Genomic DNA, 108417 nt, shown 5'->3' on the forward strand with positions numbered 1-108417 from the left:
CACTTTAGTCTCAGGGGGTCTGGTCAGCGACTTTGCGATCAGTGGTTAATAAATGCGCTTAAGGCTAGAGGCGAGCCTGGATCAATGCGCTACTGCTAGGACAAAAAAAAAAAAGGACGGTTAGTGTATTGTCCACATGGGGGGAAAAAAGAGGCCACTGGGTAGGCCGCTCTTTCCTGTCTGCTGAGCCTATTGTAGTCAGGCACGGACGGCCACACGTAGCCCGGGGCAAAGAGTGACGAGGAACAAAATTGTGCAGTTGTCTTAAAGAACACCAACTCAGAGCCACACTTCCTTTCTCAAAGAAAACGCCATTCCATTCACAGCATCCGTTTGCGTTCGACAACGGATAACGGATCTCCAAAAATCATTAGTCAGCTCTGACATGTTCATTCAGCAGCCATCTACTGTTAAGTAGTGATAAACACAGCGATTATAAGACGTCTCTAATCCCTTTTGCTCTCCAGTGACGGAATTCCTGCATTATAATAAATTGCTTTTTCATGCTAATGGGAAACGGGGCCCCGGCTAACTGTGGAGGTGTAAAACACATTTGGATTGTCGGCAAAGGATGTCGGATGAGTTTCACCCCACGCTGACTCATCTTTCTTCCCTACAAATGGCTTCTCCTCCGGATTTGACGGCTCACCCTTAATTTGGAGTAAGGAGTGGCGATGATGCTCGCTCTGTGTGGCGGAAACATTTCCAAGCGGGTTACGGTCTTGAGCAGAGATTTTCATTCAGGGCAGATTTCTGAGGCGGCGCAGTGGGCATTACTGCTAACCTGCACTGCTGGGCTCATTTGCATTTCTCTTGTGGATGGGAAAGATACAGAACAAGGCTTGCATTTTATTGCGGCTGAAGATGAAATCTTGAGGCGGGCCGATTTATGGAGTCGCCCGTTATAAGGCAAAATGGCTTTTTTTGGCCACCTTACTATTTGATTGCAAATGTAACAACACCCTGATAGAGCACGCTGCCATTTCCAAACTACATCTAAGTGAAGGAATGTTTGGGTTGCCGACATTCACAGCGGGAAAACATGAATAAGGTGACCATGGACTGAGACGTCGGTTGCATACGAGGCCAAGATCAATAGTTAATTTAATAAAACATACGGCGGTTTGACAAGCATTACTGCCAATTAGCGTCTTAAATGGGAACCGCCGAGATGCCATTTAGGCACATTAGTCAAGAAGCGACTATGCAAAGCCAATAATTCCTCGGTTATCGTTGGCTGGGAGCGAGTCATTAAGCAGTTATGTGCAAAAGCAGGCTCTCGGAAGAATCCTAACATCGCAATGTGATTTAAGTATCCCCCCGTTTGCGACTGCGGTTGGTCGATTGAGAAGAGTGAAAATCAGGAGGTGGATCCGCCTCCCTGCCGGCACAAAATAGGTAGGGGGTGTGACCTTGTTATCCTCCGTCTCAATGTGAGCTGCGCCGCCATTAATAGCCAAACGCGGTGATCAATCACACTTTATAACAGAGGAAAGAGCGGAAGCCAGCGAGTTTTCTCTTTCGGAGCGCCTTTTTTTGCTTTCAACAATGCGTTGTTTGAAGACGCGTTCCAAATAAATGGAGAGTTCTGACGCAGTACTTCGGAGATAGCTACTCAGCTGTACAAGATTTTGGATGCGAAATGTTTAGTAAAGCCTCACTTAGCGCTTAAAACAATCCTACTCTGTCCTGATAAGACGTCAAGATGTAAATACCATGAAATGGCAGAAGAAAACGGATTGATTGATTTCAACTGATGGCCTCGAAGGGTTTTCCATGCAAAGATTTTGCAGCGTTATGACTTTACGAAAGGGATTAGCGCAGGCTCATGGTAGAGGATTGTTGATTGTTGGCGGCCGTCTATCGTCATCTCTGGACTGCTGGGTGCAAGATGACATTTGTGTACCCGTTCTGGAAATTACCTTGGCTGAATATCTGACACAACGCCTTCTGGTGTATTACAACATAAGCCGCGGGGGTAATAATGTGCGTCCACAAACAATTGCATCAGAGGCGCATCTTATTAAGGCCAATATCAAAAACGCGCCGAGTTGTGATTTGCATGTCAATAAAAACATGCGGCCGGGAGATGCTTTATGAAACTGTGTTGAAGCAAATGGAAACGCCCACTCACGGTGAAGACGGCGGCTTCAAGGCTATCGCGACATGCCACTCTAATCTAAGCAAAGAAACAATGACTGTGAATTTGCCTAAACCCAGTAAGTGGGGCTCTGTAAGCAAATGACTGGGCATCGCGCACTGGGCACAGCCACAAATCCAAATTGATGTGGAAATTATGGGCTCCATTCCATCAGCAACCATGCGGGCTTTGGCAGCCCAAGGAAAAAATCCCATCAGGCTCTTGACTTAATTCTTCCTCTGAGGCTTGATCGTCTAGCGTGAGAGGACTGAGTGGGGAAGTTCGAAACGAGGTGGGAGAAGGAGGAGGAGGAGGGGGGGTTTCTGTATTTGCCAAGCGCGGCACTTGCATCTCCCAAGGACGGAATTAAGGTGGACTGCTTTCTTTTGTGTTTGAAAGGCTGTTCTGGCTGCCAAGGCTTGCCGGAGGACCGATTGGCGGAGACAAAAGCGCTTCTTTGAATACGTGTGGGTAGGATAGAGGAGCGCAACCGACGCAAGCTCGTCCTGACTTGAGAGGACTCCGCTGGGAGATGTTCTGAGAGGGGCCGCCTACAAAGCCGAGGTGGAGGAAGGATGACGGGGTAGATCCAAATAATTTGCTCAGACTGCAGGATGAGAACATCCTGCTTTGCTTTCTCGCAACAAGGCAACAAAGAGGATGCTGCACATGACAAAGGCAAGCGGTTGTTGACACCGCTTACGTGAAAGAGATTTCCAAATTGCCCCCTTTCTATTTTGCTGTCCAAATTAATCATGAGCTCTGAAGAAAAGTCATCATGTGGGGACCAAGTTATTTTAATGGAACTAACTAAACATCACAATAACGTGTCACGATGCCTTTGCGTTTGTGTCTTTGCACAAGTGTCTGAATGAAGCTACAGTGGAAAGGAAAAAAAACAGCCTTTTTTGGACTACAAGTTAACTTTCAAATATAAATTGTTGATATTGATGGCAATCAAGTAAATTAGCACAACAAAGTTGTTTGTGTCTTCCAACAAAGCCTGTTCCAAGTTGGGGGACAATACAAGGGACAGTTACTTCTTTGTCACTTTTCACATTAGTAAAACTTTGAATATTTTGTTGAAAATTTGATTGACATATGCTGCCTTCAAATATTAAATTCATACTGATTATTTCCTCAGTAAGGCTATCAAGCAAAGTATTTCATCAAACTACATCCAGTTCATGGATATTTACGACAAAATGGAAGAACATTTATATCTGTGTCAGTGCAGCGAGAAAGAATGTGCCTGAATTATCACGTTCCAGACTCCTCCTATAGTGTGAATGTGAATTTTGAAGCCCATTTTCACAGCTCCAATAGGTGATGCGGCGTCGCTATGGCAACGACAGACACATTCTAGCTGCCAGTTGAAGAAAAAATAACTACATACGTATTGTTTCCCATCATTGCCATTAAGCACTGACGCTTAAAAAACATGAATCACCATTAAGTTTCATATCTTTTAATACGGCAGACACCGTAAACATTAATGTCTGTTATTGCTCACGTCCACGGCGTAATGATAACGTTACGCGCTGGTTACCAAAGCAAAGCGGCGTATAAGCAAGCGCATATAATTGGATATGCTTGTGAGCAGCACCGCTTTATGACAGTTGCACCCTCCCACCCTGACCCCCAGCGAAGCCCATTTGCTTTTTTTATTCTCGCAGGTGAGCCGAGAGGTGAGACGGCAAAGACCCCCTTCCATAACAAGGTGCAACGAGAGCCGTCGAAACGCGAGCAAGGGTTTGACACTCTCCTATGGGAGGTCTGGAGTTTATTCATGAGGATATTAGCGTCGCGCCAGAGTGCGCCTTAAGATAATGATTCATATAAGTGTCAGTGTTTCTAAAATTGCTAACATAATTGTAAGATGGACAAAAAAAGGTTCGGGCCCACTGGAACTTCGATAGAAATAACATACTATATACTATCCTTGGAAGCCTCACCCAAGAGTCGCTACTGACGATAAAAGTGCCATTAGCCAAGCACAGCAGATTTACGGTGGTGGGGGGCCTACACACCAAGCGGGCCCATTGTACGCTAGCGCTGTGGATGCAAAGTAATGGATGCTCAGGAATGATCAAACAGGTATTTCAGACCACTCTGTAGGAGGCGCCTTAGCAGGGAGTACGCTGCAGAACTGTTGGCAGTAGTGTACAAAAACAGTTAATATAAACACGGAGCAGTATTTCTGAGTGGGATTTTAATTGTATCCAGAAGGGAAAGTATCTAGCCAGAAATTATGGGTGGGTGTGCATTTACGGCATGTAGAGGCCCAAATTCCCTCATGAGCGTACGTAGTCGGCGGGTGGAATTGCGGCGAGGTTTTCGAGGTCAATTTTACAGCCAACGTCAGAGGTGTCGGGGCTGGAGCAGCAGAATTATACACCGCAACTATTTCAGTGTGTAATGAAGTCGTTATTTTAAGGTGACATTACGACATTGTTGACAGCGGTGGCCACGTCGCAAATGGCCCTTTTTGCGATGCCCACTTCTTTTTTGTTTGTATCACTGGTTGTCTAAATCGGACCAACGGCAAGTGGGCCCCGGAGTAGTAAACAGCAACACTTGCTTTTCATTCCCACGCCGCAATTATGCATGTTGCTGTCTGTGCTTGTCGCAAGGCCGCCGCCGACGGAGTTTGCTGAACTTTCGCTCGCTGTGGCGTTTAATGACAGTTGTTGCCTCCGCCAGGAAGCGGCAATGCTCGCTGCAGGGGAAAAGATGTGCTAATCATGCACAAGGTGGCAGATTTGGAACGTGGCGCAGTACGGAGGTTGTTAGCCTGTCTTATTCTGACATTGCGTTTGTCTCGCACCTACAGTAACGACGCAGTCACCTCAGTAAACGAGAGGCCTTTTCAGCTGTCGGGTTTCGGTCCTCTTGAAAGCGAGACGTGCGGACCGACGTGCCTCGCTATTTCATGTGGGGAACTTCACTTCTCGCCTCACTCTGCACCGTACGCCGTGATCTCATCTACTCAGCGACTTTGATCATGCTGAGACTGTTTGCTCACACTTGGCTCAGTTCCCCTGCCAACACACGTGTCCTGAACTCTGGCGAGGCGGAGGCAGAAAAAACGGAAATGAACAATAGGCCTTATTTGCCAGACAAGAAACGGAGATGAAGAAGCACTGGGAGTGTTGCTGATATAATTGTGCATCCAAAACGATTCAGCTTTTAGTGTGACTGTTACTGATCATTCTAAACATGCGCCACTAATTTGCAAACGGGTTACCTAATTGTTTAAAATGATATGCAGCTACAAATCCATCAATCCTTCATCCTCATGAAATCATGTATCAAGCGTGTCATCAGTAATCGCTGCTCCAGTTGGCAGCATTCTATCGAGATTCCTACTCCAAGTGTTCCGGTTCAAGTCACTAAAGCAAGAGGCTTCTTTCACGACAGCCGAGGACCTTCCTTAATGCACGTTCACAGGCGTCAGGAGTGAAACACCAAAGCTGGCCATATAAGGCGGCGAGAGCAAAGGGTTACATCGCTAATCTCCATCTTTTCCACTGAGGCGTGCGCGCTGACAGACAAATGAGGTTGTCTACAAGCCATTCATAATGTCAATAAAGCTGCCTTTGTGCATCTCATTGCCATGCTCAGGAGTCTTCGCAACGTCGTACGCAAATATTTCTCCTGTACGTCCCCGCCGGGCCAGCTCCCCGTTGGCTACCTGATTTGTGATTTTCAATCACAGGAGATGGAGACGAGGGGGGCCCCTCATATTTACACTACCGTGGGCCTCAAAAGAAATCCTCAACGTCCTTCCTCCTTCGATCTGTGTCCAACATTACATACTAAAAACATCCTTCTTGTGGCTTATTCCCCCACTCGTTTGTATTTTGTAAGAGGATAAACCTGAACATCAAAAAAGGATGCGGTTGGGCTCTTATCACATGGACCGAGAGTGCTGGTTCTTGCTATCATGTTTTTGTAACAAGAAAGAACTGGCACAGGACATACACTTGCTTGAGTGCCAGTCCTACTTTCACAGTTTGGATAGTGCCAGAGTAGTCGGACTGATCTCAAACACGCCATGTGTTCCAAATTTGATTTGTACAAAGTTAAAGCAGCGGCAGCAGCAGGCAAGAGTTGCTGTTTGGAAAATGTTGACGAGTACTGTAGGTAAATGTCTCACAGCATGTCCTCGGGTATATCTGTCTTCTCCTATTGCTCCATTTAGTTGATTTGAAGCTTCTCGCCACCACACAAAAACCTAGGGGCGATCGACAGTAATTCTCTTCCAGTTCACTGGAGCCGCACTTAAATCAAACAGCTAATGTTTAAAGAGAGTCGATGCCCTCAAGGACGCCAAGGAACTCACAGATCTAACGGAACTTGTGATGAGGCTTTTGTTTTGACGGTGGAGATACTTACTGGTAGAGGTAGGTACAATGATATTATTTTTTTTACGATTACACACAAAAAAATATGGATTTTTAGGATGCAGTAGCAAAAATGTGTGCTCGAGGGCGACATTTGGTTTCTAAAACTGACAGATTGATCAGGTCATTTGTATTTATGAAAATAGTTTCTCACAGTTTACACACTAGCTAGCTACCGCAGCCAAGCATTATCCTACTGCGGCTTATCTGACTCACAAATTGTCACCTTCATGGTGGCAAATAAGTTACACTTGTCAGGTATGGATACACCAAAAAGTGAACAAGGAGTCGCTGCAGGCTACAGGCTAACCGCTAAGCTAACATGAAATGTAGAGCAGCGCAACTCCTTAGCTGGTACAGTGCACGTTTAGCTCTTGAAAAAACTGTCATTAGAGAATTGTATCGTATAACATACTGTATTTGACTGGAGAACTCAGAAATTTAAAAATTATATTTGACGTGAAAACTTTCTATCATAGTGTTATTACTGTCGAAACTCAAAATGATAATCATAGGCAATCTCATGAGAAGCCTCGCCAAACTTGCAACGAATGACATTTTCCAGAAAATATCAAAGTATAGTCTGGTCTTATGTGGACGTCGCTTGTTCTATCTCTGTGAATAAGTTCTACGTCTCTATTGTGTGTTAAAGTGTGCATGATGATTGGCTTGTCTTGCGTTGTCTGTCTCTCTTTTTTCTGGCCACGGAGAGCCCCGGGGGAAATAAACAGGAGCAGCGCAGCAGGGCTAATTAAACACTGCTCCTTAGTGCCGCAGCCAGCAAACCACCACAACTTGGATCCGTCACGACCTGACAGCACTCTCCGCCAAACGCTTTTGGTCGGCATGACCGCCAAGGAAGGCGACGGAAGAGGTGGCACAGCAATCCCCACAGAGATTGTAATAAGGTTATTAGACAAAGTGAAACGGGTACCTCCTCCATTTTCTCCACTGTGCGAGGGGGCTTGTATTCGATTTTGGCTACAACAAAATGAAGTGAACGCGGCCTAAACACGAGGCTAAAGGTAAGAGCCATGCCACCACGACTGGACGTTGTGCTTGGAACAAATAAAACAAAACACCAGACTCCATCGACCGCAGAGTTGCTTTGGGCCAAAAACAAAGGTGGCGGCGTATGCAATGGTGTGCAGACGTTCACATGATGGAAAAATACGGCTCAATGGATTGCAATCTAAGTACTGACAGTAAAGCATTTTATTTACCAAGAGTTGTCAAAGGTTTTTCTGAAGAATTTCAAGGTTGTTAAATGTATCATGGAGCGCAGTAAAGACTGTGATAGTCCAGTGAATGAGATAAGTTTAATGTTCAACCATTAAATGGCTTTTTAAGCGTATCAAGCGAGTGTAAGTCTAACCGGGTTGTGGAATATGTCAGGACATAGCAGGAGATGTTACACAGGAAACTTTCTCCCTCCGGTCGATGAGTGGAGAAAAACGTTGAGTAGAAATGAAATCTAAGAGCTGCCCTGGTGTGATTTATAATACCTTCCTGAAGCGCGAGCTGTTCCTAACTGCGTTTGGTGCGGTCTCGCAGGAAATTACGACAAGCTTTTGTGAACGCTGACGCGAGGGTGCGAATAGGATGATTGAGAGCAGTCCGCGCTTGGTTCTAATGTGGTGTTCTCGCTGTAGAACTCTAAGCGCCTTACTTGGGTTTCACTCCTCGTGTTTCTCATAGATTTTGCCTGAGTACATAATACAGGTTGACAGCAGAACAACACGAGGCAGAACAAGTGACAAGGCACACCGATCCGCGGTCGCTGGTTTGTCTCATCTAACCTTGTAGATTTTATTTGACCTCTGGACACTGCAGGTGTCACTTAAAATAAGCAGCTTCATCTCTGGTGCTATTCTTAAAGCACTTACACTGCCAAATGGGAGAGTAAGCCAGCGTGATGTTTATCTGACATTTTCCAACAGGCCTGCATGTGACTCGGTGGGCTGTGATTGCTAGCAGAGCATATCTGATGGGGTGGGGAAGGGGGCTCTTCCGGGGTTGCCTCACTTGATGCTGTACAGGCTCGTGAGCTGCTTGGACAATTTCACAATCCTTGTTTTCCTGTCATATTTTCCCAAGTGCAGCTTTCAAGGTTTGGCTTTCCTTAGGATATGGCTAAAAGGAAATTGCCAGAAAGAACATGCAATGTCAATGTCTTCATTACTTACAACCAAGGATACAAATCTTGCGTTCTTGTGGTTTTGGCTGAGGGACAGTACAGGTCCAAAAAATAGCTGGCTGACGTGGAAACTAGCAGAAACTTTTGAATCAATTGACTGCTATGAATTTTGTTGATTGTTGCGAAGCCATTGCTGCTTCACCTCATCTTGAAGCAATTGAGCAAAAAGATTAGACTTACATAAAACTCCACTTTCCACTGCCAAAATGTCCGGCCGCTTCTCTCCCACAAGATATGCTTTGCATTTAAAAGACCACTTCAGACTCGCCCCGAGGAATGAGACAAGGGCCACGGAAATCTTAAATGTCAAACATAAAAGTGCCATCTTAAGTGACACATTTAGTCCTCAAGCAACCTTGAGGAAACTCGACACGTAGAAGTGTCCTCAAAAAGGTAAGGCTTGATTAGCATATCAATATATACTCATCTCTTATATGTACAAACAGAGACTCGTTTCAATTTTTAATCCAATAAGATGAGTAAAACCTCGCTATGAAAACGAATCCCAATGGTTCCAGATGTTGTGCACTAATGTTTCCTGCAAAACACGGTCTGGGTTTCACAGGAACTCCGAGACCATATTAAGAAATTTAATTGCTGGCAGCAGAGCGAAGGCAAAATAAACATTTTGGGAGGACATTTCCTTCTGCTTGATTCATAACAGCAGTTGGGGGTCACCGGCTTACAAAACCGCAAGGCCTCTTCTAATAGTAGCCACATGTGGGCCGTGGGTAGACTTTGGTCATGGAGAACCCGCAGTGTTAACGAGCCAAGGCATTAACGTCGACACCTTTTCCATCAGCTTAATCTAATTTTGTTCATCCGCCTTCAGAAGAATGTTCTCAAAGAATTTTTCACAATGAAGCAAAGTCAGTTTTCCTCCTTTGGATGGCTACGATGGCTCTCTGTGGACACAAATTACCCGAGCACATCCTTTGCAGGGCTTCCGCCATCTGCTCTGTTTGTATTCCTGAAGCAGAGTTTGTCCATCAAGTGAAGATACACGTTGCTCTAAATGACTTGACTTTGGGGGTAATAAGGACATCATCTGATGGCTAAACCTTTGAGTGAATTCTTAAAGATCATCTGTCTCTTTCGCTTGGGTGGCCAGACCTGTGATTGACTGGCAATCTGTCCTGGGCGTAGCCCGCCTCTCACCCCGTGTCAGGCTCCATCTACTCCGCACGTGACAAATGGCGACAAGACTCAATGTAGCTCATCTCCCACCTGTATTTTGAGTTTCTAATACTTGCAGGATGTTTCGATTTACTTCCATAATACATGCAGGGTATGACATGGACCTTTCCTAGCTTCATCATAGTTGTTCTTAATTCGTGATAACAATCATTTCTATCTGGGTTTGGCAATCGTCCAACAAAGCCTGTTTTGAGCGCAACTGAATTTCAGAGGCTTTACATTTAGATCTAAATGCATCACCACACAAAGAGTGACCTTGGATTGAGAGACATACACAAGGAATTGGAAGTGGTTGTTTCTGAGGAAACTGTCGCTGTTACAAGCAAACGCGGTCACATTGGTAAGCACTGGCCGGATCCAGACAAAGTTGGACAGGGAATATCAAAATAGTGGAAATCTAGGGAAGGTCAGAAAAAGGGGACGCCAACTGGCTGGACTACATGAACGCTTGGATGGAAATTCTGGCAAGGGAAGCATCAGCTTATAACAGGAAGGGGGTTGATAACTATTTGAACATGCCATGATCTGTGAACAGGTACTTCATAGCGTTCCAAAATTGCTGACTGGCATACGTACACTTTGTGAGAGCACCGAGCTGCTGTTCCATAGAAAACAACAAAAGTGGTCATTTTCCATCTGTATGGTGCCCAGTATGGTGTTAAGATGCCTTGGATGATTGTGAATCATCCCCGAACTTATTTCACTTTATGCATCATTGTCCATGGTGGCAATGAAGACGACGTACTGATGGGAGTGCTGATGTCTGCCGGGTGATATTCCATTCTGCACTAGCAACTTCAAACACGGCTTGCTGTCAGACTTTGGTATTTAACTTACAGAGCAAACAAGCGCCATTTATGTATAGACATGCTTCACAACACGAGGTTTCTCTTCTGGGTGCTAACTTTGCTGCTTTCTTATAGGTTACGACTACTAATGGAAAAGCAAAATCGTGTCCTTGCAAGCACTGGGTCGGAGATAACGCAGGCTAAAGGAAAGTTGTTCAAATTGTTCATGCAATGGTGGTTTTGCCTTGAATGGCACCCTTTTTGAAAAATGCCATTTCATATAATTTACATATATATCAGGTGGCATGAAAAAAAAAAAGTGTCATTAACTCTACTGATGCAGCTATATGAAAGCATACCGTTATCATTCAAAAGTTTGTTTGAAAACATTCAAATGATTCTCTAACAATAGATATTACTTGGAAATGATGCAGAGTGCAATCTGTTTTGACTAGTCATACAATTCAGAGAAAAAACATCATAAATTGGAACATAAATTGGTGTATTATGAATTCCCAATGCTGTTTGTGAGCAATTTATTTCAAGAGTGGCTGTCTTCATTACAAAAAAAAGATTGCATTTTGTTTTTTGAACATGCAACATTTAACTACAAATTTATATTGAGTTGGTCGCTCCCAAAAATGAGCAGGGTCTTCTTTAAATAGACACACTAACTTATAGCGCATTCTATGATCATTGCCTTGCTATCGTCTTCACAAAGGGGATCACTAATAATTCTGGAGGGAAGCGTATGTATGTTAATTGTCCTTTTCATGAATCATGAATATTTGTGGAAATTGGAAGTTGAGGGCCATTTTGACACTCATTCCTTTTCCCTCTGAATTTTTCATCATTCCCCATCCAACATATACACGTATTTGGTTAAAATTTGCAGCCTCCGGGGCAGAGACATCTCCAAATTAAGTTGTGAATTAAAAGAGCTCTCGCGTCCAGCAATTAACCTTGTCTATTGGAAGTTATCACGCATATATTGGGTTTTTGCAACTTTTCATCATGTTTCTGTGGAGCGGTTTCCATGAGCATTGATTGACCTTGCCCCGCCACGAAAAAGGGATGCGGGGGCCAGCTCACCACTGCCAGAAAAAACATCTCATGCCCAAATAAACTACTGCTATGTGACAATCATTTTGTTTTTGCTTGGTAAATACACAGTGAGGGCAATGAATTAAATAGATCCCGCTAGTATTGCGCATTTCCACTGATAATGCGGCAAGGGCTTTATCTGGTAGAGTTAGGGTGTCAAACTCATTTTTGTCGTGGGCCGCATCGTAGTCATTGTTTCCTTCGGAGCGCCTTATATTGTATATAATAGGCTACACAACAAACTGAAGAAGAATTCGTGTTGAAATCAGAGACTAGTAAAACTGTTCAAAGATTCTAAAAAGATGAATGCAAACAAAAAGGACTCGCAATTCTACTTTTTTCAAAAGAGAATGTGTAATTTTAGTACTGACACAAAGTCGATGCACGACTTTCCTTTGCGGGACAGATAAAATGATATGGCGGGAAGTATCGGGCCCCGGGGGCCTTGAGTTTGACACCCATGCTGTTGAGTAAGCACTCCCCTCTACTCCTTTGCCGCTGTCCTTTCGACGTTTACACAGGTACGTAAATGTGCGAGTAATGAACTTCCAGTCTACGTTATAGTGTGCGCAGGTGGTTTGGTGGTATAATAATAATAATAACTAACTAAATAGAATTGGAACTACATTTAAATTAGATGAGGAACGGGAGATTTTCTGTAAATTACTATGCAGAAAAAAATCACCACAGGATTTTATGTAAATTCCACCAGTTAATTTAAACCATTGACTTTAAATTAGGGAATTTATCGTTTAATAAAAGTAAATTCCTGGACGACGACAAAGACAATTGAGGGGTAATCCATCGGCAGGTAAGGAGCAGGAAGCCCCGCCCACCAAGGAGTTGTTTTTGCAGATAATCAAAACATTCCAAGCCAAAATCATTGTGGCAGCAGAGAGAAAGATTAAATGTCATATTGTTGGTCATTTTTTCTCATTTATTTAAGTTGTGAAATATTTTTGAAGAATTTCCGCAGTTGTTGAGTGAAAGAAAAGGCCAACGGGCCAAATTCGTTGCCATATGTCGGCGAGGAGCGTAAACGGTCCATCTTGCTCGAATACTTTATAAGCTGCTGGCAGGCCATCAGGGCTCCTTTGATTTGGAGTATTTATTCTTTGTAGAGGGAAACACTTACAGGTTGAAGAGCCGTTCATTAGTGCATGACAGACTTTCCTCCGGGATATCTTACACTGTTGCGTTTCATGTTTAATTCATTGTTAGACTGCGGGCACTTTAATAGAAATAGTGTCAAGAGAAAACAGCGACTATAAACCATCCAAATTGGAGGCAAACATTGATCTTTTAATGTTGCCCGAGACATCAGACGGCAGGCGAGTTGAGCATTCCGAATGTTAGCATTTATTAAGTGCACAGAACTTCACATCTCCGAATGCTCGTGATTTATGAAGCCTTCACCGGGGCTGGTCCGGCGCAGTTCATGACAGCCGGCAAAGCCATTCATCATGCGATGCGCATCACGCAACTTCCCGTGGGGCTGATCTACTGTCATTGATCATTTCATGTCAACAGTGTTGGGACAGACACGCACGCGGCCTGCGAACATTATTCGTTAAGTAAAGAAGGCGTGCCTTAACTAATTTTGTGATTTGGGGCTTGACGAAGGCCTCAATTCCAGCTGAATAAAAAAAAGGTCTCGCTGTAGGGATAATGTTTTTTTTGGAGGCGAGCAGTAACGCTGCATTTTTTTTTGACATTCCTGGTACTTTGTTGGCTCTTTCTATCGGCACTATTGGACCACAATGCACTACGGCCATGTGGTCAATTCACACTTGGGTAGTTGCCCTTGCCTTGATTGCATTGTTGTCCTTTGTAACACGAGAGCCGCCCTTCACCAGACACTCGAAAAACCATTGCAGAATACCGACACCGACGTGTTAAAGTTCAAAGAATATCGATAACTCCGAGAAACGAGGACATTGAATTTCTCGCTGCCCTCGGTAAAGAGCACGAGCAATTTTCTGCGGCGGTGGCAAGCGTTTGATAGCAGAGGGTTTTTTGCGGCTTTAACTAAGATGATGAATGATGTGTGGACTAAGCCATCCTAACAAGCATGAATTTTATTGCAAACTAATTGGTGTAAATTGGAACTAGAGGACAAATGCTTGTATGATTGCATTTTTAGCTCTGTGATGTTTCTACGTAGGAGACTCGTTTTGCTTTCAATTCGTGAAACGCAGCAAAGAACGTATTTCAGGACAGCCAGGCTCACACACATTCTCCAGGATGCTGGAAATTGGGAGCGCAGATTTCTCGGCGGACCCTCAAGGTGAGAAGAGAGCTTGTGAATGTAAGTTGGAAATTGTTCCCCCCCAAGGCCTCGCCGCCTTCATTGTTGTAATCTTGCTTGTCTTGCAGTCTGCTAGCGGACGATGGAGGCGGGAAAAAAAAAAAAAGTAAATCAAAAATACACCTTTTGAGGATTGAGAATTGTCCAAGGGCCTTACTTTTAAAATGCTTCGAGTACACTGAGGTTTTTATAGGCTTTTCTGATTGCCTGGCAGTCGTGGCTAATACATACGGCATTGCTTGTAAAATGACAAGTAGACACAATGGCAATTTTATGAATATGTTTGCACTTTTCGAACTGTGGAGTGCAGAAATGGAATATTTAGGCAGAAATAATCCCATTCAGTTCTTGCAATAGGAACACTTACAGTCTAGAAAGATGAATCGTTTACAATAGAAGTCAAAACGAACCCAAGAGTAGGAAATCCGAATACACACTTTGCATTTTTCCATCATTTTAAAAGATTTAAAACGAAATGCTTCATAATAGGAACAATATGCAGATTAAGCTGAAAATATTAAATTCATTATGTCAGTGCTGCCATTATTAGTTTTTATTACAGTCCAAACGCACGTCACAACTACCTGTTGTTGCCTGACTAATACTTAAGTGTTGTGTCAATAACAAAATGTGGCCACATCATAATTTCGCTATGCGAGGTAATTGATATATTTTATAGGAGCCATTTCTTCCTCTCTGTTTACTTGCTACGACTCTGTACCCCCTCGTTCACCCCTGCATGAATAATTCATTAAAACACGGAGAATAAAAAAGCATAAAAGCAACTATCTATTGGCTGGCGATCTGGGAGCTAAGGCAACGGATGTGTCAGGCGCAATTATAGGACCGGGAGAAGAATAAGTGCACCCGTGTACAGCGGTGGCCCCTGCTTGTCCCTTCAGCCGTGTTCTCATCTCACGGAGCCAGTGTGGATGGCCGTATTAAGACACACAGGTAGACCGATCGGGAGAGAAAGTGACCCTTCCGCTCTTAACGGCGGAGCAGAACTGCCCGGCGTCAGGCTAAGCCACTTTGACTCTCTCGGCCAGCTTAATTGCTTTGCGAACCTGGTCGCAGCATTGAGCGCCTCGACTTACTGCGCCCCTGGGACTGTATTATCGCTACTCTGTCCAACTAATCGCCTCCTTTGTCCTCCCCCATCATCCCCGTGCAGTTTGTCTACATGTAATGACAGGTCAGCCATGATGTAGCGAGCACCGTACCCTCTTTCTCTTGCTCCCCAGGCCCCCAATCACTCTCTTATTTCTTTAATTCACAGATACTGATGGGTGCAAACTGGAGGAGTCAATGATTTTCCACATGCATGGAAACATTTCGGCGTAGCTACAGAAAAATGTAACGCAGTGCGTTGGTAACGGCGACCGACAATCGCTGTATCTGCAAGTTGAAATAAAGATGTAAGAAAGATTGATAGAAGAGACGGACGGGGAGGGGAGGTTCTGCGTATCCGGACAAATCACCCAGCATGCTAGCTCAATAGCAGCATAGCTAAGAGATGAGCTAGGACAAGCCTGATTCATCCCCCACTATAAACTCGATCAAAAAGGAAAGAAGTCTATTCACGAAGGGAGAAAGAGTGTCTGCCCTCCAGACAGCATTAGGAAACGGCTTCAGCAGGAGAGAAGCCTGACAGCTCGACCTCCAAGTTAAAATAAGCTCTGGCAGCTCTATTAGGTTAATACGGCACCATAAGTTCTTTAAGGTACGATGGGGCAAAAGTCAGGCATCTGAGTCCTAGTTTAACTCTCAGGAACTCTGACGGAATGAGTTCCACCATAAAAAGTAAAGTTACCCAAGATAATAATGGCATAAACTTACAGATGAGAGATAATATATGTACGGATCGATTTTCTAGTCTACAAATGACCTTCACCTTGTTTTCATTCAGGCCCGGATGCCCTTTAGCATGAGCTTCTGAATGGCCAATGACCTTTAAAAACAATGAGATTCAACCAAAATTTGGTGTTGGCATATTATCAGTGAAGGGGCAGCAAACTTCGTGTGCTTAAGGGATTGGTTAAAACTGCTCCCTTAAATGATGAAATTATTCACAAGTGAAGTGGCCTTTTAACTCTTGACTGCTTTACGTTGGAGTCTAGGTGTCGACTGCAATATTAGCTTCTTGCGTTAGCCGCTACCTAATTAGCCACTGACTGTAGCTGCTATAGGCCTCTCCTCACTTGTCATCAAGACTTTCCAAAGTGTGTTTTAATGTTTCTAATATGCTGACTGACGGATATTCTTTCAACAAAATACACTTTTTCAAGATTCATTCCGTTTTCGATAGGTGTTTTGTCGAGGAGCCTTTGCGGCGTAGTCACCTGGAATGACCAACTACTCATGCGAACATACGATATGTAAATGGAGACAGATTGTGGTCACAGTCGGGTTGTTGTAAACACCTCGCGCTTTTTGATAAATCCATACATTGACCTTTTTCAGCAGAGCCGAGGATTGTAGCTTTTAAGTGAACAGGATGTCAATACGAGCCATTGTTGATACATGCGAAACGCGAGAATAATGACTAGTTTGCCCGGTGCTGTCTTTGTCGAGCCGTAAAGTGCTTTTTGTTCTTTTGACGGAGGCTATTTTTTCCTTTTTTTTTTTCCACGCGTTGCCACACATCACGGTAATGGTGTGTGGCAATGTACAATCCTCCCCCTCCTCATTCCCTCTAGTGGCATTTATCCCTCCACTAGCATCAAAGAGGTGCACAGCCTGAAACGAATGCATGTGTTAATCACCATCTCCAAAGAATTAAATGATCTCCAAGCACTCTGACAATTCATGTGCGAAGGAGAGCTCTCAGTATTCACCAGAGCCACGCTGAGCATTTACATGTGGAACGGTGTCAAAACATTAAGTGGGAGGCTCAGAGAAAAACGCTTCATATGGGAGATCAAACCATTGCATGTTCACTGAGAATTAACTTGCCCATATGTCTCTGGCAGCAGCTAGCTTGCGAATACATCCTTTCCACGTGACTTTAATAACACACGTTGCGTTCTTACATCACGTTAACTATATGTGCCAGAATTAGAATTACAAAACAGTTTTCCTCAGTTATTTTGCACCGCATTTTTCGCAGTGCCCGCAGAATAACATAAAATTGTCATAAAGTGGCCTTGTAAAATTTCCATCGGACAGCCGCCATATTTAACACCGTCTCGACTTTCCCCGTCTACCAAAGTTCCAAAACATTTATTTGAGCAATGGTTCGGCAAGCTACCGAGGGACTGAGTCTGTTTACTTCCCAGAGAGCTGTTGTAAAGGAAATTGGTTTATACTTGATATGAGCCATTGATCCATAGAGAACAAAGTGCAGATTGCCATGCGGTAGGATTGCAGTGATACGGAGGAGTAGTGGGAGCGATGGAAGGCGATAAGTCCCTATCAGCATTCTCTGGAAGGACAAACTAGAAGAGGATATAAAGGCGTGGCAGATAAACAATGTTTTTTTCTGAGCAATTTTCTGCTTGACTTTTTTGTAGGAGTCGTGTAGGGGAAATGCCGACAGGAATTTGAATGAAGCTCTTTGTCTTTCATGAACTGCATCGCATTTCTGTTTGACAAAAAGCTTTGTGTTGTGCACGCTCAGACCAGACCGTTCTTTGTGTACATGCTGAAATAATGATGACACATCCAGCTGCAAATACCAAAAGGTGAAAAGGGGGTTTGGAGCGAGGTCATTTTTAACTTAGTGAATAATTTGTTATAATGCTTAACAGGAATAAATGTTGGCCATGGATTCAACTGGTCCAGAACTCTGGAGCGAAAACAAAAGCATCGTTTCACCTTCAACTTCACTTCCAATTCAGAAGTCCAAGCTGCTCTCTACCTTTTCTACCTTAAACGTTAATTGGATTGCAGAAATCTTCGTCACGTGGACTCTGTGGTTAAGTAATCAGCGTGTATCCATGATCACTTACATATCGGCGGTAATGACAACAATCTCTTTAGTAGGGATGAGAAAAACAGTCAGGCAGCACCGGTTGGTTGTCCCTGAAACGATCTGGAGAACGACTACCTCAATTTCCTGTAATGCATAAATGCATTAGCGGATGCTGATGAATCCAGTCAATAACAACGAGACTTTTGCCTTTTAAAGAGAGAGCAGAGATGCAAGGGGCCATGCCCCATTCGTTGTACTCACAATATGTCAAAACACACTCCAGCGTCACAAGAGCCATTCAAGCTAATGGAGGCAATTACACAGAAATTATAACCTGTCTGAGAGCGCGGCTATGAATGAGTGTGGATGTGCTGCGAAACGAGAGCTCTTCATACAATCGACACATCCGTCCGTGCACGGCACATTTAAATACTACTCGCCGTCCGACGCCATTCTTCACTGTCGGACTGGGAAACAGGAAAGGGATTGACATTGCCCTAATCTGACCTTTGACCTTGCATTACTTAATATCCAGCACAGCTCAACACTTGAAAGAAGTCTTATCTCCATCTTGATGAAGTTCAGAGAGCGGGAAAATGGATTCATGCTTATCCCTCCTGGAGATACGTAAGGTTCAAATCTACTCGCTCAATATTTTATGATTGTTTCTTCATTTGATGTCAAGCGAAGCGCTGCTTTTCAACTGCTACTTGGCGCCGCTATTTGGCGTTGGCGTTTATCCACTCATGAGATCCGCCTTTTTAAAGTAAACACTGCAAGAAGGTTGCTTGATAAAGATATTAAAAAAAAAAAGCTAAGTACAGTAGCTGAAAGACCTAGAGCTAAAAACGGCAGAATATAAATCAAAAATAAATGGTTTAACATGAGAAAAATCCTCCAGTTTTGGTGTTTAATCTATTCCTGCTCGGCATGTACTTTATGCACGTAGCATCAGTTCGAAATAGTTGCCAAATCATTACTGATGTAAGAAGGCATATCGTAAAAAAAATAGAAAGAAATGCGGTCATCTGTTTGTCCTTGCAATACAATGATGTATAATTGTGTGTGCTGTTGAACCGAAACATTCTTTCATGAGCTCGGTTCTCATTATAGCAATATAAAGTATTCTCAATACAGTGGATGGAATCCATTGCAGTAATTGGAAGCTTAAAATAAAAGGAGTTACCAAAAATGTTGTCATTATTTCATAGTCTAGTCACACACTGTTTGGATGATTAGAAAAAATAAAATAAAATCGCCAGCGACATAAAATGACGCTACAAAAAAATCGAAACCGCTTTGTTGTAGCAAAACGTATTTAGAATACGATGATAAAAAAAACACACAAAAGACCAGTCAGTTTTGATATCTCAATGAAATTTTGATTTTTTTTTTTCCCCACCAAATCATGATGCTTTATTTCTTTCTGCCTCAAATGATGTCACCGTTTTTGAAACGTCCTGTGCATTTTTACTCAAATCTTTGATGTGCTAAGCTGACAACGTGCGAGAGAAACATCTCAGAATGTGATCCAAGACCTTGCCGTTGGGGCGGTCGGATTTAGAAGCTCTGGGACGAGGGTAGCCCTGAACCCCTCAAACGCTGACTGCACTTAAATGATTCATTTGAAGTAATCGTCTTTCAGATGAAATATTCAGGACAGCGTAATGAGGGACATATTGATTTAAATAGCAAAGCCAATGTTCGGTATTCAGCGGATCATTTTGTATTTTTTGCAAGCGCCGGGTGCTGATTACAAATTAGATTCTCTTGTGTGGAAATCATTTAGGGACAAAAATAATAATAATAATAATCACGTGCTGCATTCAGCACATCAGAAATCTGCAGTCACTGATAAGAACAGCGGCAGCAGCGTTGGGCATTATTGCATCAGTTGATGACGAGCGTCATTAGTCTGAAGAACAACATCTTAATGACCACTTGAAAAATCAAGACTTTGTTCTCCTCCTCCATCTTAATTAATTCCTTCCAAGTTGTTAAAAGAATGTCAGAGGTCTGGCCTCTGAAAACTATAAACGGGTTTTAATGTCCATGACGAGTAAGTGAATAACCGTAATTAATTTTCCTCACGTGTAGGCGGCTGATGAACCAAATTGTTCTTTTCATATCTAGTAGCTGCTTCCATTGCACTGTTACCTCGTGAACTTCTATTATTTATGGAGGCAGTGATGAAAAGTATTTGCCGTCGCATTGTACATTATACTGATGTTAATACTCTAAATGATGAGGTCATCGGCGAGATCTTAACCTCAGCAGTGGGAGTGGAGCACGGCCGTTGGGAAAAAACGCATCAAACTTGCCCGTACGTATTTTCCTTTTCATTAATATTGTAGGAGGAAGCGTAAGAAGTCCTCTCCGAGGCCGTTTGCTTGCATCAGATTACACAACAAGCCGAGAAACTGCAGCAAAGCTTCAGCAGTGTGATGATGGTATTCTCAATGTGCTGTCTTCAGAAGATTACCTCCTATTCCCATTGCGGCGCTAAAGACGGTTTTGTCGAATGAGCGGACTCAAGAGTAGATTTAAATAAAAATCTTGGAAAGACGGACATTTTTGTCACGTGCCTTTAGTTCTAGGTACAGATGACAGCGTTGAAAATAGAACGGCTTATCCGCCATTAAGGAGCACCGAGCGTCGTTTGGACTGAACTGCAAGGCTGGCAGCAGCTGTGAGCCTTATGCAGAACAGCTGTCATAGTTAGGAACTCCCGTGCCATAAAGTGATGTTCATCTGGAGCATCCAACAGATTAAGCCACACTTTACGGCGGACAACAACAAATGCCCGAGGATAATTTGGTTTTACGGCGAGGGCGGACTGGCAGCAATATTAGAGTTGGTTTGAAATGAAGCATCATTTGTTTAAGCTCAAGTACGGACCACTTTTTTTTTTTATAGTCGAGATGTGATATTGAAAAATGCCAAAGTAACGTACGCTATATGCCCTTGATGGTTAAAATGTGAATTTCGAATTTGGATTTTGACTCAGGAGATACTAACAGGTATTGCGCTTCCTAATTTGTTTGACATTTTAGCATAGGTTTGTGGGGCGAGCAGACGGAAGAAGCACAATCGGTTGATTGCCACGGTGAGAGCAGAGGTGAGCAGAGGTGAGCAAAGTGCGAGCGTGAGCGTGGTGAGATTGATTGATATTCGGCAGTCAGAGCTCGTCGAGTGGCAACGGGAAAGGTCAACGACCCAGATGAGAGCGAGAGCGCAAAGACGGCTTGGTATTTGGATGGCCGCACAAGGACGACCGCAAACTCAGACGGGATTTGCCTGTTTTTACCTCGGCGGCTTAAGACCGCAGATCAAAATAAAATTATTTTAACAATTTCTATTGTGATGGACTGTAACACATTTTTATTTGTTTTCATTTGTCATCAAAACTGACCTTTGAAAACAATACGGGTTGACTAGTAGAGAAAATCAATAAAGCTTTGACAAACCAGTTTAAGAGAATGTGACATAGAATAGTAGCGGCACCAATACCGACACCAGGTAGAAGACAGCGTTAGATGAAGAAGAAAATATCGCAATAAAGCATCAGCTATCCTTTTTCATAAGACACTTAATTATGTGAAAGACGAATGATAATATATACGAGAATTAATCACATTAAGACAACAGCTTGAAAGATAAACGCTGACTTCAACACGATTTGAAGTTGACCTAACTTTAAATGAGGTCATATTTGGAAATGACGGAAACACGAGTTCTTCGGCTCACACGGCGTACTTTGTGAAGTTAACAAACCTGGGCAAATTCCCTTTTAATTAGATTTGTCAATTTTAAGACAAATACCATTTGGTTGTGCGTACATAACAACATTGGGGTAAGATCGACAAATTGGTGACCAGATAGATCTATTGTTCATATTCCTGAGCGTAGGAATTGGTTCCTACATTTTTGCTAACTCGGTAAAAAGTGCCCAAAAGTCAGATTAAAAAGAAGCAAAGAAGGATTTGACTTTCCCACTGAGGGCTTAGAGCCCAAGTTATCAAAAGGCGAAGGCAGCAAGCAGATATGAAAAATTGTACCTGCGGGGCGTTACAAAATCCCATAAATCCCACCAGCAACTCCCATTTTGTTGCATTTTGGAAAAGGGAACTTTCGGGCTCCAGATTAGTTACTAAAAGACACCTATTAACTCTGAGCGACACTACAAATAAGACGCCTCAATGATTTGCTCTCTAATTAAGAAAAAGGTTGGCGCTGGAAAATGTCATTCGCGGGCTTCCAGAGCACTCAACAGTGTCCTATTGGCGACTATTTGCTAACAATTGCCGTCCGCGTACGGCATTAAAAAGGGCTTTATCAAAATGTCACCGCCTCTGTGATTATCAAATGTGCCACCCGGATTGATTCCAAACTCTGACGTCCATCATTTATCCTTAGCAGCAACTGTAAGGCCTCCACATGACCGCCACCCGTTTAGTCATATTCTCTCTGCCAGCTATTTCATTATTTTTCCCTGCGCTTGGCAGGACTTTATTTCCTCCCTTTATGCTTTGTAACTGTGCCACCGTCTCCAGGCAACTCAGAGACTGTTTTAGATTGTTAGGTCCATATCCCCCCTGCAGATTCGGCTTTTCTTACCTTCTCTGCACTTTCTGAACCTCTGGTGAGGGCCATACTCACATGCTGGGCACTAAATAGAGTGGCAACAGTGCGAGCCATTCAGAGTCTTCTTCTCATCTCTGCTAACGTGTTTATTTTTGGCATGCTGTACATCTACAGAAAGCGCTAGACCGACAACGGCGATCCGTCTTTTTATTGGTCTGTTGGTCCATCGGTTACTTGCTTTGTCTAAAGCTGGTAAAACTTTTCATTGATGGATTTAGAAAGAAGACATTTCATCCTTGGGCATAGTTTGCATGTTCAAGGAGGTAGAAAGAAAGAAAGAAGAAGGAAAAAAAAGAATCGAGGTTGTTATAAGGCATCCTAATAATATAAATAATATTGCAAAACATCCTTGCAAATAAAAAGAACTAGCGACACGGCAAATGAATTGTTCCCTTGCAGAGGCTTCTATCAGCGAGGAAATCACGGACTTTAATATGATGCAAATTAAACTCTGGGGATCAAAGCCGTCAACTGCGACTGCCAAAATTCCTTAAGCAAAAAGATGTCTCACACGTGTGGTCGCCGACAAAGAAAGGAAACGTCAACAGCGGGTTGGAGCCAGAAGACTAGCGCATTCATTTGTGCTGCTGAGGGCCACAAGATAAAAACCACAAGATAAAAATGGATTTAAAAACGCCAACGTAACATATTTGGCCAGACGAGGTCAAACTCATTGTGACCATACCGCATACATATTACATCAATATTCTTTGCCAAGGTGCCGGAGCTCACCGGTACTTTCTATTTCACTATCTTTCCGTGTAATCAATAATAAATGACAGCGGTCGCTCGTATTTGTTCTTGTTATTTGATGCAAAACCTTCCAGGAGCAGGTACGGCAGCACGATGTTGGAGTCAGCAAATATGATGCGTAATACACAAGGGGAGCCTGCCAGCAAGATTGCAGTGATATCATTACGGCGATAAGAAGCAATCACCGTGGTAACATTGTCGAGGGACGGCGTACCAGTGCAATTTTGTGTGATTATCGTCTATTCATCGAGAAAACAAGCAGCTCCTTTATTTAGTCGCTGCGTTGGACCGGGTGCCTCTAATTTCTGGAGACATTGGCAGTTTCTTAACAATATCCGCAAGTTTTCAAAATGTAAACGAGGCGAGATTTTAGTCAGAGACTACAACGCTATCGTCTCGTGCCGTGGCCACGCGGCATTTCTTTGACGGCGAGACAATTTGGCAACGGGCGTCTACGTCAAGCATATTTCTTGGTTGGAGGCGTCTTTCAAACACCTTTCCCTGGGCTGTCACCCAAACAACGTCCCTCCTCACGGCTTCGCGGGGACGGTTGACAGCTGTTTTTTGACGTGGTGCCACAGCTCATTTTCTCTGTCTTGTTTGTTTTGATGTCAGCATTTTAGGATGGAGGTGGGGGGGGATGTGCATGGAACGGACACCATAGCGGAGGGAGCTGGTCTTTTTCCCCTGAATGTCAGGCCAATTTGAGCTGACCATTGCATTTCTTCTCTCAATGTTACATGAGCGCCTGAAGGCAAGCTACTTTTGAGGACAATTGTTCCATTCAAAATCTTGAAACTCTATAGGCAGGGTTTGAACTAAAACTCATTGCTGCTAAAATCTGTCATACGACTCAAGCACCATCTGTTCGTGAAAGCATGCGTGAATGTATAAAATAGCAGGGGTTCCGTTTGAAAGCTGCAATGTAAACCGAAGCTAATGACTGCTATTATGTATTAAGACTTGTGTCGATTAAAGGAAATAAAACTAAAAACAAAGTAAAATGACTTACCTCGTACGAGCAGAGATGCAGGGTTGCGGTGTTCCATAAGAACACAGCCAGAGTTTTTGTGTCCGGGTGAAAGTTTTACAAGGTACAGAAATGAGGGTGTTTGAGTATCATGGGGTGCTCAGTATTTATTTATTTACGTTTCTTTGTTGGTTTTTGTTTGTCTGTCATTGTTTTGTTCATGTTTTTTCTATATTTTGTTTATTTTTATCATTCAGGTATGTTTGTGTTGTATTTGCGGTATGTACATATGTATGTTAAATGTTTGTGTGAGATATATGTATGTATTAATATTCTGTAGGTATATGTTTAGTGTTCTAGCAATCAGCAGGTGGAAGATAATTTAGTTTTTGGCCACTTCACACGGCAAATTTCTTTCCGGTTGAAATCTTTACAAGGTACAGGGAAAATAAGGGTGTTTGAGTATCATGGGGTGCTTAGTATTTATTTATTTACGTTTCTTTGTTGGTTTTTGTTTGTCATCGTTTTGTTCATGTTTTTTTATTTTGTTTATTTTTATCATTCAGGTATCTTTGTGTTGTATTTGAGATATGTATGTATGTTAAATATTTGTGTGCGAGATATATATGTATGTATTAATATTGCGTAGGTATATGTTTAGTGTTCTAGCGATCAGCAGGTGGAAGATAGTTTAGTAATTTAGTATTTTGTTGGGATAAGTGAGGTAAAATTATTTATGGCTGGGTATTTAGGGATTATTATTAAAGGGGGGTGGGATTAAATAAATTATACTTCTTCAAACTCCTTTTTAGGCATGTGAATATGATTTATGGTTTCTTTTTTTAGTTATATCGTGATTGCTACTCTTTTAGTTTATGTGTGTGTATGTATATATGTATATATATGTATGCATATGTGTGCATATGAATGCATATGTATGTATATATGTATGTATGTATGTATGTATGTATGTATGTATGTATGTATGTATGTATGTATGTATGTATGTATGTATGTATGTATGTATGTATGTGTGTATATACACATACATATGCACATATTTGTCTTTTCATTTGTGTACAGTAATCTCATTTTTTTTCCACATATTTGAAATAAACGAAATAAACAAAATTTAGGGGCCCGTTTCATGGATGCAAGTGACCGGACACTTCTCATCATAATAGCAATGGGGAAATGGATTTTCTTACCTTTGATGGTCTTGAATGTGTATAATTAGGTGCACAGCATTGACAAAGCGTGCTCCCATGATTAAATGGAAGCATTTTCACTCACAGAGGCAGCATTTCATAATATTTCAGGTGTGTGAGCGGCTCGTGAACATCAAATACAATGACACGCCGCCTCCGTGTCAACACCGTGCAATCAAATGTGGCAGTAGCTAACATCCAAAGCTAACGCTAATCTGTGACCGGACACTTAACATAATATCAATGGGGAAATGGATCATGTGGATTTTCTTACCTTTGTAGTCTTGAATGTGTATAATTAGGAGCAGAGCCCCAAGTATTGTCAAAATCGTGCTCCCATAATTAAATGGAAGTATTTTCACTCACAGAGGCAGCACTTCATAACATTTGTGTGTGAGCGGCTCGTGAATATCAAATACAACGACACGCCGCCTCTGTGTCAACACCGTAACTAGCATCGGAAGCTAACGCTAATCTGTGCATGGAATAAACAAGTTGCAGTTCTGCCTACCTTTTTGATGACATCATTGTTGTAACACACGATTTGGATGTTTTAGCATGATAGCTCCTCAGCATGACAGCGTTATAGCTCGGAAGAGGCTTTGGATTTTAATTTCACACTTGAAGGGAAGGAGAGCACTCCAAGGAACCAATTATCTGTGTACAAGCAAAGGGAGAACAATTTAAATAATTGTATACTGGGAAAAGAAAACACCTTTGTTGGAAAGCCTCATTGGTCATTTTCCTGCTAGCTGTGTGCTATTATGTTGTCACAGTTTCTGTTGCAGACATTTTCTGAATTGGATGGCTCATAAAGAGCAAGAAGGTCCATTCCCGTCATAGTGACTGGCTTTTCTGGTTTGAAGAATTCAACATCCTTTTACTCTTTGCAGGAATGTCAGAAAAAGTAAAACAAAAAATCCTCTCATCATGCATGATGACAGTTTCCATCCATCCATCATCTGAATCTCTTTTAGCTCAACTCCTGATTTTATTTGACTTTTGAGGCTTTTTTTTTTCCAAAACATTTTTGATTGAACTTGATTTGACTTGACACTATAAACACCAAAAATTGTCACATCCTTACTCGCCTGTCTGATTCATTTCAAATGAATTTGGAGCTCGCACGTGTATATTTTATAACCACATAGTTAGACCGAATTAACAATCTGTTCGTCAAGGGTAACCGAAGGATTTTTTTTTTTTTAATGAATACAAAAACGACCGGTGTGTGATGAGCCACATCTTATTGTCACTTTAGTCCCCAAGCCAGTCATCAATCTTTGTTATGACTCCACCTTGTGAGTCATGTGTTGACAACCCGATTTCCTGAATAGGCCCAAATAAATTATCTTCCATATTGACGGGTCATAACACGAAAACCAGAAAATGAATCTGCTCCAAATTCCCACAGCGTCTTGACAAAGCACTCGCTAGAATGAAAGGGAGCGTCACCTGTCATGGTCAATAAGCGCAGCTAGTCTATCTTACACCTTGACTCCCGCCCGCCACCCGCCGCACATCACCGTCACTTTGACTGACGTCGCCGACATTTAGGGGAACGTTCAATCTAGCAAAAGGTTGGGAACATTAAAAGCATTATTTTGCATATGTCACAAGGAAGTGTTGACATCCAACAGAGTGACATCAAATGGGAGGTTTACTTCATACTGATTAGGGTGGAAAATTGTAGCGCAATTTAATCAGGATTTCTAAAACACATTACAATAGAAGAAAAAATGATTCATGTTGATTACGCCAAAAAAATGTCACACAATTACTCCCATTTGTAACACAACCAACCTGAAGCCAGTAGTCAATCTGTCAATCATTCCAGTAACCAATCATTGTTTTTTTGTTTTTTTTTAATGGGGTTCACAATTCCATCTTGTTGATATTTTTCCCAAAGAAGCAGACAAAGAAAATCTGAGCAGAAAAGGCCAACGACGCCATTAGATTTGACCACAATCTCCGGCACACCAAGTATTTATGAGCATTTTATCTTCAAATGACACGAATAACCTTTTATTTTCTTCCTAAGCAGAAAGCAGAATGGACACATTTAGTACAGAGCGCCGTCATGACCAAAGCTTCCCAGCGGGTTTTCAAAGTGTGCTAACTCCAAAATAGATGAAACCAATGTTCAGTCTGTCAGGCGTTTGTTTTGCATAGCACGCAACACAAATACTTTGATCCGCAAATGAGTCACCTCTGTTTCCTCGCAGCGACACACTTTTCATGTTCACTTATGTTTAAAATGCCATGCGTGCAGGATGCCAACAAACAGGACCCGGGCATTTGGATGGGTGAAATTTATTCTCGCCCGGTTGTTACACGATACCAACGAAGCAAAGTGCAGATGTTTGGGTTTTTCTTGTTGTGGTTAGGCACCAGAAGCCAAGTGCATCATGATGCAGGTATTGATTTGTGTGTAAAGGACAAGCTCAAAGGGAGTATTCGAACAAAAGGTAGCGATGAATGAGACGGATTGTTGTATTTATTTTATTTTTTGTAAGGCCGACTTTCACCATCAATGTCCAGGGAACTGCTTGATGCTCAAGGACATATACATGTTGAAACATGAATGGCCTGAAAGGGGCTATCATATGAAAGTGCAAACCATTTAAAGGGAACATAGTATGTAAATATTTTTTATGTAAATATTATGTAAATATGTAATTGTGTTTCTCTAAATTTTGTTATGGGGACAAGCGGTACAGAAAATGGATGGGTGTTCTATGTATATAAATGACGTTTGGCGTCATTTCCAGTTCCTGGTTTGTTTAGCGAGTAGATTTTCTCTCCAGTGCCTAGACACTTATTTGGCTCTTTTGTGGTCGTTCAAAGTTGGATGTTCTCCGCTTTAACGCAGCTCCAGACAGACGTTTACGAAACATGGACTTGATAAGCCCAAAGCACTTAGTTCTAGTGGTTAAAAGCACTAGCCGTGTCAACTTAGCGATTAGCATGGCTTCTTCATCTTTCCTCGCCGATACTGGTCAGATGTTTAGCTTATTCGCTGCCGCGGAGGTGAAACTGACTCGAGGGTGAGTCCGCAACGTATTTAGCCACACTGTAGTGTAAATAACACTATGTTAGGTCGGTTGACGTAAGCGCGGTGCGGCAACTTTAACATGCAAAGCTTTTTAGGACAGTCTCTGCAGTTTGGGAAAAACTGCCAAATTTATGATTCTCAGTCTCAGAAATATACGCTTGCATTGCATCATATTTTCATACACTGAGTATGACTCCTGGAAGGGCTTTTCAGGTTAAAGCATGACTCCTGGAAGGGCTTTTCAGGTTAAAGCATCATTTTCAGCCAGAAGGAAAGTGACACAAGAGAATTGCAACCCTGGAGGAAGATACTCCACCAATGTCTTGTTCAAGTGACAGGATCATCTACTGTGTCCCCGATGTGGCAAGAACACACATCTATTAGCCTTGTTTTTTTTATCAGCCAGCTGTCAAAAGACTAGCACAAAAGAATGAGTGAGAGTATTATTTGGGTTATTTGTAAATGTATTACTCTCCAGTGGGGCCTCCGAGGTTGAACACAAATTGTTCCATCAGCATCGGCCACTAACAAATATATTTTTGTAATATATATATGAAAAATTGTAAATATATGCAACTTAATTTTATTTATATATTATTTTTGTATTTTCACATTTGTTTTTGCTTTTAATTTTTTTTTATCTTCGAATTATTTTTAACTTTTATTTTGTATCATTTTTTGCGCAGTTTTTTTTTATTTATTATTTCTATTATTATTATTATTCAAACGAGGGGCTGGTTCCCTTTGTTAAATTCATGGATGAATTACACGCTGTCCCCATCTCGCACTGCGGTGGAGCAAACTAACGCATGGTGGAAATGTGGCATTCAAGTGCAAAATTGCTCTTCAGCTTTTTTTTCCCCCCTCATCCTGAAAGCCTTTTGCCGTTTTCCCTTTCCTCGTCTCCCGGCAAGAACACAGGTGATGTTTTACTTTGCTTGGAGTAAAAAGAAAAAAAATGAAATGAGCAGTGAGCACCGTCTCTCAAATCATGGCCTTCCCCCATTACCTCCCCATCACGTGACGCAAATTGGCTGCTCCAAAGGGGAGAAATTCATTGGAACAGGTGGAGCTGTGAACCATATCCCATTAGCGAGCCTGCCAAAGGCCCATTCCTGGAGGAGTAAATCCCGCTCTTCAGGCACCATGGGCACCAGCTACTGTATGAGAGTCAAATCCATCGGCAGCCCGCCTCGCTAGCTGAACGCGACGAGCCAATGATGAACATCAAGATCGCCACTTGAATTGCTTTTTATAAAATACTCAACTTCCCATTTGTGGGTTGAGCGAAACGGTCATTTGTGATGAAAGTCAGCGGCTGGAAAAAAAATAAATACCACGGGCACGTCGAGTGCATATGAAGGGCGGACTAACGTCGGACTGTCTGGCTCGGCCCCCGGCTTTATGACTCTTCCCACATGGCGACGCGTAATGGCGACACTGGCCTTTCTATACATAGAGCGAGACACAATGTCAAAAGCAATGACAAGGATGGGTCGGCCTGATTAGCGTGATAGTTGCGGAAAAACGAGGACACTGGGCACATGACTCAAATACGGCAACATTTGTTTGGTCAAATGTATTTTTCAGACTCTATGAGCCGAATTGACAAAAAGGTTGCTTCAAGAACAGACCAAAACTTGATTGAGCCATTTTAGTAATTCAGGCGTCCCTCATGTCATTCTAATCTGTCCATGGCATTTGAGAATCATTAATGCTGATTAATGTAACTTTAACTAGCATATTTTCTGATCTTAAGCCGCGCTGCATTTTCATTTTGTCGTCTCTACTTCAATTTACATTTTCTTGTATTCGTCATATGGTAAATTAAAACTACTTCCTGCTTCCGTGTCTAAGAGTCATGGGAAATGTAGTCCTATTAGCTTAACACTGCAGTCAGACTAAATGTGGGCTAAGCGTTTCCTTCGGCACATTTGCATGATGGTATTATGCGGGGCAATTTGTGTCAAACACTTTTTCCAACATTTACGAGTGTTCCGGCATTGTTGCATGTGTATATTTACATGTGCACGCCAACCACACACGGCACACTCCACCCCACGGTGCCTCCCCATGCGTGTTGGCTAATAGAGTTGTTTAGTCACAGATCTGTGTGACAGGTGGCCCTGCCGGCCTCCGGTGTGCGCTGAGTACAAGTGCTCTCCTGGGTGAGAAGCTGTCGCATCCACTTACACCAGGGAGTCGTTCCTCTGGCCCGTTTTCCTTCAACCGCAACTAACTTTGCCCCCCTTTTCCAGAGCCTGCCATTTTTTTTTCCTGAGGTTTTGTATTCCCAAGTCAACCTCCTCTTTCTCTCTGGAGAAAAATAACAACAACAAAAACCATGGCCAACAGTGCGCACAAATGCCCACGACAAACATCATCAGGACACTTTCGAGCACATCAGGGAGTGGGCTGCGGCAACATTTTAAAAAAGGAGCAGGCGGATTGGTGCGCTGCAAGGCATTTGGCGCAAGCAGAACAATACAGCGTCCATTTTGTTTTGTGTCATTATCTGTACTGCAAGAATCGTCTCAGCCGAACGTGGGTTACGTGCAACAATTGAAGCAGGGGCGGATGGTGCTTGGGGGGGGGGGGGGATTTTTATTGTTCATCAACAACACGTCACCAATTGGGAAAATAGTCCTCCGAAGCATGTGCTCCAAAACATTAGTGTAGGCTATGAATTATGCAGTTTGAAGTCAAGCATAGGTTGGGGGTGGGGGGGGGGGGGGAACAATCGTGTGAGTGAGACAGCTTACATGATTTGTCGTAATTTACGCTACGGTTACACTCAATGCAAATGAAAATTGCATTTCTGTTATTGCTATGGAAACCTCACAGCTTCTTTCGTAAGCAAGCATGAAGCGCTCGTTACCATGACTGACATGTGATTGAACGACGCGATGCTATAACGAGAGCGGGTAGCACGTCTGCTTTAGAGTTTCGAGAAGTAACACGCATGTCAAGTTTGATATGAAGAAATTGTTATTGCTTAAATTAATAAGAGAAAATTTACATCATTTCTTATTAGCTATAGGGGGAAAAAAAGTCACTCGCTTAACACCAAAAGATAATTGGTGAGGATAATCAAAGACACAATGTGCAAACGTGCATCATGTAAGAATGTGTTACAGCAAGTGTGGGTAAAATCCAGCCCGTGGCCCGTGTGCATTCAAGAGTCCATTTGACTAAAATGTGTGTGGGTTTTTTCTTTTTTTCCATTTCTTTTGTAGAGTGGAACCTTGCACAGTCGGTTACCCCATTTGCAAATGACCTGGCGCATTAGTTTTAAATACCAACTGTTCCATATTAAAATGAATGTCAGTCACTTCGCATTCGCACGAGGAGACACAGAATGTTCTTTGATAAAAGTGCGGCCTCGCATGTTTCCAGCACAATCAAAACAATGCTGATCACTGCATGCCGGGTTTCTATTCCAACCATTCATCAAAGCATTGTTTGCACGCTTGTCTGAGGTTTTGGGCACACCTGCGAGGCCTCCGAGTGCTTCTTCTCTAAACCGCTATGCTGTGAACGGAGAGATAAGGCTGATTGAAATATGCTCAGCTTTGGAAAGCTGGCGGGGAATTTCATGCGGTGGAATTACATTCAAGTAGCGTGACGTGACGCGCATAAAGAGAGCAATAGTGGTTTGCATTGCCGGGCTCCAATTGTTGCAAAGCACACTGGCTCCACTCTGAGGTTTCCCAAGGAAATTGCAGTTATTTTTGGTCTGGATGTAAAAAAAAAAAAAAAAAAAACGTTTGTGGTTATACAGTACAGCACATGTATTATCATCTCCAAATGGTTTGATTATCCTCCAGCCTGTTACCATTTTTATTCTGGCAATTCTCCACATGCAATGAAACTGTGCCCCGTGTCAAAACGTGACATGACTTTATTAGACTCCCATTATCATTTTTATCTGAGGCTATTTGAGCTGCAGCAAAGTATTGCTGACCCCGCAAGTTTGCACTCCGCACTCAGTGTGCACTTCTTAAGAGCGCAATGAAGCCTATTTATCGACCCCCAGATGCGTTGCCTAACAACCACATTACGCTCACATTCACACTTTCCCATGTTGATTATATTTGCCTCGTAAATGTTTGACATACACACACCGAGACTGACTGACTATCATCTTCGATTTACAAATAAAGACTGATTAGCATGTGTATAATATTGAGTGAGAGCATTCTGGGGGAAGCTGTCCTCATTTAGCTATTCTTGTGTAATCATACGGCCATAATTAGGGATGGAGAACACTCAAAAGATGTTGATTGAGGTGCATTATTTCTTTTGACATTAAATTGAGCCACATTGTTACATGGCTTCACGACACAATCGACAGCGGCTACTGCTACAAAACTACCCCTGCGCCACCTCATCGTCATTTGACCGGACTAAAACCACAACGGTAAGTCATTGAGACGACAGCCATGAAGTTGCTGCGTCATGATTTGAAATGAAGCAAGCTTGGAAATTGTGGCTCACTGGAATTGGAGTTCCGTGTTTGAAGCGCCTATTGAGGCCTCAGTGTCAAACTGTCATCGTTGGTATTCTGTCTCACTTCTGTTTTTAATTTTGTTTGTCGCAATACATTTTTCCCTGCGATACGTTTTTTCCTGGTAATCCTCCCTGCCTTACTGCTTCCTCATTAGTCACGCGTATTGTTGCTTATTCGTCTGGTTATTCACGATCTATTTTAAAGTGACACTTTGGCTCGCTTTCGTTGTTTCTTACCGTTTGTTACTTGTATTTTGTCTTGGTTCTACGACAGGCGTCGTTACTAGCTGGATTCCAGAGTACACCACACGCTGTAAGAGCAAAAAAATAAATGTCATCAGAAAAAGTTCATCTTTTGTATAATGTATTAATTTAATTGAATCTAATTCATAGGACACCTTCAAAAACACATTTTGCCACTTGCTGTGACTGAAAATGACCTGGCACGTGCTGGCGTCTCAGGCAACAACCAATCAAGGCTCAGCTTACAAATGTCACATGACTAAACTTTTTTTTTTATTGCTGAAAATGTCTAAATAATGAAAGAACTCCAATAAAGTTGTCTTTCACAGAATAAAAACAAAAATGTGTCTTTTGCTATTTAAGATACGGTTTTGTGATCAAGCGTCAGACGAGACACTCAGAAAGACAAGAAAAGTTTGTCGTGATCAAAATGTGAATTTTTCTTCCATAAACATTTCATAATGCTGATTCCCGCCGACATCATCTTTTGCTTTCGCCGGGGGATGCGAGGCCGACGCTCGGCAGCATCTGCAGCGTGCTCCTGCGGGTTGCGGCCTGACAGCTCGTCTCCGCCGGGGCTCGGTAATGAGGGAGGCTGTGTTAGTTCTGTCTACGCGTGTCAGGCGCTGTTGTTTTTTGGAGCCGCTTTCCCTTTAGCTCGCTTTGACGGCAATAGCAGCCGGCGAAAGCAACAACATTCATTTGTGCAGTTGTCGAGCTGCCTTTTAGAGGGAACTATTGTGTATTAAGAAGTTCCAGTCTGTTTCAACATCGCATTACGCAGGCAATAATGTTGCAGTGTTGACTCAGGTAAAAAAAAATAAAAAATGTCAACGTTTACAAAAGAAGTCACTACTCACTCACTAATTTGCTTCACGCTTAGACATCCTGCACGTCATCCACAGCACATCTCGCCCTATTCTGTGATGCAATCAGAGACAGAAAATAGCTCAGCTTTCATCACTTTACTGCTTTGGGAAAATCCATCCATCAAGCTCCCAAACAGCTTTTTGTATTTACTGGTGCTAATGTAAGTTCTTTATGTATGCTAAAAAAATTATATTTTTACAACTTTAACTTCTTCCCAACAGAGACCTTGTGATGCTCAATGCTGACATGAAACAAGGCAATTTTCACGGCGCAGCAAACGTTTGGGAGGTCAAGTTGCTTTTGTCCAGGGAGCAAAAATCGTCTCGAGGTCTCGACAACTCTGAGACGCAAGGAGAGACTCAAGAGTGAACCAAAGTTTTCAAGCCATTTCAAGTCCAGGACAAAATTATTTTGCTGTTTAAAATTTCCTTTTATTGAGATTTTTTAAATACAAGGGAGCAAAGAAAATGCTAAACAGGGTTCATTCTGTTATTCTAAACTGCTTTTTTTTTTAGATACATCTCGCATCATGACTGAAACCAGATTTCGGCAAATATCACCATTTCTTACAAATGATCCCTTTTAGTTCTTCATGCATCAAAGCCCTTTTTGTCATCCAAATGGGGGGCACGCTGACTTTGGCTCAGTGTCAGAGCCTTTAACTTATGTAAGAGATGGAAAAGGCTTGGCGTGGTGCGCCGCCAACAAGGACAGGAGCTAACCAAGCATGTCGTTATGACTGTTAGCAAAAAACCATTAGCGTGCAGCCGCCTTGGTTAATTCCCTTGGGCTGTGCAAGTTATTTTACATTGTTAATAGCATGAATTGTTTAGCGAGGCGATGGAATTGATTGTTCGGCATGTGTCCTATTAATCTCCAATAATTGTATGACGTCTAATGAGTTACAGCACCACCTCCCTTCCATGTAGCTACTGCAATTAAGCTAACGCCTTAGGTCGTTTCAAGCATTTATGCTAACAGCAAGAGATTGTTGGTAACGCGCTAATCTCAACGGCACAACTTTGGAGGTTCGTCTTCAAACAAACTGAACACCCTCCTCTGGTTCTCTCAATTCAACACACTGTATCAACAAACATGAAGCGACTTAACAGCACTTGAAACACATGCAAATTGTGGCAAAATATTAATAATTAGTAGAGAGGGGCCTCCCCCGATGTGCGTAATGCCTCGCAGCTTTCACAGCAAAACTGCCTTCATTATGATTTATGTGGTTTGTTAATGTTTACGTGATTTACATATCAATCTAACATAAAATAAAGGCATGTGCCTGCTAGCTATATTAGTCTTTGCTCGTGCCACAGCGTATTAATTGCTCATATGGAACAAGTTGTACAAGAATTATAGGTCAAATGGAGGTAAGTAAAATGATTGTTTTATTGTCTACTGTAGCGACATTCTCACGTTGCCTTCAAAGATAAATTAAGATTGGTCATTGAATGAGTTTGTCCATGGTGGGATGCACATTGCTAAGTGCAGTGAGAAAAGTACTCAATAGAGAGGTGTGACTTTGAATTAGTTTTGAACTGTTTATTATTTTGAAAAAGAAAAATGCCTTCCTCCACCTGCAGTTGACTGGATAAATGTCCCCAGCCACTACAGTTAGTTCACCTTTAAGCTGTTGGTACAAACACACATTCATCTTCATACAACTAATAGTTTTCAGTGAACCTAAAATGCACAGTTTTGGAATGAAACTGGCCGGCAGACCCACACTTTGCACATCATTCTTAATTTTTTTTTTTTAACAAGTTGTGCATATTAATAATAATTTAATCATCACTATGCAGACATTCTAGCCTTATGAATGAGAATCTAAAAATGAATGTGCATTGTCAAGCTGCCCTTGTCTTCGTGTTACCTCGGAATTTTGAGGATCTTGAGTTGTCTGACCCCAACACGAGGATTCAACCACATATCTGTCAATAAAAACAGACAAAAAGTGTTTAGACATCATGTTGCATCAAATCATTCGACGCCTACAGCATAAAACAAGGTCAAGTAGACGAAACAATTTACTCATTTTCCTCCATTTTAAGTATTTGAAGAAAGACGCCATTTTGAAGCTATTATAGATTATACCAAGCAATTGAGCGATGTTAAAAATGAAACTTTTTTTTCCGTTCGAAACGTATTAAAGATGGCTTAGGCAATCCAAAACGTTTGCTTGGCGTCAAATGGCAGCGAGTGTTTAATGAGCTCACTTATCTACGAAATCAGAGTGTTTAGGACACTTTTTTAGCCACGAATCGTCGGTCGTGGTCGCCGACACAAAGATGATTTCATATGCTATAACGTAACCACACATACGACCTTTAGTACATCAGTCTAGCGAGTTACAATAGTTAAATTCACTTTAAAACTTTGTAATAACTTAACTTTGGGTCATCAAAAAAAACTTTAGCGAGTTAAACACATTTAAAATATAGAGAGAGCATCGACACACCTGCAGGTAAAGAGAGTGCTGTGAGTTGACTACTTCAGTGACACTCGGGAATCTCATCAACGGTAAAACACCACATAATTACCTACGCATGACGCGCTTGAAACACGGCACCATCTGTCGTTTAGTGATCTCCTTTAAAGCCCATGCTGATGCTTACTGACTTGACCCACCTTTAACAGCCCATTCGTTTCCAATTTCAATAAGAATTTTGGAATACCAACTCTCAAACAGCACGAGAACGCACCAGAATTTGTAGTTCAGAATTCATCTGATTCATTTTACCAAGAAAATGTATTCAAATGTAGTCTACGAAATGATATGGGGAAATAATCGTGCTTCCCAAAATGAAAAAAAATGCTTTCTTTCATTCCTGTGATCTTCAAACCTTTTACACCAAATACCACACACACACACACACACACACACACACACATTTCATCATGACCAACATGTGTTAAAAAGCTGACTCCCTGCTCCTCCCTGACTCCTCCCAACTTGCTCAGGCATTAGAATTTGTGAGAAGTGATGCCAGACGTGGAATCCCAAGGCACAAGAGATGGAGCACGTTCGAATGCCAGAGTGGCCACCAGCTCTGCACAACCTGCTACTGCTGCGTAAGTACAATACGACTTGTCTTTACTGTCGTCGACAAAAATATTCAGCTCCTTAAGGTAGTGGGAGCAAACACCAATTAGGACAAAATACATCCACGCACTTGTGTGCAGATGATTGTAAATCTTCAGCGCAATCTGTTTGTCACAGGACAATGTCGGGAGTGGAACAATTAAAGACCAAGGAATTTTGGAGGGCCGTAGGTGGCGAATTTGTAGCCATGCTCCTGTTTGTGTTACTCGGCGTTGCCTCCACCATCGATTGGGCGTCAGCTCCATCAGACAGCAAGAGTATAGCGAACTGTCCGACCCAGTCAGACCGCAAGGTCCTCATTTCGCTGTGCTTCGGCTTTTCCATTGCCACGCTGGCTCAGTGCTTTGGCCACATCAGCGGCGGACACATCAACCCGGCCGTCACATTGGCGATGGTCATGACCAGGAAAGTGACCATCATCAAGGGGGTGTTCTACCTGCTGGCCCAGTTAGTCGGTGCAGTCGCAGGTGCCGGGATCGTGCGCCTCGCCACGCCCCCCGACTTCCGGGAGAACCTGGGCGTCACCGGGGTGAGGACTCTGGATGTCATCTTCTTCATTTGTCTTGTCCTTTAAATTCAAAGCAAAATCTTTGCGCTTGCTCAGTTGGGTAAAGATGTCTCGGGAGAACTCGGCCTACTGGTGGAGCTTCTCTTAACGTTCCAGCTGGTCTTCACCATATTTGCCTCATGCGACCCCAAACGCACCGACCTGGGCGGATCCACTGCCCTGGCCATCGGCCTGTCCGTATCGATTGGTCACTTCGCTGGGGTGAGTATTCACCATCCAAACATTGCTTGCACCATATGATTTGCCCTCTGCGTTCGCCATTATTGTGCCGGGTAATATCGGCTTTTCCGCCTTGCAGATTCCTTACACAGGAGCCAGCATGAACCCCGCTCGTTCCTTCGGCCCATCGGTGATCGCGACTAATTTTAAGGATCATTGGGTGAGCGTGCTTGATGACATCCCAATATTTCCTTCAACTTCAGAATTTAAAAACCATACCATTAAACATAACGGTGTGATTTATTTTGTGATGTATGGTGTCTTGAGAAATTATTATTTTTTGTCTCCTGCTCTAGGTTTACTGGGTGGGACCCTTCCTGGGCGCCATCATCGCCACACTCCTGTACGAGTTCATCTTCTGCCCATCTTCCGGCAAACCGAGTCCAGGGCGGGTGATTCCCAAGGAGCAAATAGGGGCCTTCAAGGATGGGATGGCCCCGGTCAAGAGGAAGAAGAGAACGGAGCGAAAAGACCCGCCGCCAACGAGAGAAGTGGTGTCCACTGTATGACAATCCAATGGACCGGAGAGCAAACTTTAGGACAGAATTTGGTTTTGGACAGTTTTTGGCTTTCATCTTGAGTCTTTTTGCGTTATCGCTCCACCTTAGATGATTTATAGCCGAGTAATTTCTTGGGGATTAAATGTGTGATCTAATTCCAATGTATCATTTGTTGCTCATTTCCACTCAGCCTTATGACGTCACATGACCAAAACTATGCTAACCCCACAATACAAATTGATGAGCTCATCCATTCCCTGCACGCAGTCTAAATGTGACAACAGCATCACTTAGCGGTCGGTCTCCTGTGTCAAATAAAAACTGAGCTCAAGTGTTTCTCCAGCAGAGGGCAGCCAAGAGCTGTGCAACTTCCATTGTTTCCTGAGACTGAAGTACTAAACCCTGGTGCAGCAATACAAAAAATTCAAATCACCTACAATTTTTTTTGTCATTTGCACCTTTGTTACACTGCCAGAATTCCTATGAGGCTAACACCGACTAATCTTTTAATTATCTTTCTTGCTCTCATAGGCTCTATGAGGACATAAGCAGCCCGGATTAAACCAGCTTCACTTCTTAAAAACAATTGTATAGAACTATACAAAAATCATACTGTATATGCATACAGCTTTTGAGCATGAGCATTTTTTTGTGTAGGTCATGTCACAGCATTTCAATCAGATTCAAGGCCATAATTTGACCAGGTCGTTTCAGAACCTTCATTTTGATTTCTAAAGCTCTTCAGAAGTTGAATTCCGGGTGTGTTTTGGATCGTTGAACCTAGCTGCTGCGGAACACAAGTGCGCTTCATCTTGAGGTCATGAATTGATGGCCAGACATTGTCCTTCGGGATATGGCCCATCAATCCCAACAAGTCATCCAGGCCCCGAAGGAGCAAAGCAGGCCCGGACTATCAACGTTACTACCACCACCAAGTGTGACTGTCGGTATTGTGTTCTTTTTCTGAGAGAAATCAGAAAAATCCCGGAAATATGGTCAATTTACTCCAGGCGTCTTTGGCCGGGGGCATTTTCCCAACTTCAATATTCATCAAATTGAAGCGAACAAAACAGTTTTTCTAACGCTGCCATCAAGTACAGACTGACTTCTTGAAACTTGACAATTCATTTGCATTTGCAATTTCAATCGCCACTTTGCCTTGTTCCTTTCGTCTCTGCTGTTCACTTCAAACACGCTCCATACGAGCGCAATGCTCTCGTATCAGACAAGGCTTGCTCCATCACCTGCTCGTTAGCTGTCTGTCACAATGTACCCTACACAAATCCGAAACATTTGTTGCGGCTCCGAGTCACGACGAGGGGCAAGTTTTGGTTTCCAAGGGTGTTTTTATTCCTCTTCAACGTCTCGGTGGTGCGTTTATGGGCAGTCGGAGAAACCAACGCCAACAAAAAAAAATTACCTCCAGCCTAGTTAAGACCACACCAAAGACTATAAAAATGGGACCCATTGCCTCCCTGCGTGTGTGACGATCATTGGGACTTAAAAAAAAAAAAAAAAAATTTAAAAAAAAAATTAAAAATTTTTTTGTACCCATGTATAATGCGCACCCCAGATTTTAGGACAATAAACTAGTTATATTTTGCGCACTATACACGGAAAAAAACGGTATGTGAAAAATAACCAATCCAGGTTCTCCGGTTGAACTGCATGCTCTGATTTCCATTGGACCGCAAACGCACCACAACCGTCATAGTGTCTGTCACTGTTAGCAAAAGCACACTGCAACACACACATTAACGGAATATGTGCCGATGCAATACAATCAGACCGACACAATATGAAATCTCAAGATTCTCAGATTCTCCACGCATGCACGATTAGCAAGTGGCTGACTAGGCCTTGCGCGAACTGACCAGTGGTTCGGCGATCCTGTTTACAATGCGCTCCGTAAACAGGATCGCCGAACCACTGGTCTCACTCGAGGATAACTATGAACTTCCTACTCCTAGAAGAGACATATCGCGCTGATACACTGCCCTCTATTGGAAGAGCATTTAATTGCCCTGTCTATCACTACATGCTTCTCACTTTGAACCAATTAGACGAAACTGGGCGGCACACCTGATGATTCGTCACGGCACACTTGTGTGCCGCGGCACAGCGGTTGGGAAACACTGGTTTAGAGCACTTTTTTTTTATCCACGAATCGTCGGTCGTGGTCGCCGACACAAAGAGGATTTCATACGTTGACGTAACCACACGTACGGCCTTTAGTACATCAGGCTAGCGAGTTACAATAGTTAAATTCATTTTAAAACTTTGTAATAACTTAACTTTGGGTCATCAAAAAAAAAAAAAACTTTAGCGGGTTAAACACATTTAAACTATAGAGAGCATCGACACACCTGCAGGTAAAGAGAGTGCTGTGAGTATGACTACTTCAGTGACACTCGGGAATTTTATGAACGGTAAAACGCCACATAAATACCTACGCATGATACGCTTGAAACACGGCACCATGTGTTGTTTAGTGATCTCCTTTAAAGCCCAGGCTGATGCTTACTGACTTGACCCACCTTTAACAGCCCATTCGTTTCTAATTTCAATAAGAGATTTGGAATACCAACTCTCAAACAGCACGAGAACGCACCAGAATTTGTAATTCAGAATTTATCTGATTCATTTTACCAAGAAAATGTATTCAAATGTAGTCTACGAAATGATATGGGGAAATAATCGTGCTTCCCAAAATGAAAAAAAAAGCTTTCTTTCATTCCTGTGATTTTCAAACCTTTTACACGAAATACCCCCCCCCCCCCCCCCCCCACACACACACACACACACATACACATACACATACACACACACACACACACACACACACACACCACACACACACATTACTGTCGTCGACAAAAATATTCAGATCTTTAAGGTAGTGGAAGCAAACACCAATTAGGACAAAATACATCCACACACTTGTGTGCAGATGATTGTAAATCTTTAGCGCAATCTGTTTGTCACAGGACAATGTCGGGAGTGGACCAATTGAAGACCAAGGAATTTTGGAGGGCCGTAGGTGGCGAATTTGTAGCCATGCTCCTATTTGTGTTACTCGGCGTTGGCTCCACCATCGATTGGGAATCAGCTCCATCAGACAGCAAGAGTATAGCGAGCTGTCCGACCCAGTCGGACCGCACGAATCTCATTTCGCTGTGCTTCGCTTTGTCCTCTGCCACGATGGTTCAGTGCTTTGGCCACATCAGCGGCGGACACATCAACCCGGCCGTCACGTTGGCGATGGTCGTGACCAGGAAAGTGACCATCATCAAGGGGGTGTTCTACCTGCTAGCCCAGTTAGTCGGTGCAGTCGCAGGTGCCGGGATCGCGCACCTCGCCGCGCCCCCCGACTTCCGGGAGAACCTGGGCGTCACCGGGGTGAGGACTCTGGATGTCATCTTCTTCATTTGTCTTGTCCTTTAAATTCAAAGCAAAATCTTTGCGCTTGCTCAGTTGGGTAAAAATGTCTCGGGAGAACTCGGCCTACTGGTGGAGCTTCTCTTAACGTTCCAGCTGGTCTTCACCATATTTACCTCATGCGACCCCAAACGCACCGACCTGGGCGGATCCACTGCCCTGGCCATCGGCGCGTCCGTATGGATTGGTCACTCATTTGGGGTGAGTATTCCCCATCCAAACATTGCTTGCACCATATGATTTGCCCTCTGCGTACCATTATTAAGCCGGGTAATATTGGCTTTTCCGCCTTGCAAGATTCCTTTCACAGGAGCCAGCATGAACCCCGCTCGTTCCTTCGGCCCATCGGTGATCGCGACTAATTTTAAGGATCATTGGGTGAGCGTGCTTGATGACATCCCAACATTTCCTTCAACTTCAGATTTTAAAAACCATACCATTAAGCATAAGGGTGTGATTTATTTTGTGATATATGGTGTCTTGAGAAATTATTATTTTTTGTCTCCTGCTCTAGGTTTACTGGGTGGGACCCTTCCTGGGCGCCATCATGGCCGCACTCCTGTACGAGCACATCTTCTGCCCATCTTCCGGCGAACCGAGTCCAGGGCGGGTAATACGCCGTGAAGCAAATGGGGGCCTTCACAGATAAGATGTGATCAAGTCCGTAAAGGCACCACCGCGCTCCGTGCGCACATGTGAAAAAGGCGTGTGGACGTGAAAAAGGCGGCTCTGTATGGGAGAGACGTTAAAGAGGAATAAAAACACCCTTGGAAACAAAAACTTGCCCCTCGTCGTGACTCGGAGCCGCAACAAATGTTTTGGATTTGTGTAGGGTACATTGTGACAGACAGCAAACGAGCAGGTGATCGAGCAAGCGTCTGATACGAGAGCATTGCGGTCGCATGGAGCGTGTTTGAAGTGAACAGCAGAGACGAAAGGAACAAGGCAAAGTGTTGTGAAATAAAATATTACCTACCTGTAATACGCATTTTGTTATTTGCTGATTGAAACTGCTAATTAAACTGTGAATTGAAACTAACAGGAAGAAAACTGTACTCTTGCTCTTTATATAGCTGACGTGTCTTGCGCATCCGTTCTGCGCATCGGTTCCATAGTGCGCATGCGCAGTCATACTGCCTCCGTATGACGTCCGGTCCGCGATGGAGATTAATAAACAATATTTGACAATAACACACCATCAAGGATTGCACCATCGCATCAAACGATGTGTCGTCAATTATGAATTTTACTGAGTAAGTGTGTTGGGCAGGATGGCTGAATGCGATGCGCGATTGACAACAAACAAGAAGAAAGGTGATTTCAAGTTTTATTTCGAGGGAGATTTGTCATGTCTCGTCCCCAGTTTTGCTATGTGTCTAGGTTGCCATAGTTTCTGTTCGCGTCGCCCCTCTCTTCCTGTGTCACCTCAATCAATGTAACGTGTTTTGTATTTAAGTCCTGTCTGCCCCTCGCTCACCGTCGGATGATGTCATGATGTCTGTTTGGTTTCTGTTCTTGTCTTTGGTAATGTCACCCTGTCTTTTTGTTCCACGTCTTTGTCGGTCAGTCCTGTTGTTGGTTTTGTTGTACCATGACTTTCTTAAAAAAAACAACAACAAAAAAAAAAAAAATTTTTTGTACCCACGTATAATGCGCACCCCAGATTTTAGGACAATAAATTAGTTAAATTTTGCGCATTATACAAGGACAAAAACGGTATACCCAGCAATTGAGCGATGTTAAAAATGAAACTTTTTTTTCGGTTCGAAACGTATTAAAGACGGTTTAGGCAATCCAAAACGTTTGCTTGGCGTGAAAGGGCTGCGAGTGTTTAATGAGCTCACTTATCTACGAAATCAGAGTGTTTAGGACACTTTTATCCACAAATTGTCGGTCGTGGTCGCCGACACAAAGACGATTTCATATGCTAACGTAACCACACGTACGGCCTTTAGTACATCAGGCTAGCGAGTTACAATAGTTAAATTCACTTTAAAACTTTGTAATAACTTAACTTTGGGTCATCAAAAAAAAAAACTTTAGCGGGTTAAACACATTTAAACTATAGAGAGAGAGCATCGACACACCTGCAGGTAAAGAGAGTGCTGTGAGTATGACCACTTCAGTGACACTCGGGAATTTTAGCAACGGTAAAACACCACATAAATACCTACGCATGATACGCTTGAAACACGGCACCATGTGTCGTTTAGTGATCTCCTTTAAAGCCCAGGCTGATGCTTACTGACTTGACCCACCTTTAACAGCCCATTCGTTTCTAATTTCAATAAGAGTTTTGGAATACCAACTCTCAAACAGCACGAGAACGCACCAGAATTTGTAGTTCAGATGATTCATTTTACCAAGAATATTTATTCAAATGTAGTCTACGAAATGATATGGGGAAATAATCGTGCTTCCCAAAATGAAAAAAAAAGATTTCTTTCATTCCTGTAATTTTCAAACCTTTTAAACCAAATACCCCCGCCCACACACACACACACACATACACACATTACTGTCGTCGACAAAAATATTCAGCTCCTTAAGGTAGTGGGAGCAAACACCAATTAGGACAAAATACATCCACGCACTTGTGTGCAGATGATTGTAAATCTTTAGCGCAATCTGTTTGTCACAGGACAATGTCGGGAGTGGACCAATTAAAGACCAAGGAATTTTGGAGGCCCATAAGTGCCGAATTTCTAGCCATGTTCCTGTTTGTGCTCGGCGGAGTTTCCTCCACCATCGATAGGGAATCAGCTCCATCAAACAGCAATAGTACAGCGAGCCAGTCGGACCGCACGAAGCACATTTCGCTGTGCTTCGGTTTGTCCTCTGCCACGATGGTTCAGTGCTTTGGCCCCGTCAGCGGCGGACACATCAACCCGGCCGTCACGTTGGCGATGGTCGTGACCAGGAAAGTGACCATCATCAAGGGGGTGTTCTACCTGCTGGCCCAGTTAGTCGGTGCAGTCGCAGGTGCCGGGATCGTGCACCTCTTCTCGCCCTCCGACTTCCGGGAGAACCTGGGCGTCACCAGGGTGAGGACTCTGGATGTCATCTTCTTCATTTGTCTTGTCCTTTAAATTCAAAGCAAAATCTTTGCGCTTGCTCAGTTGGGTAAAGATGTCTCGGGAGAACTCGGCCTACTGGTGGAGCTTCTCTTAACGTTCCAGCTGGTCTTCACCATATTTGCCTCATGCGACCCCAAACGCACCGACCTGGGCGGATCCGCTGCCCGTGCCATCGGCGTGTCCGTATGGATTGGTCACTTATTTGGGGTGAGTATTCCCCATCCAAACATTGCTTGCACCATATGATTTGCCCTCTGCGTACCATTATTAAGCCGGGTAATATTGGCTTTTCCGCCTTGCAAGATTCCTTTCACAGGAGCCAGCATGAACCCCGCTCGTTCCTTCGGCCCATCGGTGATCACGACTAATTTTAAGGATCATTGGGTGAGCGTGCTTGATGACATCCCAACATTTCCTTCAACTTCAGATTTTAAAAACCATACCATTAAGCATAAGGGTGTGATTTATTTTGTGATATATGGTGTCTTGAGAAATTATTATTTTTTGTCTCCTGCTCTAGGTTTACTGGGTGGGACCCTTCCTGGGCGCCATCATGGCCGCACTCCTGTACGAGCACATCTTCTGCCCATCTTCCGGCGAACCGAGTCCAGGGCGGGTAATACGCCGTGAAGCAAATGGGGGCCTTCACAGATAAGATGTGATCAAGTCCGTAAAGGCACCACCGCGCTCCGTGCGCACATGTGAAAAAGGCGTGCGGACGTGAAAAAGGCGGCTCTGTATGGGAGAGACGTTAAAGAGGAATAAAAACACCCTTGGAAACCAAAACTTGCCCCTCATCGTGACTCGGAGCCGCAACAAATGTTTTGGATTTGTGTAGGGTACATTGTGACAGACAGCAAACGAGCAGGTGATCGAGCAAGCGTCTGATACGAGAGCATTGCGGTCGCATGGAGCGTGTTTGAAGTGAACAGCAGAGACGAAAGGAACAAGGCAAAGTGTTGTGAAATAAAATATTACCTACCTGTAATACGCATTTTGTTATTTGCTGATTGAAACTGCTAATTAAACTGTGAATTGAAACTAATAGGAAGAAAACTGTACTCTTGCTCTTTATATAGCTGACGTGTCTCGCGCATCCGTTCTGCGCATCGGTTCCATAGTGCCTCCGTATGACGTCCGGTCCGCGATGGAGATTAATAAACAATATTTGACAATAACACACCATCAAGGATTGCACCATCGCATCAAACGATGTGTCGTCAATTATGAATTTTACTGAGTAAGTGTGTTGGGCAGGATGGCTGAATGCGATGCGCGATTGACAACAAACAAGAAGAAAGGTGATTTCAAGTTTTATTTCGAGGGAGATTTGTCATGTCTCGTCCCCAGTTTTGCTATGTGTCTAGGTTGCCATAGTTTCTGTTCGCGTCGCCCCTCTCTTCCTGTGTCACCTCAATCAATGTAACGTGTTTTGTATTTAAGTCCTGTCTGCCCCTCGCTCACCGTCGGATGATGTCATGATGTCTGTTTGGTTTCTGTTCCTGTCTTTGGTAATGTCACCCTGTCTTTTTGTTCCACGTCTTTGTCGGTCAGTCCTGTTGTTGGTTTTGTTGTACCATGACTTTCTTAAAAAAAAATAATAATAATAAATAAATATTTTTATTTTTTGTACCCATGTATAATGCGCACCCCAGATTTTAGGACAATAAATTAGTTAAATTTTGCGCATTATACAAGGAAAAAAACGGTATACCCAGCAATTGAGCGATGTTAAAAATGAAACTTTTTTTTCCGTTCGAAACGTATTAAAGACGGCTTAGGCAATCCAAAACGTTTGCTTGGCGTGAAAGGGCAGGGAGTGTTTAATGAGCTCACTTATCTACGAAATCAGAGTGTTTAGGACACTTTTTTAGCCACGAATCGTCGGTCGTGGTCCCCGACACAAAGATGATTTCATATCCTATAACGTAACCACACATACGGCCTTTAGTACATCAGTCTAGCGAGTTACAATAGTTAAATTCACTTTAAAACTTTGTAATAACTTAACTTTGGGTCATCAAAAAAAAAAACTTTAGCGGGTTAAACACATTTAAACTATAGAGAGAGCATCGACACACCTGCAGGTAAAGAGAGTGCTGTGAGTTGACAACTTCAGTGACACTCGGGAATTTTATGAACGGTAAAACACCACATAATTACCTACGCATGACACGCTTGAAACACGGCACCATGTGTCGTTTAGTGATCTCCTTTAAAGCCCAGGATGATGCTTACTGACTTGACCCACCTTTAACAGCCCATTCGTTTCCAATTTTAATAAGAGATTTGGAATACCAACTCTCAAACAGCACGAGAACGCACCAGAATTTGTAGTTCAGAATTCATCTGATTCATTTTACCAAGAAAATTGCCAGAGTGGCCACCAGCTCTGCACAACCTGCTACTGCTGCGTAAGTACAATACGACTTGTCTTTACTGTCGTCGACAAAAATATTCAGCTCCTTAAGGTAGTGGGAGCAAACACCAATTAGGACAAAATACATCCACACACTTGTGTGCAGATGATTGTAAATCTTTAACGCAATCTGTTTGTCACAGGACAATGTCGGGAGTGGAACAATTAAAGACCAAGGAATTTTGGAGGGCCGTAGGTGTCGAATTTGTAGCCATGCTCCTGTTTGTGCTCTTCGGAGTTTGGTCCACCATCGATTGGGCGTCAGCTCCATCAAACAGCAATAGTACAGCGAGCCGTCCGACCCAGTCGGACCGCACGGTCCTCATTTCGCAGCGCTTTGGCATGTCCATTGCCATGCTGGTTCTGTGCTTTGGCCCCATCAGCGGCGGACACATCAACCCGGCCGTCACGTTGGCGATGGTCGTGACCAGGAAAGTGACCATCATCAAGGGGGTGTTCTACCTGCTGGCCCAGTTAGTCGGTGCAGTCGCAGGTGCCGGGATCGTGCACCTCTTCTCGCCCTCCGACTTCCGGGAGAACCTGGGCGTCACCAGGGTGAGGACTCTGGATGTCATCTTCTTCATTTGTCTTGTCCTTTAAATTCAAAGCAAAATCTTTGCGCTTGCTCAGTTGGGTAAAGATGTCTCGGGAGGAATGGGCCTACTGGTGGAGCTTCTCTTAACGTTCCAGCTGGTCTTCACCATATTTGCCTCATGCGACCCCAAACGCACCGACCTGGTCGGATCCGCTGCCCCGGCCATCGGGGTGTCCGTAACGATTGGTCACTTAGTAGGGGTGAGTATTCACCATCCAAACATTGCTTGCACCATATGATTTGCCCTCTGCGTTCACCATTATTAAGCCGGGTAATATCGGCTTTTCCGCCTTGCAGATTCCTTACACAGGAGCCAGCATGAACCCCGCTCGTTCCTTCGGCCCATCGGTGATCGCAACTAATTTTAAGGATCATTGGGTGAGCGTGCTTGATGACATCCCAACATTTCCTTCAACTTCAGAATTTAAAAACCATACCATTAAACATAACGGTGTGATTTATTTTGTGATGTATGGTGTCTTGAGAAATTATTATTTTTTGTCTCCTGCTCTAGGTTTACTGGGTGGGACCCTTCCTGGGCGCCATCATCGCTGCACTCCTGTACGAGCACATTTTCTGCCCATCTTCCGGCAAACCGAGTCCAGGGCAGGTGATTCCCATGGAGCAAATGGGGGCCTTCAAGGATGAGATGGGCTCCATGCAGCCGGTCAAGAGGTAGTGGGAGCAAACACCAATTAGGACAAAATACATCCACGCACTTGTGTGCAGATGATTGTAAATCTTTAGCGCAATCTGTTTGTCACAGGACAATGTCGGGAGTGGACCAGTTAAAGACCAAGGAATTTTGGAGGGCCGTAGGTGGCGAATTTGTAGCCATGCTCCTGTTTGTGTTCCTCGGCATTGGCTCCACCATCGATTGGGCGTCAGCTCCATCAAAGAGCAATAGTACAGCGAGCCGTCCGACCCAGTCGGACCGCACGGACCTCATTTCGCTGTGCTTTGGCTTGTCCATTGCCATGCTGGTTCGGTGCTTTGGCCACATCAGCGGCGGACACATCAACCCGGCCGTCACGTTGGCGATGGTCGTGACCAAGAAAGTGACCATCATCAAGGGGGTGTTCTACCTGCTGGCCCAGTTAGTCGGTGCAGTCGCAGGTGCCGGGATCGTGCGCCTCGTCTCGCCCCCCGACTTCCGGGAGAACCTGGGCGTCACCGGGGTGAGGACTCTGGATGTCATCTTCTTCATTTGTCTTGTCCTTTAAATTCAAAGCAAAATCTTTGCGCTTGCTCAGTTGGGTAAAGATGTCTCGGGAGGAATGGGCCTACTGGTGGAGCTTCTCTTAACGTTCCAGCTGGTCTTCACCATATTTGCCTCATGCGACCCCAAACGCACCGACCTGGTCGGATCCGCTGCCCCGGCCATCGGCCTGTCCGTAACGATTGGTCACGAATTTGGGGTGAGTATTCACCATCCAAACATTGCTTGCACCATATGATTTGCCCTCTGCGTTCGCCATTATTAAGCCGGGTAATATTGGCTTTTCCGCCTTGCAAGATTCCTTTCACAGGAGCCAGCATGAACCCTGCTCGTTCCTTCGGCCCATCGGTGATCGCGACTAATTTTAAGGATCATTGGGTGAGCATGCTTGATGACATCCCAACATTTCCTTCAACTTCAGACTTTAAAAACCGTACCATTAAACATAACGGTGTGATTTATTTTGTGATGTATGGTGTCTTGAGAAATTATAATTTTTTGTCTCCTGCTCTAGGTTTACTGGGTGGGACCCTTCCTGGGCGCCATCATGGCCGCACTCGTGTACGAGCACATCTTCTACCCATCTTCCGACAAACCGAGTCCAGGGCGGGTGATTCCCAAGGAGCAAATAGGGGCCTTCAAGGATGGGATGGCCCGGGTCATGCAGGCGGTCAGGAGGAAGAAGAGAACGGAGCGAAAAGACCCGCCGCCAACGAGAGTGTCCACTGTATGACAATCCAATGCACCGGAGAGCAAACTTTAGGACAGAATTTGGTTTCGGACAGTTTTTGGCTTTCATCTCGAGACACTCTCGCCACCCCCACCTCCCCCTTTCACCTTATACCTCCCATGCCTTCAGATAATTCATCCTTGAATGCGTTTTCAGGGTTTGTGCACTGAACAATTTCGATGACATCTAGCTTTGCTATAGCAGCAGAGAGACAGTTTGCAAACCCTGAAAAAGCGCTGAAAAACAAAAAATGTAAAAAATGTATATGACAATAGGCTGAGAAACCTTGAGTTATTAATGCTTGCAGTACAGAACGTCCCTCAAATGAACGAGATCGTGTAATTTTGCTAATCCAATCAATGACGCCATTGACCGATGTGAAAATTATGACATACCGATGACTGGCTTTGCAAAGAATGCTGCTAACCAACAATACAAATTGATGAGCTCATCCATTCCCTGCACGCAGTGTAAATGTGACAACATCATCACTTAGCGGTCTCCTGTGTCAAATAAAAACTGAGCTCAAGTGTTTCTCCAGCAGAGGGCAGCCAAGAGCTGTGCAACTTCCATTGATTCCTGAGACTGAAGTACTGAAACTTGGTGCAGCAATACAAACAATTCAAATCACCTAAAAACATTTTTTTCATTTGCACCTTTGTCACACTGCAAGAATTTCTATGAGGCTAACACCGACTAATCTTTTAATTATCTTTCTTGCTCTCATAGGCTCTATGAGGACATAAGCAGACCGGATTAAACCAGCTTCACTTCTTAAAAACAATTGTATAGAACTATACAAAAATCATACTGTATATGCATACAGCTTTTGAGCATGAGCATTTCTTTGTGTAGGTCATGTCACAGCATTTCAATCAGATTCAAGGCCATACTTTGACCAGGTCGTTTCAGAACCTTCATTTTGATTTCTAAAACTCTTCAGAAGTTGATTCCGGGTGTGTTTTGGATCGTTGAACATAGCTGCTGCGGAACACAAGTGCGCTTCATCTTGAGGTCATGAATTGATGGCCAGACATTGTCCTTCGGGATATGGCCCATCAATCCCAACAAGTCATCCAGGCCCCGAAGGAGCAAAGCAAGCCCGGACTATCAACGTTACTACCACCACCAAGTGTCGGTATTGTGTTCTTTTTCTGAGAGAAATCAGAAAAATCCCGGAAATATGGTCAATTTACTCAAGGCGGCTTTGGCCGGGGGCATTTTCCCCAACTACAATATTCATCAAATTGAAGCGAACAAAACAGTTTTTCTAACGTTCCCATCAAGTACAGACTGACTTCTTGAAACTTGACAATTCATTTGCATTTGCAATTTCAATCGCCAGCGTGGTGCAGAAGGGGCAAAAGATAAAACCCACACCTTCAAGATCATTAGCAATTAATATTTGTGGATTCGTGGAGGAAAAACTGCGTTAAACACTCGTTCAATAATTCATACTATAAACAAGAAAGTCTCCCACTTCCTTAATAATTTAGACGTAAGCTAATGTTGATTTATTCAGGAAGGTTTGTGCCACAAGCGCCGCCCGGAGTGCCCACATTTGAATTAAAGTAGGACAGTAGCAGGCGAGTCTGTAATAACATTTGTATAATTTTATGATTGCTCGCGGCCCAGTTCATTTCCTCCTCCAGTAGCTGCGTGAAATTGTTTGATTCCGCAAAGTGCCTTGAGTGAGATGCTCGGAGGGAGGGGCAGGAACAGGATGGCGGGCTGACGCCGGGTTCTGATGCTGTCACACACCCGCGCAGATAAGTACCATTGCCGTCACCGGGCTTTGTCACACGGGCACGCTTAATAATTCACGCCGTCTTGAGAATATGATTGATTTTTGCTCTCACTCATGATGAATATTTGGAGGGAATGCATGGGAGAGGGTGTGGGAGTGTTCATTAATGACAGCATCACATTGGATACGTTGGAGCGTTTGTCAAGATGGTCCTGCAGTGAAAAGCCCGATAATGGAACTCACAATATCGCCATTATCCATCAAAAGATGTCTATTTCGAAATTTAAGTCATTTGATCATTTTAGAGCTATTCCAGATCATGATTGTTGTTTATTGTTAGATATAGTTTTTTGACTTATAATTTGGGTTGGAAATGAGCATTTGGCACTTTTTCCAAGTCCTCATTAGTTAGATCAAATAAAAAAGGTTTCAAATAGGCAATTTTGTCATTGATATTCAGATGATTCAATATACAAATATGAATAAATTCGATTGGTTAATTTTTTTCTTTTAATTTGATATGAAAAATATTTTGTCTCATAGTATGGATGGAAGATGGATGTCAAACTCAAGGTTCGGGGGCCAAATACGGCCCGACATTATTTTACGTGGCCCGCAGAGACAAATTGTGTGTCAACTTCATCTAAAATTACATATTGTCTTCACTTTAAAAAAAAATAAAGATATTTCTGGCAATTTTTTATTCCCATTCTAAAATATTTCAACAGTTTTACCTAGTTTCTGATTTCAAAATAGTTTGTTGCGTAGCCTATCCACGGATAAGGCGTTGACATGGCCCTCTGAAGGAAACTATGACTACAATGAAGCCGGCGACAAAAAGGAGTTTGACACTCCTGGGATGGACAAACAGACAGAGAGATAGATAGTGAGATGGACTCCAGACTGTGTTGTTGATTGCAACAGCAAGAATCCTTTGTGTTAGCAGGCACCTGCACCTCTGTTGTTTTTGACACAAGAAGCGAGGTTGCCAAGTGCTGATTGGTTTCCTCGGGGCTTCCGACTCGCCGCCCCGCTCGTTCCTCTCGCAATTCCTTTATGCAGAGCAGCGCAAAGTGCACTTTGATGAAACACATTTGTTTGACTTAACTCTTGGCTGGCCGCGGCACGGCGCCCGCGTCTCGGAGGCCTTCTCGCCGCCCCGACAGCTAATGAGAGGATGTATGTACAAGTGCGCCGCTTGACCGCGGGACTTGTGTTCCATTTGGGTTTTCGGTCTGCGTCGGCGTTATTAGGGAAATCTTTATTATTGTTGTAGCCCTCAAGTGGGGCGCGTGTAACAGGATTACATTTTATTGGAGCCTCCCAGCAAGCTCCCCCCCCTCGCCCCTCCTTCCGTCTCCTCTCTTCCCCTCACTGTCACGTCCACTGTCGGGGTTGAAAGGGCGCGCCGCTTGTTCCGGGAAACTCATCGACTTCCATCCATTCGTTTTTTAGAGTACTTATCCTCACAGGTTGACTACAGTCCTTCTAAACTAGATTTGGGGAGCGAGGCGTCAATAAGTTATTATACAAAAACAATGCATACTAGGTTTTCGGGATATTTCCATTTTGGAATTTGGATCTATGCATAGTAATTTATAGCAATGACGTTTCGAGGGATAAAAAAAATTCCACCTGATGCTGAACTTCACCCTTAAATAATAATAAATATTACCGTTACTTGCATGTCTGATTAAAAACAAATGAGTCAAATTTGATTATGGGTGCAGATAGCTGCAGATGTGTTTTGCTAATTGAACTTGGCTTGCTTTCATCAACCAATTAGAAGATGGAAAATGCTAATATTATTCATTTACTGCTTTAACTGTCTTTGTTTATTAAATATCAAGGTCACAGTTTGACTTTATGTGCCGCTGTGGTTATTTTTAAAGTGCTCTATCAATAATGATCAGCAAGGCTAGCGTCTGCCTTCAATTTAAAATCTGACTGATTGTTAATACAGGTTGGGGGCCCAGATTTCCCACTGATTTCATATATTAGTGATGATGGTAAATTGAGATGGTTGTAAAAGAACCGCATATCACAACTTAAAAGAAGTGTCGTGTAGACCGGCCCTGTTGGACTGGATTTACACGTGCATGCGCGCACTCGAGCGTTTGCATGAGCAAAGATACAACAAGAAATGACCCCGGGGTTATTTACCTGCCAAATGAATGACTGCACAAAAAGTGGACCTTCTGCCATCTACCTGTGGCACTTGCATTGTTTATTTTAGGCCCAGCTACAGCGGCGTACTGGCATACCGATGATCGGACGTCTGTAAACGATTATCCTGGCGGGAAATCCGAATCCGAAAATGGCGAACGTATGGGATTGAGATGGCCTGCGGGCGCGCTGTGCTCACGGTGCTTTGTCAGACTAATGGCATCAAAATGTGTGTGTGCATGTGCGTGCAACCTCCCCATTTGGGCCTCTGCTGAATCATGTGCCAGCCGCAAAGCTCGAGGGCAAAAAAGTTTTAAGCCTTGGTGTTACGCTCCCCATGTGGGACGTGAAGGGCTGGCGTATTTCCTGACTTGTTTTATGGAAGGTCACCACACTTGCCTGGATTCAAACCGAGAACTTCAGAACTGTGAGGCAGATATGCAAACCATTATGTTTCATATCCAGCGATTCAGATACACTTCTTATACAAAACAAAAAGACTTATTACAAAGTAATTCACTTTGCCTCCATCTTGCTGCATGGCTGAACATTTGAAATGAGCTCTCACAGACACACACACACAGACCCCCCCCCAACACACACACACACAAGCCTCAGGCACTGATTCAGACTTGATTGCAGGGGGAAAGAGTTTGAAAAAAAACAACTTAATAGCGACCAAGTCATTCTCTTCATAGCAGAAGCCATTCAACAAGTGATTGAGTGAAGCAGTTGTATTTGATAGTGTTCGAAAAAAAAGAAGAAGAAAATCAAAGCAGCAGCAATCTATATAATTATCATCAAGTGCTTTTTTCCCCCCGTGCCTGGCAAAATAGAAACACTCCATCCACTGGCTGCAGGCAACGTTCCATCAAAACTAATCATAACGATTAACATCACTGCTGTGAGACGCCAGGCAGGCTCTTTTAAATTTACGGGAAAGAAACAGATTCCGCCATTTGATTGTATAAAAGGCAAAAAAAAAAAAAAGAAAAAAGAAAAAGCCATGGTTGCATGTTTGTTTTTTTCCTTTACACTGGGAGGCACATGAGCTAATTGTATCCTGATCTTTGCCTTAAGGGCTTGGGGAGCCCGGGAGCAACTATTCTCTCCATTTTCTTGTGTCTACCTTAGCCAAGCTATTGCATTTCTCGCTGGCGGTAGCAAGAGAAGAAGCAGATAGTGGAAGAATCACTTTTTTTAAGCAGACAAAAACTGACTTGACTCCTCCAGGTAAGCGCAGATGTTTTTTTCTGGTTTTGGATCGGGGGTGTCGTGGAGGGGGGCGCAGCGGCTTTTACGCATGTGCCGGCCGGCGCACTTTGCAACTATACGTTGAACCACTTCCTGGCGTTTCCGCAGCCTCTCGGGCATTATTCACGTTAAATCCAAAAACACGGCGCCGGGTCATGTCATATCGCGGAAAACGTGCCTTTTAAAAATCCCCACCCACCTACCCCAAAAAGAGTGCGCGCCTCGTATACGCGTCCACGATCGCTAAACTTGCTCTGAACCGACTCGAGTCTCCTCAAGACTATTTCAAAATATTTTCGTTTTATTTTCGGGGTGTCAACATGCAGCCCGACTTCCTGACTTCCTCAGCTTCTATTTGAAAGACGCCATTGTGGAGTATTGACGCCCCAGGCGCTTTTCCCTTCATTCTCTTCGAATGAGACACGATGTACCTTTTTAAAAACGTAGAATAGAGAAAATCGTCCCAGAGAAAATAATCAAAACATGCATTCATGTTTGCATCTTCTATTTTTTTACGACGCGTAAAATGGTCCCGCATAGTTGATCAAGTCTAGACTCATTCCTCTTAATGTTAAAGAACCCCAAAACTGCACGCCAGGGCTATTTATACATTCGAAACAATCAAATAGAACATCTAAAATATTTTTAAAAAACACCCGTGTGCGCTCAAGAAGCCTATTAAGCCATATATATGTGGAAATGGAGGCATTTAAAAAGAGATGCCGTGTGACCCCAGTAGTGGCCACTTGGTGGTGCTATTCGAAAACTACAGCATCATTGCAGGCTCTCTGGTTACTCATGACGGCACTGTTCAATGCAGAGAAAAGACTCTTAAAGGGCCAGCTAAGTCTCCTAGCCTCACCTAACCTGCAAATAAATAAGTCTCTAATAGCATATATTGACAAAATATGCTGCAAGAGTATCTGGTTCTCATATTTGAGTTCTGTCATACATGAGAAATGTGACAAACATGATGCAGTGCAGATTTGTAACCACATCAAAGCAAAAAGTTAGACGGCAACATTTCGGCGGCAGAAGAGTAAACAACGTGATGGGGTATCGGTTTTCCTTTTTTGACTTAAGCGAGCCCAACGTGTGCCGTAGTGAGGACATTTGAGACAAAATGGCCACGGGGCAAGCAAACAGAGACAACCCATTCAGATTATGTAAATACCAGTCTGCCTCAGTTTCCACTGCATCTTAATGCTCTGATCTGAAATGCTAATTGAAACATGGAAAAGCTGCATGATGTTGACGCCGCACTCCCTGACTGGAAGTTGACGCTGTGCGGTTTGCTCCTTTCAGGACAGGAATTGACAGGAGGCCTGGCCCGGCTTTTGAGTTTCAACGGTTCTGGTTCTGATTTGTTCCATTAACTATGGAGCAGCGTGATTCCGTGAGTGGGATAAACAAGCAAATACATTTTGAAACAGGTTTTCGAAGCGTACAAACAGTAAGTCTCATTCACCGACCCTGACAACGTACGATAAATTCAGAATCAGCAACATAGTTCATCGAATCAAAAATGTCCACATTAAGTCACGCTACCCCGTGATGAAATATCGAGGAAACGAAAAGCAGTTTTCAGCATAAGCAATGAACGAAGATTAAGTAGCAAAATTCGACATGATCCAATTTAGGAGATACCAATTGAGGACACAAATGCAAATGAATGGCGAGAAGTTGAATGAACAACACACCGCCAATCCAACAAAGGACTTCATCAAGCTTAATTGTCTGATGTAGTACCAAGAGTGACATGTAGGAGGTAGCAGAGAGTCACAGGGCATCCAAGAATTGGAATAGTAGAAGAAGAAAGTATCAAACTCCTTGTCTTGGGCCTTTTCGCATTTGGATATCGCTCCGTGTCTTCCAAACGTATTTAAACGTGAGGTGGACACGTGTAACGTGGCAGGTGGACGCTTGTGCGGAGCTCCACCGACTCACTCTGCACTCCATTGCTAACGCCCACCCACCCGGCCTGCATCCACTTCCCTTTCAGCCTCCTATTTTCCATAATGCCTCACAGATTTTACACTCTATCCACCTTTGCAATGACAAGGCTTTGAGGAAATCCAATTCCAGCGAGATGTTTTCAGAACTTAACTCTCCACGGGCGCACTGCACTCCTCGCTCTCCACACGCAGGCAGCATCATCCGCACAAATTAGTCAAGGAACAAATTACCTGCATTCTGAGTGCGATCCCACGCACTCTGCCGGCTGCCTTACACAGGTCGCCTTTTGAAGAGCAGCCATGTGATTTCTCTCTCTCTCTCCCTCACTCATTTGCCCCGCAGCTCCCCTCTGCCTTCTGCGAGGGATCCTGGAGTTGAATTTTAAAACTATGCATGGCTGCCGCCTGCCTGCTTATCAGCGCGTGCACAAATGGCATGCAAATCAGAGCGGGATCACACAGCACATTGCGGGCCCGCACTCAAAGGCAAGCTTAATTGCTAATTGGGTAGTCTCGGGTGTGAAACTCACACTGCCGGTAAGACGCGCCGGTGTGCATGTTTTAAGGCCCACCGCTCCAAGTCATTATTTTCAATCGGAGTCTTATTAAAAATCGCTGTAGCCACCACTCGGCATTTTCAGTACGACAGACTTATGACGGGGGCTGAACCATTAATCAAATTCAAATCGACAGTGAAGTGCAATACAGACTTCAAATCTTAAATGCGGTCATTTGGGCCCAAAAAATAAAAACTTCTTTTCGGTTGGCCGTCAGGTTATACATTTATTTGATTTATATCACGTCAGAACTAGTGCAATAAACATGTTGACATGTTTAAAAAGAGCTGGGTCTGAAGTAACCCAATTTAGATCAGAACGGGTTTCTGAGTTCTTTCGTACAAAACGACCAATTTCTGGGGCTATTTTTGACCCGACTCTTTTTTGAAGGTAAAATTGGGGTTATTACTGACTGACACTCGTGAAGCTTGGAAGGGGATTTTTTTTTTTTTAATATTAAGTTAATGCATTAATTGAAGTGCTGCACAGTACCGTAGATGAATAAACTACCTTTCTCACATTTTTTGTTTTCTTTTTGTTTTACAAGTGTCAGCATCAACATCCACGCTCCCAGTGCATCTCGAAATAATCTTTTTTGATTGTTGAGGTTCTCCATCATTATATTACGCGCGTGTGCGCGCAATCGCGTGTGTTTGTCGAGCATCATCGTGAGGAGGGGCAGAAAAAAAAGAGGGGGGGGGGGCACAGGTCAGCCATACAAGAAGAAGGTGGGTGGGGGTCTTCAGAGCCGTTTTTGTGAAAAGGAAGGGGTAAAAAAAGCCGGTCTGGAAACAGGATTGGTTTGCCCGTGAAAATGCGACAGTCGTACCTGCTGCCGCTGAAAGAGCGACAGCCTCGAAGAGCCGCGGGCGCTGCGATGCTAATGTTGTCGGGGGCTTTGACTTCTCCCAGCCATTGCGAGCGAGCTGCTCCGCCTGACAGCCACGCTCTCCCCGCGCGTCCTCCTCCTCACATTCGAGCCGACAAAAAAAACGAGAACGGACGAAAGAAGACAAGAAATCTAATTTCGTGACAGCAAACCAAAAAAAAAAAAAATGGATGAGACGGATATCATGGACCTGACGCATCAGAAGGCGAGGAAGCGACCGCGGCCAATCACCTCCGCGGACGAGGCGGCGGTGCACGCTCCACTCAAACGAGCGCCGATGCGTGCGGCCGAGTGCCGGGAGACGTCGCTCATGTACGCCGTGCGCGGAGAACCACTGCCCGCCGCCTCGCTCAAGCAGAATGACCACTCGGTGACCTCGTCGCCTACCAGCGTCATGCCGGCGCAGGTAAAAGCTGCTTTTATCGGCTGAGGGGGGGGAGGGGGGGGTCACTGGTAGTTAAGGTTCAATTGCTTTCTGGGTGGGGGGGATTTTACGCATGATGGTTGTTCTTGGGTGATCCTGACAGTGAAGCTTTAAAATCGCAACTTTTTATGTGCTGCTAATGGTGTTTTTAGGTTAAGAGGAGCCAGAGTCTTATTACACCCCCCCAACCCCCCTCCAACAAAAAAAAGAATAAAAAAACATTAATTTGCTTTTTAGCCTGCAGGGGTTGAGTGCTTGTGGATACTGGCAACATTCAGGTCAAGGTCGATCTCCGAACTTATTTCATTGTCTTATTCTTGCACATGATTAAATGAAGGGCAGCGGAGCGGAAGTCGTGGTTAGCATGCCTGACTCACATTTGAGAGGTTCTGGGTTTGATTCTTGCCGCAGGAGTTTGAATAGATACTACATATGTGGCAAAAAGTATCTTTTAAAAAGTCATATTGCATTTCGCGTCTATAAAAGTAGGCATTATTTTCAGCGCAGTACACTGGCAGAGCTAGGGGGGGCCCGGGGGCACTGCCTCCCCCAAATATGTTGTGTTAATGAGCACATCTGCCTCGTAGTTTTGAGGTTCAGGGTGTGAATCTGGGCTCGGGCCTTCCTGCGTTGAGTATGCTTTGGCTCCAGCTCCAGAAAATGAATTGCAACTTCAATGTGTGCCAACAGGACAATCGCTCCAGTATGTCCCGACCCATGATCACACGCTCGCCGGTGTCTCCGTTGAGTAACCAGGGCATCCCCACGCCGGCGCAGCTCACCAAGTCCAACGCACCGGTGCACATCGACGTGGGCGGACACATGTACACAAGCAGCCTGGCCACACTCACCAAATTCCCGGAATCTCGGTGAGTTACTCCGTGTTGTTCGACCTGGAGGCAAAATGGAGAGTGCAACCAACCAATTCCACACAACTGACAAAATTCTAATATTTACAAATAATTGTTTACTTCTGTCACTGCCAAGTCCCTCGAAAATTATTTAAATGAAAAATAAGAATTGGAATCTTGGACCTAGAGTGTAAATCTAGTCTAAGATGTTGAGTGCAGGGTGCGGACAAAGACAACGGGCTTATTTGGACAGATGCCACAGCAGCAGCAAAAAAAGGCCAAAGGGCATGCGGCCATCTGGAGGCTGCGAGGTCGCTGTGGGTGACGCGCCCGAGGGCGAGCAGCGCACCGCCTCGGGCAGAGGGCGACCAGCTGGCCCTGACCTCTCACAATTTCTTTCTTTTCCTTCATTATTCCAGTAAATTGTCTTGCCTCTGCACAATCGAGTACAAGTGAAAAAATAGAGCTTAACATAGTCGGCGTAAAACTTTTTTTTGCTATATTATTTGAATGAATGTTAACACGCATCCAAGGAACGTAACATGCATTGACTGACGTCATGTTGAAGCAACTGCACGGTTCTGTTGTTGTAATTCTGAATTGCATCATAGGGGGCGCCAAAAAAGGTGACATCCTCCAGCTTTAAAAATCCTCCATATCTTACCTTGCTGAAATTGATCTCATTCAAGTTAGCCACTCCATACTTACTCCACTGTTGGGATGATTGCAAGACTTTTGTTACCATGACAACCAGGTAGTTACCCCGAGTCTTGTCACTAGACTATCTTCATGTGGGAGCAAAGCAAAGCTGTGAGATCTTCATGCAACCACAAAGAATATCAATGCAAGTGTGCATGATGCGTGAGCAGTTGCTCAAAAGTGGCTCTGGATCTTCACCCGGCCGAACTGCTTATGTCATGGGTGGAGAAACAGGTTGGGGCGATTCAAAACTGTAGGATTTTCAATAATGCGTCCCAACTACATGCCATCATAAGCGCTATGCTAAATCGAAAGAGGCCCTTTCTGTTCCGACGCTGACACTCTCTTTGCTTCCAACATGTCTCCTGTCACCGCACAGAATCGGTCGCCTCTTTGATGGCACCGAGCCCATAGTGCTGGACAGCCTGAAGCAGCACTACTTCATTGACAGGGACGGACACATGTTCCGCTACATCCTCAACTTCCTCAGGACGTCCAAGTTGCTCATCCCAGACGACTTCAAAGTAAGCCCAGAGAAAAACCTCATCGGCCACTCAGCGCTTCTGCAAGTGGGCGCGCGTGCACAATAACACGCGCCTTTGGCATGTTGGAATTGCTGCAAACATCTTCCAAGCAAAGGGTCCCCACTGGCCAAAGGATGGACGATAGGAGGAGCGCAAACAATTGGCGGTTGTGATACGTGAATAAGTAGTCCTGTGCGCCGAGGGTGAATTACACTACATGTGACCCATTAGTACTCCTACCGTTCAACTCTTGTGCAACATTCAGTCAGTAATTATTTGACTTACCCCTCGGGAGAAAGCAAAGACGCACATCATCTGATAGATTATCCACACTGAGGCTCCATCAGCGGAAAGTATGTCAGCTAAAATAAGCAAAGACAAAAGACAGGCCCGAGTCAAGCGGCGCTGAGAACTCAAATGCACTCACAGGCCCAGCGGTGCTCTCTGTTGAAGCTGTTGCAAACCTCCTAACATGCGTACATGACTCATTACGTTCGAATATTGTAGTCTTAGAAATGGAATTCGAAAGTAGGATTTTTAAATTTACAGTGAGAAATCTAGTCACGTTTTTTGCTGACTCAAAGGTTTCACAGACAAGCTCGATAAATAAATACAACCTAGCTATTCATGCTAAGCGCTCTGTGTGTCTCTGTGTCCTCCCCCAACCAGGACTACAGCCTGCTGTACGAGGAGGCCCGATACTTCCAGCTGCAGCCCATGCTGTCCGAGCTGGAGCACTGGCGCCAGGACCAGGAGCTGGGTCAGGTGTCGCGCCCATGCGAGTGCGTGGTGGTACGCGTGACCCCCGACTTGGGCGAGAGGATCACGCTGAGCGGCGACAAGGCGCTGATCGAGGACGTCTTTCCCGAGATCGGCGACGTCATGTGCAACCTGGTCAACGCGGGTTGGAACCACGACTCCACGCACGTCATCCGCTTCCCGCTCAACGGATATTGCCTCCTCAACTCTGTCCAGGCAAGGACGCGACTGATCGTGACCCTAAAATTGACACCAAAAAAAAATGTATGACTGGATGGCTTTGGCGGAGGCCTACTTAACAGTGAGCAGTCAGCTTTTCAGCTACTTAAGTTCTCGTCTGATACATTATTGAAGGATTGGAGGCATATGTGAATAGATTTGGCATTGATCTGGACAGTCTGAAAAACACCCCCAAAAAAACAACAAAACCGCCTCTGAAGTGAGTGCAAGAGAGAAAGTGAGCGTGCTCCCTGGCAGTTTGTCCCCAGGCGGGGCCCATAATCCTGTTTGGTTATTAAAGCACGCCGGCGGTGGATGCTGTATCTGCGGCTAATGGAGGCAGGGAAAGATGGTGAGGGAGGTGGGGGGGGCTGCAAGTAGTATGGGGGACCTTTGTAGTTTCGGCAGAGGCTTGGGCCTGGGGCTAGGGGGGAGAAATAGGGAAAACGGGTGGGGGAGGGGGGTGAGCGTCCCACACTGAGCCAAGTACTGGAGAGAAAGCCACACTGCTCCCGGGGGCCTCTTCGATGGAATGTGATCCTACAGGCCCCCGGGACACGTCTGTGGATGTCTGCGAGGCGGCGGGCTCGCAAACACGTAGGCAGACCAACACAAACGCACAACACACACTAGACAACAATGGACGTGAATACGAGGCAGAGACTTTCCGATGAAAGTCTCGTTGAGATTCCAGTCGGTTTTCGGGTTGCTCGACAGCATATTGCGAAGAAGTATTTTGTGGAGGATTGTCTGTAGGTCACTGGTGGAGTGAGAGGGTGAGCCACGGGGGCACTGAAATATACTTGGACCTCCCAGGTGTCAGGCCAGATCATTGACTTTTGGGTGTTTTTCGACTTTTCCAGGATTTTTTTTCCACATCTTGTGCATCTTCATTGGCGTTTTGTGAAGAATTTTGGGGTTCTGTAAAAGAAAAAAAAAAAGTGGCTCCCCCTAAGGAAAAACAAGCTTCACCAGTGCCGTAGGTGTGAATATACAGTAAGAGCAAGTTTTTGTTTTTATATATCGTGCCCTCTCTTCGTTTCAGGTTCTGGAGCGCCTGCAGCAACGAGGCTTCGAGATTGCCGGTTCCTGCGGGGGAGGCGTGGACTCGTCCCAATTCAGCGAGTACGTTCTGAGGCGGGAACTGAGGAGGACGGCTCAGCGAGGAGGACTCAATTCCAATCGGATAAAGCAAGAGCAGCTAGATTAGAGACTCTGCTGGACTTTTTCCGTGCTCTGGACTCTTCACGTTTTTTTTTTCTTCACTTGTTTTGATTTCTTGTTGATGTTTTTGTTTTCTTATAAAATCATCTACAGAATTAAAAAGAAAAAAAAAGAGACGCATCTGCAATGGAAAGATTTGCGACATTTGAATTAGAGATTGCGCGGACATTTGTGATTGTCTACCCCCCATAAAACGCGAATGAGAAAGATTTATATATGTTGTATCCCGAAATAAAGTTTGTTTTAAAACTTTGAGCCTACATTAGGTTGAAATGGGCAGCACGGTGGGGTAGTGGGCAGCACGTGTGCCTCACAAAAGGCTCAGGCCTGCATGTTCTCCCCAAAAGTCAGCTTTGGTTCATTTTTATGTGAGGCAATTGTTCTTTCACTACAGTGGACGTCCCCGTATTTCATTCATAAATATGACAATAGTGGAGCACAATCCCTCTGAGAGCTGGGAGACGGTCGTGTTTCTTCCCACACCGGCGCACACGCCCCCTTCTATCCGCGTAGTCTTGCTAACGAAAGAAAGCGCCGCCCATTTGCACAGTTCGACTCCACTTGGCACTTGAAATGACAAAAAAAGGGCCCCAAGTCTGGTTTGGCTTGTGCCCGCCGCATTAGGGAAATTTAAGTATGCATCATAGCACTCGCACTAGCTAAAGTGCTGGACTTTAGGAGTCAAGATTTCAGAGTGTGAGTACTTCCTTGAGGTGAGGAAACACAGACAGAGGAGGAATACATGGCAAGGGGCCATTAAAAAATGATTACACTACGATCTTCATACAAGTACGATAAACGTCGGTGCACCAGTGGCTGCACGGAGGCCGCCTTTACTCAGTTGCAATGTCGCTAGTCCTGTCAGCTGCGCTTCCACACAATCCCTGCGGGGCCCCCGAAAAAAGTGAGAACTCACACACAGTCCTGTCATCTTGTCTTCATCCCTCATGGCAGAATCGCTACTTTTCTGTGGCGATCTGCCGCTTGATGCTATGCTACGTCTCCCTTTCAGGCCTCTTGTGCCCTAGTTCCACCCCGACCCCCCCTGCTTTCTTTTTATTTATTTATTTATTTTTTTAGCTTGAGCCTCAACCTCCAAGGCTGCAGGTTTCCCTTTGCTCTCAAATTCACTGGATAGTAGCTGGCGAGCAGATCCAACTAAAATATTATCCTTTCTCAAAAGTAGGCAATAATATACACAATTAAATTCACATTTTGGATGGCGCTTTATGTGTGGAGTAGTGTAGGGAGAGAAGAACCCACAACACAAGTTAAATGCTAACATGCTTAAGAATGGTGATCAGGAGTCTCCATGATGATGACAACAATATTTTAAAACGCCTATAATTTGTTGGAATGAAACCAACCTGTCGTGAAATGTGATGGAATGAAGAAGAAAGGGTCAATCTTGTCTGTCTCTAGTGATTATTTGAAGTCGTCCATAGGCGGAATAGCGCCTGGAGAAAGTGAGCGGTCAACGGATGGACGCAGTCAGCTCGCCATTATGTTACACAAAGTCATTTTAAACATCTTTCTCCCTCCGTGTTGATCTTTAGTTGAGCTCCACAGATGTGTCCTAGCGTTATTGAAATTGCCACCCTCGGCCATTTTACAACAGCGGGATGATTATAAATGTAACCCACGGCGAAGAAAAGCAAGAAAAAAACAACAACTCCCACACGTCTCCTGTGCCATTTTTCTTTTTCCTCAAGCCGCCCTTCTGTCTTCCCCCTGCCTCAGCCTCAGGGGTTGATTTCAAATTTTCAAAGACAGTTGAGAGACTGAAGACTTCGAAATATCTTTCTTTTAATATCACGACTACAGAATTATTTCTAGCGGAGAAATTAGTGCATTAGCGTGATGAATAAATGTCTATACAGACTTTGAGCTTGGAATTTTTGGTGAGATAATGCCCCCCAAATTGACACTCTCTGTTTGGAAAATGTGGAGGGAATAAAAACTTTGTTGCTGCTGAGTTTCAAGCACAAGAAAAACCATTGCGCTGTATTATGAGAGAAAATTCCTCATAATATGAGAATAAAAAGTTGTGGAAAAATAGTCTTAATATGGGTAAACGGGCAGAAGGGGTGTTTGCGCCGTTGTGGGGGAGAACTCAGCTGACTTGTTTTCTATCAATTCCTTTAAATCTAGCGCAGAGAGAGCGGCGTACGCTCGCAAAGTGCATTTCAGTGAGAAGATCTCCACTTGCGGGTATTGTAAAAATGGCCGCCGGGTCCAGCCCTCGACCGCTACACAAAATGAATACCCTCATTAAAATGTTTGTGTTCAAGCGACGGATTTAAGGTAAAGCTCGCTTCACTTTTCGCTTATTGTTTTTACCGTTGTCAAAAAAGTCAAGGCTGGAGTCGAGGCGCGCTTGCAAGTGAGGAGGTTTTTCCGAGCCGGGGCTGCGTCTTCCCCTGCGGGCCCTTTGGCATTGACTGTACGCTCAGAGTGTATCATTTATATTCTACTCCAGAGGTAAGAGGAGAACATGCGATTGGGAAACAGCTCAAACACCATTCGCCTCGTGAGGCTCAAGGCGTCAAAAAGTCAAGCTTTGTCTCGTTTTTGCCAAGTCCGTGCGCCACTTTTCCATTTTTTTGGGCAGATACTTTTTCCCAATACACGCACGCTGCATTTTACCGCGGTGGGTCAAAATGGCTGAGCGGAGCTGTGATGGAATTTGAGCAGCAATGAAATCCGGCCAGCCTTTAAATGCCATAGGTGCCTCACTCTAGCATGTATCGAAAAAGCCCACCGGGCCTTTAAAGCCATTGAGATAATTGCAAATGTATCCTTTGGCGCAGAAAAAAAATAAAAAACAGCAGTCCCCCTCACTCCTTTTCTTTCTGCCCCTTCGTCCTATGGCTGACAATTAAGACGGGATACCTGGCCTTGATTAAGAGGTTACATTTCTACGGCGGGGGCCTTTCACGCGGGGCGGACCCGAACCGCTCCGATGATTGCGGAGTCCGCCATTCAAGAGCCAGCCATCCATCATAGCACTGAGGCCACCGGCTTTATTATAATACAGAGGACAGACGTGCTCCCGGGCTATGTGGGGCACAATAGAGGTCTTTCAACAGACCTATAAATACATGATCTGTCAGGGCCGGCTGTCCTGGGGGCTCTCTCGGCAACGTTTGAGCCCCGCGGTCGGCCATCACTTATGCTAAGATATGCGCGGCGGCCCTCGGGCTGAGGCTAAGGCTCGGTTCATTTCAGCCCCTCATCAACCACCACATTCTACCTCCAGCCATGAAAATAAATAAGAACAAGATAAAAAAAAAAAAAAAAAAGAGGGGGGGGGAGTCCTTCATTATGACAGATAGGGAAATTCTACTAAACAAACAGTGAGAGTCCGCCATGCGAGGAACTGTTGATTGCAAGTCGGAGACATAAGTTGATCTGTGCCACAATCGGAGTTTTTGTAGTTTGGATTTGCGTTTTGTTGTGTTGGCTTATTCATTGCGTCTTCCAATCGGCTTCCTCAATTTAGTTTAGTTACTCTTTTGTTTTGTTTGACTTTTTATTCATTTAGTTTTTTTGTCTTGTTTGGATATTTTACTTTTTTTTTTTTTTACATACATTTGGAGAAATATTTTTTTTGAGATTCCTGCACTCCTTGCCTCACTGCTTTCCTGCAAAACTTTGAATCAAGACGAGTTTGTGGTTTTCACTGCAGTATCTGATGCTTAAATTCTTGCTCGCAACATCAAGCAAAAATTTTTTTTTAAAAAAACAAGCGAGTGATGCATTCAAGAGGAACATTACTTTCTATTGCTGCTTTGCTCCATGCAATAATAAATTTTATAAGCATATATCCTACGATACGCAGTTCTTCGCCCCCCTCCTCATTTATCTCAGGTGAGCATCTCCTTCCACTGTTGCCTCCTGGCCAAGATCAGCAATCTGGAGGTTGGGCGTGTTCTTTTTGGAGATTAGTCTGGATGTAGCATGCTCAAATAATAAACAGGTGAACATTTTAGCTGTGCATAATTCTCTATCTGTGTGCCACCTTAATGTATGAAAATGCTATTCTTGCTCGGGGCTTAAAACCAGCAGCAGATTATGTCCGGGCCACGCTGAGCGGAAAGCCAATGACGAACGTTAGCACTAGCGCAACAATAACCACTGGCGCGGCGGGTGGCTATTTATCATAACCTGAATTATTATTATTCGGATGTTTGGCTGGTGGGAGGGTGCCACTGTTAGTTAGCGGGCTGGATTTGGACAGTAGGGCTGAAAGTTAGTTGCTTTTGGTGGACAGCGTCCTAAGTGTAGCTTGATGGTTGGCTGTATGGATCTTCATAATTCCTCGAGAGGTGAGCAAATCCTTGTGGAACGACGCAACCGGGGAATGTGAGGCCTTGACTGGCCTCGAGGCTACTTGGCTGCAGAGAGGTCAGGAGGGCAACAAGAGCAGAAGATCGGAGGGGGCTGGTGTTGATGAGGAAGATCTTTGCTGATCTTTAGATTAGCCTTCTTCTTCTTTGGTGGAAAGCCTCTGCGAGGCTGATTACCAGGTACGTTTTGAACAAATATGTGTTTACTCTGGGAACACTTTACTCAAAACATGTGTGCAGATCCACTACGTTTGTATACCTACCAGCCCGGGGGGGCTTATCCCAGTCCCATTTACAGCCGATGCAGGTGAGGGTGTGTGGGGGGGTTAATAATAGCTGGTATTGTTGCCTTCAGATTTTTAGTCCCTCAACTAACCCGCAAACTCCTCGCACACAAAACACTCCCCGCCCCCTTGCACCAGTCTGATTCAGCCCGCGGCACTTGCACACTCCTCCAACTCACTTCTTCTTTTTCTTGTTCCCCCAGATCTCTCTTTGCCACAGCTGCAGCCTCCTGGCTCGGCCCGCAGCCTTCAGCAGGCTTCCCGGCTCGCTCTCCTTCTCCCCTGCAGCAACAAAAGGGAGAAAACAGGCAAAGGAGGAAAAATAAAACTTCAGGCACACCATGCGAGGCCATCTGGGTAATCTTGTTCAAAAGGCTCGAGGTGATAGCAGCAATTTACACAGGCAAAAAGAAGGAGGGAGGGAGGGAGGTGGGGGCTTATTTCCATACCTAGCAGCCTCGAGGAAATGCAATTGAATAAACCAAGAATTAGAAAAGAATTACAGCAAAACCAATACGGAATATTCAACATTAGATCAATTTGTCCTTTTCCGCCGCTTCCTAAAACAAACACGCGTATTGAAATATGCTAACGTGACATAGAGTCAACACACAAGCCCAGACACACACACATCTGAGTGGGGGGGGGTGGCAATATTTGTGATGAAAGCAAATCAAACTCAAATCCAACATGTTAAAGTCAAGTTGATTAGGGTGAAAATGTTAAAAAAAGCGTCTTGGGCTGGCACTTCCCACAGTCAAAACGATATGCTAATTTGCAACTTAATGGCTGAGGGCAGCGTTCTTGCTTATACAAACCTTGAAAACATGCGGCTGTGCTGATACGTGCGCCTTTAATTTAATGAAGTAAAGCAGCGGCAGCCGCAACAAAAAACAATAAATGCCCCAATTAAAGAACAGGCATGAAGAGAAGTGTCTATTTCCCGCTTGAGCCCCTGCGGACATATGTACCCCAGCGTGTCTGCACATTTATCCGCACGTACGAGCATATGCATCGTGTGCAGCCTATAAAAAAAAGAAAAGAGTCCTGCCTTTCACATTAGCATATGTGCCATGTTGTGGGAGATGCAGCTTATCTGGTGGGAGATCCAGGCTACGTGTTTATGGCGCTTTCTCTGAGGGGGGGCAGACATGTCTGCGTGCATACTTTACCGTATGTGTGCGGCGCTACGGTATAATTAGTGCATCGTGTACGCCGGGGCTGACGCGTGTCGTTGGAGCATATTGAGCGTTAAAAGCAAAGCGAGGATGTGCCATCCCGCATTCTTCGTCTCGTCCTCGCCCGCCCCCCCCCCCTCTGCGACTGTATGTCATCTGGCCTTCTTTGCACCCCCGCGGGCTACAAGCCCATCAGGCTCGCTATGCTCCAATGTGTCCCGACAGACCTGATGTGATCTGAGTGGCTGACGGGTTTCGTCCCTGCTGCCCGCTGTCGCTTTCGTTCCACGCTTCACTCATACGCGAAGACCGACGAGCGCACGACCCGATGCCGTCCGATCAAGTTTGCGGCTCGGCGGCGCCGGCAACGCTGTGCGGGGAGCTTCGTCTTCAAAATTCGGTTTGAACTGTGTGAAGGGATGCCGCAGGGGGGTGGATTCAAGGGTAGGAGTTACAATGTGTACGCTCCAAAAAAAAAAAAAAGATCCCTGAAAGAAAAAAGCCTTTTAATTTGGAAACCCAACAAAATCTTGGCAGGTTTTCCTTATTAGGGTCATCTAACAAAAATCAGAGCGCTCAGGACTGAGGTGACTAGCACGTAGACCGGATATGCTAACTGTTAGCCTAGCTTCTTCGAATTCTTCATCTCCAACTACTATTGTCCTCGTCGTGTGTGGTCTCTCAACCGGTATACTGTACGTGTGCACTTTGTCCATGCTTCAGTGCTTTCAGGCTTACACAACATTTTTTTTTGCACCACTTAGAGAACAAAAGCTCATTGTTTTTTCAATCACTGCCAAGACACAAGTCCAAATTTCAAACAGGGTCTGAATACGCCTTGCTGTTTGTGCTTCGACTTTCGGTATGCAACGCGAGCACGCGCTTGGATGGGAACCTTCAATTTTGCAACCCTGACGGAGAGAAACAATACCCTCTTGGTTCAGTAGCCATTTTATACAAGCACACTCACACACCCACAGAGGCCTGAGGGGATGCAGTGCGAGTGGGGGTTGGATATCGTGAGACGAGGGCATCAAACTAGGGCTTTGGAGACGCCGAGCTGCGCCAACCGCAAACGTACGAGTACAGCGTGCGTGCGCGTGCGCGTCTTGTGCGAACGCAAATTCACACATCTGGTGACACACCGAGGGAGGGATAGCGAGAGTTTATGGAGGCTACTTTGAAAGCGGTCGAGTTGCTTGCGAGTGAAGGACGACGGTGCCTTTGCCTGCAGGGATCATTTCAACGTAATCGTTCTTCTTAACATTACTTAACTCATACACTTCATACACTTTACGACACTTTACCACTACATTTTTATCCTCTTTTTGTAAATATTCATAGCTTATATTTTTAGTTTTACTACAATTGTTGTTATTTTTCCATATTTTTCTTTTTATATATTTTTCTTTTTATATTGTATTCTATTTTTTTTTGTGCCGGAGGACTACGGTCCAGAAGTCTCTTTTTTGCACCTTTTCCCCCTACTTGTACCTTCCTGTAAATCGGGCTGTTGTTACATGCAGTTTCTCACACGTGAGATTAATAAAGTTCCTCTTATCTTATCTTATCTTATCTTCTGAAGGGGGGAAAAAAAGAATTAAAAGGACAGTGAAAATGAGGAAGGAAATATTTTAATATTTTTCAAATGAAACTTCAGGAAGAGAACAAATAGCCCCGAGTTTCTAATCAATGATTAACTCTATAGACTTATCCATTGAAAAATGGAGACAATTTGTAACACTACAAACAATGACGTTTTTATTATGTAAGAAATTGCAATAAATTTTGACTTTATAATCATTTCCCCCATAATAATAACAAAATTAAAACCATTTCATTGATTGGTTTCAGTTTATTTTTCCATGATAATACTTCAATTTAAAAATAGAAAATTATAGTTTTACATCAAATAACCTCCATTTAAATTCAAATCAATATAGTAATATCCTTATGTAATTATATATTTTACATATGATTATACAAACTGCACATTCCACTATGTAATATTCTAAAAAAAAAAAAAAAATCCCAGCAGCTTTCTTCACAAGTTGGCTAGGAGGAATCTTGCTTCCGTTGCCTTATAGTGAGGGTTGTGGTGTCCATTTTGGCTCAAGTTGGAGAACCCAAAAATGGCTCACGCAAAGGGCTTTGCTTCGCGGCTCTTATCTCACATTGAGGTGCCTCGTGTGACTCACGTGTGACCCAAATGAAGCGCCAAAAGTCTTCCAAAATATCTCCCATCACTGATTTAGCTTTGAATTTGCAGCGTACAAACCTTTTCCACATGAATTCTGCCGCAGCCGCACCGCTTCAAGATGACACATCCGCTTGGTCTTTTTTGACATGATGTTTTGACACTGTCAAGTCGGGAAAATTCTTCCTCGCAAAGCCCGGGGACATCGCCGCCATTTTGGGGGGGCACATGTGACCCTTCGTGCCGTCTGCATTGGCGCCAAACAGCAGGCGGGCGGGGCGGGGCGGGTCAGGAGTCACTCGGGCCACGTGACGCAACCCCGGGGGGGTCGTCGGGAGCGACAAGGAAGCCCAAGAAGCAGAGAGAGCGGTGCAGCCGCGAGGCCCCCGTGTGAAAGAAAAAGAAGGTCAGCGACCACAGGAAGCAGTGTAAAAAGCGCCCCTGGCTACTGTCCTTAATGAGAGCACATCCCCTTGGGTGCGTATCCCAGCAGCCCCCGCCGCCGCCACGTGGAAAAGTCCAATCTATACGGAGCGCCGCGGGCCAGCCACAGCAGCCATTTTCATGGCTCATTCTCCGAGCCAGGAGCCATCTTGTGAGGTAAACAAACCCAAGTACAAAGACATGCGCGCTGCCACTCGCCATTCAGTTGTTGGCGGTTTTCTTTTTTCTTTTTTACCCTTTGTTTCATTTGGAACGTCTGGAAGGATTCACTTTTTCTTGGGATGGGGGGGTCAAACTTGTTACAGATGCCCTCTGAGGTCTGGTTTGAAACTACGGACGGTAAAAGACTGTGGCTACGACGTGAAAAATTGGTACGTACCTTGGGTAACATTGGTATGCAATAAAAATATTCACAAATATTCAATTTGAGATCTTGAAATATCATTCGTTTTTATCTCTTTTTACAAATTTTATTCGTTTTTATTTTGGCGACAAGATGGATGGATAGACGGACGGATGTTTTATTTTAGTTTTGGTTTTATTAGGTTTAGTATTAGTTTGATTTTTTTTTTTTAATACGTCGATTTATATTTAGTTCGTTGACAAAAATGTCTTCCATTTTAGTTCTAATTATTTCATTTAGTTAACTATAGATTAACCTTGGATATTACTTTGGCCTCTTGCGAAAGGTCCAGAAGAGGCTGTTAAATGCCACTTGAAGTTAGCATTAGCGACATGCTAGGTATTGTTTTGGGGGGGCGGGGTTATGTACCAATATTCACATTTGCAAAAATGGGTCAACAACTTTGGTTTTCTGCCAAAAGAATGTCGCGAGCCATGAGGTTTGCTAGCCAGAATCAGAAGCATGTCTCCTGGTCAGAAGCGGAGCTGCGCTGTGTTGTACGTATCCTTCTCGTTGCCACCTAACGCCTACATACGATTATTATAATTTTTGGAATGCATAAGAAAAGCCAAAGAAAGATTGCTGCAAGCATAAAATGACTTGGAGGGCCGCATCCGGCTCGCGGGCCTTGTTTGCACCACCTTTGAGTGTCTTATGTGGGTGTAAACAAAACAACGTTTGACAAAGAAACTATTAGATTGGGAAAATTATGAGAAGGATCGCCCCCAACACCACCCAGGGCGTTAAATCTCATTAACGGCTTTTTCGATTCCTTCTTTCAATACATTTGTTAAAGTGCCAGGCGGCGTTCAATTATCAAGCAGGCCTTCTCACCTTCAAGACACGGGCCGACGTGGAAGCCCGCGGGGCCCCGGAGGGGCGCAATAGAACATAAACACACATGCATACTTTCTGTGAGTAATGGGTTCTTCGACCATTTGTTTGTTTGTTTAATGCTTCCAACACAAAGCGCTGGGGGGTAGGGGGACCAGGGGGTGGGGCAGGAGGGAAGGTTGCACTGCGGTCCTGCACTTCCCCACAACTTTTAAATAAACTAAGCGTGCACATGTACAGTCTCATGTTGATTAGAAAAACCTCGAGGCCACAACGTGCCCTCATCTTTCCGACATTCTAAGCTCCCGAGCAGCTGCGTGGCTTTCGCAATAACAACCAAACAATCCCCCGCCCTGCCCGGCCCCGCCTAAAGTTCTTCCTTTCAACTGTGTCCAATCAGCACTTTGCCTCCGGGCCACAGTGGCCCTGAGGGCGAGAACGTTTTTCCAAGGCTGTGTTTGTTCTGGAACCATTCGCCATGCCCACGTCCTCCTGGCTCCAGGCAAGGCACACGGCCTCAGGGCGCTGAGGCGTGACCTATTTGGATGGAAACGAGGGTGACACCCAGCTCCCCTCTTCAGGCATGTACAAGTACTACAAGTGACTCAAACATGGACTTGAAGTCCCTTTAAAGGGCGAAGAACTATGTCAACTAAATTTGCTACACCACATACAACACTGTTGTTTACAACCCTGCAAAATTTGAATAGTTACCGTATTTTTGGGACTATAAAAGGCACCTGATTTTAAGGCCCAGTCTCAATAAACATGGGGGGCAGAACAGCAAATGGGTCAAACCTTATTCAACTTCAAGCTAACTCCCATACATTAGGCAGCCCTTAGTATAAGGCACTTGAGCTGAACACACATCCTGCTCAACTGTCAAAATAAAATACCAATACTGCAACCTCAAAAAATGGCTGCTACATGAGCTAGGATCATATAAGCGCTTCAAGCCTATGTCAACTAGAATATTGCCTAAAGGGTTTTTGTGAGTGTGCACACTCTAAAGCGGCCATGCTAGTTAAGTTGAAATAAAATGGATGGATAGAATTAAACTGTCTAAAATGTGACTTTTCATTCCAGTGTGCAGAAGGCAAATATGAACAAACAGCTTTAAAAACAGTGTGTTGTTGTGATTGTTAAAGATGTGTCTGTTCCTGTTTTAAGATGATTCACAGGGAGGCAGGGTTATATTTAAAAAAAAAAAAAAAAAACTTTTAGCTGGAGGCAAAAATGTATTCATTCCTTCCCTTGCCCTTTAGCAGCTGTTGTTCATTTCCATTTGTGTGTGTGCGTGTTTAACGTCTAGTAAAACTGCCGCATGCATAACCTGGTGTACTTTATATGCACCCAAATGTTTGTGAAACGTGATATTTGCACGAGGGTTGGTTACAAAGAGACGAACATGGAAATGTTTCTGGTTTTACTGCATCACCAAAACGTATTCTGGCAAAACTGAAACTTTCTACGAGCTTCGATGCAGCGTTTTAGGGGTTGCCGGCGAGAAACGACGGAAATGAATGTTAAACTATAAAAAATGATTTGAAAAACTATAAAACTTATTTTAAAATTTAAACAAATAAATGTATTTATTTTTTATGTACATTTATGTCTCTAGAGAAATCTTAGAATATATTTAGTTTTTTTCTTATTTGCCAAATTTACTGACAAGATTCAATCACAACTGAGCTGGGGTTTGTTTAATTGGGATCAATGACGCAATAATTTGATTAAGAAAAAAAAATCCGAAATGAAATGTTAAGAATGATGCAGTCTTCGAAACCACATCTGACTAAATGAAAACATTTCTCTCTGAAGGGGAACACATTCCATTTTAATGTGATTTAGTTGTATATGAGTGAGGTAGCCAAAAATAAAAAACATGCCAACCCTTCCCCCTCCAAATCAACCACTATACTTAAATAAAACGAGCAAAAACTATGCAGGCCAAAAAGCTCATACACACACCCACACAGGCGCACACACACGTACACAGTTTAAAGTTTTTGTGCTTAGTTTTGATTCAGCTCTTCATCACCACAGGGCCCAACTCCGGTTCGCTCCAGTATTAGGCTCAATTAGAACAAGATCCAATTAGAGGGCTGCGTTCCCCTGGGGCAAGGAGAGGCAGGAAATGGAGACGGAGAAAACGTGCAAGTCGACAACATGCGGACACAGCCGGCATAAACAAACTCACTTTGTTGATCTCGGCTCTTGCTACGCCAAAGTCCCCTGGGAGTCAAAGCCCTGCTAGTCTAAGCTATGAGATAAAACAAAATACAGAATAAAAAAATAAATAAATAAAAAAGAAAAGGCCCACAGCGAAACATGAACTCTGTGAGCACAAGGGCTCCGACACCATGAAGGGAACGTCTGGGCCCAGAAAATGAAAAAGCCCTCCGGCGTTTTCCATTTACAGCGAAAAAATCCAGCGCTCGCTTCTGGCCAGGGTTAGTATCAGACTCTCAAAATGAACACTTACACTACTGGAGGAACAAATGGAGCCGCTTTCCATTGTCGCTCTATTAAATCTGTGCCTTAATGGACATATAGCTTACTGCTGACAGAAATCAATAGTGTACAATAAGACGGGAAAAAGGAGAAAGCCAGCAGAAAAGTGTACTGACTAGCGTGATGCTATAAAAATAACGCCTGATCGACCTTGCCGGGGGGCACCGCCCCCCCCCCCCACCTCAGGCAAGCATGTGAGGAAAATGGAGGCCAACCTTGACCTGCTGAAATGAGCAGAAAAACGATGTTTTGGCATCACTCGCTGACTCGGAGTGGCAGGATACGGAAACCCTGGCTGGCTCGGGGGGGTCGTGCCCAGGTGTCGTGGGTGGCGTGTGAAATGCTGCATTAAAACCACCCCCGAGTCACCTCCAGCCTCCCCTGCAGTCTGCCAAGTTGTGTTTCAGGCGGAGATGGAAATCCAATTAAGTCTCATGCTCAACTTGGCCCTGAAAAGTCATTTGACAAATTTGCTTCAATTACACTTAAACTGAGAGCAGAACCTCCAAAGTCCAACTGAGTCATCTGGTGTTAGGAAACAAGAGTCCTCCTTGACACCGTGCCATATTTTCGAGAGGACTTGCAGGTGCAGCGCTTCTCGCTCATCGTAAGTGCAGCTGCATGTAAAGTTGACTCGCTCGCAGAAGGTCAACGTTTGGCCACGGGGCCTCCCAGCTGCACGGCCTGGCTGACCCGCCACGGCCGTCTCGCCGAACCGCTGCTGGAGTCAGCCGCCCCCCAGCAGTGTGAGTGCTCCAATGATCTGGCGCTGGCTCATGCGGCCGACCGTGACTACGCTGCATCACGTGCTTCACAAAAAAAAAAAAGCGGGTCAGATCATGCAGATGTGTGCTCTCTATGTCTACACGACATTGTCTATGACACTGGGCAATTTAAAAGCCTCAGTGGACTTTTATTTTGAAGGTGGCTCGCTTGGTGGGGTGATGGTTAGCTTGATTTTTCGTCGACGTTTTGGATTGCCTCGACACATCAGGATAAGGCCAACCAAAATCACATTCAATCGCTAACTTAGGATATTAAGAAACTGCAAATCTAGAACGATATCACTCTATGGCAGTGCTTCTCAATTATTTTCTGTTACGCCCCCCCCTAGCAAGAAGAAATCTATTCGCGCCCCCCCTCCCCACCGTGACTATCCTAACTTGTCTTGTAAGTCGTAAAATGTTGCACTGTCGCAAACGTGACAGAAGTAACAATGAGAGCGCCACTGCCCCCTGCTGTAGTAAACGCGCAATTACACTTTATTCTAGTACTGCCAAAAAAAAAGCCTGTTCCCCAGGGTCACACGCGCCCCCCCAGGAATAGCACCGCGCCCCCCTTGCCCCACTATTTGAGAAGCACTGCTCTATGGTATGGTGCAAGTCTGCTGTTCGCGGCCATCAGCTAGCCGTTAGCATTGAATGCCCTGCTGGCTATAGTTGACATTTTGTGTTGAATCTTTCTATTTATTTATTTTTTTTAACTTAATGGGCAAAATCTCTCTCCTGTTTTTCTTTCGCCGATCCACAAAACGATGAGTCAAACCCGCGATCCAATCCGAACCATGAATGTTTTGATCCGTCCCGCCACCAACCGATACGCACCACACACAATCAATTACTGTTTACGTTTGAAAACTATTTCCCTTCAAAGGGAAAGCAACATAAAGCGGAGGATTGCCGAGTCACTTCCTTCCTGCCGGCCAACCTGGCTCCTTTATCGGCCGGGATCAGTTGTTAGTCCTGGCACTTTGCCTGGCCCCGTCCTCTGGAGAGAGGTGGCTCTCAGCTGGAGAGAGGCGCCGCGGGCCTTCCATTGTGCGCCGAAAGACACTCGGCATACTTGAGAGAGCCGGTGCAGGTGCACAGAGGAAGAGTACGAGGGCACGCACCTGAGGGCCCTAGCTTTTTTTCCCCCCTCCTCCTCACCTTGCAGACGTCAAGCTTGTATTTGGGGGGGGGGGGGGCTTCTGTGTGTGCTTATTTGTTGTCAGCAGGGAGGCAGATTTACAGGCGCTACACTGCGCTAGAGGGAGGCCAGGGCCACGGCGGAATAAAAACAAAGTGACTTTCAATTGAGCCCATACCTCCGCCAATTAGGAAGCAATCACAAAAGTTTCCATTGTGTTCGCTCGTTAACTGCAAACATCCATCCAATGTGAAATGGAACGACCCAATCAGCTTGTTCACATAATTACCCTCGGAACAAGGATTTTACTGACCATGACTCGGTGGCCAGGCAGGGTGAAGATCCAGAGCCACTTTCAAGTGACTATTAGATTACAGTCACGCCACGGTGTGAAACACAATCATCCACTTTTTTACCCCCCCCCCCCCCCCCCACACCTGTGAAAGTGATCCTTTTGTTTCCCGTTGCTTTAAAGCTGACAGGCGACAAGAGTCCCCGTGACAACCAGCATCCATCTCCCGATGTCAGTCGCGGAGACAAAAGAGGCAACGAGGGACACATAAAGAAAGTGATGGGGGAACAAGAAGAGAGCTAAGACAAAATGGACGGCAAGTTGTATGTCTGTGTCAGCTGACTTTGGGATGTTTTATTCGTTTTTTTTTATTGATTTTTTTAGTTTGATAGCAGAGTACATCTGATGTAGTTCAGGTCCAATTTAGCCAAACCGTCTACAATTCTGGGATTAATCAGCACAGAGCGCTCAGCTCCTTCTTTCAAGTGTCTCCTAATCGTGATTTTCAAACAATATCCGCAAAAATGTTGCTCTTTATCAAAAGAATATTGATTTCGCCGCTCTCTTACGTAAGATGTTTGAGGTACTTGAAGTGAACGTCAGATCAATAAGTAATTTCACCCCCCAAACTTTCGGGGATTTCGATGTGTCATACGAGAGCAAGTTGATTTTTAAAGACGTTTGGTGGAAAATACCAATCTTGGCGAGAACTCCGTCCTTCCCACTTTCCCATCTGATTCGAGCGCTCGTCGAGATTGGCCCGACGAGTGACGGGGTGAGTGCTGATGTTTTCATCGCAATTATGTGTCTCGCTCAGCACACTCTCCTTGCTACTCTTGCTAATTTAGATTGAGATCCTTCCAGGCTTTCCCCCCTATCTTTCATTTCCCTGCCTTCCATCTCTCCCCTCTGCATCCCATCAGCCCCTTGATAGGAGGAAAGAGGGGGAGGAAGAAAAAAAAAAAAAAAAAGCCTTCATGTCTGTGACTTTCTTGCCCCGCAGCGCATGAAGCCCTCTTTTATTTTGATCATCGCAGCACAATGGATTCATGCCATTCTGGCAACTTTATTCAGTATCAGCCCAAATTTACATACTGCTTAACAAGTTAGCGCGTGACTGTTGATGCCCCTGATCAAAGTGCTTTTGGAAATCTTTCTCATCTGATTTCCCACTTCCCCTTCCATCCTTCATTTCAAATGCATGCCGCAGACAGGCATCTTTAACTCAGGGGCAAAAAAAAAAAAAAAAAAAGGTAACCTTAGTGCTGCGCAAGCCCAAATGTCATCCAACAAGGAGGGCTCGTGTCCCGGGGATACAGATAATGTAATCCAAGCAGTATACAGTGTGTGACTGTGTCTTTGAGCATGTGTGTGTGTGTGTGTGTGTCCACGACTTGCCTCAGTGTGTATTGGCAGCTTGGGTTTAGGGGCAGAGGATGACAAAAGTCAAAGCAGTCATGTGTCATTTTGGCTGCTGTAGGGCTGGGACCTGCCTGGGGGGCTGTCCTCTCTGTCAGACGTACTCAGACATCTGCACTGAACTCTCCTGCCGTCTCCTCTACCCTGTCGTCTTCTTCCGATGGTCACAGAAAACATTTGTTTTAAATTAGGGGGGAAAATTGACTAACAAAGTAGGTGGGGGTTGCAAACACAGACAGACTTGCATGAAAAAAAAATAGTTTTTCGAGCGGGGGCTTGTTGGGCATCAAGGGGAAAAGGGGGTTTACTAATTCTTTAACAATAATAGTGCAAATATAGTCCAAATTGAAAACATGCAAGAGCGAAAATACAATGCAAAGAGGGCGTGGGTGGAAAGAGGGGAATCGTGGGAATGCAAGATTGCGCCTCCCCGGGGCAATCTAATCATCCTAGCCGATGGTTCCTCCTTATGCATCGGCTGACATTTTCCTGTAACCCCATCCCGAGTAATGTCATGTGATGTGTGAGTGGCTTCTGCCATACCGCCGGAAGGTCGTCGGGCCCCGAAGGCGATGGCGTTTTGCCCCGCAGCCCTCCCGCGGATTTTTACCATTTGGCCACATTTTGCTCTCTCTTTGTCTTTTTCTTCTTCAGTATCAACTTTCAATTAGAGGAGGATTTTCTGTCGCGGGACAAAAGCCCTGGCAGCTGACTCTTGAGGGGAAACCCAAAACCTTGTCTTTAGTGTTGTTTCCCATCAAACTATTAGTATCCCTGCACTTTTCACGGGACACAAAGGCATCAAGCCGTCAGCCGTATCTGTTACCGAACCGTGTGCTCAAAATCAAAAAGAGAGGGAGACTTCAAAATAAGATTCAGGGACAGAGGAGATGAGATTTTCGATAAGAGATAATGGAATGACATTTAAAATGCTTCCCTGCAGCTAGGGGGGTGAGGGGGGGGGGCATAAAAAGCAAACATAATTTTATTTTTTTTGCTTTTGGATATGTAAGCCGGCGTGCAGATATGCCCAAAGTTAACTTTACATTGCAAGTCCCCCCCGGGTTAGGGGGGGGGGGGCAATGGGCTATACACACACAAATAGTTGATGTGTGTAGCTGTCGACGTGTGACAAGCAGAAAAGGGACAGTGTTGAGAGCGTAGCCTTTTACGACCCAACACACTTTGACAGCTTGGCCATGGCTTGGGGACACAAGCCATGCTGCTGTTTCATCTGACAATTTGAAGAAGAAAAAAAAAAACGCTCTTTCCACGGATTGCCTTGTTCACATTGTTGTGTGCGTGCGTGCGTGTGTGCGTGCGTGCGTGCGTGGGTTTAAGTAAAGAGACAAAAACATGTCTGCAAGATATAGGTGTCACACTGTCAGTCTGCAAGATGAAAAAAGCCAGATGAAAGAGGCAAAAACGAGTCGATGATGGTGCTTTTGAGGCAACACTGCCCTCTGCTGGCGAAGGCCCACGTAGACGCCTTCGTCGTATAAAAAAAGCAGTACTACAAAGATTGTAATAATTTTCCCATCTTCTGACAGACTGTTTGCTTTAAGTCATTATTTTTCACCCCACCTTAGTGTAAACAGGACAATCTGATTGCGTTTGTGAAATAAGAATTGATGATGGTTTGAACCCCAGGTTTGATTTGAAAGATCTATTGACTAAACCCCAAATTGTTTACAGTGTTGAGTCCACTGCATATGCACGGCAGATGAAGCGAGGGGTAGGTGAAGAGGTCAACCGTATTTTTATATGTGTAACAAGCCTAAAATCCAGGTGTGTGTGTGTTTGTGTGTGAGTGCACGTGTGTTTGCATACAAACAATGCACTCAGTTGACAGCCCGCAGCAGTGTGCATTCTTGCTTGGAGAGTACATGTCCCCGGGCCGCGTTCCTCCGTTGATGACCTCTGGTGAAGCCATTATCTTCTGCAATAATGATGAGCCCAAGCCGGCGATGAGAGAGATGGACTTTATCCTCAGGCGCAGCAGCAGCAGTAGCTGATTATGGCCAACAACAATGCTGGAAAAATAAAGAAAGAAAGGGGAATAGTGGGAGGGAAGAAAGACAAGATTCCATAGCCACAAGCAGCTGCAAAAAAAAAAAAAAAGAGTTTTTCTGAAGCACAAAATAAGCTTAGGCGATTGAGAGGGCCAGAGCAGACATTTTTCAATCATGTCCGGCTAAGCTTAGCCACCGACTCAATTCATTATCAGCTTTCGTGCTAACTGGGACTTCTCAGTAAATCATCAGAAAGTGAAATGGCGCTCAATTTATTGTACATCTTTGTAGATTAGGCCAAATATTGAGTATTTTAATTTGAAAAGCTGGAGTATATAGTAAAATATTTAGTAATAGGTATGAAAAGTGTATATTAAAGATTTTATTTTTCACTCTATTACACCTAAGGAATGAAAGGCGAACGAGGAGCTGTGACAAACCTTCAGCAGACCAACGCGAGTGACGTCACGCCCGCTGTGATGGCGAGATGACTTATTCTTCATTGCGACATCCTGGCGCCCACATACTGGTCAGTGCAGAAGCTCCAAACAAGACAAATGGCAAACAAAGTCCACTTGGGTCTTGTCCAGGCAGCCAACGCATCCACTCAGGAAATCCTGTCTCGGGGAGATGACTCTAAAATGAAGGACTTTAAGAATTCCCCATTATGTCTTTGCTGGAGAGTCTGAGGGAAAGCCCCCCGGGGGCCCCTTGGCACAGCGGAGCACAACTTTTTCAAAGGGGCTCCCAGATTAAAGTCCCCGAAAGTTCCCATTAGGATGTGAGGCCAGGATCCCATTAAACGCCATTTCCACACCGCCGGCCATAATTGTGTCGGCGAGAATTCACAGCAGCGCTGGCTTGATAAGCGAATTCAAGGTGAAAAGGGGGAGCCCTCCACTCCCCCAGTTAGGTGCTGCTTTCACACCTCCCCTCACTAATTTGTTTTAAAATGACGGCTGAGGATGAGCGATACAGTTTACGAAATTGACATGCAACCCATATTAGCAACTAAATGATTTCACAGAATATTATTTGGAATTTCTTTTTGACAAAGCAGGTATTGAAGATGTTTTAAATGACTTCATGCATGTTTACTATTTAGCCATTTGACATCAAAGATTGCAACGTGTCACACGAGTAGAATATGTATGAATATTTTAATACCTGCAAATAATATCCCCGCCTCCTCCAGGTTTACATTCTTTCCGAGCCCACTAAAAATCTCACTCTACTGGGGTGTGTTTTGTCATTTTTTTTTGCGCCATGATATGAATGAAGACTTTTATAAACAAGTCATCTTTTATTCCCGATTTCAAATCCGAACGGACATGTGATATTTGTCACCATCAAAGCACTTGCAAAGATGAATGCTAGAAAAATGTCCGTGTGTGAAGCCTAACTTGAGTGCTGTGTGTATGTATTTACACACTTGGAACAGCTGGAGGGATGGTACATCTCAAGTTAGGATCCACTTCTTTACAGTGAAATAAATGAGTTATCAGTCCCCCTTTATCCTCCCCAAAAAGCTACTTCCATATCCAAGTTCCAAAAAAAAAAAAAAAAAAGATTTCAAGTCGACTTTTTCTGCTTCTTCTTTTCAGCCTCTTCCTCCTTTTCCTTCTCGATCTCAGCCACCAGAGTCTCGATCTCCTTGGACTCCAGGATCTGACCACAGGTAAACAGATGCTCATGATGAGCTTCGATGGAACTCGAATATAGAATGTACAAGTGAGGCGGCGCGAATGAAAATCACCTTGAGTGGTTGATTCCGTCTGATTACAGCCAGTTCGATATTTTTCCCTCCCGACTGGACCACCTGTTGAAGCAATACAAAGAAGACTTAGATGGATGATGATCTCAAAGGTTGTGTTGAGTTCAAGAAAATTAGAGCGATGTAGCAAAGAAGCTCCAAGTTTTTGTTTGACTTTATTACTCCTCTGCTCTCTTCTTCGTATTTACCAGCACATTAAACCCACCTCGAGCAAAGCTTTGATTGCCAACTTGATGGCCTCGTTGTCTCCGGCGATGGCTTCGTCCGTATAGTTCTTCTCCAGAAACTCTCTCACCGTCTTGGCACTGCGGCCAATCGCGTTGGCCTAACGGGACACGGAAGATGGCGCTCTCATTCAACTTTTGGACATGTGAGTACTACAAGGCCATCACCCACCTTCCAGGCATGGTAGGTTCCCGACGGGTCAGTCTGATACAGCCGAGGGGTCCCGTCGTAGTCGAAGCCGACAATCAGAGCAGAGATGCCAAATGGCCTGCGACCGTTGCTTTGGGTGTAACGCTAAAATGAAAAACATTTCAAAACGCATGGATGTGAGCAGTCAGCTTGCAACCCATTTCAACTGAACAGAGTGGGAATATCCACCTGCTTCAAGGTGGCGATGTAGCGTGTGATGTATTCCACGGTGACGGGATCCTCCACAGTCAAGCGGTGACTCTGACACTCAACACGCGCTCTGTTTATCACGATACGAGCGTCCGCCGTCAGCCCTGAAAAAAGTCAGGGAAAAAGGAATGAGCAAACAAACGAGACAAACTACATTTTAACATTTGAGTGCATGAATTATTGGGAATTGTCTTCCATGGCTCACCTGCAAACGCCATGCAGACATGCTCGTCGAGGGCGCATATCTTGCGGACGGTTCTCTCTTCCTGCAACTTTGCTACCGATTTCTTCTCAACTCCGAGGACGACGATATCTTTGCCCCTGATTCCCACCTATTCGCACACACACAGTCAAAAGCAACATATTGTGGGTTTTAAAGAAGATTGACTTGTGGAAGCTTTAACATAAAACGTGGCACTTAAATATTATAAAGCGATGGAATTTTAATGATAAGGGACAGTGACATTTATTTATAATAAATGTGACTGCAATAAGACGACCAGCTTGCTTTTTTGAATTTTAAATTAATATTTAATAACGGTGCTCTGGTGATTTTTGTCAAATTGATAACTTGGAGACTCAATGCTCTCAGAGAGCATGACACAGCGACTTGATGCTAACCAATGGCACTTCTTAAAATAGTGTTTCCATGGATATGAATAAATACTATGTCAGCTATGACATGGAAAACAATATTGGGTAATAACTAGAGGTTTTAAGTATTTTCAGAATGAGTTAAATCACGGGTCAAATTTGATCCACTAATTTGATTAGGGCAGCTTTCTAACACATTAACACGGTTAAAAGTTTTTCTCAAACGAAACACGCGTCTAGGACATAATTCCTACAATTTAAGCCTGTTGCAAAATTCGTAAGGCGGACTTTAATCAACTGTGAGCTTCGTCAACAGAAAGGAAAGCCAACTAGCTAGCGCTGGCTTTAGCTTTTTTAGTTTCATTTCCAAACTGACCGCTGTGGAGCCTTTCTTTACAGCTTCTTGCGCGTACTCCACTTGAAAGAGATGGCCATCCGGGGAGAAGACGGTGATGGCTCTATCGTATCTTGCAGCCATAACCTCGCAAGAAGTGTGCAATGAGAAGAGTCAATGGGAGACTTTAGCCAAATGATTCAGCTAGTTTTTAGCCGTAAGCCACTAAATCGAACGATGCCGCTAGTCCAGCACGGCGCATGCGCATGAACCCTGAACTCGGAAAAGATACGAATACGAAAATTGTAACTTGTTAAACCAGCTAATTTCACGAAAAATATGTTGATATATACTTAAAAATGTATTATTGTCTTTTTAAAAAAATCTTTGTGTCAACGATAACCTAAGAAAAATATTCAAGTACAGCGTTTTTATTTTTTTTAATGTCCCAAATCAGGGATCCATTTCCTGTGGCTTCTGGGCTGTTCCATTACACGCAGTATAGGGGCCACACGAATTTGATTGTGAAAGCATATACGTTTTTATGACAATATAATAACGATGTTGAAAGTATTATTTATTTTATATGGTCATTAAACGCCATACGAATCACCGTACAGGGATTATCGCATAAATACATTCGAAACAGGTTTTCAAATCTCATATCCCCCCCTAAATCGGACAAATACATTACAACGTCGTCCTAGTGTGTTCAATCATCGGAGTTGTGTAGTACAGATTTGCCAAGTGTGCGCGCGACTTTTTGCGGTTTATGATCACGGTCATATAATTCACCTCCGGTATCACCATGTCGGTGGCGTTCGTACCTCACAGACAGCGTGGCAAGGGTGATATTACCCCCGCTGGAATACAAAAGGTAATTCATCTTTTTGAAAGCGTCGCAGAATGGAGGCTGTGCTTTTTGAGACGCTGCTAGCCGCTAGTGCTAATCGATGCAGTCCATTCAAGTCCGACTGGCTATGGATGGATTGGGCACAATGATGCTAATCCCGGCGCGGTGAATCTGAACCTGCCATGTACAGACCATAAAACACTCACACGTTCAAATGTATTTCTATATACCCAGCTCGTTTTTGGTATTGTGTTAGCGGGTTATTAGCAAGCTAGCAAGACGCTTCTTTTGTTAGCTTCAAAGGCACGTTTTATAATTAAACGCCCCCTTTTTATTACTGCGGTTCATTTAGAATTGTATGTGAAAAATCTATCTCGCAGTGGATCATTCTTATATGTCTGCTCGCTTTTGCAGCTACTTGACGAAAATAACCATTTGATTCAGAGTATTATGGACTTCCAGAGCAAGGGCAAAACAACAGAGTGTTCACAGTGAGTTGTCCTCCACTGTTGTTGCAGTTCCCCTTTTAAAGTGGACTGCTATTAATAACTGCTTGCACTTCGACAGGTATCAACAAATACTGCACAGAAATTTAGTGTACCTGGCCACAATAGCAGACTCTAATCAGAACATGCAGTCTCTTCTACCAGCAGTAAGTATGTGTGCATGATTTGGGATATTTGTAAGGTGATGATGACATCTCTCCCTTTTTTTTGTGCAAAGACTTGTCCACACAGAAGTCTGTCTTAAACAGAGGAGCCACAGTGATTGATTTTTAGTAATCATGCATTCTGTGGACAACCAAGCGTTAAGCGCGTCTGCCTTGCAGTTCTGACCCGAGGGTTCGAATCTTGGCCCTAGTTGAATTCACTTGTGTTTTGCAGCCACCCACTCAAAACATGCCGATGGGCCCCGGTGGGATGAACCAAAGCGGAGGTCCGTCTCAGCCCAGTCACGGTCACAACATGCCCTCCGAGGGGATGGTGGGCTGCGGGCCACCTGCCCCGCACATGCAGAACCAGATGAACGGACAAATGCCTGGTAAGTGGCCCTTCCCTCCATCTTGCTCCCCCTCCCCTTCCGTTTCCCTTCAGTCCTTCTCACTTGGGTTGCTTAGCAACAGCGCAGACCTGCAAGGGAGGTTGTGCTAGGATGATGTCACCTCAACTCTTTCTCTTTTCATCAATGACATTGAAATCGGATATTTACTGTTGAGAAAAGCTAAAATTCTGAGCATTTGGACCATTTTAAATGAAAAAAAGATCGCAGATTCACTGATTAGCACAAATCATTTGCAATTAGTTTGCTAATTGATTAGTTGTCGATTGATCGTTGCGGCTCTCGTAAGCCAAGTTGTCCGCATTGTCAACGTTGTTTACCCCCAGGGCCCAATCACATGCCCATGCAGGGCCCCGGTCCAGGCCCCAACCAGCCCCCCAACATGCCCGCCGGCTCTATGAACATACCCCCGAGCAGCCACGGATCCATGGGCGGTTACAACCACGCCGTCCCTTCGTCGCAGGGCATGCCGGCACAAAGCCAGATGAACATGACGCAAGGCCAGCCCATGGGCAACTACGGGCCACGACCCAGTATGAACATGCAGCCCAATCAAGGTACAGGCATTCGCTTGCCACTTTGACGGACGTCTCCCGCCGCCGTGCTCTTGAGCTTTTCCGTCTTCTCTGTCCGTGTCAGGCCCCTTGATGCACCAGCAGCCTCCCCCCCAGCAGTACAACATGCCTCCCGGCGGGGGCGGCCAGCACTACCAAGGCCAGCAGAACCCCATGGGCATGATGGGCCAGGTGAACCAGGGCAATCACGTCATGGGGCAGAGGCCCATGCCCCCGTATAGACCGCCGCAGCAAGGTAACCCAATTCCCACCTGTGTGTGCGTGCGTGCGTGCGAGTGTGGCTCTTCCTCCTCCCTTTCCCTAACCCACTTTCCTACACTTCTCACTCCTGTTTCTCCCCACGTCTCCACACGGCTTGCCCGCAAAACATCCTCCTGATCCGGGATGCGATACAATTCCAGAATAGTGGTCGGAAAATCCAAATGCCACACCTTCCCCCCTCATCCTCACACAGCCGGTCGCTCCAACAGCACCTTGAATCTACTTGTGTGTATGTTGTGTGTATGTGCATGTAGGACCCCCTCAGCAGTACCCAGGGCAGGAAGACTACTATGGGGACCAGTACAGTCACGCAGGACAGGGAGCCTCTGAAGGTAGGAGAAATCCTTCCAGTCAGCCCAGCACCTTGTGTTAACACACAAATGATGCAAAGAGACTGCGTGATTCAAAGACCCCCGCCCCCCCTCCTCCTCGCCCACCTTTATGATTAGGTGGTAAAATGAAAAAAGTGACTTTGGCCTAATAAATGACATCATCGCTTCCGAATAGTGTTTGCCATTCCCCAAGGATCAGCAGTCCATTCAACAATTCCACCACGCTTGCGAAGCACAACTGCATTCACGTGGATTCGTAACAGCCTCATTGCCTTTTACTTTCTTTTCTTAATTAACATTTACTTTGTATGCCCCCCCCCCCTTCTACTAACACTCTTTTGCTATGACTTTTCACACATAACAAATGCCTTTTTCCATTTGAAAAGGACCAATATTTTTCCTACTAACATGAACCTGGTGTTGACACGCTGTCACTGGGCACTTTATTAGGCACACCTGCACAATCTCGTGTATTGTCGCCATAAAACAGCTCTGCTCTGTTACCGATGCGTTGCATTTTTTTTTTTTGGGATCGACCCGCTTGTTTCCTTGCTCACATATCTTGATGTTGCGCTCCGAAGGGAATGCCCAGTACGGCCAACAGCCAGAGGCCTATCAGCAAGGCCCCCCACAGCAGCAGGGTTACCCACCTCAACAGCAGTACCCAGGTCAGCAGGCCTACCCGCCACAGCAGCAGGGCTACGGTGAGTCTCACGTTCTCGGCGTACCATCTGCAGAGGAAAATCAATGCCTCCGGTTTCCTAGTGAGAGATTGCAATGAAGTGGAACCACCATTTTTTCAGTATTCATGCAATCCTAGTATAGGAGGAAATTTTTTTTCCCCCTCATCCCATTTCCCTCCAGAACTTTCCATCCCTCAACCTGAGTGCGGGCCAAAGCTCAAGTTAGTAATGAGCTTCGCAGCCAGGCAAAGCTTGCGAGGTGAGCTCCATCTGCCTGCCACACATGCTGGTCGCTCGCCAGCCCTCACCGGGTTCTGCTGAGCGGCGTTACGAGCACCTAATGATGCTGCGTGGGCATGGTGAGGCTTTGCTTAGTCTCGCACATCTTGGATTCACCATGCGAGGGTTGAGAAAAGGTTTTTTTTTTTTCTTCTCCCTCCCTCCCTCCCTCCCTCTCTTGCCCGCTCCTCATTTTTCATAATGAAGTCTGCTTCTCTAATGAAGACCAGCATCATTTCCTTGATGTCTCCCTCCACAAGGGAACTAACGTGTGGGCCCCCAACCTGAATCGCTGGCGGCATAACGTCGCCTAAACAAATGAGTCCGGTTTTGGGCCGTCCTTTGGTTGGCATCCATCGACTTTTTATGGTGTCCAATTAATGGTTGGGAAGGGATTCCCTAGAGTTCCGCCAACTCTGCTCATTATGTCAGTCTCTCTTTTCTTTTCTACACCCGCCCCCCCTCCAAACTAAAAATTTATGATGAAGCATTGCATTACCGTATTTCATTGTGGTGTTCTCAAAGCTTCACAGACCCGCAAAGGTTTAGAATGATCACACTTCTTCAACAGAATAGCTCCGGGAAAAAAAATTGCACTCTTGCGCCGAAAGTGCTTAAAATTCAAACTTGAGATGAAACTGCACCAAATTGGTCCAATCTGCCTTTTAGGGCCTTCCCAGAATGCTCCGGGACAGTACCCCAACTACCCCCAGGGGCAGGGGCAGCAGTACGGCGCCTATCGCCCCCCTCAGCCTGGACCCCCGCAGGCCCAGCAGCAGCGCCCTTACGGCTACGACCAGGTGAGTATGCGCCCGGCGCGGCGAGCGGCGAGATCCGATACGACTGTAGCTCGTCCCGCATTTTTTGACCCGGTGTGTATTTTGTGCATGCTCTCATCGTATTTGCGCTTACCCGTGTTTGTCGCTACTGCCATTCGTGTGTTAACCTCGGTTGTGTATTCTGGCTAACGTGGCATGCCCCTCCCCTTCAGGGACAAAATATGAAGGCTTCTTCCTTAGGTTTGCCGCTAACTGCCGTGGTTCTTCTCGCCCTGTAATATCCTGTGCTCTCGTGTCGGGGACCCGAGCTACACTTTGATATCTTTATCTTTGAATATTCAGGGGCACATGAGGAAATAAAGGCCCGGGGATTTGAACCCCCTGACTAGCTCTATAAGAAGCAAAGGTAAATGGTTGCTGTGAAGACCTCAACGTCCAATCTAGATGTTTTGAACACCTAGCCTCAATTTTGCATTTTATGCTTTCCTTCTCTCTCTCTCTCTCTCTCTCTCTCTCTCTCTCTCTCTCTCTCTCTCTCTCTCTCTCTCTCTCTCTCTCTCTCTCTCTCTCTCTCTCTCTCTCTCTCTCTCTCTCTCTCTCTCTCTCTCTCTTTCTTTCCTTTATTTTCTTCTCCTCTTTCTTGGATAAGGTGATTGATAAGATTAGACTTTTGTATTCCTTTTTAACACCGTTGGTTAGCCAGGGGTCGAATTTATACGCAATTGAGGTCCGGGAACACAGCATGCTTTGCCAAGAGCCAAAACACATTTATGTGGCTTTACCCGATCTGTGTAAAAAAAAAAAAAGTTTAGGTATCTTGCCCTGGATTCAAGTCATACTCTTAAATTAAACACACTTCGACCCCTGATTAGATGTACATTAGCTTACTACTTCCCTGCCCTGAATCTATCTCATTGAAAAGTAGCTCCTCAAGTACAGTGTTTCTCAAACTTGTTCACACGATTATAAAAATAAAAGAAATCTGTTAATTTACATCATTTGTACACAAAATCAGTTGCTCTGTTGCAACTTGAAAGACTGCACAGGAGACCAATTTGGACGTAAACATCCTAAAAGCAAACCATGGGGGAAAATAAAGAGATCAAAATACTAATATAGGACTTTTCGGCACGGCCCTAAAAATTCCTTTCGTCATTCAAAACAACCTAGTTACACAATCTGCTTAACTTTTTTTGTCCAATGTTGTCACGGATCACTGGGGTTTCTTTGAGACCACCAGTGACCCGTGGGTCACACTTTGAGAAACACTGCTCAAGCCATCATTCAAGAGAGCCCTGCTGCAAAACTCCCTCTCCACTAGTGTTCTTTATTTTTTTTTTTGTGTGTAAGAGCTCACCACTTATGAGGATCTGCCTCCATCTGCTGGTGGATACATGCAAACGCAGCCATACGTCATGGTGTGCAGTCAAGTCAATTCTAGATGTTGCTTGATAGCTCAGTTTTACTTTGGTGTGTGTGTTAATGTATTTTGTATTTTTAAACAAGTAACTTGAGCCCTGTCACCTCTTGTTCCCCCGCCCCCCCCATCCTCCCTCACAGGGCCAGTATGGAAATTACCAGCAATGAAAAACGCCCACACAGATGATATGAGTCACAGCAGCACAAACAAACACGGAAAAAAAAAACCTCAAATCCATTCCCCTCCCTATTTTGGGCTCATAAACATTTCAACCTCCCCTCCCCCTTTTTTTGTGGTCCAGTACGTCTCAAAGCGGCAGTGCCTTAAAGATGGAGCTGCCTTATCCTTGAGCATTACGTCGACTGCACGCCAGAGTTTTTTTTTTTTTTTTTTTTCCTTCACAGACGATTCAAAAGTGGTTCTACTGTGGTTCATGCTTCGGATCCCTGTTAACAAGAAGCAATAATGGCAGCAGTAGGTGGAAAGTGTATGTAAAAGGCTAGAGGGGCACGGCCTAGACTTTGGAGTCTACACGTGCCCGCACAGGTACACGTCTCGATGTATGTGATGATGTAAAAAAAAAAAATCTATTTTATTCTTTTGTAGAGACATGAATTTGTATAAGACATTGGAAGCTAGTACTAAGTTGTGTGTCAACAATGTTTATTTTTTGGGGGGGGAGGGTTATCCAGCACATTGTTGTTGTTACGAACTGAACCATTCAAACGATTTGCAATTGCTTTCCTCAAATTGTAATTAGGAGGAAAGCAAACTTGCCATTAGAACGTGTTTTTATATAGAAAACAAAAGACATTTGCTGTACTAAATAAACTGTGCCAACTTCGGTGGTGAAGAGAATAAAAAACAAGATGATGTCTTTTGCCACAATTTGACAGGATGTGGCCAAAGGTGTGCTTGGGTGTGTCGAGCCCAAGGGAGCGTACTCAAGTAGAACGGCCAGCCTGAAAAGAAAAAAAAAAATAAAGAAAAATTATGAGAAACTTGCTAGCATGAAGTAGGGACGAGAAATCCGTTAACGGGATAAGAATAACACGATACGAGTCTTTCCTTTCAGTTTGGCCTCATTCTCCTTCAAATGGAAGAAATCGTAGTTCCTTCCGCTATATTACGACTAGCAATGCTGGAATGTTTTCCTTCATCGGAGTACGTGCGTAGGCTGTCGTCTTTTAAGTAGTGTCGTACGTGAATGTTAACGGCTGTCACATCATGTAAGATAAGAAGTAAAACGTAATGTTCATGTCCAGTTTCATGGCTGCTTGTGCAGTTTCTGTTCACCGGCTTTTTTGCTGGCGAGAGGGCAACACCGGCCTCTCCTATTGTTTCTACACACTATGGCTGTTTTGAAATATTTTGCATTCCCATCCACACGGCGTTCACATTTGTGTCATGGTAATGTTATACTGTACATTCTGATAATAAATTGGAGGAATCTTCAATGTATTTTTGCACTCTCGTTATTAAGTTGTTTTGGGGTTTTTTTTTCAAACAATATTTGATATTAATATTGGGAATTTTTGGTTTATTATAGAACTTGAATTTTTGTATACTCTTAACTCTTCAGCGTACATTTTCTGAACTTCAGTCTTAACAAAATATTTTGATGCTACGTTTGCCGCTCAGATTTTAGCAGCGCCTGCCTCCCAGTTCACCACCACCATCGTCCTGCTGCTCCACAGCTGGCTGCCCCGCCCAACCCATCTGCCACTGGGGCTCCCTGAACCCGGCTCGTGGCTTGGCAGAGCTGGCAATGGTGGTGGATGCCCCCCCCCCAATCCCTCCCTACTTCCACTCCCAGTCGAGCCTGGCAGATGCTGCCCTCAGCTGTGCCCTCGCAGCCGGTGCCGGGGTTACGCAAGGTCACTCCTCCTGCGACTGTCTGAGGCCTTTCGGGGAGGATGAGGAGGTGCCAAGGCGACTCAGTAAGATTTCCTGTTCTTATAATAACCTCTGCTTTCTTGATAAACTGGTTGATTGGTTGCCACCTATTGGAAGATGGCGCAATGTCACGTGGAAATATCCCATGCTGTGATGTAATGAATTGCACGTATGCAACACCTTGTCGGTGAGATGCACGCCGCAGCTTTGTCGGTTGGAGCGCGTTGGCCCCGTTTCACCCTGGAGCGGTGCAAAGCTCCCGCCCAATAAAACAGGGCAGCATCCCCAGGGCCCCTCCCTCAAGCGTCCAGTCAACGCTTGTTTTTGCACCATTTATTTAGTGTGACACATCTCCAATTAAACTGTGGAGCCTGCTGCATCTCCCCCCCCATAACTAGCTCTTATACCTCCCCGAGGGATTTCTTTCACACGGAGAACGTGACTATGAGGGGGGGGGGCAGTGAGGAAAAAGTGGGGAGGAAGAGTGAAAGAAAGAAAGTGAGAGATCACGTCTTGCCTGCCACCTATGATCACAATGTCATTTTGCTCCCCTCGTTGGCTGGCGCAAAAAGGTGCGCAGGCAGAATTCTAATCGTCAAAGATAATCAGACGGTGCCAGGTTGCAAATCTAAGTGATGAATATTTTGAAGTGGGGTTTTGAATATGATTTGTCTAGCTGTTTTTATTTTCAAAAATCTATTCCAAAAAAGATTCTTTTCCATTTTGTCGGCTAAAGTGAAATTATTATTATTTAAAAAGTGTCATTTTATAGTAGGGGCAAATTTCATGCCAGCGTGGAGAATTTTTTAAAAACTATTTCTACTCCCGGGAGTATGTGTCTGTTAAACATTCAGGGAAACAGAACGACCTGAAACCAAGATTTGAATGTGTTCAAATTGAGTATTTCCGCTGTATTCTGTCTGCATTATAAAAAAAGGCCCGCTCTCTTGCAATCTTCATAAAGGCTGAGCGTGCGTGGGGCCGTTCAGAATGCTTCTCGAGCAGCCTGAAAAGCGCAATGCGTGTGGGCACCTGTGATTTCTAGAGATGGCTGCATACGTACTGCTACAGTGTGCCGCAGTAATTGGATGTGACACCATTTTCTGCGCTCCCCCTGGGGGCTCCAACAGGAATCTGACTATTATGGCCCCGGTCATGAATATGTCAGCGCTGCAGCAAACAAAGGCCTGTGATTTTTGGATAAGACTCTTCCTTCTTCTAGCTATCACCGATACCGATAACACCAGGGCTTGTCTGTGCTGCAAATTGCCAAATGTTTACATTCATGATTAATTGCCGTTGTCCCGTGATTACCGGGAGACAAGCGAGTTTGCTCCAACTCCAACTAATGACCCGAAGTCTCGAAAGCTACGCTGATTCGCCGTTGCGCCAGACAAAAAGATTTCTAGAATCTGACAACCTCAACTCGTTTTGCATGCATGTGATGTTCCCCCCCACCCCTTTAGTTTAAATCCCATCGTTTGCTGAGGGTTTAGCCATCAAATCAAATCGAGTGCACGTTATTGTCTCCGCTCTGGTCTGGTAAAGACGAATTCTCCGGGCGAACGAGCGGCTACGCTTCTATCGGTATTCCCGCCGCCTGCATAATTGTTGTAATTTACTTTCCCTTTGGGTAATCTGTAAACATGGCCGTTGCGATGTTTTTGGCATTGGCCGAGCGAGCTCTCTGCCCCGCCGGCGGAGCCCCCCCCCCCCCCCCATCCCATCCCATCCCAGAGCACCACAAATAGATCCATCCCCGCAAGATGCACGTAGCTACGCCCGGGCGCAATCAATACGGCCCGGTCGCCACTGGAACTGCGGCGGCATTAAAAGCACCCCGCGAGCCGCTTCTCGCCACATCAGTGTTTTAGGGAAATAACGCCATTGATTCTCTCGGGCGTCCGGCCGAGCCTTAATCCGAGGCCGCAAATTAGAAGGCGCTCATTTGGTCACGTGAGCCTGCAATGTTCCCAAAAAGCCCGTCCTAGGGAGAGATAAAGAGGACGGCGCGGCCCGCTGCGTCCGGTGATGAGGAGCGCGCCACTTGACGCCTGCGTCCAAGCCGAGGAGGCGTCTGTATGCCCGGGGCTTCCATTAGAGGCCCAGGATGGCGGCGCGGGTCGATGTGCTCACGTTTGGTTGGGGGTAGTCCATCTCACGTCGGCGTGGTTCCTATTTTTTTTTTTTCTTCCTGATGTGATGGCAGCGGTAAACCTGAGCCACACTGGACTGCTGCTGGCTGTGCCTCAGTGCTGTTTTAAAACAACAAAAGACATTTTTGAGATCCTCACGTACTCCACCAAACTCCGATCATCTTCAGTAATGTTATCATTCTATTTTCTTATTGGACAGATGTCAGTGTAGAAGCTTAGTGGACCATCACAGAAAAAATTTAGCGATGGAACCTATCAATGCAATGGATCCTTTGGAAAAGTCCTCAAATATGAATTTATTGTTTTTGTTTCATGGTCTAAATCGCCCTCGTGTTTCCTGGATGAATCCAGGGAACTTTTAGCCAGTACGCCACACACACACACACAGTGTGGTTCCACCCTGCCAGTTGGAAGCTTGGAAGTTCTCTGCCCCAGTTCTGCGCGTCCTTGAGAGTTGCGCCTGCAGGCCTCCGCTGTTGAGGTCCTGCCGTGCACAATGTGTGCTTCTCTCTCAGGCTCCTGCTGTTGCTCCACTGCCCCGGCGTGGCTCTGGAGAGCCGCCAAGCTCCGAGGGGGCTATCCAAACGAGGGAGGGAGGGGGGGTGTTTTTGGAGCATTACTTCATTTTACTCGAAAGAGCAAAAGCGGTGCTTTTATATTTTGTCCTTGGATTGTCCCGATAGGGAATTTTCTCCCTTTATTCCCTGCCTTCCTGGGAATGGGCAAGATGGGAGGCCATTCCCCGACTAGCCCGTGGCGAGAGGTATCCTGATTAGCATGCCGCCTGCTCTTTGGCAGCCCTCCTGCAGGCCACCGGCACTATCGCTTACGTGCTGTTTGTATTTGTACCCGATAGTGTGTGCCGTTATAATTGGAATGAGCTCAAGAACCCGCTTTGCTTTTGATCTGCTGCCAGCCACTTGGAGTGCTGTAGTGGGCCACAGCTCTCACCTCAGCGCTCCCGGAGGATTACGGGAAAGTGCGACGCTTATGTTCAGGGAAGTAAAAAAAAAAAAAAGCCTCTCAGTCAAGGTCGAACTATGCTGAGGGAGCTGCAGGAAGAAAAAAGAACAGAAAGGTTGAGTCACAAGAGGTAAAAGACATGCATGATGCAATCCTTTGACGATGAACTGGGGCAAAATCACACAAAAATCTCAACGGCGCCTCCTCACTTAGCAACTCTATGTTTTCTTTATCAATTTAACATTTAACACTCGTATTGTGTCCCTCCGAAATATCGTAGCAAAACAAACGTTTCATTCATAGGTCTTCTAATTCTATTTCATTAGCTTGGTCTACCTAATATAGTGGCCCATACATGCCAGTGCTGGATGTAGAAAATAAAGTGTACTCAACAGGAACATGCAATTAAGAAAACACTCACAAGGGTGCAATATGGAACGTAAAATACACAGCTTGTCATAAACCACCAAAGGCTTTTCATGAATCGTCGTCATAACGATAACTAGCGACAATCTCCAACATAAAAAAAAATAAAAAATGAAAGAAATAATACGCCAAATGGTTTACGCATGGACATGTACAAGCGTCGACGTGGGCTGTGTTGTCGCGAACTTTATCGCCGCATCTGTAATCGACTCCCAAATGATACATGCTTGTGTTTTTGTGTCCTCGTCATTACATTTACTAATCCATGTCAGCACTCTTGCAAAGTGGACCCACTCCCGAGACGTGACGTATGAGTTTCCGTGCAAAATCAAATACAAAGGTGTGTCGAAACATCTCCTTCATTAACATCTAAAATGATGCTTCTCACACTCAACCATATGTTTCTGGAAAAGTCCTATTTATATATGTATAACACAAAAGTATTCTAGTGAGCTAGGTCATTATGCTCCAACTCATTGTCATTAGCCCCATCATTAACATGATCATCCTTCTTTTCTGGAGCTGTCTGGCTGCATCCTAATCACCAAGGGCCGAAAGATTCCGCGGAGGATACCTGCGATGCGATGCGTTCCTTCCAAGAGGGCATTACCACCAGTTAAGTACAAGCACCTGGTAAAATATTGCCAATTAGCACATAATTAGCGACTAATGTATTTCTAATCCGTAGCTGGCTGTAGATCCCCCCCCCCCCCCACCATCCCTTTTTTTTTTCTCTGCTGTTATTGTTTTCCTCAGGTATTTGTATCCCAAGAACATTGACTAAGTGCCCCAGTTCATCATATGCAAATGGCTTATTAATTACACATGCATTATGCCCGTTTCCCAAAGACATCAAAAGGCCTTCTTCCCATGGTCCCCGTCTGGAGCGAGCTCGCCTGCGTGTGCACTTTGCAAGCGAAGCTTTTCGGGGCACAATAACGACATCTTCAATTAAAAATGTACACAGGAACCTCGCTACTCCCAGATATTTGACAAACACCTCTGGTGCTCTTTTGCTTGTTTAGTCGCTGTAAATAGCAAATAATCACTTGGGCCTCGGTTGCAAAATACTGCTGGAGAGAACAGAACACAACACGCAAAGCAGTTAGAAATAAATGGAAGAGCCTTCACAAAAAAAAAAAAAAAGCCGACAACATTTTGTGTGGGTTTTAATAAGGAGAAATTGCACTTAGTAATACGTTGTATTTTACATTAGCATTAAGATAATAGACTTAAAGGCGTTAGACCTGATGTTGGTAGTAATTTCGCAGAGGCTAGCAAGCCGGAGCATTCAAGAAAGGGTGGTCTGCGCTCGGTGGGCGTGAACACAGCCGACTTCATTCAGCGGCAATCAAAGTGTTTCTTTTAAATGTGGAACGTTTCGTTTGTATTCAGTAGGCCGAGTGCAAACAAACAATATTTCCCATCTCCGTCATTAAAATGCCAAACAATCCGACGAAATCGTAACAGATCTGTCTAATGAATCTGCTTTGCGGACGTGATAATGGTGTTTGGGTCTTCATTGTTTAGTCCCAGCGTCACATTGTTTGCTTCGCTCAAACGTCCCCGGTGGCATCGCCCTGTTAACCAGGCGCCCGGCCGAGTGTGATTTATACACGCCCTAATGTCTCACATTGATTAGCAATAGAGCTGTAATTGGACCTCGCTTTCAAATGAGGAGAGAGAGAGAGAGAGAGAGAGAATGTGTTTGATATGGGATCTGATAGGGGAAAAAAACCAACCCACATCTTCTCCACATGAAGCCACCAGGTGGGGCTGGTTCTCCCCCAAACCAGCAAGGCCTTCGGTGGGGTACCTCCCAACCTATCATTTTTTACGAGGAGACCACACAGTCTGCAGTTGTCCTCATTACTAAAAAGGTAGTGCTTTCTCCCCCCAAAGGTAACTTCATCAACACGGCAGACAAATCTATCTTTGCTGCTCTATTTATATTTCTGACTCGCTGCCATGAAGATTTATTCGACACTTGTGTCAATCTGTCTCTCTAATGGCCAAAGACAGTCTTTTTGGAAGACTCCGTAAACGCACCTCGCAAGTCCCAAAGCAGAGAGAGTCGTCGTTAAGATGGCCAAGTCAGATGTCATGTAATTAAGATGATACTGGGGAGGGGTGAAAAACACATTTCACGGGCTATTAATGCGCGCTAATGATGCTGAGATCAACTGGAAGATGTCTGCTAGTTATGTGGGGTTAATCTCCTCATTTCCACCAAAGCCGTCCAGATAAACATCTTTACGCACACACCGGCAGCGTCCCAACTTCATCAGGAAAAATTAAGAGACCCCAAAATAGAACTGCTGTGGTTGCAGTTTTTCCTCTTTTTTTTTTTCTTCCCTTTTTTTATGTGAATCGGGAGGTATTGTGTTTTTGCTACTATAAGACTCGTAGGGGACATATTATGGAAAATTGACTTTGTTTTTATACAAATAGTTGAGTCTCTGGAGTGCTTGCTTTCCCATCAAGTGTGAAATTAAACAACCATGTAAATCTTAATCTGCCCGTTTCTGAAAATCTCTCTCAACAAGCCTTTTGCCAAATTGAGACGTCGGTATTCAGCTCATTTAAATAATGACCACCCCCACTTTGACCTTGACCCCGCTCATGGTTAAGTTAGTTCCTTTCATTCGCAGACTGAACATCAATAGGGTGAACATTTACAGCTCTGGAGGGATTTCAGAGGTTCAAGAGTCTCAGATTTCCTCCAGACAGATCAAGAGGCCTTCCAGAGAAACCGTACTTGTTGCTTAAAGAGACATCTGGCATGCTTTCTCAAGTTCAAATCCAAGGGTAGCAAATCAAATTAAAACAGCAGGGGCCTTAAAATTGAACTCTGTGGAACACCATACGATATTGGAGCAGAGTGGGAAACTGAAAAAAGAAACATCTCCACCTTCCACATCCATAATACACCAAAATGGATTTCAGATTTACCATCGCCGTGTGACAAATTAAGGAAAATAATGGAATCTTAAACCGTCATTCCCTTACCTGTGTACCGTATTTTCCGCCCTATAAGGCGCACCTAAAAACCTAATTTTTTCTCAAAATCCAACAGTGCGCCTTATAGCCCAGTGCGCCTTATATATGGACCAAATTGCTAAATTTAAACTGGCCCAAAGCATTGTGTCATGAAATCAATCATAAGTGGCCCGCTGAAGACTATGAATCATGACTCAAAAAGACTATGGATCATTATTTTATGATTATAAAGTAATTTGTTTCCGTCTGAAGTTGAAATAAAAAAGATAAAATGGAGAATGATTTGATTTGGATTAAAAATCTGACATGATGCATTAATGGTGCGCCTTATAGGCCGGTGCGCCTTATATAAGGATAAAGTTTTAAAATGGGCCATTCATTGAAGGTGCGCCTTATAGGCCGGTGCGCCTTATAGGCCGGAAAATACGGTACCTCGTATTATCGGGACAGCAGGAGCAGAACAGTCTTTCAACTCAATCACGACACCCCCTTGAGCGTTCGGGTGGGACGTGAGTGTTCGATGACATGAAAAAGGAGTAAATGTCAAGGCTTGTGATGACTTCATCACGAGGGCTCTGATCATGACATTGTCATTAGTTAGCCCGGTTGCTTGCGCCTCGTTAATGGAACACAAACAACAGAGGCGGCTGCTGTTTAATGAGGGCCGGCATTTGCATACTGGCCTCCACCCCCCACGCGCGGCCCCCTCTCTCATTTATAAAAATAAATGGCGGGCTAATAAAGTCCACTCGCGGCCCTGCGGCCCACGTCCTCCCCACGACGAAGGAAACGCAAGAGAACCTATTAGGCAACATTCTCATACGGCGGCGGCGGCGCCGGCCCAACATCTGTCATACTAACACTCGCCTGTTGTCGTGCACGCCACAATCAAAATCGTCTCACGTGGAAGTTAACGTCCGTGTTGGAAGTCAGCCCGTCAAACAATTCCACCACTTAGAGAAGTCACATTTAATCACGTCTCCCGTCAACCCAAATGGAAATAAAACCAGTGTTTGATTTTTGAGCAGCTTCGTTACCTTGATTGTAATTGTACAGGTTACCACCCGAGGCGAGAATTAGTATTATTTTTTTGCATTATTGAAAAGCTTTGATTTTGGCGAGGGGAAAAAAATTGATTGTGGAACAATTAATGGGAAAGCCGCCTGTTTAATATCCCGGCCCGATAGCATGCGGCGCTCACTATTATCATCACAGCCCAAACCAGGAGAGAGGTCAAGACGTCCACGCTTGGAGGAGTGCTTTGTGTGTTTCCTGATGCCTAACGGTGTACATGCACCACTGATATCAACCCACCCAGGACCACCAGCGGACCCTCACTTACTCACTTCCTCGGCTCGCTCCATCTTTCCTTCGTGCTCAAATTGACACTTGGTGCACAGGCGAGCAGGCAGCGAGCGTGGTGGTGGAGGGGTTGCCCCTCCCTCAACAGCCTCCAGAGATGTGGCCCAGCTGTCAGCCGTCTAATCCGGTCCAACGTCCCCACGAGTCGGGACCGGAGGCGGAGACGCACGGCTTCGTCTTCCCGCCTTCGGAGGCGCGGCAAACCAACGCCGCCTTCGGTAAATCCATCAGCAGTGCTCCGTAAATCAAGTGCAGCCATCTTCACAGACGTGGATGCTGAGAGGTCGCCTCGTCAATACTTTTGAGAAGATCTTTTGACGACTTATGATTATTAAAACAGACATTCCTTCATTTTCGATAACGCCTTGCTAGTCAGTCGCAGGGCACGTGGACAAACATTGGCAATCACACTGGCCAGAGCTGCCACTGCCATCCATGCAATAGTTAGCATTGTTTCCATGGCAACAAGACTTACAACATTGACCGTTTCTTTTATGCAATCTAGTCACTGCGTAGTTTCTTCCATCATCGTACCTGGATAAAAATCCTGCACGATGAACATGATGTCTAACTCGAAGCATTCACGTTTATTTGCTAGCACCAAAAAAAAACATGCTTGTTTTAAATTATGGATGCATTTGTGTGTGGTTCCCGCACGCTCGGGGCACAAACGTGGGCACGCACGAGCGTGTGTGTTGTTCTTTTTTTTTTCTCGTGCCTTTGGTGCGTTTCCCCACGGCATTCCCAATATCAGTATTCCTGTAGACGCGTTTGATGTGTTTGAAGCCATGTTGCCGTACCTCAGAACACGACAGTAAACATGGCAGAAACTTTTGCTCCTCAGAGGAGCAGTCGCTCGCGTCACCCCCCCTCCCTCGCAGGTATGTGACGGTTGTACAAACTAAACCCGTCGGGCCACGCGGTTCCCCCGAGGTCCCTCCGCTCTCTCTTTTGCTCTCTCCCTCTCCGGCGGAGATGTGCTGACTCCCTGGAAAGACAAAAGACAGGAAAGCTAAGAGCGCATGCAAAGCGCAGACTCGTGACAAGTTACGGCACCCGCCCGCTTAACTGCTTATCTGACCCGGCAACAGTACACGTGCCGCAGATATCCTATTCCAATGTTTTCATCCTCTGGAAAATCACTAGTGTCTGTTTCCCGCACGCTTCCCAGGGGAAATTAAGAGGCACACCATGTACCTCTGGAGGAATCCCACCAAGAATGAGAATAAAGGAGGCAGCATGAAAGAGAAGCGTTGGGGCGAGCCAGTTATTGGGCGAGCAAAGGGATTGCCGACACATCAAACTAGCTACAAGACACAAACTAGCAGCATTTACGCCCGCCGTGCTGACATTTCACTAAAAGCACATATTTGACGGCGTGACATGAACATGACAGAAGAGCTTTGAATGCCTTTTTTTTCAGGTATCATCTCGACCTTTTCCGTTTTCGCTAGCTCCGACGGCGCCAGGAGTGAACTGTTCTGTCATCCATTGGAAAAACAGGCTAAATTAGTTTGAAAGTGTCAACTTGGTTTCAAACTGAATCGGATATCTTCTTTTGTTGCTTCTGTGTTTTCTCGTCACCTCCAAAAGTGATGGGGAAGATCACAAGACTGGTTCAATGAGGTCAGGATGACAGTCAAGAACAGATGAGGTGGGGCTTTGTGGTGCAGGGTCGGAGGGAAACTAGGCCAGTGTCCAGACCCGGAGCACCACCACCACCACCACCACCACTCCACCCCAGCGCTCCCCGGATGCTCCGTGTCAGCCCTCTGACAGGACTTCATCTGGGATTTCAACACAGAGTTTTCCAAGAGCTCCTCTGAAGAATACCCCTCCTTCCTTTCCTCCTCCTCCCCCTCCTCAGCAGTCAAGAGTTTTGAGGAGAAATGCTCTCGTTACAATAAGGAGGTCACATGGCACGGGACCCGAGGCTTTTGAGCGCCGCCTCCTCCTTCTCGACTCTCTCAAGACTCGCCGGCAAGTCGTGTTTGTGCAGCAAGTCGAGGTGCAGTAAATACAAATGTTGACTCCATATTGTTGATTTCTACTCGGAAAGACAAACTTGTTGTCAGACTTCATCAGGCGCTCTGTTACTTGAACATTAAGCCTTGTTAGAGGTAGAAAGCTTCCTACGTGGCGAAGGGAGGGGGGGGGGGGGTCCCTGGTGAGTCAAGCCGCTGAGAACATCCTTAAACTAAACAACCTTCCAGTGGGAGCACTTCTTTGAGGATAGATGTTTAATTATCTCTGATTGTTTAGTCCGGGGGAGGGAAATCTTTCACTCCCTCTCGTTTGTCTTAAAAAGCATCTGTGTGTTTATAGGAATGACTTGAAAGTGAGGAGTCGGAATCTATTACATCGAATGTGTGTGTAAATCACAATTTTCTTTCAAGTAAATCACATTTTATCTCAAATAAATTGACGTTTCCTGCATTGTTGATTATTTTGCCACTATTTTATGAATACCTCCTTTACGATATTATTTTTTTGCCTGCAAGCACAACTTGTATTTAAACGTCGCCCTCGTACGTGTGTCTCAAACGCCTCAATGAAACAACAGTGTGAGTTTTTCCTCTGAAAATCATTTTGCCTTTCTCATCGGGTGCAGTGCTTTAATCTCGCAGCTATTTGTGACCCATTCATCACAAAGTCCCACCTGATGCCAAACGGCGAGCATATACCAGGCTAACTAGGCCAACAATTTCCCCGCGTGAATATGTATTTTTTTCCAACCCAATGAAGTGATCGTTCATCATTATTTAATGATCCCGTACGTCAAACGGCGCAGGCGTGCCCGCAACTTCCTCCATATTGCCGCCTTTTCCGGTGCTGTCTTCTCTCAAGCTCGCCTTTCTTTCTGCTTCTCCTCTGCTTTATGACACTTGGAGCTGGCACACGTCCCACTCTTTAATGAAGGCATGTGTGTGTTTGTGTGTGGGCGGTGTTTAGGGAGGTGAGACCTTCTCTGGGACACGCTAATCAGCTCCCAAGCAAGAAGGCCCGAGCCGGACAGGTGAGTGGAAGCACATGCTGCAGCCTCTTTAGTTTGAGGGTCATCCTTTATGTCCCTGTCGGACGCAATCACCCTGGCAAATGTCCTCGGGTCCTACAATTTTCCTGAAGGGGGGGTTCTCTGAGGGGGGGGGGGGGCACCGAGCAGATGCTCCACCAAGGGAGCCCCCCCCACAGGAACGTGCCTCCTGCCAGCCTCGTGTGTGTTAACCTTTTCTTTTAATTAACGCCGTCCCGGCCACGGCGGTCCAGAGAGAGGTTCTGTGGGCTTATGCAACTGTCAGGGGGAGTCACGGGGGAGCCGCCGAGTCAGTGGGCTGGTGGGAGCGAAAAAGGTGAAGAGGGCTGAGGAAGGGGGAGGAGGAGAGCGGGATGAATAATGCGCGCGTGGCGTCGCCCGGGAGCGAGAGTCGGCCCTAATCCTTCCGGGCCCCGCGTTCTCCAACTTGCCTTCGCGCGAGCGTTCCGGCACAGCTGCCGCTTTTCCAGGGATAATGTGCCGGAGTAAATTGGAGCTGCTGAGGAGGAGAAGATGGCCGCTCTCATTGGCGCTATTGCTCATTACTCTCAACAGCAGCTTTTTAGTGGGAGGCTCGAGTAGTCACTAACTAACCCGCGTTAAACAGCCACAACGCTGAAAAAAAAAAAAATAATCGAGAGAAGAAATAAAAAAATAATAATAATAAATTCATGAAATGGTGACTCTGAAGTGAGTCCAAATATCATGAAGATTTCTTTTTACATATTTTATGATAAAAAAAAACTAAATATAATATAAAGAAAACATCTTACAACAAATAACACAACAAAATAGTATAAACACAATTGCTGCAAACAGCTTATTTTCATCTTCTAATGAAAAACTTTTTCATGTGTGGTAATGTTGCCTTTACGTGACGCTGCCAAGAGGATTTTTTTTTTGTCTTTTATGACCATGCTGGACTGCGGTAAGGCCCCCCGGGGGGGATTGTCTTTCTTGGCATGTGGTGGCCATTTTGCAGTTGGAGGTCAAAGCCATTTCAGAAGAGGACATAAAAACCAGCAGAATGATTTTTGATCGCGCCGTGAATCCATCCCGTTACATGGCGCCGTGTGCCAAGCGCACGTCTTTGTGCATGCTTAATGGAAACTTGTGAGGAATACAACAATATTGTTAACTAGGAATGATCTCAAGAAAAGAGGTTATGTTTTGTGTGCGAGATACATTAAAGGACACACTGTGAGGGGACGTGCCTCATGCATACATAGAATCGGATTATCCATCGGAGGTGAATATGAATACTTTTTTTTTTTTAATAGTCGCTAAAGGGGTCGGAAAAGTTGCTGAACAGGCATGAAAGTAGCAGCTAGCTTTGTGGCGGGGCCCAACCTCGTTGATTGAGATAAGAGTGACTTAAAATGTCCCGCACTTCAGATGCTATGCTAACTTTGTAGGAACGCTACTGTTAGCATGTTTACAGTCCGAATACTCGCTTACATCAATGCTACTGGAGCAACAATGTATATTAGACTACATTAACTCCATATAAGTATAGAAACACGTATATATCTGCTATATTTATAAATAAAAATATCGTTGCTTGAAAAGGACAATGAATGTCGCAGTCCTGCAGCGCAGGTCGTGACGCGGACACGAGCCCGTCGGGTGTCTCGTGACCTGAGTTTCATGATAAAGTAAGCGAGCAAGGGTAACGTTGCCAGGACCTTCCCCTCACTAGGACCCAGAGCAAGGGCACTGCCTCCCCAGCCCCATAGATCAGCCAGCCCTGAATGTCAAAGCGCACAGCAGCCACCGCGGTGCCAAGAGTCCCCCTCTCTCGCCGCCCGCCCGCCTCTCTGGCCCGTGATCTGCTGCCCGGTGACACCGCTGCGCTAATGACCCCGTCTGGGAGTTGCTCCGCGGGCTCCTTGGCTCGGGAAGATGGAAGTTGTGGATATGTGACTGGAAGGTCACTTTCCAGGAGGACCATTCACTCCAGATTACAGATTACAGATACAGCAGAATCGGTAAAATCAAACACATTCTGACTCTCTCTCTCGTTCTCTCTCGTTCTCTCTCTCTCTCTCTCTATATATATATCTCTATCTATATAGTGTCACTTGCGCCAGTGTTTAATTGCCTAACAATTTGTATGAGAACAAAGTTGGAAAGCTGCACTCTGGCTCGAGCTTGCCAACTTGTAATGCTTTTTTTTTTTCTTCTTCTTTGTTTTAATCAGTTTTCTGCGAGACAAGGCCTCAGTTGTACCGCTCTCCGTCACTTATCATCGTAGCTGTTTTTCTTTTCTGCTCAGCCTCGGGAGTTTGGCTCGTTAGAGCGAGCGTAAAGTCCCCGTGGGGCGCTCCTTCTGGTGATGGGGGCGCCGCCTCGACCTCACTCGCGCCCGGTGTGGGTGGCGTTCCGACGGGGGAGCGTGCGCACAGCGGAGAGCCGGACCGGAGATGGTGATGTGTCTGGTGGGCTCTCGTAGGACGCGGCCTTATTCTCGGGGTCATGCATTCCGGCAACGTCAGTAATTACAAGCAAGTGAGGAGGAGAAGGAAGGGAGGGAAAAAAAAAGTTGAATATTTCGCCTTTCTGGAAACGAACGTGTTGTGCTCCTCAAGGGAGGCATTCACATCTCAGAGTTCTGCTTGCTGGATGGGTTTTAATGAGGCAAGTCAAAGTGTGTGCGTGCGTGTGTGCGCATGTGTGTTTGGTGCACATGCGTGTCTGTGTATATGCCCTCCTCTAACAAGCGTAATTGAGCGGCTGCATTTTTTAAGATGCCGTTTTTCACCATTTATAAGCAAAGTCTTCTCAATAGCCTTCAGTGATTATTCTTTTCTTCACAAGTCATCACGATTTTAACTTTCTTCTAAAAGTTAAGTCGTGACTTTTAGGTGTTATTTTTCTTCATGTTATCTTGTACTTTTCGGGGGGAGCCAAATGGACAGAGTACGAAGAGGCCAAAAGGTCACGGAAAAGCCTCCAGTTGAGGCCAAACAATTCTTGAAGCGGAGCAGCTCGACCCTGCCGAGAGACAGAGTGGAGGCTGAAATGATCCAGCACACGCGCACGCACACGCACACATATTTTTGTTTAAATTCTTTATAGCATCAACTTTGTGCAGTTTAGTCGTTGAACAAGTTCAGTCAAGTGCCACATCCAATATGGCGGGTGCACTGACCTGACAGCAGACGGCGCTGTTTTCTGTCTCCCTGTGTCACCTTTCCACTTGGAATTTTGTACTTCCTGGGTCACGTCACTTTGAACGCAGCTACCTGATTAGACCCGGTGATAAAGTTTTAAGATTAATATTAGTAATAATTGTGTATGCTCGCCCCAACAATGAAATGCCTACAAATCAAGCTAAGGAGGACAAACAACAGGCACTGGTAAGTTGTTCATTTTCTTCCCCTCCAAATAACATTTCCATAAAAAAAAAAAAAATGCTAGAAAAGTACCAAATAAAATAGTATGAATTCACATAAAGCCAATGTAAAAGGACGTTGTTGTTTTTTTCAATCAAAATTTTGTCCATTACACAGAAATGCAAAGATATAAAAAGTTGTATTTACATTTGTGTCCATATAAAATAATCACTATCCCTTTTAAGTCTTCATAGTCCAGATTGGGTAAACACATTTATTTATTTTGGTTATCCATTTATCTCCCTCCTGGGAAATAAATGCATATGTGATTGTTTTTTTTTCTCTCTCCACATTTCTAAAGTAATTCCTGTGGGGCAAGTAGAGTCAGACAGTTTTTGGAGCGTCATGAGTAATATTCCTCCTCACATGGGTGGGGTGATGGTGGGAAGGAGGGGTGGGGGGCTTGTGGTTAAGGGAGTATAGTGTGACTTAAGAGACTTGAAGTGAGTCAAGTCAAGCCTTTTCCCAGTTACTTTGTCACTAATGAAAGTAGCAAAGAGCCCTGGAGGATGTTTGTTTGTGTTTTGAAGAGCAGAGTGTGTGTGTGTGTTGGGGGGGTAAAAGTTTGGGAGGGCCGTCTGACAGTGCGTCGAGACAGCGAGAGGGAACTTTGTGAGGGGAAGCATTGTTGGGATTGAAGCGTTAAGGCGGCTGAGACCTCCTGACAGAATCCCAGCGCCGACAAATAGTCCTTTCATATATGCGTGTTTACCAAGTTTACTGTAGTTTGTGAGGCCTTTGAACGCAGCAAAGCGCCTCACGTCAGTCCCTGTCACGCTTTGTCTTATTGATCTTTTGGTTTGTGTGGCATCGTGTGGGTGGGGTGCATGTGTGTGTATTGAGGAGGGGGCTCATTTGAGAGGCAAGGGGTGCAGATTAAATAAAGGATGAAAATTGAGCATGCAAAGTGAAAGCTTTGTAGGTGTATGTAGGTCACAAGTCCCTCTTGAACGCTGAAAGACAAAAAACGATTCTTAACCGATGTTTAAAACGTAAGCGAGCCCTCACATGATGAAAAAATAAATAAATGTGTGCTTACTGATTTATTTTCCGTGCTGTATACTCAGAATCCCTTAAATCAAGTGTTTGTTGTAGTACCAAGACTAACCAGTGAATGGCAGTATGGTGTCTCGGGGCATCCAAACGATTTTGTACGGTGTTGGGTGTAATACCACTGTCGACCACTAGATGGCGACCCACTATTTAGTTTGCTGTTTTTGGGCGATAGATTAATGAATGTCAAATTCTCTCTGATTTTTACATCTACAAAAAGATTGTGAGATGACAAGTTAAATTTGTTATAAATATTTGCGATCGTCGCTTCTATTTTGTTGTTG

General features: G+C 44.7%; 7 protein-coding genes and 1 long non-coding RNA gene across 14 annotated transcripts; 6 read left to right on the forward strand and 2 right to left on the reverse strand.

Annotated features, from left to right (window-relative positions):
* Positions 1 to 26145: 26145 nt before the first annotated feature.
* Positions 26146 to 38052, reverse strand: LOC133165422 (uncharacterized). Of its 2 annotated transcripts, none has more exons than XR_009717593.1 (5): positions 37851 to 38052; positions 36185 to 36242; positions 34296 to 34356; positions 33430 to 33503; positions 26146 to 26285 (listed from the first exon to the last, which is right to left on the reverse strand). It is a non-coding gene; the product is annotated as an uncharacterized LOC133165422 (long non-coding RNA). The 2 variants fall into 2 exon arrangements; XR_009717594.1 differs by lacking the exon at positions 37851 to 38052 and adding an exon at positions 36770 to 37606.
* LOC133165404 (aquaporin-4-like) lies at positions 37223 to 38856 on the forward strand. 2 transcript variants are annotated; one of them, XM_061295046.1, is made up of 5 exons: positions 37223 to 37383; positions 37532 to 37943; positions 38019 to 38183; positions 38281 to 38361; positions 38498 to 38856. In XM_061295046.1, exons 1-5 carry the CDS (start codon positions 37295 to 37297, stop codon positions 38708 to 38710), a joined length of 960 nt encoding a protein of 319 aa, XP_061151030.1. In that variant the 5' UTR covers positions 37223 to 37294; the 3' UTR covers positions 38711 to 38856. The 2 variants fall into 2 exon arrangements, with proteins under 2 accessions (XP_061151030.1, XP_061151031.1); XM_061295047.1 differs by lacking the exon at positions 38281 to 38361.
* Positions 38857 to 41646: 2790 nt separating this feature from the next.
* Positions 41647 to 42805, forward strand: LOC133165408 (aquaporin-4-like). Its single transcript, XM_061295055.1, has 4 exons — positions 41647 to 42100; positions 42176 to 42340; positions 42437 to 42517; positions 42654 to 42805. Exons 1-4 carry the CDS (start codon positions 41693 to 41695, stop codon positions 42786 to 42788), a joined length of 789 nt encoding a protein of 262 aa, XP_061151039.1. The 5' UTR covers positions 41647 to 41692; the 3' UTR covers positions 42789 to 42805.
* Positions 42806 to 44660: 1855 nt separating this feature from the next.
* Positions 44661 to 46142, forward strand: LOC133165409 (aquaporin-4-like). Its single transcript, XM_061295057.1, has 4 exons — positions 44661 to 45183; positions 45259 to 45423; positions 45520 to 45600; positions 45737 to 46142. Exons 1-4 carry the CDS (start codon positions 44785 to 44787, stop codon positions 45869 to 45871), a joined length of 780 nt encoding a protein of 259 aa, XP_061151041.1. The 5' UTR covers positions 44661 to 44784; the 3' UTR covers positions 45872 to 46142.
* Positions 46143 to 48531: 2389 nt separating this feature from the next.
* Positions 48532 to 50800, forward strand: LOC133165418 (aquaporin-4-like). Its single transcript, XM_061295069.1, has 6 exons — positions 48532 to 48608; positions 48745 to 48905; positions 48997 to 49408; positions 49484 to 49648; positions 49747 to 49827; positions 49964 to 50800. Exons 1-6 carry the CDS (start codon positions 48549 to 48551, stop codon positions 50180 to 50182), a joined length of 1098 nt encoding a protein of 365 aa, XP_061151053.1. The 5' UTR covers positions 48532 to 48548; the 3' UTR covers positions 50183 to 50800.
* Positions 50801 to 54970: 4170 nt separating this feature from the next.
* LOC133165403 (BTB/POZ domain-containing protein KCTD1) lies at positions 54971 to 63702 on the forward strand. 2 transcript variants are annotated; one of them, XM_061295045.1, is made up of 5 exons: positions 54971 to 55325; positions 59862 to 60040; positions 61101 to 61245; positions 61915 to 62220; positions 63269 to 63702. In XM_061295045.1, exons 2-5 carry the CDS (start codon positions 59877 to 59879, stop codon positions 63431 to 63433), a joined length of 780 nt encoding a protein of 259 aa, XP_061151029.1. In that variant the 5' UTR covers positions 54971 to 55325; positions 59862 to 59876; the 3' UTR covers positions 63434 to 63702. The 2 variants fall into 2 exon arrangements, with proteins under 2 accessions (XP_061151029.1, XP_061151028.1); XM_061295044.1 differs by lacking the exon at positions 54971 to 55325 and adding an exon at positions 58585 to 59153.
* Positions 63703 to 82424: 18722 nt separating this feature from the next.
* psma8 (proteasome 20S subunit alpha 8) lies at positions 82425 to 84871 on the reverse strand. Its single transcript, XM_061295058.1, has 7 exons — positions 84650 to 84871; positions 83885 to 84011; positions 83659 to 83783; positions 83452 to 83574; positions 83261 to 83380; positions 83038 to 83100; positions 82425 to 82949 (listed from the first exon to the last, which is right to left on the reverse strand). The coding sequence occupies exons 1-7, from the start codon at positions 84749 to 84751 to the stop codon at positions 82854 to 82856; spliced, it is 756 nt and encodes a 251-aa protein (XP_061151042.1). The 5' UTR covers positions 84752 to 84871; the 3' UTR covers positions 82425 to 82853.
* A 443-nt stretch (positions 84872 to 85314) lies between these two features.
* ss18 (SS18 subunit of BAF chromatin remodeling complex) lies at positions 85315 to 92309 on the forward strand. Of its 4 annotated transcripts, XM_061295037.1 has the most exons (11): positions 85315 to 85484; positions 85875 to 85951; positions 86028 to 86112; positions 86345 to 86501; positions 86846 to 87076; positions 87159 to 87329; positions 87610 to 87687; positions 88269 to 88391; positions 89319 to 89449; positions 89771 to 89834; positions 90989 to 92309. In XM_061295037.1, exons 1-10 carry the CDS (start codon positions 85416 to 85418, stop codon positions 89786 to 89788), a joined length of 1140 nt encoding a protein of 379 aa, XP_061151021.1. In that variant the 5' UTR covers positions 85315 to 85415; the 3' UTR covers positions 89789 to 89834; positions 90989 to 92309. The 4 variants fall into 4 exon arrangements, with proteins under 4 accessions (XP_061151021.1, XP_061151020.1, XP_061151022.1 ...); XM_061295036.1 differs by lacking the exon at positions 89771 to 89834; XM_061295038.1 differs by lacking the exons at positions 87610 to 87687; positions 89771 to 89834.
* Positions 92310 to 108417: the final 16108 nt, after the last annotated feature.

Source organism: Syngnathus typhle, linkage group LG13 (assembly GCF_033458585.1).
Source record: "Syngnathus typhle isolate RoL2023-S1 ecotype Sweden linkage group LG13, RoL_Styp_1.0, whole genome shotgun sequence".
NCBI classification, from domain to species: domain Eukaryota; kingdom Metazoa; phylum Chordata; class Actinopteri; order Syngnathiformes; family Syngnathidae; genus Syngnathus; species Syngnathus typhle.

Bases quoted from the DNA above. Each gene is read 5' to 3' on its own strand.
- LOC133165418 (XM_061295069.1), top strand. From the start codon at position 48,549: ATGAACCCCGCTCGTTCCTTCGGCCCATCGGTGATCGCAACTAATTTT. The intron at 48,609-48,744 runs GTGAGCGTGCTT...CTCCTGCTCTAG, and splicing joins CTAATTTTAAGGATCATTGG to GTTTACTGGGTGGGACCCTT. The intron at 49,649-49,746 runs GTGAGTATTCAC...CCGCCTTGCAAG, and splicing joins CGATTGGTCACGAATTTGGG to ATTCCTTTCACAGGAGCCAG.
- LOC133165403 (XM_061295044.1), top strand. From the start codon at position 58,914: ATGGATGAGACGGATATCATGGACCTGACGCATCAGAAGGCGAGGAAG. The intron at 59,154-59,861 runs GTAAAAGCTGCT...GTGTGCCAACAG, and splicing joins CCAGCGTCATGCCGGCGCAG to GACAATCGCTCCAGTATGTC. The intron at 61,246-61,914 runs GTAAGCCCAGAG...TCCCCCAACCAG, and splicing joins TCATCCCAGACGACTTCAAA to GACTACAGCCTGCTGTACGA.
- LOC133165408 (XM_061295055.1), top strand. From the start codon at position 41,693: ATGTCGGGAGTGGACCAATTGAAGACCAAGGAATTTTGGAGGGCCGTA. The intron at 42,101-42,175 runs GTGAGGACTCTG...GCGCTTGCTCAG, and splicing joins AGAACCTGGGCGTCACCGGG to TTGGGTAAAAATGTCTCGGG. The intron at 42,518-42,653 runs GTGAGCGTGCTT...CTCCTGCTCTAG, and splicing joins CTAATTTTAAGGATCATTGG to GTTTACTGGGTGGGACCCTT.
- psma8 (XM_061295058.1), bottom strand. From the start codon at position 84,751: ATGGCTGCAAGATACGATAGAGCCATCACCGTCTTCTCCCCGGATGGC. The intron at 83,101-83,260 runs GTGGGTTTAATG...TTGCTTCAACAG, and splicing joins CAATCAAAGCTTTGCTCGAG to GTGGTCCAGTCGGGAGGGAA. The intron at 82,950-83,037 runs GTGATTTTCATT...ACCTGTGGTCAG, and splicing joins GACGGAATCAACCACTCAAG to ATCCTGGAGTCCAAGGAGAT.
- LOC133165404 (XM_061295046.1), top strand. From the start codon at position 37,295: ATGCCAGACGTGGAATCCCAAGGCACAAGAGATGGAGCACGTTCGAAT. The intron at 37,944-38,018 runs GTGAGGACTCTG...GCGCTTGCTCAG, and splicing joins AGAACCTGGGCGTCACCGGG to TTGGGTAAAGATGTCTCGGG. The intron at 38,362-38,497 runs GTGAGCGTGCTT...CTCCTGCTCTAG, and splicing joins CTAATTTTAAGGATCATTGG to GTTTACTGGGTGGGACCCTT.
- ss18 (XM_061295036.1), top strand. From the start codon at position 85,416: ATGTCGGTGGCGTTCGTACCTCACAGACAGCGTGGCAAGGGTGATATT. The intron at 85,952-86,027 runs GTGAGTTGTCCT...GCACTTCGACAG, and splicing joins AAAACAACAGAGTGTTCACA to GTATCAACAAATACTGCACA. The intron at 86,113-86,344 runs GTAAGTATGTGT...TGTGTTTTGCAG, and splicing joins TGCAGTCTCTTCTACCAGCA to CCACCCACTCAAAACATGCC.
- LOC133165409 (XM_061295057.1), top strand. From the start codon at position 44,785: ATGTCGGGAGTGGACCAATTAAAGACCAAGGAATTTTGGAGGCCCATA. The intron at 45,184-45,258 runs GTGAGGACTCTG...GCGCTTGCTCAG, and splicing joins AGAACCTGGGCGTCACCAGG to TTGGGTAAAGATGTCTCGGG. The intron at 45,601-45,736 runs GTGAGCGTGCTT...CTCCTGCTCTAG, and splicing joins CTAATTTTAAGGATCATTGG to GTTTACTGGGTGGGACCCTT.